Source organism: Balaenoptera ricei, chromosome 20 (assembly GCF_028023285.1).
Source record: "Balaenoptera ricei isolate mBalRic1 chromosome 20, mBalRic1.hap2, whole genome shotgun sequence".
NCBI classification, from domain to species: Eukaryota; Metazoa; Chordata; class Mammalia; order Artiodactyla; family Balaenopteridae; genus Balaenoptera; species Balaenoptera ricei.
In genome coordinates this window covers 45,869,078-45,976,774 of record NC_082658.1, presented here as the reverse complement: position 1 = coordinate 45,976,774, position 107,697 = coordinate 45,869,078, and the positions used below count along the sequence as shown (strand labels likewise).

The 107,697-nt window shown below is 39.2% G+C and overlaps 2 protein-coding genes and 1 long non-coding RNA gene across 11 annotated transcripts; 2 read left to right on the top strand and 1 right to left on the bottom strand.

Annotated features, from left to right (window-relative positions):
- Nucleotides 1–5,150: 5,150 nt before the first annotated feature.
- Nucleotides 5,151–27,009, top strand: RNF135 (ring finger protein 135). The gene is made up of 4 exons (XM_059906428.1): nucleotides 5,151–5,248; nucleotides 7,294–7,633; nucleotides 13,061–13,223; nucleotides 26,765–27,009. The coding sequence occupies exons 1-4, from the start codon at nucleotides 5,151–5,153 to the stop codon at nucleotides 26,866–26,868; spliced, it is 705 nt and encodes a 234-aa protein (XP_059762411.1). The 3' UTR covers nucleotides 26,869–27,009.
- A 1,674-nt stretch (nucleotides 27,010–28,683) lies between these two features.
- LOC132356049 (uncharacterized) lies at nucleotides 28,684–31,035 on the bottom strand. Its single transcript, XR_009499741.1, has 3 exons — nucleotides 30,820–31,035; nucleotides 29,354–29,449; nucleotides 28,684–28,839 (listed from the first exon to the last, which is right to left on the bottom strand). It is a non-coding gene; the product is annotated as an uncharacterized LOC132356049 (long non-coding RNA).
- On the top strand, nucleotides 30,412–90,969 carry RHOT1 (ras homolog family member T1). 9 transcript variants are annotated; one of them, XM_059908755.1, is made up of 21 exons: nucleotides 30,412–30,674; nucleotides 37,656–37,727; nucleotides 41,394–41,452; nucleotides 43,829–43,910; nucleotides 46,270–46,313; nucleotides 46,612–46,665; nucleotides 46,822–46,874; nucleotides 52,777–52,885; nucleotides 53,183–53,284; nucleotides 65,357–65,455; nucleotides 65,971–66,079; nucleotides 66,664–66,784; nucleotides 68,953–69,037; nucleotides 69,410–69,555; nucleotides 70,913–71,013; nucleotides 72,452–72,582; nucleotides 73,269–73,352; nucleotides 74,908–75,027; nucleotides 76,025–76,227; nucleotides 79,030–79,152; nucleotides 89,880–90,969. In XM_059908755.1, exons 1-21 carry the CDS (start codon nucleotides 30,599–30,601, stop codon nucleotides 89,995–89,997), a joined length of 2,091 nt encoding a protein of 696 aa, XP_059764738.1. In that variant the 5' UTR covers nucleotides 30,412–30,598; the 3' UTR covers nucleotides 89,998–90,969. The 9 variants fall into 9 exon arrangements, with proteins under 9 accessions (XP_059764738.1, XP_059764739.1, XP_059764740.1 ...); XM_059908758.1 differs by lacking the exon at nucleotides 37,656–37,727 and adding an exon at nucleotides 77,294–77,389 and having other exon boundaries at nucleotides 30,517–30,674; XM_059908750.1 differs by lacking the exon at nucleotides 79,030–79,152 and adding an exon at nucleotides 77,294–77,389 and having other exon boundaries at nucleotides 30,517–30,674.
- The last annotated feature ends 16,728 nt before the right edge of the window (nucleotides 90,970–107,697 follow it).

Here is a 107,697-nt window from a genome sequence, read left to right as displayed (position 1 = left end):
CCGCGGAGCAACTCAGCCCATGAGCCACAACTACTGAGCCTGCGCGTCTGGAGCCTGTGCTCCGCAACAAAAGAGGCCACAATAGTGAGAGGCCCGCGCACCGCGATGAAGAGTAGCCCCCGCTTGCCACAACTAGAGAAAGCCCTAGCACAGAAACGAAGACCCAACACAGCCATAAATAAATAAAGATAAATAAATAAATTTATGAGGAAATATCAATCCACTGCCTAAAAATCAAACTGATGGTGTAGATATTTTTGAATCTTTTACATCTGTAAGAGAAGAATTTCAGGTAGATATGGAAAACCTAATTTTTATTATGACAGATGGTTCTTTAGCTATGTTAGGTCAAAAATTCAAATATTGAAATTTTAAAATAAGAGACTGATGATTCTCTTATGATTTTGTTCCATTTTATGACACAAAGTAAAAATATTTATGTTCAGTTTTCTGAAACAGACTATGAAAACTGTCATGGATACAGTTGTTAAAATTGTTCAGCATGTACATGAAAATGCTATGAATCACTGCCGGTCTATAGAACTGTTGAAAGAAATGGAAAACAATTCAGTGATCTCATATTCTTTGCCAATGCTTTTGGTTGAGTTCTGGAGTTTTACAATTATTTAGTGTACTCTTAATTTCAACTCAAGATTTTCTTGAAACCAAAGGAATGCTTGCAAAATAGTCAATAATCAAAAACCTAAGGCAGTGTGATTATGTTTTCTCACTGACATCCCACTGCATATGAATGAGCTAATTTTGAAACTCTAAGGAAATGTTAATTTGTGACTTAGCTAAGCAGTTACAAGAATTTATGTTGCTATGAAAACATTTAATAATACAAATCACTAGTAACAATTTTATACACTTTTGTAACATGAATCAATATGCAGAACACTTTAATTATAATCAGTAGTAACATGTAAATTGTCCAAAAATACTATAAGAAAAATTTGCAGGACACTTTATTGATATTGAAGTTGCTCTTAAATTTATGCACTATCCCTTTGAAATAATACTGAGTTTACACTAGAGTTCATGAATTTATTCAAGTTGGAGAGGCACAGTTTTCAAACTAATATGCTTTTGCTTTAAAAGAGTTAAATCAATTTTCCCCAAAAGATGAAACAGTTTTGTCAATACAATGTGATATTAAATGGTTTGTTTTCTTATTGTTGAGTTTTGAGAGTTCTTTGTGGATTCTGGATACTAGTCCTTTGACAGATACAGGATTTGCAAATATTTTCCTCCAATCTGTAGCTTTTCATTCTTTTAACAGTGCCAGTGAAGCCTTTTTTAAGTCAAGGCATTGAGGTCAGGGTTTGTGACTTCCTTCGTTTAATGAAGATTTTTGTTGGTGACAAGGTTTGGCATTAAAAATACGTTTTGGCTTATATTTGGGTGTTTTGAGTTCATATAGAGTGGAAATAAGGGTGATGTATGTCTTGTGAAAATTAATAAAGGGAAACCTCACTAAACTGGAGTCAGGAGGCCAGAAGGGGGAAGCTCTATCATGTACATACCACTCCACATCAATACAGATCCTAATAGGAAGAGAAGTACCTTGCATCTCCAGCAGGAAGTGACACAACTTTACTTCCGCCAGCAGGAGGAAGAAAAAATTTTTCCTTGCCTGGCAATAGCTCAGCCAATAAAAAGCCACTGTACTTCAAACTCCCAATTTCCTCCAAAGGACCTTTTGTTTCTAGAAGCCCCTCCCAGCTTCCCCTTCTTCTCTATAAAAGAGTTTCCTGTCCTTTGCTTAACTGGACTTGCATGTGGTTCACCATAGTTCCACGTCCTGAATTGCAATTCTTTGCTGCTCCCAAATAAACCCATTTTCCTGGTAAAATTAACTGGTTGTTCAATTATTTTAGGTTAGCAGTTTACTGACTTCTGTCTTCCCCTGACAAAATATGCTTTGTCCCTTAAGGAATCCAATGAGAGTCCTGAATTGCAATTCTTTGCTGCTCCCAAATAAACCCATTTTCCTGGTAAAATTAACTGGTTGTTCAATTATTTTAGGTTAGCAGTTTACTGACTTCTGTCTTCCCCTGACAAAATATGCTTTGTCCCTTAAGGAATCCAATGAGAGCAAAGTGAACAAAGGAGCACTGATAGAATATATTAATGGCAGTTGCCCACAAACTCCTTTCCCATCTAACTTAGCATTAGAACTCAGCATCACAGGAACGTGTATTAACACATCTACTTGAATTTAACAATGATGTCAGATTCTCTGATAGAAAATGAGTCTGATTTGACTGGTTTGACTATGAGAACTGGCACCTCCAGTTAAGATTCTGTAGCCCATATTTTGCATGTATTGAATGAGCTAAATTTGCAGCTCCAAACTTTGAAAGGAAATATATTTCAAGCACTTAAGACAAAAGTACCTTTCCAAAAAAAAATTAAATTAACAAAGGTGTATTTAAATGAACAATATTCTAATTTTCCTAGCCCTTTCTGAATATATCAGGTTAAACAAAATGCCTCTAAGTAAGAGTAACTGGTATAATTGATAGTAGTTTGATAAACCTTGGTAAAGTCTTTTTAGCCTACCTCCCAGAAAATAAGAAAGTGGATAATTCTAATGACTTTTGCAACACAGGTGGTTTCAAGTTCTCTGCTTTCAACATAAAATAAAGGAAAATCTAATCAAGTTGTCAGCTGAGAGATTATTAAAAATAATTTCTGGTGATGGATCACTGTTATTTTTTTTGCATATATAGATACAGTCATTCCTCAGTATCCGCATGGGATGAGTTCCAGGACCCCCGTGGATAACAAAATCCTTGGATGCTCAACTTCCTGATATGAAATGGCATTCCATGCAAGGTAGGTTGAATTTATGGATATGGAACCCGCTGATACGGAGGGCTGACTATATCTCAGAAAGTGTTCAATAAAATGTGTGGCATTTTGTCACCTATTTATATATGTGAACAAGGTTTTTCAGCATTAACATTTATTAAAAAAATAGAAATAGAATTTATTGTTGAACCTTGTCTAATTCTAGTGTTAAGTAATGTTCATCACTCATATAACTCAATACCAAACCTCCCACAAATAATCCAATTTAAAAATGGGCAGAAGACCTATATACATGTGTGTATATATATATATATATGAATGTTATTCTGCCAAAAAAAAAAAAAAGAAAAAGAAGAAGAAAATCCTACCTTTTGTGACAACATGGATGGAGCTTGAGGGCATTATGCTAAGGGAAGTAAGTCAGACAGAGAAAGACAAATACTGTATGATCTCACTTACGTGTGGAATCTAAAAAAGTTGAGGTCATAGAAATAGAGGGTAGAATGGTGGTAGCCATGGGCTGGGGGTAGGGGATATGGGGAGATGTTAGTCAAAGGGTAAAAACTTCCAGTTATAAAATGAATAAATTCTGGGGAGCTAATGTAAAACATGGTGACTATAGTTAACAATACTGTATTGTATACTTGCAAGATGCTAAGAAAGTAACTCTTAAATGTTCTCACTGTAAAAAAAAAAGTAATTATGTGACATGATGGAGGTGTTAACTAACCTTATTGTGGTAAGCATTTTGCAAAATACACATACGTCAAATCATCGAATCATACACAATGTGTTTTTTTTGATTAATTAATTTTTTATTTATTTTTATTTTTGGCTGCGTTGGGTCTTCGTTGCTGCGCGCAGGCTTTCTCTGGTTGTGGCGAGCAGGGTCTACTCTTCGTTGCGGTGCGCGGGCTTCTCATTGCAGTGGCTTCTCTTATTGTGGAGCACGGGCTCTAGGCGCGCAGGCTTCACTAGTTATGGCACGCAGGCTCAGTAGCTGTGGCATGCGGGCTCTAGAGCGCAGGCTCAGTAGTTGTGGCGCACAGGCTGAGTTGCTCCGTGGCACGTGGGATCTTCCCGGGCTAGGGCTCAAACCCATGTCCCCTGCATTGGCAGGCGGATTCTTAACCACTGCACCACCAGGGAAGCCCCATACACAATGTTAAATGTCAGCTATATCTCAATAACGCTGCAGTGGGGAAGTAATGTTCATCCACAGATAAATGTGTTTTTAAAAGAAGATGGACCATCCATCTCATTAAGAGCTTTAATTCCAATAAAAATTTACTTTTTGTTTAAAAATTATTTATATAAATTTACAATATTTTTTGTTTTGATTGATAGTAATAATTGCAATGATAATTCAATCCAGGAGAAAAATTTAACAAGAGCCTTTTGGTCACAGGATGTAAAAAAGAGGGACTTCCCTGGAGTTCCAGTGGTTAAGACTCCCTGCGGGTTCGATCCCTGGTCAGGGGAAGCGCGGCCAAAGAAGTAAAAAAGGTTGAAAATTCAATATATATACATATTTTTGTTGCAGAGAATTATAACAAAGTGACGAAAGTGATCACAAAGTTATAAAAGACTTTCGTCATAAAATATACTCCTTAGCATAGAGTTCTGTGAGGAAAGTGGAATGGAAATACAAGTTCAAGATGAAAGAATGATAAAATTTCTGATGTAAAGGAAGAAATTGTTCATGTATTTTTCCAGCTAAGGCTGACCCCTCCTACCCCTCCCTCCTTTCTTGTAACCACAGCATGTTTTTGCATAAAACTTTTAGGAGGTGTCCAAGAAAAAAAAAGTTTGAAGACCACTAGTTAATCCACTCTTTCAAGAAATTTGGGTGTATAATGGAGAAGAGAAGGAGGGGTGGCTAGTAGGAGGCTTATATCAAAGGAAATTTTATTTGTTAAGATGGAAAATTTAAGCATATGTGCCTGGAATCATGCTTCTTTTCCAGAAAAGACAGGCGCAGAGAAGCTATGAGTTTACTTCAAATGAGAAGTCTCTGGAACAAAATCCAGGTGATCTATCAGTCAGGATAGGCTAGGTTATGCTGCAGCAACAAGCACCCACTAAATCTCAGTAACTTAAACATATCTCAGGTTTATTTCTCTCCTTTACTGCATGTCCTAGTGTGGGCCGGCAGGGGCCACCAAATTACGATTTCATCTCTGTAGTTAGGGCAGCTGGCAGAAAAAGATGCAACGACTTACTACCTTTTTAAGCTGATGTGAAGTTGAAGTATTACTTCTATGTGTTTCAAGAGTGTCAGAGAAGTGCCAGTCCTACCAAGTGCCTAGACGGGGAAAGAGCTGGAAACTTAGATGAGCAGCGCTAAGGACTACTTCCTGTCATTTCCAGTATTGGAAATAGACACAAATTTGTATTATCTGGTACCTACTTTGACACCAGGCAATATGGGGTAAAATAAAATATAAGACATTTTTAGTTCATTTCAACAGATCACGGAGATACAGGCCCTGTTCTCTGCCATTCAGTTATTGCTGTGTAAGCCTGTAAGTTCCTTTGCCTCTTGGGGACTTTGCTCTTCCAGCTCTTACATTTTCTACTTGTAATGCACTTGGGACTGGAATGAGAGAGGAGGAAGAGAGCAAGCCCCACCAGGGCCAGGCCTGTTACCTGAAGAAAACACACTTTGGGACTTCCCTGGTGGCACAGTGGTTAAGAATCCGCCTGCCAATGCAGGGGACATGGGTTCAAGCCCTGGTCCGGGAAGATCGCACATGCCATGGAGCAACTAAGCCCGAGTGCCACAACTACTAAGCCTGCACTCTAGAGCCCAAGAGCCACAACTATTGAGCCCACGTGCCACAACTACTGAAGCCTGCGCACCTAGAGCCCCATGTTCCACAACAAGAGAAGCCACTGCAATGAGAAGCCCAGAGCAGCCCCTGCTCGCTGCAACTAGAGAAAGCCCAGGCACAGCAACGAAGACCCAACGCAGCCAATAAATAAACAAATAAATGAAAAAAATTTTTAAAAATTAAATTATAAGAAAAAAAAGAAAACACACTTTAGTATTTTTGTTCTGAAGTCTATTGGGTAATGTGCTTTCAGTCAGCAGAGAGCAGTAAGGAAACAGTGGCTCAATTCTGCATTGTAATAGCGATTTTAAAAGTCTAGGGGTCACTCAACTTTGGCTGCACGTTAGAATCATCTGGGGGAGGTTTTTAAAAATACCCCGCCGGGGCTCCACCTCAGACAATGAAATCAGACTTTCTGGGAGTGGAGGCCGAACAACATCAGTATTTTTAAAGAGCTTCACAGCTCTCCGCACCGAGTATTCTTCAACCCCTCACTACTTGTTGGAGTGGTCGGATGACACCTAGTGGGCGCATTCTCAGAAAAGAGTTCTTAAATCGAATCCGCTCCTTTTCCTCCTCCCAAGAGTTGTTGGGGTAGTTATCTATCTATCTATCTATCTAATCTATTATCTATCTAATCTATCTAATCTATTTATCTATCTATTATCTATCTAATCTTTCTTATCTAATCTATTATCTATCTACCTACCTAATCTATCTATATCTATTATCTATCTATCTAATCTATCCATCTATTATCTATTTACCTATCTATCTAATCTATTATCTATCTACCTATCTATTATTTATCTAATCTATTATCTATCTACCTATCTATCCAATCTATTATCTATCTACCTATCTAATCTATCTACCTATTATCTACCTATCTATCTATCCAATCTATTATCTATCTATTATCTATCAATCTATCTAATCTATCTATCCATCTATCTATCTCTCTATCATCTATTTAATCTATTATCTATCTAATCTATTATCTATCTAATCTATCTAATCTATTATCTATCTATCTAATCTATTATCTATCTACCTATCATCTATCTAATCTATTATCTATCGATCTATCTATATTCATCTATTTATCTATTATCTATTATCTATTATTTATCTATCTAATCTATTATCTATCTACCTATCTATCATCTATCTACCTATTATCTATCTAATCTATCTATTATCTATCTACCTATTATCTATCTATTATCTATCTACCTATTTATCTATCTACCTATCTATCTCTATCTATCTATCTATATCTTTTGGCCACACCGGGGGGCATGTGGGTCGAACCCGCGCCCTGAAGTGTTAGCGGAGGTCCCAACCACTGGACCGCCAGGGAAGTCCCCGGGTTGCACTTTGATGGGAGTGGGGGACATCAAGCTAAAGAAAATCTTTGGGACATCAGCGGGTTTCTAACGGCCTGGGGCGAGCGCATTTCCCAGCGCATAAATCAGCTTGCAAAAGGTCTGGAAAAAAGGAAACAAGGGTGGACCCAAGCTGCAGCGAAGGAGGAGGGGACAGGGAGAGCAAGGGAGGAGCAGGAGGAGACGTAGCCGCAGGGCTGGCAGCCCCCGGCGTAGCCCTGACTTCCGCGCGCCGACCCCGGGGATGGGCGGAGCGGCGGCGGCCTGGGGACCAGGGCGGGCCTGGACGTCTGCCCGGCCATCCCCGTGTGGCTGGCCGAGGACGACCTGGGCTGCAGCATCTGTCACGAGCTGCTGGCCCGGCCCGCCACGCTGCCCTGCGGCCACAGCTTCTCCCGCGACTGCCTGATGGGTCTGTGGGGCGCGGGGCGCCACGGGTCCTGCCCCACCTGCCGCGAGGGCGCCGAGCGGCCGCTGCAGCTGCGGAAGAACACGATGCTGCAGAACCTGGAGGACAAGTACAGTCGGGAGGCGCGCGAGCTGGAGGGCCCGAACCCAGCGCCCGGGCCCCGGGGCCGCACCGCGCAGCTGCCGGTAGGAAGGCGGGACCAGAGACTGCCCTCTGACCTCCATCCGCCCGCGCGCGCCGACTGCATCCCATTATCCCCACGGCGCTTCCTCTCCTCCTGATTGTATTTTCACGTTACTTTTCTCAGTCTGAACGTAGAACCCGTTCTTTGGAAAGTTCAGAAAAATATGAAGAAGCAGAAAAAAAAAAAATCAAAATCAGAAATCCTATCAACCTAGGCGCTATCCACCCTGGCCCCTTTCCACTTATTTCCAGTCTTTCTGCACCCACTCTCTCTGACAATTTTTAATTGTGCTAAAATATGTTTACATTATATAACATAAAATTTGCCATTTAACCATTTTAAAATGTACAATTCAGTGGCATTATATTTACAGTGCTGTGCAACCATCACCACTATCTACTTCCAAAACTTTTCATCACCACAAACAGAAGCTTTGTACCCATGAAGCAATAATTTCTCCCTCCCCTGCCCTCCAGCCCCTGGTAACCTCTATTCTACTTTGTGTCTCTATGACTTTGCCTACTCTAGATATTTCATAGAAGTGGAATCATACAATATTTGTCACTTTGTTTCTGGCTTTGGCTTCTTTCACTTGCTATAATGTTTTCAAGATTCATTCATGTCGTAGCATGTATCCGAACTTCATTCCTTTTTGTGGCTGAATAATAATTCCCTTGTATGATTATACCACTTTTCTTTTTTTGAATCCATTCAAACATCGATGGACATTTGGATTGTTTCCACCTTTGGGTTATTGCGAGTAATGTTGCAGTGAACGTTGATGTACAAGTATCCGAGTTCCTATTTTCAGTTATTTTGGGTAGGAGTAGAATTGTTGGATCATATGGTAATTCTGTGTTTAACTTATTGAGGAACAGCCAAACTGCATTCCACAGCAACAACAATACTTTGCATTCCCATTAACAAAGTAGGATTCCAATTTTCCCCAACTTTTGCTCCTGGGACTTAAGTCTATTTGCTTCTGGGACTTAGGTTATTGTCTGTTTCCACCACAGTCTTTTGCCCCAGACACCTGCAAGTTTAACTCCGCTTGCAGAACTTCTGAGCAATACTCACCACCTTTCTGGTCTGAGCTCTGGGTTAGGTGAAACAAAGACGAGCACCCTGTGTCATTCCTTCAGGCAGCCCCCAGCCAGGTTAGAACAGACAGACACAATGGTTTGTGAATAAGATCTGCTCTGCTTCTTTGGGAACCAGGACCAGAGTTTCACGCTGGGAATTTTCAATACCATCACTGAGCCAGGAAGGGAATGGGGCAAGGACAAGTCAAAATGCCACAAAGCTTTCCTACTGCCAGGTTGTGCTTTTTTTTTTTTTTTTTTTTAATTTTTATTTATTTATTTATTTATTGCTGTGTTGGCTCTTCGTTTCTGTGCGAGGGCTTTCTCCAGTTGCGGCAAGCGGGGGCCACTCTTCATCGCGGTGCGCGGGCCTCTCACTATCGCGGCCTCTCTTGTTGCGGAGCACAGGCTCCAGACGCGCAGGCTCAGTAGTTGTGGCGCACAGGCCTAGTTGCTCCGCGGCATGTGGGATCTTCCCAGACCAGGGCTCGAACCCGTGTCCCCTGCATTGGCAGGCAGATTCTCAACCACTGCGCCACCAGGGAAGCCCAGGTTGTGCTTTTTTGAGTCAGTGTCTGCCAAAGTTCTGACAAAGTTGGTTCTGACAGTTTCTGCTTGTCTTGCAACGTTTCTCTGTGTGTGTGTGTGTGTGTGTGTGTGTGTGTGTGTTGGGGGGGCGGGGTTGGTGGAGGGTAAAAGAGCTTGGAGCTATCCACTCCTCTTTTTTTAAAAAAAATTAATTAATAGACTTTATTTCTTAGAGCAGTTCTAGGCTTATAGAAAATTGAGCAGATAGTACAGAAAATTCCCATATACCCCTCACAGTTACCCTTATTATTAATATCTTGCATTAGTTTGGTACATTTGTTACAATTTGTGAACCAATACTGATACATCATTATTAACTAAAATCCACAGTTTACATCAGGGTTCACTCTCTGTGTTGTACCATTCTATGGATTTTGACAAATGCATGAAGTCATGTATCTGTAGTTAACAGTTTTATGCCTTGAAAATCCCCTGCACTCTACCTCTTTGTACCCCCTCCCTCTCCCCAACCCCTGGCAACCACTGACTTTTTGCTATCTCTTTAGTTCTGCCATTTCTAGAATGTCGTATCTTTGGAATCATACAGTATCTAGCTTTTTCAGGCTAGCTTCTTTCATTAAACAAAATTAAGGTTTGTGGCTTGATAGCTCATTTCTTTTTATTGTCAAATAATATTCCATTGCGTAGATGTCCTACAGTTTATCTATTCACCTTTTGATGGACATATTGGTTATTTCCTTTTTTTTTTTTTTTTTTGCAATTATGAATAAAGCTGTTCTCTTCTTTTTGGTTATAAATACAGCATTGGGAGTTCCCTGGTGGCCTAGTGGTTAGGACTGAGAGCTTTCACTGCTGTGGCCTGGGTTCAATCACTGGTCGGGGAACTGAGATCCTATAAACCAAGTGGTGCAGCCAATAAATAAATAAATAAATACAGCATTATTCCTCAGGTCCTTAAAACTCTTTGTTGGTATAGCTTATAGTGACTGAATATACTTTCCATTGGCTTTTAAGTTAAAACGATTGCCTATGGATGGTAGGATATCGGATAATTTAAAACATTTCTTCTTTCGCATTCTCTGCATTTTCTAAATTCACCACAATGAGTGTGCAGTTCTTTTATGGATGGAAAAAGCAACACGCTTATTTTTTAAAGTTTTAAATTTGTTCAGGTGTCTAGATAAGGGCTCCATTCCAGAATTCCAGCTGCCTGAATATTTAAGAGTGAGACCTGGAAATTTAAGAGCAAACAATGTTACCTGTGGTCAGCCTCCTCCTCTATAAAATAGTCTGCATATGGCTTCCAAAACACATGCTATTTTGAGGGACGTCAGTGCTTCTTAGAGATGAAAAACTGGTTCCAGTTTTTGAGGTTCCAGCATAATTTAAAAAGTGAAAAATGTCCCTCCGAAGTTCTAAAAACTCTGGTTTATTTAGAGTAAGATGATGAACATCTTGTATTTCTGTGGCTCTCCGTAGGACCTCTTTTTGGAGGTAATGCAAATTTCTCCATTGAAGTCTGGGCCCCGCCTGCCTCAGGTGACCATGACCAGGTCTTGAGGGTGTTGCCAGAATGTGCTGGCTGCAAAACTTCCTCTCATTCCCAGCCAGGCAGCTGAGCAGATGAAGCTCCGGAAGTGGAGTGGTTTAGCATTCTCATCTGAATGTTTCTTTAAATGTGAAGGATGTCAATAAACAAACAACAAGTCAACAGTTTTGATACACTTGTACCTACTAATAAATAATATAGCAGATGTTGTTGGATCTTGGTAAAACATATAGTTGGTACTTTATTGCCAACATTTAGTATTCCTCCTAAGATACCTGTTGAACCTGCCTCTAAACTCTTTTTTTTTTTTTTTTAATTTATTTTTTTTGGCTGAGTTGGATCTTTGTTGCTGTGCGCAGGCTTTCTCTAGTTGTGGCGAGTGGGTGCTACTCTTTGTTGCGGTGCATGGACTTCTCACTGCAGTGGCTTCTCTCATTGTGGAGCACAGGCTCTAGGCGCACGGGCTTCAGTAGTTGTGGCTCGCGGCCTCTAGAGCGCAGGCTCAGTAGTTGTGGCACACGGGCTTAGTTGCTCCGCGGCATGTGGGATCTTCCCGGACCAGGGCTCGAACCCGTGTCCCCTGCATTGGCAGGCGGATTCTTAACTGCTGTGCCACCAGGGAAGCTCCCTATTTACTATTCTTGAGCTCGTTAAAGATGACTCTAATCCAATCCTATGACTATTTCTTGCCTGGATTTCTACCAAAGCCTTTTAATTGCTCTGATCTGTTCCCTCCAGAGTGTCACAGTTCTTCCCATCACCATGGAATGTTCTTCTTTTACTCTGTCATGTAGGTAGTGCCTGCTCATCCTTCAGACCTCAGCTAGATTATCACTTCCTCGGAGAAGCCTTCACTGATTTCCTTGAACAAGTCAAATCCCCTTATTAGAGGCTCTTATGTATGATTCCATGAACCTTTCATTTGTAGCAGTTGTTACAGTTGTGACTTGATAATGATTGGCACCATAATTTATTAATGTCTTTCATCCCTCTTCCCTTGCACTGGACTCTAAACTCTATGAGGGCAGTGACCTTGATGGCTTTTGTTCTTTTGTTCACTCTTGTATTCCCAGGCCTAACACAGTGCTTGGCACATGGTAAGTGCTCAACAAACACCCAGTGTATTGGAGTGAGTGAATAAATGGGTCCTCAGGGATGCAGTGTGTTGGGGTAGAAGGTCTGAGAGTCTGTCCATCAGTCCTGACATTGCCACTCACTAGTATTATGACCTTGGACAAGTCATTTCACCTTTCTGAGTCTCAGATTTCTATCTGTAAAACAAACAAACAAAAAATGATCCATGGCCTGCACCTCATTGGTTTAATGTGGAGATTTTTTTAAAAAGATCTTGCTTAAAAAAGTGCTTGAGCAATGTGAAAATGTGGGACAATCAAATTAGCTATGGCAATATAGTTAACCTCCATGAACTCCCTCTTTTGTAAAATGGGGATAATAAACCTATCTTGGAAAGTTGTTAGGCAAATTAGAGGTGAGCAGTGGAAAATATTCAACGGGTGGTACCTACTCCTGTTATGATTGGCAAAAAGAATGGGAAATGGATTTTGCAAAGTTGGGAAGGAAAGTCAGGTGCTGAAGGTGGGAAGGTGGTGAGCAGATGAGAGGCTGTGTTGGGGAATAACAGGACCTGAAGTTAAAGAAAATCAGGGAGTGTGTGTTGGAGGCCCCAGAGAGCAGGGCCTGTATGCAGGCAACATGTTTGTCTTGGCCCTTAGGAAGAGTTATGATAGCAGTCTGGGGAAGATTATTTCAGCCTCTGTAGCTTATCTTAGTGACTATCTGTATTATTTATTTTGTAAAGCCCCTATAAGATGGGCCTAAAATTTTCAAACTTTTTGGGGGTATGAGCTAAGAACTCCATATCTGTTGTACAAAATACTAGAAAATACATAGCAGTTGAAAAAACAAATGAAAATCATCCATAGCCCCATCACCAAGAAATCGCCATTTTCTAATATTTTTGCCATACTATGTATTATTCTAGATTGTTTTCAAGGCATATATATTGAGGGCCTAACTACGTTTTGAAAAACCCGTTAGGAGGTAAGTAGAAAATTATAGATGGTTGGTAGAACTGGAATATATTTGATGCATTCCTTAGGAGATTTTCTTTTTTCCTTCTTCCTTCCTTCCCTTCTTCTTTTTCTTCTCCTTCTCCTTCTCCTTCTTCTCCTTCTCCTCCTCCTTCTCCTTCTTCTTATTTTTTTTTTTTTAAATGATTCATCAATAGGCTTTGTCAGATGGGGTGGACCTTTCCTTGGCTTCTCCAAAACTAGTGACTTCCAACACACCTGAGGGGAAAATGAGAGACATTCTCCGTGACCTAGAAGAGATCCAGGAAAAATTACAAGAAAACTTCACGAGGAAAGAGACCTTTGAAGAACAAATGCAGGGTGAGTTGATTTTATTTGGTAGAGGAGGTTTAATTATGGAAGTTGGGGCAGCGTTCCATGGCTTTGTTTTTTGGGGACAGGATCTGAGAGCCCAGCTGTGTTATCCCTGTGGTGTGAATGAGTGGGCTGAGCTATTTTTGTGACTGGATGTGTTTTTGGACCTGCCTGGAGGTGTGCTGTATCACAGGCCCTTAATAGATAGAAACTCGTTTTCTAAGACCTATAAATCCAGAACCTAGACCTGATTTTGCTAGCTCACCATGCATCTGTGTTATCTACCTGAAGAGATTCAGAAATAGGTGGCTTTTTATTTTTCACTAGTAAATGTCCTTATTAATGAAGCATGCAACTTTGTATATAGTTCTTGATAAATTCTACTCAACTGTAATCTCTGGCCAGTGTGTTTAATAATAAAGGGTAACAATGTAGAAAACAACCTTTCTGTCCTGACTTTTAGGTTTGCTGTTGTTCCCTGGCTCAGGATTGAAAAACAATTCACACCTGCCCCTTAGACAAGTGCTCTAGTCTCGCTTGCCTCTGCCTCCTGACTCGGCCACGGCCAGCTTTGTATGCTTTAGAGACGTTATCTCTTAGAGCTTTTAGATATTTAAATCATCTTGCTCTGCTTAAAAAGTTTCTTATTTGGGCTTCCCTGGTGGCGCAGTGGTTGAGAATCTGCCTGCCAATGCAGGGGACACGGGTTCGAGCCCTGGTCTGGGAAGATCCCACATGCCACGGAGCAACTAGGCCCGGGAGCCACAACTACTGAGCCTGCGCGTCTGGAGCCTGTGCTCCGCAACAGGAGACACTGCAATAGTGAGAGGCCCGCGCACTGCGATGAAGAGTGGCCCCCGCTTGCCGCAACTGGAGAAAGCCCTCGCACAGAAACGAAGACCCAACACAGCCAAAAATAAATAAATAATAAATAAATAAATTAAAAAAAAAAAAAAGAATCTAGGCAATAAAATAAAGTCTAACCTTTAAAAAAAAAAAAAGTTTCTTACTTAAGTGGAGAAGTGTGATTCCTTGGGAAAGGTTTCTTAAGGAAACCAGTTAGAGTACAGTTTATTAATTGTTCCAAAAACAATCTGAGAAATAAAGTGCCCTCTTAGCTCCTGTGTGCTCCTAAATTTAGGATGGGTTCCTAATTTAAAATCTAAAATCGAGCTTTAAACTTGAGGATTAAATTTAAAAATTTTAATTCAAAAATCAAAAAATATGAAAAGACACAACAAAAGTATTGTGTTCCTACCCTCGTCCAATTCCTCTTATTGCCCCAGTTAACCACCTTTACTAGTTTTCTTAAGTGTCCTTTCAGAATTTACTTTTGTAAGTACAAGCAAACACAAATTTATATTCTTATCTCCCCCAATATTTTTTTTTACACAAAAGTTAGCATACTGTATACACTGTTCTGCATTTTGCTTTCCTTTTTTACTTAATATATCTTGATACCTTTACAAATCAGTACCTCAAGCATTTTCTCTTTAAAGCTGCATAATATTCCAATTTATGGATATGCCAACATTTATTTACTCAACGCTTTACTGATGGATGCATGATTATTCCCAATTATTTATAATTGCAAACAATGCTGAAGTCAATTACTGTATATACATCATTTTATATGAGTGCAGAGATAATTGTAGGTTAAATTACCAGTAAGGATTGCTGGGTCACAGAGTAAATTTTGCAATTTTGATAACGTTGACAAACTGCTCTCCAGTTGGGTTGTATCAGTTGGCACTCTTACAGAAGAAATGTTTGTCCCCCAAGCCTGCCAACACAATGTGCTGTCAAACTTTGGTATTTTTTTTGCCAATCCAATGGGTTTAAAACAAGTGATATATTTGTGTACTGTACTTTTTAATTTGCATTTCTCCATGAATTGTCTTTTTATATCTTGTATTGTTGGTCCTTTAAAAATTTGATTTTTAGGAACTCATTATAAATTAGGGAGATTAGCCTTTTGTCTGTGATATGAATTGCAGATTTTGTTCCCCATTTGTCATTTATCTTTTGATTCTGTTTAGTGTGGGTTTTAGAATGTCATATAGACATTTTTATATTTTCAAGTAGTACATTTTATCAGTGTTTTCTTTTGTGGCTTCTAGATTTTAAATTTTATTTAGAAAACTTCACCACCTCAAGTGGTGTGTGTGTGTGTGTGTGTGTGTGTGTGTGTGTGTGTGTATGTACACTTTTATATTAAATCTTTGGTTTCACATATAAATCTTTTATCCATTTGAAATTTATCCTAGCGTGTGTCCTAGTGAATTTTAAATAATAATGTAAATGTTTTATAACATTTATAATGTTTAATGGTGTTGCTCTGGTTGAAATATTTCTTCTTATTTAACTGGAGAAACATGATATCTTGGGAAAAAATTATGACTTTCTATGATTACTTAAGTGTGCATTTTTAATTTTTAATTGTGGTAAAATACATACAACAAATGCACCATCTTAACCTTTTTAAGTTTACAGTTGAATAGTGTTAAGTATATTCATATTGTATGCAACCAAGTTCCAGAACGTTTTCATCTTGCAAAACTGAAACTCTATACCCATTAAACAGTAACTCCCCATACCCTCCTTCCCCAGCCCCTAGCAACCACCATTCCACTCTGTTTGTATGAGTTTGATTACTCCAAATAGCTTATATAAGTGGAATTGTGAAATGTTTATCTTTTTTGTGACTGGCTTATTTCACTTAGCATCCATATTATTAGATCCAAGTTTCATCCATATTGTTGACTGTGTCAGAATTTCCATCCTTTTAAGGGCTGAATAATATTCCATAATATTCCATTGTATTATACACATATATATACCACATTTTGTTTACCCATCCATCCATCCATCCATCCATCGATGGACATTTGGGTTGCTTCCACCCCTTGGCTACTGTGAATAATGCTGCCATGAACATGGGTGTATGAACATCTCTTTGAGACCTTGCTTTCAATTCTTTTGTATATATGCCTACAAGTGGAATTACTGGATCATATGGTAATTCTATTTTTAATTTTTTGAGGAATTAAGTATACATATTAAGTATTTTTAAAATTTAACTTAGAAAATTCAAGTATGCCTTATCAAGTACAACGTTGATTATTTTGGTTATTTTGATTTTGATTATTTGGACCAGTCCAGGACAGTTTTAAAACATAAGATCTGAATATATCCCTACTTCCTGAAACATCATTCCCTGAAGTTCTCACAAGATTGTTTTTAAGACAATAGATTAGTTATTCTTCAAGTCAGCGCTTTAACAGCTGCTAAGCGATTTGACTGCCTCATCACAATGATTTCCTTTGACCCTATGTAAACACACCATGAGCTGCCACGGAAATCACGCAGCCTAAATGGCACAGTGTTTCTCGAGGTATGACCCGGTACTCTCTGTAACGCTAATAAGGATGCAGATAATCTCCAGGTTTGTTGGCCTATGTTTTTTTTTTTTCCTTATATGTTCTTTTTGTGGCTTTGATATCTGTATTATGGTAACTTCATAATATTAATTAAAAATCTTTCCACCCTTAAAAAAACAAAAAGCAGACTCCAAGGCCCATGGCCAGACTATTGAGTTAGCATCTCCGGGAGTAAGCCCCAAGGATTTGCATTTTTGACAACTTTGCAGGGGATTTTCATGCACACTAAAGTTTTTTTTTTTTTTTTTTAATTAATTAATTAATTTATTTATTTTATGGCTGTGTTGGGTCTTCGTTTCTGTGCGAGGGCTTTCTCTAGTTGCGGCAAGTGGGGGCCACTCTTCGTCGCGGTGCGCGGGCCTCTCACTATCGCGGCCTCTCTTGTTGCGGAGCACAGGCTCCAGACACGCAGGCTCAGTAATTGTGGCTCACGGGCCCAGTTGCTCCGCGGCACGTGGGATCCTCCCAGACCAGGGCTCAAACCCGTGTCCCCTGCATTGTCAGGCAGATTCTCAACCACTGCGCCACCAGGGAAGCCCCCACACTAGAGTTTTGATAAGCATTTTGGTGCAGCTTACCCAGCAGGGGTGATTATTTGTAATACAAATTTAATTACTGGGGAGTACAGTTGACCCTTGAACAACATGGGGGTTAGGGGCACCAAACGCCTATACAGCCGAAAATCTGACTGTAACTTTTTTCTTTTTTTGTAAACAGGAGTCCTATTTTATTTTATTTATTTATATTTTTAATTAATTAATTAATTTATCTTTGGCTGCGTTGGGTCTTTGTTGCTGCACGCAGGCTTTCTGTAGTTGTGGTGAGCGGGGGCTACTCTTGATTGCGGTGCACAGGCTTCTCATTGCGGTGGCTTCTCTTGTTTTGGAGCACGGGCTCTAGGCGCACAGGCTTCAGTAGTTGTGGCACAAAGGCTTAGTTGCTCCGTGGCATGTGGAATCTTCCCGGACAAGGGCTTGAACCTGTGTTCCCTGCATTGGCAGGCGGATTCTTAACCACTGTGCCACCAGGGAAGTCCCTTGATGCACCAATTTTAATGCCAGTATGTGTAAAACTTTATCACACTAAAAGATACAAAGCTGCTTTTTGCTATTTGAAGACCTCTTAGCATGAACCATCAGAGGTAGCTAGTCATGTTCTGGTTTTTTTCCCCGGGGGTCATCAATCCAACCTTTGACCTAGGGAGCCTCTCCTGTAGCCTGGAGGTGTCCAAGGATCACTGTATCTCACAGCCCACAGCCCTATCCCTGGAGTCATGAGAGGTTTGCCTCCTGCCAGGCCTTATGTTCCCAGGCTCTGTCTTCTGGGCAGCAGTACTGGGAAGTGGACACTCAGCGTTGTAGCCACTGGGCAGTTGGGGTGGCTTCCCGGGGGATGAGGCGTGACCAGATCTTGGGAAGGACCAGGGACTCCTGGTGTGTAGAGTGGAAAGGGACTAGCCAGCTCTCTGCATGGCACATGGTCAAGGAAACTGTCCTTGGCTCAAACAGACCTAGTGTGGTGGGCATCTGGCTGGACCTTGAGGAGGGAAAGCTTGCCTTCTATTCTGTGGCTGATCAGGTGAAGCTCCTGTATGAGTGCCCAGTCTCTGCTGCCTTTCCTCTGCACCCTGCCTTCTGGCTGTATGGCTTATTCCCTGGAAACTCTCTGACTATGAGGCAAATAAACGTATAAACATTCCCTGGGTGTTAAAGCATGTTGATTTCCTGGTCTCTCTGCCTTCAAGCAGGGTGTCAACTTGACTTAAGTATCTCACTTCCAAAGTTAAGGGATGCAAAGTAAATGTTTAACTCATCAGGCTTGCATTGTTCAAACCCTTCACGGTCCAAAGAAAGGACAGGCTCTTGAGTGGGAGATAATATCTAAGCCCTTGGAATATCCTGCCTGATAAGAGTGTATTTATCTGAGGACCTTGGGCCGCACAGTATCAGCTTGATTTCTGGAAGGGCTGGAAACTAAGGTCAGCCACTTGGGCGGTGCGTCTGCCTACATGACCGACCGCCAGTCAAAGCCTTGGGCACCAAGACTTATGTGCTTCCCTGGTTGGCAGTGTTCCGTGTGTGTGGTCACACGTCGTCCTGGGAGAATTAAGCATTGTCCCCATAACTCCACTGAGAGAGGAGTGAGTGGGCTCTCCTGGCCCCTGCCCTATGTGCCTTTTTCTGTTGCTGGTTTTAACCTGTATCCTTTCACTGTAATCGTCTGTAACCGTAAGTGTAACAGCTTTGCTGAGTTCTGTGAGTCCTAGTGCATCACTGACAATGAGATTGATTTTAGGGGACCCGCTCTACACACACACAAGGGGCATGCTATCAATTGCTGTGTAATACTATGATCACACATTCAGTGGTTTCAAACAACACACATTTATTCTCTCGCAGCTTCTGTGGGCCAGGAGTCAGGGTACAGCTTAGCTGAGGCCTCTGCTTTGGAATCTCGCAAGCTGCAGTCAGGGTGTGAACTGGGGCCAGGTGAGATCTGAGGCTCCACTGGGGAAGGATCTGCTTCCAAGCTCACGTGGCTGTCGGCAGCATTCAGTTCCTTGTGGGTTGTCAGACTGAGGACCACCCTCAGTTCCTTACTCGGTGGGCCTCTGCAACATGGATGCTTACTTCAAAGCCAACAAGGGAGATCAAGTCTCCTAGCAAGGTGGACATTAAATCTTATATAATGTAACCACAGGGACATGTAATCACACGTATGCCATCGCCTTTGCCTTATTCTATTGGTTAGAAGCAAGTCGCAGGTCCCGCCAACATTTAAGGGGATGGGGTTCACAAGGGCATGAAAACCAGGAGGTGGGGGGAGGTCCTTACAGTCTGGCTGGCACATGGTATCATCTCATACTCGATTTCCCCTATTTTTTAGAATCATTTTATTATATTAACAGAATGGACAGAGAAAACTACACAATACACATGTGCAGCGTAAGGAATAATAATTATTATTATTATTAAACACCCTTGTAACTACCCTTCAGGTCAAGAAATAAAGCCTTGGGCTTCCCTGGTTGCCCAGTGGTTAAGAATCCGCCTGCCAGTGCAGGGGATACAGGTTCGAGTCCTGGTCTGGGAAGATCCCACATGCCTCGGAGCAACTAAGCCCATGCGCCACAACTACTGAGCCTGCGCTCTAGAGCCCACGAGCCACAACTGCTGAGCCCATGTGTCACAACTACTGAAGCCCGCGTGCCTAGAGACTGTGCTCTGCAACAAGAGAAGCCACCGCAATGAGAAGCCCGCGCACCGCAACAGAGTAGCCCCCACTCACTGCAACTAGAGAAAGCCCGTGCGCAGCAACGAAGACCCAACGCAGCCAAATAAATAAATTTATTTATAAAAAAAAAAGAAAGAAAACCTTGCTGCCCACCCCAGAAGCTCTTTCATGTGCCCCATTCCAATCACAAAACCCTCGGTCCACCTGAAAGGCATCCTGACTTTTATAGTAATCACTTACTTGCATTTCTTTAGAGTTTTAGCACCCAAACATGCATCCCTAGCATAAACCCTAAAAAACCCTGATATATCTTTTTCTTAACAGCTTTGTTGAGATATAGTTTACATACTATAAAATCCACCTATTTAAAGTGTACAAATCAATGTGTTTTAGTATGTTTACAGAGTTGTGAAACCATCACCATAATCTAATTTTAGAACATTTTCATCTCCCACAGAAAGAACCCTCATACCTATCAACAGTTGATATGTCTCTGAAGTCTCCTGATCTACAGCTTTCCCCTCCCTTTCTTCTCCTTACGATTCATCTGTGGGCCGTCAGGCTCTATTAGCACCTGTTGGAGAGGTGGAAATCCAGCTCTGTTGGATGGGGTTGATCAGAAAGCCTTGCCACACAAACCAGCCAGGCAGCCTTTGACAGTGCATTTCACTTCTTTGCCTCTCTTTCCCCTGTAAAATGGAAATAATTATTATTCGCCCTTCCTTACCTTCCTCAAAGGGTTGCTGAAAGAATTGATGTAATAGATGAGACACTGGAAGACTGCCAGGGTGATTATAACCACAGCAACAATGACGTAACTATATTTTCATATCACACACCTTGATCTCTAACATCTGTAGATTCACACCTAATTTCCATACGGATCCTTGAAAACGGGAGCAAGCAGAAGTCTTCCCCTGTGATCTACTCATTTGCTCTCTGAGCCTCATGACCACCCTGCGTGATGAGTGTTATCATCTTTCTGTTAACATACGAGGGAAGGGTGGGGGTCCTGGACCGGTTGAGGGCTTTGTGCAGGGCCAGTCAGCTGAGCGTGGCAGAGCTGGGAGCTGGCCCAGCGTTCCCACTGTCAAGTCTCTAACCTTAATACCCTCTGATAAGGTCCCAGTTGAGGCCAGGACCTGGGCATCCACTTTGATAGGACACAGCTCTAAAGCCACGAGGTGCTCTTTTTTTCTTGTTGTTGGTGTCAGTTCTCAGTGTAGTGGCCTTGAGTTGCCTAAGCAGGGACAGGGCCTCTCTGTGCCAGATGACCGTTAAAAGGCTCTCTGTTCTCACTTTCTGCATTACGGAGCCTTTATCTTCTCACCCAGAGTCACCTTGATGTTTGCCTTTTGAAAGTGCCAAGAATTTAGAGGCCAGGGTTTTAGCTTCTTGAGGTCCTTTGATTAAATACCATCCTTTCAGGTGGTTTGCATAATGGGGCCTCTGTCCGCGTGGGGTTTATTGGCTGGCCACGTGATTTCCCCAAGCTGCAGCCAAAGCACAAGAATCATAGAGGTGGGGAACAAAGGTTATCATTTTTGGCTTCCTTGCTTTTGTCTCACGTTTTCTGTCAGCATATCCCTTCCAGTACACTGTGGAAAATAGCACCCTTCACTCAAACAAAACAGAAAATCCTCCCAAGGAGAAGAACTGAAGCTGAAATGCCAGTGGATGAAGGCACCTCTCACTGAGGTCTACACCGTGTCGGGGACGAAGTCATCCACCGTGGACCAAGCCGGACATCCCATCAGGGGCTCCTGGGGCAGCAGCTTACCCCATCTGGAGATGTTTCTCTCAAACATCTGAGTGGTTGTACCCATTTTTGGGGTCTAGGGCTTTGGGTTCCTGGAAGAACCACCTGCTAAGCAGGAAGCCACCACCTTCTTAAGGCTCACGATAACCTCTAATATAGTTATATCTATCTGTCCCTTGCTTCTCCCTCAAGTACATTTTTTTTTCCCGGAAAAGTTTAATTTGAAGACTTTATTTCCTAGCTGATTGCAGAAACAAACCACAAGATGAAACAGTGCTGCTCTCTGGGGAGACCTCTCAGGCTGCCTTGCTCAGTTCAAGGGAGAAGTCCCTTCCCCGGGGGGCACTTGGGGATTTTGACAGGAAAAGGGGACTCTTCCCTGGTATATGCTCAGCTCCATCACCCCCTACTCCTGCTGAGCCCTTAGCCCTAAATTCATCCTCATTCATAATTGCTCAAAACCCTAATCACTGGGTCCTTCCAGACAACTGCAGTCTTCTTATTTAATTATACATACTTAGGTTATGCTGAAGATTTTTCAATATTTATTTATTTTTATTTGTTATTTATTTAGACTGTGCTGGGTTTCAGCTGTGGCATGCGGGCTTCTTAGTTGCGGCATGCACGAGGGATCTAGTTCCCCGACCAGGAATCAAACCTGGGAGCTCTGCATTGGGAGTGTGGAGTCCTACCCACTGGACCACCAGGGAAGTCCCTGAAGATTTGTTTTGATTTGGGATTTATCTTCCTAACCAGCCATAGGTTTTTTTAAGGACAGGTTTTCTTAAGCTTCAGCCTTTCATGTGCCATGATTCTTGTTACATATGCATATCCCCTGTACTTTTTTTTTTTTTTTTTTTGACAGGGCCGCCTGGCTTGTGGGATCTTAGTTCCCGGACAAGGGATCGAACCCGGGCCCCCTGCAGTGGAAGTGCGGAGTCCTAACCACTGGACCAGCAGGGAATTCCCGTCTCATGTACCATGTTTTACTTAATATTTTTCCTAAATCAACTCACATCTCCCCTTTTAGGTACATGTATTTCAAAAGGAAACTTTAAAATATTTATATAAATGAAAACCAGAATCATGTGTCTTAAATAGAGGGATAAGCCTAAATGTATGTTTCAAGAAAAACAAAACAATGACTAGCTTGGTACTGTTGTCTGTCTAAGTTTCTGAACCTGAAGTGGGCTTGCGCTCTCCCTCTCTTTCTCTCTCTCTCTGGCTCAAAAAGAGATTATCAGGTACTAAAGATTTACTGAGGATTTCACCTTGACTTAATCAGGATGGAAAGAGAATAGAAAAAGGAAACCTTTCTGTCCACAAGAGTCACTGTTTCTGATGTCCCTGCACCACTTTTACACCTCTTATTCCACCACTTTGGGAAACGTGATTCTAAGAGATTGGTCTGGTGCAATATGGAAGACTGTGTCTTCTTTCCGTGTGCAGGGAAATTGTTTCACCTTTATTCTTCAAAATAAATACACCCTGGGGGAGAAAAACGTATGGCTTTGGTCGGTGACAATCTCCAGGACACAATGTCTTGGAGTTACCATAGGAGCTTTTCTGATACCACCTTCTGTACAATTAGTCACCACGTTCTGACCCTCGATTCTGCTTTCTCAAATCATTTCAACTCTGGCCCCTCCTCTTCCCTCTGCATCTGCTCGCTGGTTCAGACTCCCATCACATCTCTCCCAGGTTATTTTAATTTATTATTTTTGTCTGAGTTGGATCTTCACTGCTGCGTGTGGGCTTGCTCTAATTGTGGCGAGCAGGGGCTACTCTTCGCTGCGGTGTGCGGGCTTCTCATTGCAGTGGCTTCTCTTGTTGCGGAGCACGGGCTCTAGGCGCACGGGCTTCAGTAATTGTGGCTCGTGGCTGTAAAGCGCAGGCTCAGTAGTTGTGGTGCACGGGCTTAGTTGCTCCGCGGCATGTGGGATCTTCCCGGACCAGGGCTCAAACCCGTGTCCCCTGCATTGGCAGGCAGATTCATAACCACTGTGCCACCAGGGAAGCCCTCTCCCAGATTATTTTAATGCGAGCTCCTCTATCTCTAGTCAGAAGACCCCTTCCCATCCATTCTCATTCTGTGAATGTGAACTTTCCAAAATGGAAGTCAGATCATGTCACTCCCCTGCTTAAAACTCCCCGGTGCTCCCCGCCTACAACAGAAAGTTCTGCTTCCTGTTTCTGCTCTTACCTACCTCTAGCCCCCATTTGCTGTCATCCCCCCACATACACCCTCCACCCCAGCCTCCCTGCTTTGTGTCACACTATGTACTTTTGCAATTCCGGTTTGCTTTGCCTGGAGTGTCCCCCAACCCCCCTTGTCCAGCGTTGAAAACTGTTTACCCAGAGTGGATCTGGTTTCCACCAAGAGGACTGGAGTCTTTCACTGTCACCGTGTCTAACGTGGCAACATGTGCACAATGAATTTAGATCAGATCAAAGCTGACTCACTAATTGTAGAAGCAGGTACTGGAAGGCCACTCAGGCTAAAATCATGGTCATTTTCCTAGGAGCTTTCTGGGGATATTTTCAGTTTTGCTGGGTTAAGGCATTTTGTTGCCTGGGGGGTGAACAAAGCCAGACAGGGAGAGCAGATTACTGGAAGGAGTGGGACACAGTCACACAAGTCTGGCTGGTTTTGGCTAGGGGTGGGGTGGGGAGAGAGGAGGTAGAAAGATTTAGATTATGAGATGCTACCTCTCATGAAGGGTTTTTTTTTAATAAATTTATTTATTTTAGTATTTATTTATTTATTTTCGCTGCATTGGATCTTTGTTGCTGCGCACGGGCTTTCTCTCTAGTTGCGGTGAGCGGGGGGCTACTCTTTGTTGCAGTGCGCAGGCTTCTCATTTCGGTGTCTTCTCTTGTTGCGGAGCACAGGCTCTAGGCGCATGGGCTTCAGTAGTTGTGGCACGTGGGCTCAGTAGTTGTGGCCCACGGGCTTAGTTGCTCCGTGGCATGTGGGGTCTTCCCGGACCAGGGCTCGAACCCGTGTCCCCTGCATTGGCAGGCGGATTCTTAAACACTGGGCCACCAGGGAAGCCCGAAGGCTTTTTGAAAGAGGTAGTTTGGGCTGATAAGGACTGATTTGGAGGATTCTGGTGAGAAAGATGAATGCCCAAACTTCCTTGTCCACAACTTGCCTCCCATGATAAGTCTATGTTGTCCATTACTGTGTCTCTGGCACCTAGTACAGAGCGCCGCACAAGGTGGAACCAATAAATATTTGTTAAATAATTTTATAAACATGATATCCTATGTTAATGTCTCAAAGCACTGCTATTCTTCTAAATATTTCTCTTATCTTTATTATCTTTCTATTATCTTTATTTAAAAGATATTAACTTTGACATTTTACAAAAGATGATTGTACTGGGACTTCCCTGGTGGTCCAGTGGTTAAGACTCCGCGCTTCCACTGCAGAGGCCACGGGTTCAACCCCTGGTCAGGGAACTAAGATCCAGCATGCTGTGCGGTGCGGCCAAAAAAAAAAAAAAAAAAAAAAGAAGATGATTGTACTAAAAATTAATTCGTAATCTTTAACACATTTTCTCCTTCCTTTGTACCCTCATCTAATGTTTGTGTACATCCATTAGTTTTTAATTACCCAAATAATACTCATGCATCCTTATCAAAGTTCAAAATTGCAAACGTATAGAGGGTAAAAGTTACATAAATGTATATTTTATACTTGGTTTTTATATAGTTGTAATTGTATGTATGGTTTTAGATTTCTGTCTTTTCACTTATTTTGTAAATACTTTTCCCTCTTTAATAGTCATTAGTTTTAATGACTGCAAAAGTTCCAGTAATCTTATGTCATACTTCATTTAGCTATTCCCCTATTATTGTATATTTTTCCATTTTTTACTATTGTGTAATGATGGTATAAATAGGATATGTATATGTATATATGTATTTCTTCTTTTGAATTATTTTCTTGGAACATATTTAATTGTGGTGATTTCTTTGCAGAGATAAACAAATTATAAGTTTACTATTCTATGGAAATTTTCGTTTTGTGGAAATGGCCTGTGACCTAAAATTTTTTGAGAATCACTAGTTGGTATAGATAATAAGTCATCAAAAATTTTAATGTCTCTGCAGTGATTAAAAATTATGTTAAATGCATTTTTGTCGTTCAGAGTTTACAATTTGGGTGGGCAGGCTAATCAATTTGCCCTTGGAAGGATAATGCAAATCAGCAAATGAATTCCAAATTTTAAAATGCAGCTGTTAAGGATGATGTATGGACATGTACTATATGTTAAGTAATGTGATAAATGCTTTATTGCATTATTTTACTTAATTCTCAAAGAGCTCTATGAGCTAACTCCATTTTGCTGATGGGGTTTACGTTTTTCAGAGAGGTTATGTAACTTGTCCAATGTTGCACAGCTAGCAAAGTATTGGAGACGAAACGTAGACTCCAGAGCCCATGCCCTTAACCATGCCATAAGGGAATTCAGGCCACTTGGGGGCAAGAAGGTCTGAGAGGCTTCTCAATATCAATTATCTCTTAATTGAGGGTATTTGTTTTACAATATGTATCTGAAAGGAGCTTGAGAAAATTAAAAAGAAAACTGGATGCAACCTCATCAACAGGTGAGGCTCTTGTCTGGAAAATGTGCTTTCAGTATGGTTAGTTGTAATCAAATGCCTTTTAAAAGTAATTGTGCTGAGTGATGTCTCTTCTGGCCAAATCAAGCGAACAGAATCCATATCCTCTAGAGACCAATTCACGTGACTATGCAGAGGACATGGATGTCTGGCCAATGAGCCAAGAACATTCAAAGTGCATTCAAAGGCAAGATAAAAGATTTACTCTGTACCAAAGCATTGGACTTTTCTGCTCCACCACATCAGGCTTGGCAGGAAAAGGAGGAAGTCTTCCTGGAAGGAATGGGAGACCAGAGTGAAGATGGATGCCACTTTGGGTTTAATTTGAGAGACCAAAGATAGATGGGTCTGAAGAGTGGGACCAATGCCAACCCATCTAATCTGGCCTCCTGCCCAGGACTGTGTCTAACTCACCAGTCAGAGACCAGCCTCTTGTTCCACCCAATGTCAGTCATTTAACACACACTGTATCTTCTCCCCAGCAGGCCTGCCCACCAGCCCTGGGGTGTTCCACTGTCCTGAGACTCAGAGAGAGGCTGTGTTGCAAGTTCCTTCTTTGATAGGTGTGAAAGATGGATCCTCTTAAATCCTGGCAAAGGTACTTCGTTCAGACCCCCAGTGTCCCCTTCACAATTGAGAAGCCATGAAGTTTGTCTTGTGAAGGTAGAGCTCCTTCCCAGCATTCTAGAGGGAAATTCCATCAGTGCTTTCTAGATACTAATCTGTCCTCTTGGCTTTATCCAATGTACTTAATATTCAGTCATCAGTCTGTAATAGCCCAACAGTAAATTCCACTGCCAACAACTGCATTCTCTGGCTTCTGTGTTGCTGCAGTGTGTGTCACCGTGTGGCTCTATCTTCTGGCTCAGAAAGGCGTACAGGAGTCGCTTCTCTCACAGTTTATTTTATTTATCCAACATTTGTATATTACAGACCATGTACCAGGCACTATTCAAAGCATTTTCCTATTACATTAACTCGTTTAATCTTCATAACAATCCCATGAGGTGTTATTCCCATTTGGCAGATGAGGGTTAGAGAAGTTAAGAAATTTGCCTGATGATGCACAGCTAGTAATTGGTAAAGCTGAGGTTCAGACTTAGGCAGGCAGACTCCAGAGTCCCTGCTTTTATTTTATTTTATTTATTTATTTATTTATTTATTTATTTATTTAGGCTGCACCGGGTCTTAGTTGCGGCATTGTGGACTCTTAGTTGCGGCAGGCATGCGGGATCCAGCTCCCCAACCAGGGATCGAACCCGGGCCTCCTGCATTGGGAGCGCAGAGTCTTACTCACTGGACCACCAAGGAAGGCCCCAGAGTCACTGCTTTTAATCACTGAGCTATGCCGTCTCCAAGAGAACTTCAGAGTGACCCCTGATGGATGTCTGTTAACATAAGAGAAGGGCATAAAGCTCAAGGCAAGACAGGAGGCCAGAGCTTCAGAAGTATAGCTGACTGGGAGATGGGAAGGGGCTGTAAAAAGAAACTTATTTTTTTTTTTTTTAATTTTTTATTTATTTATTTATTTTTGGCTGTGTTGGGTCTTCGTTGCTGCGCGCGGGCTTTCTCTAGTTGCGGCGAGCGGGGGCTACTCTTCGTTGCGGTGCACGGGCTTCTCACTGCAGTGGCTTCTCTCATTGTGGAGCATGGGCTCTAGGCGCGCGGGCTTCAGTAGTTGCGGCACACGGGCTCAGTATTTGTGGCTCACGGGCTCTAGAGCACAGGCTCAGTAGTTGTGGCGCACGGGCTTAGTTGCTCCACGGCATGTGGGATCTTCCCGGACCAGGGATCGAACCCGTGTCCCCTGCATTGGCAGGCGGATTCTCAACCACTGCGCCACCGGGAAAGCCAAAAGAAACTTATTGATACATTGCCTGTGAGGCACACTCTGGCTTGTCCGGCTCCCCACTCCCACTTTAGTTTTGGTTTTCTTTTGTATCAAACTGTTAGTCATCGCTAGCTGTAAGTGCTTGCTGGGTGACTCCTTTCTGCAGCCCTTGGGTCTGGATTTTTAAGTAAGTTTTTTTCTACAAAGGAGTTTGAAGTATTATCTTTGCAATGTTCCCCCTAAATAAACTCTTCTTCCTAGCCCTCTGCCTTCCAGACATTCCCCCTGCAAAGCCTTTACGCAGCATGCATGTGCAACATCACGAAGGCCTTGTCTCTTCTCACGCTCCTGATGTCCACAGAATTAACACCGGCATCCACTGGCGATGCTGATGCAGGGCTCCCAGGGTCAAGATTCTCTACAAAGTCTTGCTCGGAGGGAGCTGTGCCCTAGAGAACTTCGTCCTTTGTGATCTGATATTTGTGCAATTCATTTGTTAAAGAAAAAGCCTTTTTCACAGACATTGTTTTATGGGATCCTCCAAACTACTCTGTGAGGTAGAAGGCTGGGAAGAGATGATAGTCTTTGGTTGAGAGGAAACTGAGGCACAGAGAGGTGATGTGACTTGCCTAGCATCATATGCTCAGGATGGCAGAGCCCGGGCTCAGTCTCAGCTGTCATGCCTTTGGCAAGTTATGGTATCTCTCTGGACGTTACTTGTCTTACCTATAGAATAATGGGATTAGAATAAGTGCTCTGTAAGGGTCCTTCCAACTCAAACATTTTGTAATAGTAAAATTCTGAGGAATACTTTCCCCTGAAAGATCAGGCCATCAAGCTTCCTGAAGTTCATCTTATTTGCCTCCATCCTGGAATATGACTTCATTATCTCCCAGTGAGCAGGAAGTGTGCCTTTCCTGTCTTCCTCTTTATATCACAGAGAGAGTGTTTTTTGGAAGGGCTTCCACCCCTATGCTCCTTACAGATATCATATAGCTTAAATGGTGAAATACTGTTGTAAACATAACAATGAATTTGCCTCAAAACCTGTGGATTTCAACTTTTCAGTGAGCTCTACGACAGTAATGACAGCTGAGATCAGTAGAGCAAGTGCTGTGCATCTGACAAATGCTTGACATGTATTATATATTCTTCACAACCACCTAAGAAGGTAGGTATTATTATCATTATTGCCATGTTACAGAAGAAGGGGCGGGCTTGGAGAAGTAAAGGAACTTACTCAGGATCACATAACTATCAGGTGCTGGGCTCTGGATTCAAACCCATGCAGTTTGTCAGCAGCTGTTAAATGCTGCACCAGACCACAAGGCTTCTCCTAGGAGAAAAGGGGATTGGTATTATACACACTTTATTCCCTTACAAAAAATTCATTTTGTAATATTTAAGATAGAAAAAAGGCACAAAAAAAAAAAGAAAAAAGGCACATTATGCACAGATAGTGTTTCCTCCTTTATTCTCTCTCTCTCTCCAACCATCTGTCCATCTATCTCCCACTGTCTGCCAAGCACTGTTCAAACATATAAGCATATATAGAGAGATATAGCAACAAATTCCTCCGGATGGAGAGAGTCAGGAGGAAATTAAGACAATGTTAGAAAAATTAGTACAAGTTTATTATTCAGTGTCACCTATGTGTCCGACACTGCGCTGGGCAAACCTATGAGACGTATCAGAAGACCCTGCCTAAAGTAAACCACATAGAGAGAGGAAAATCACTTAGTTTGGTTACAAAGAAACGAATCTGTTTACACAGATAGTGTAGAAACTAATCTCATTATTTAGAATCGTATTTTATAAGCATCACAGATAAAAAGCAGCTAGGGTGGTGGGCTTTGGTAGTGGAAAGGACTCGATTCTGGGAGGTAGTCATCCTTTACTCAGTCAAGCGCTTTCTGAGGGCTTTGTCCAATAAGGTGGGGAATACTTCTGAAAACCAGGTGGACACGTCGCTGCTCTCCTGCAGCTTATAGTCAGCCAGGTGAGAATATTCCCGCCCTGAGTCACACTGCCAAGTTCTAGCTATATGACCTTGGACGAGGAACTTCTCCTGCCCCTATTTCGTAAAAGAAATGGGGTCAGATAGCGACCCTGCCACTCAAATTCCCGGCCCAAAGCGTATCCCTGGCCGCTGTTCCCGGAGGAGGGCGGGCGAGGCTCCCGCGCGATGCTCTGCGGCGAGCCTGACGGCGGGGGCGCAGGTCCGGGACAGAGAGCGTTCGCGTTCCGAAAGCGCTTGTCCCTCGCGGCGCCCCGTCGCCCCGCCGCCGCCGCGACTCGCGGAGCCGGAGGAGGCGGAGCAGGCGCCGTCCCGGCTCTCGAGCGGGCTAGCTGCCGAGGAGGTGGTGCGGCGGGCCCGGGAGGCCGAGGTTCGGGCGGGGCGGCGGGAGAGGCTGGCAGGCGGCGCCGGCAGCGTGGGGAAAGCGGCGCCGCGGGCTGGGCGCTCCCGGCGAGAGGAGTCCGCTCCATGCGTGCGGGCCGAGGCCGGCCCCTGCGAGCCGCAGACATGAAGAAAGACGTGCGGATCCTTCTGGTGGGAGAACGTGAGTCCGCGCGCCCGGGCTGGCCGGGGCTGGCCGCGGCCACCGCAGCCCCTGCCGCCCCGCTGCCCTACCTCCGCGCCCCCAGGCCTCCCAGCCCTTCCGCTCTCCCCTTTCGGCTGCCCGCCGGCGGCCCTCGATCTCTCACCTCACCTGGGCCCTCCTGAGCCCTCCTTCCTCTGTCCCCCCGTCATCACCCTCAAGCCGTGTCTCCATTAGCCTCTGACCGCCCGGCCTCATCCCTCCGAAGGTCCTCTCCTCCTTTTTCTCTTGGAATGCTCTGCTCCCGGGCCTCCGCGTTTCCGAGGCCGCCTCCTCTCAGACCCTCTCGTCTTCCGTGGAGATTCCCTTGTCCCTGCCAGGCAGGTGCTGGAACAGGCGGACTGACCAATTGGGATGGCGTGAACTGGCTCCCCGGGAAGCTAGGGGGAGGGGTGCAGAACTGTTCGACTTGTGGGCAAGGTCAGGTGTCTGCTTGTTTTTGCGCTCGCGGTCTTCCCTCGCTCTAGGCATTGACTGTAAGGCACGGAGCATTTTAAGCGGTATTTGCTCTTTGCATTGGAATAACTCCAGGTACGCTCGATGTTTCCTCAAAAATTTACTCTCAACTTCAAGTTATACAAGTGCTCAATGAATGAATACTTATCTGGGGAGGGTCCTTCAGTTGAGAGAATTATTGTTACCCTAAAGCCTAGTTTCCCCCATCTTTTAAAACATTATTTCATAACTACTTGGTAATTAATTTAAAAATAACGAGCACACGTGAGATCCCTCCCCCCCCCCCCCCCCGCGATTCTTAGATTTCACTTTTTGAAGATGTAATAAAGGAGACATGTCTTCTGTTCACTGATTTGGGGACAGAACAGCAGGGACTTCTTGATGTTGTGCAAGTTACATGACTCAGTTGGTAGGACTAAAATAAGAAAAAAGTGGGCTGGGGAGGACTGGACTGTTTGTTTTAAAAGTACATTAGTTAATGCCCTGCCTTTGCTGTTTTGAAGCTTTCTGTTCTAAACCCCGTTTCATTCTGGAGTAGCCCCTCCAGGTCACTGTGATGCCCTCCCAAGGAAGGAAGTGAACACATTTTTACCCTCTTCTGTAGTGTTCTTTGCTGTTCATAGAAACCTCTGTTCACCTGCTATTGTAGAAATTTTCCTTTAGAATCAGAATTTAGAAGTAAGCTTAGCCAGACACAGTTTACTTTTTGGTTTGCAGTTGTGAATTTTAGTTTTAATTTATAACAACACGTGTATCTTAATCTGTGTTTTGCATGGACTTCCTTGACAAAATTCAGGAATATGATTCATGTTGATGCATTTGGAGCAAGGTAGGGAAAGTGAGTAGATGTCCCACTTAAAAAACCTATGCATAAAAAAATTTTTTTTAAAACAAAAATTCTTTGTTTTGGTTTTAGTTTTGAATATAGGGAGCAATTACCTATAATCATTAGTCTGTAAAACATCTGAATTGAAGTGTTATACATATGTAAGATATATTGTCAGCCTTAGGACATTTAAGCTAAAAGGTTAACAGTATTACTTATTTTGAAATACATAAAAGACTTAAAAATTTGTTAGAAAAATTATGAGCCATATTCTGATGAAATGAAAGCAAATAATAGAATTGGTAAGAGGGTATATGTGAGAGTTTTTAGATAGGGAGAAACTTGACACAGAGAAAGCCTTCGTTTTTGAGGAAGAGATTTTTCTTAAAGAGGATGGTACCGAAAACTTTAGGTCAACTACCATATATACATGATTTTTTTTTCACATTTAAAAGTATGAGAGGGCTTCCCTGGTGGCGCAGTGGTTGTGAGTCTGCCTGCCAATGCAGGGGACACGGGTTCGAGCCCTGGTCTGGGAAGATCCCACATGCCGCGGAGCAACTAGGCCCGTGAGCCACAATTATGAGCCTGCGCGTCTGGAGCCTGTGCTCCGCAACAAGAGAGGCCGCGACAGTGAGAGGCCCGCGCACCGCGATGAAGAGTGGCCCCCGCTTGCCGCAATTAAAGGAAGCCCTCGCACAGAAACAAAGACCCAACACAACCATAAATAAGTAAATAAATAAATAAAATTAAAAAAAAAAAAAAGTATGAGAAATGGGCTTCTCTGGTGGCGCAGTGGTTGGGAATCTGCGTGCCAATGCAGGGGACACGGGTTCGAGCCCTGGTCCGGGAAGATCCCACATGCCACGGAGCAACTAAGCCCATGCACCACTACTGAGCCTGTGCTCTGGAGCCCGCGAGCCACAACTACTGAACCCGCGAGCCACAACTGCTGAAGCCCATGTGCCTAGAGCCCGTGCTCCGCAACAAGAGAAGGCACCGCCATGAGAAGCCCATGCACCGCAACAGAGAGTAGCCCTGCTCACCGCAACTGGAGAAAAGCCCGCGCGCGGCAGCGAAGACCCAACGCAGCCAAAAATAAATAAATTAATAAAATAAAATAAATTAAAAAGAAATATGAGAAAGAGTTACACTTATTTGGAATATATAATTTTAATTTTATAGTAAAGGGTTGTATTCTGGGGGGAAATGACTGAAGCATTACTTTTTGAGATTGAATGTAAATATCTGACAGCTACTTAGCCTAGCTGTAGTGCTTTAAATGCTAGGTAAACAATAAGTGTGACCAAGACTGGTCATTTTGATACTGGTCTGATACACAGATTTATCAGGAAAACCACTTTTTAAGGAAAAAGTTGTAATAATTCATTTGTAGTTTTAAGATGGTTAACTAAGGGAAATAGGAAATGAAAAGAAAAAGGAGCATCGTCTCTGGAGTTGTTGTAAAGCCTGTTCTTTCTCAATCACTTCAGTACATTTTATTGCTGTTAGTGTCCGTCCCTGAACCACACAGCAGCAGCTTCAGTCACTGAGGCTCCCAAACCGTTGTGAGCAGTTTCAGCATTCTGTTGGCTTAACCTATACTGTACTCTGGAGGTGAAATGGATCTTTTCTTGATCCATCCAGAATCTGGATTCTGAGCCAGCCAGGCTTTAATGCTAAGTAGTTGCTTAATGTCTGTTGACTGCTTAGATCAGAAAAGTTAGGCTGTCTGTAAATTTTAAGGTGTTTATTTGCAGAGAAAGCCAAAGTATTTTAAGTACCTTCTTCACCTTATCTTAATTATTGAACATATTGAATACTATTCAGACCAAATTAAAAGTCAATTACCATTCTTTAAACAAAACAAAAAATTAAAAATTAAAAAAAATGCAACCACATGAAACTTAGTTCTTCAGGTTATAATTTTCCATGGTCAATTTCATTGGCCAGAATTTGCATTTAACTAGATTTGCATTAGTATGCTTAACAGATGTCCTTGTTATAATATGAGGAATGAGCCTTATTAACCTTTTATCTAAATCCTAGCTGCATTAGAAGTACACAAGATAGTCTTAGTTTTAGTGAAGTCTTGTTTTTAAATTAAATTGAGATATGTTTGTTTTCTGGTCAAATTAATTAAGAAAGTGGAACTGTTATCCTCTTTTTAAATGAGTCCGGTAGCTCTTACCCAATTTGTCTAACTGCTTGGTTTATCATCGAAACTTCTGGCAAACTAGCTCACACTTTGGTTGGCTCTGGCCTAGGCTTTTGTAATATTTCCTTAACTGGTATCCCTGCTTCTAATTTTGTCCATTCTCCATGTAGCAGACAGAGTCATCTTTAAAAAATATCTCAGATCGTGTTACCCATTTAATTCTCTGATGATTTCTACTTTCACTTAAAGACCATTAATTTTTTTTTTTTTTTTTTTTTTTAACTTTTGGCTGCACGGTGAGGCATGCGGGATCTTAGTTCCCCAACCAGGGATCGAACCCATGCCCCCTGCACTGGAGGTGCAGAGTCTTAACCCCTGGACCACCAGGGAAGTCCCAAGGCCATTAAACTTTTTCATGCAGTCCTGCAGAGTCCTTCACAATCTGGCCCTTGCTTTGTTCTTGCACTACTCTCTCCTTTACTTTGCTTTCTCTACAAGAGGGCCCTGACCCAGGCATTATCCCTACTTCCCTGCATATTTGTTCACTTTTTTCTGTTGTTACTTGGGCTAGAAGGTAAGCTTTGTAAGGACAGGGGATTTGTCTTGTTTATTGCCATTTCCCCAGGCCTAGAGTAGGACTGGCACAAAGTAGGCACTCAAATAGTTGTTGAAAGAATGAAAGAGTTCAAGCTAGTTTAGTTTATTTAGACTTTCCTTGTTTTCCAAACCACTCCTCTTAGTCATAAAAATGTGATCATTCTCCTTTCTTAAAATCTGGTCTGATGTGGTTATTGTTAGGATTTGAAGGGGCAGCATTCATCCAGTCTCTTGTTCCATGTTCTTAGCTTTATTTTGTTGCGGAGATTCCTGTGTTCTGGCAATGAAGTAGACCAGTGACTTATAATGGCAATGCCATGTCTAGTTCATGTCTTGACTGCCAGGAATTATAGTCCTTGCCAAAAGAGGTCAGCTTCTCCTTGAACCACCAGAGGCCATCTTGGAGGTTTAAAGGGGTTAGAGAAAGATTCTTTAGGTATACGAGTTAAAGAGACTTCAGGAATAAGCTAGCATTTATTTTGGAGAAAAACTTTCTATGATCTTTTTAAAGCCATATTGCTCTCCATTCTGGTCTTTGTTAGAATGATATTTGAAGATTAAACTGCTCCAGTTTCAATTATACCGTGTCTGGTGATAGATAACGCAACGCAGTATGGTACCTACTGTCACCTGGGTGATAGTACCTGGGTGATTGGCCATAGAAAGTCCATTCTACATAGCCTATTCTCTTCATATAGAGAGTCTCTTCTACATCATCCTTACCTGTGTACTGAGACCTGTTCTCTGCTGTCTTTTCTGCTCTGCCGGCACCAGTTGGGCACTAGTGTTGACGTAGTTTGAAGGAGAGGGATAGACCATAGCATTTGTCCTTCTGCAGCCCACACTGTCTGCATATGGTTGATGAAATTTTCCTTTGGAACAATGCTCAGCTATTTCCCCAAATGCTAAAATTTTCCAGTTAAAAATACAACTTCATAGCTACTCTCCTCCTCCCTGTGTATTCTAATTACAATAAATTAGGAAGAGCCAACAAGGCTTCTTAATAAAGAAGCAGATAAAAATGAGGAGTAGGTCCCTTTGCTACTTGAAGCATGGGGTGTTTGTTATCAAGAAAAATAGCCAATATGGCTGGTAGGGTGGTAATTGGAACCAGGGAATATTACTTCTGCTTCATGAATATTAAGAATTTGCTGTCATTTAGAACTAGATGTTCAAAAGATGTGATGAAAAGACAAATTTTTAGCTGGGATAAACCTAGATAATTTGTTTTATAATGATGAATTATGCTTCCCATGGATGACCTACTTAGAAGCATGGGGTTTCAGACAGAACTGTAGCATGTTGTGTTGAACTGAATCAGAAGGCCTTCTGTCCTTGGGGATAATTGTGGCCATGCTTTTAATTTTTATAGATCACTTTAATATTTCTCAGGCAAAATAGAGGAAATAGAGACCATCAGATGTCTGGCTAACAAAGAATAATTTTTTTGTCCTCCATATTAATATTTCTATTAAAATGTTTATATTATATATAATTATTAAATTTAATTATATTTATCATAAAATTGTACTATATAAAATATTTATAGTATATATTATATTAAATATAAAATTTAATTGGTACAATAATTAGAGAAGAGCTTGGGATATTGTTCCTTTATGGAAATAATTTTTATTTTCTGGAGTAGTTAAAAATATGCAGCGCTTATACTCATTTGCCACTGTTATAAGGGATTTTTTTTTTTGGCTGTGCCACGCGGGTTGCAGGATCTTAGCTCCCTGACCAGGGATCAAACCTGGGCCCTCGGCAGTGAAAGTGTGGAGTCCTAACCACTGGACCGCCAGGGGATTCCCATAAGGAACCTTTTTGATTATAGGCTTATTTAAATAGTTTTAAAATTTTAATATTCTAAAATTTTTTCCTTCAAGGCATTCATTTATTTTCTCAATTAAAATGTGCTTGAAAGCGGCCTATATTAACTTTAATTTTAAACCTGCTGCTTCATTATTTCTTTGATAGTCTCACTCAAGGTTAGGTGGGTAGGCCTTAAGAGAAGCAAAAAAGCCCTAGTTTAGATTCACCAAAGCATTTTTTTTTTTTTTTGGTTAAATTTTTTTTTTTTTAAATTTATTTTATTTATTTTTGGATCTGTTGGGTCTTCCTTGCTGCGCATGGGCTTTCTCTAGTTGCGGTGAGCAGGGGGCTATTCTTTGTTGCAGCGCGCGGGCTTCTTATTGTGGTGGCTTCTCTTGTTGCGGAGCACGGGCTCTAGGTGCGTGCGCTTCAGTAGTTGCAGCACGCAGGCTCAGTAGTTGTGGCTCGCGGGCTCTAGAGCGCAGGCTCAGTAGTTGTGGCGCACGGGCTTAGTTGCTCCGCGGCATGTGGGATCTTCCCAGACCAGGGCTCGAACCCGTGTCCCCTGCGTTGGCAGGCGGATTCTTAACCACTGCGCCACCAGGGAAGTCCCTCACCAAAGCATTTTGAAACTAAATCACATCTGTATAATCCTTTATTAGTTAAAGCAGCTATCGTTTCACTGCTCTTCCAAAAGGAAACCCAAAATGGTACTAATGAAAACATGCTCATTCATTTTCTCCCAAATTCACTGTAATCTCTCTCTCTTGCTCTAATTTTGAACTTGTTTTTAAAAAGGAGATCACTCTTGGATTTCTATGTGGAAGAGATTCATGTTCTTTGATTTTTTAAAAGGCCTTTTATTATACAATTACTTCAGAAACTAGATGGGATTGTTTTATTGTAGTGAGTGCTAAATTGCCTCAGATTCTTTAACAAATGAGGCAGGATACGAATGAGTAGAAATGTCACACTTTGAAAGGTAGTATCATACAAATAAATTAATTATCCCCACTCTTTGGTATTGCTGTCTTGTAAGTCTGTATGATCAAGCATAAGTAAAGCTCTTTCATTGTTGCCGTCTTTACAGTGCCTCGTCTCCTCCAAGCCGTTTCCTTTCCTGTCTCTGAGGCCTGCCCTGTTGGAATGGACATGGTGACAGGTCTGTGCTTTGGCAGGAGTTGCTGCAGGTAGCCAGAACTGCCCTGAGGAGCTGAGCTGCGAAGAAATCTGAATTTCCTCAGAATGTTGGTTTTCTCTTCTGAAAATATCACTGGGAATACAGAGGGTCCATGAGAAAAGCAGAAAAGGGACTATGACCAAGAAAAGGGTTGTTGTAATGAGTTTTAAGAAGAGAGATGAGGAAGAATGGATGCATTTTAAAGGTTACCGTGAGGGGGAACTTTAAAGGTAACACAGAACACCTGTTGAAGACCGGCATTTTGCTAAGGGATCCTGAGTGATGGTGATTAAGGAGAAACAAGTCCTTTGCTGTCTTGGAAACTAATAGGCTTTTTGATATTGTTGATTGACTTAATTTTGAAGATTTTGTTTAACATTTTGAGTTAAGGATTCAAAGGTAGGTTTCTTCTGAAACTGGTGAGGGCCTTTGAGTGGTAGGATACAAATAAAATTTTTAAAAGGTAATTCTAAAAAGGGGATTATCAGGGTATCAGAAGAAGAATCAGGGTATTAAGGTAGGCAGATTTCTCAAGGACCAACAGTGGGATTTGTTTTAGTTACCAAGGAGCATCTGAGTTATTGAGTATCCGACTGAGTATCTGATTATTGAGTATCTGATTCATTTTTTCCCATTCCTAACTTAGTAGATCAAGGATAACATTGTAGACATGTACAGCTGACCTTTGAACAACACAGGTTGGAACTTTGCAGGTCCACTTATCTGCTGATCTTTTTCAATAGTAAGTACTACAGTACTACACAATCCGCAGTTGGTTGAATCCAGGGATGAGGATACAGATGAATCGCTGATACAGAAGGCTGACTATAAGTAACACTATTTTCAACTGTGCGTGTGTTAGCACTCCTTACCCCCGCATTGTGCAAGGGTCAGCTGTATAAGATATCCAGGAGGGTTCTTCAGAAATGGAAAAGTTTCTGGGAACATCTGTGCTGGTGATAGTTGTAGGATTTTGGAGATAACCAGGGAAAAAGCAGACATCTCTCCTAGGGCCAGAAAGGCCCAGAAGTTCAAAGGTCACAGGTATTGTACACGCATTGGATCTTCTAAAAGGTTTGTTGTTTTAAGTATCTGGAATAAGAGGACGGTGGCTTGGCCCATTTTAAGATAACTACATTTGACCTTTGAACAAAGCAGGGGTTAGGGGTACTGACCCTCTGTGCAGTTGAAAATCTCTGTATAACTTATAGCTGGCCCACTGTTTACTGTGTTCTTCTGTATCTGTGACTCCACGTCAAAGATCTGCAGATTGTGTAGTATTTTAAATTGAAAAAAAAAATCTGTGTCAAAGTGGACCCACACAGTTCACATCTGTGTTGTTCAACATTTGGGGAATTTGATTGAAGGATAGACATGACTCCTTTGAATTATTTTTGCAATTTTTCTGTAAGTCTGAAATTTTCTGAATATAAATTAAAAAAAAATTGAGCCAGAGTTGCTGGATTAGTCAACAATGAATCTGAGTGTTTTAATTAACTTACGCAGTATTTGTGTATGGGGTGCTTCCTGACTTTTGTGGTCACCATTCCTTTTCTGTATTACTAACTTGTGTTAACAATAATTTTTAATGTCTGGCATAAGAAAGAGAAAGAACAATGCTTAGCCATCAGGAGATGGGTTATTCTCTTAGTGAGACCATGAGAAAATCACTGTGGCTGGGTCCCTTAGCTCTTCATCTGAAATTTTTGTGGGGAGCTGGATAAGCTGCCTTCAATAACTAGGTTGTAGCAGTTCTGTGATGATGGGCTCCTGATTCCCTGACTCAGGGAGATGTTATGTTATTGTCAGCCACTTGAAGAAGGCCCAAGCCGTCTTACACATGTAAATTGAAAAGATTGAAGAAGTCAGAGCTAGAAGACACCGGTTAACCATCTGATCTGCCCTCCATCTGCAGCACCCGCTTGTTTGCAGCACACCCTCTAAATTGTTTTGACCAGTGCTCTCTTTTCTAGCCAGTCATCATTTTTCCAGAGACTTGACTTGTATTTTTTTTAAATAAATTTATTTATTTATTTTTGGCTATGTTGGGTCTTCGCTGCTGCGCTCAGGCTTTCTCTAGTTGCGGCAAGTGGGGGCTACTCTTCATTGTGGTGCGCGGGCTTCTCATTGAGGTGGCTTCTCTTGTTGCAGAGCATGGGCTCTAGGCGCGTGGACTTCAGTAGTTGTGGCACGCGGGCTCAGTAGTTGTGGCTCGCGAACTCTAGAGCACAGGCTCAGTAGTTGTGGCGCATGGGCTTAGTTGCTTCGCGGCATGTGGGATCTTCCCAGACCAGGGCTCGAACCCGTGTCCCCTGCATTGGCAGGCGGATTCGTAACCACTGCGCCACCAGGGAAGTCCTTTGACTTGTATTTTTAGTCACCCTTTCTTTTAGTCATTTAGAAAAGGAATGTGACTTTCCTTAACTTTAACATTTTCCAGTTCTTTTATATTTAGACTTGACTTTTGAAAACTATAATTTTCTATTACAGCAGAGATTAACAGGCAGGTGGACTGTTTTCCTCTAGAATCACGAGAGGATTTAGTTGATAAGCATTTGAATATCTAGCAATAGTAATTATATTATCGGAAAATGATGGGAATGAAAGTCAATTTTTAGAAAAAAAATTAAGAATTTAAGTTTGTGCATTAAAAAAAATTGCTAGGTTAGAAAATGTAACAGGAAAGTATCTTTGCTCTTACTAACCCTTTAAATATGATACCCTAAAAAAGAAATGAGGTAAAGATATAAAGAAATAGACACTCTGCTCTTCTATTGGTGAGGATATAAATTAGTTTATTCTTTTTTGGAGCTAATTTAACAATGTCTATTAAAACAAAAAAGATCATGCATGCTAACTTGAGTTCCACTTCTAGGAATTTATCCTGTAAAAATACTCATTGCAGCACTGTTTATAAAAGTGAAAACTTGAGTACTGTTCATTGTTAGGAAATTACGTTAATAAATTATGACATCATACAATGGATTCTTATACAGCTATCAAAAAATAATGTAGGAAGCTTTTTAAATGTTAATATAAAGTACACTTACTGCTATTTTTAAAAATTGTGTTAAACTATACAAGACAATATTAAACATTTTAACCTTTTGTAAATGTACAGTTCAGGGGCATTAAGTGTGTTTGCAGTGTTGTATAACCATCACCACTTTCTACATCTAAAACTTTTTCTTCATCCCCAACGAAAATGCTATATTTATTAAATAATAACCTTCCCTTTCCCCCTCCCAGGAGATTTAAAAATATTGACATGGAATACTGCCCAAATACATAATTAAGTGATAAAGGAAGGTTGCAAAATAGTATAAATACTCTGATTCTACTCTGGTAAATTATTACTATGTTAAATATAAGTGTAGGAAAATCTGGGAGACTACATATGTTAAACAATGGGGGATACTATGGGAGATTTTTACTTTTATATATTTTGGTAATTTTTTGTTTTAAATAATATGTGTAACTTTACTAAGCAGAGGAAAAAAATATAATTTAAGTATTGTACTAAAACATGCTAATTTGGACGCCTCTGATTTTAGGTAACAAATAACAGACTTTCCTGTGTGGTTGCTAAATTTGAGGTTATGTAGAATCTAAATACTTTATTAAAGTAATTCTTTCTTCTTTTCACAGCTAGAGTTGGGAAGACATCACTGATTATGTCTCTGGTCAGTGAAGAATTCCCGGAAGAGGTAAACATTTTGATTTCTTAGCTATATTTAAAATGTTTTAAATTTTATCAAAATTGAGTTAAATAGAATACATTTTTACATGTGGTTTCTTTCTGATAGTTATGACTTCTAGAAAGGCTTGTGGTAGTTTTTACAAGACATCTCTGAAATATAGTGTAGGAGAAAGAGTCAAACTAGTTCTGAGTTCACTAAGGCCTTTGTGTTTCTTACTTTTGATCTTGGCTAGGACATTTGTCATCTCTGTGCCTTAGTTGTCTCATCTGTAAAATGGGAGCTGAAAGGGATGTTAGAGATATCTAAGCTGTATCATCCTCTCTTAATGTTTTTCGTAAGCCCAAAGTATAGAACAGATGGAGTATTCCTTTAGTTGAAGTAAGGGTAAAAGGTCTGGCTCCCCGCCTGCCTTCCATCTGACACTCCCCAGTCTTTGAGGCATTGGAACCACTAGGATTCTGACACACATGTTTGAAAACCTCAAATATTATCCACCTGCATCATTTTACAAATAAAAAATATAATTCATTCCACCTTTGCCTACCTCAAAGGATTGTTATGCATCTCAAATGAGATAAGCTTAGTAATAATACAGTGCCACCAAAAGTTAGGTGGTTTTGTTATTGCTGGCAATGTATTTATTTATTACATTTTGGAAGTTCCAGTATGGGGGACTGTTGGCTAAGACCTTATGTAAAGTTAAGATATTGTTATGAGGAATGGGATCAATGCAAAAGGGATGAAAATTATTTCTTTTTATTTTCTTTTTCACATAGTAGGTATTATTAGTGCCACGGTTTGCATTTATCATTTCTTTACTCTTGTTTAATTAGGGATATCTGTGCAATTTTGCTGTTTAGAGAGGAATTTGATGTATTACGTGGTAGTTATTTCAAAAATTACAACTGCCATGTGACCACTCATTGTTCCTTTTTTTTTTAAATTTATTTATTTTTATTTTTGGCTGCCTTGGGTCTTTGTTGCTGCGTGCACGCTTTCTCTAGTTGTGGCGAGTTGGGGCTACTCTTCATTGCGGTTCACGGGCTTCTCATTGGGTGGCTTCTCTTGTTGCAGAGCACAGGCTCTAGGTGCGCGGGCTTCAGTAGTTGTGGCACTCGGGCTCAGTAGTTGTGGCTCGCGGGCTCTAGAGCGCAGGCTCAGTAGTTGCGGCGCACGGGCTTAGTTGCTCCGTGGCATGTGGGGTCTTCCCGGACCAGGGCTCGAACCCGTGTCCCCTGCACTGGCAGGTGGATTCTTAACCACTGCGCCACCAGGGAAGTCCCACTCATTGTTTCTTTTGCTTTTTTTTCTCTTAAATAAGATAGTTAAATAAATCATAGCTTAATTTGTAAAATGGAGTGTATTTTCATATGTGGTGTGTGGAATCAGTAATGTTAATTAGGATCACTCAGGTTATAATACCTAAAAGTTTTCTGTGATAGCTTAACTTAGTTTAGAATTGTCATTTTATTTTATTTATTTTATTTTTATTTTTTTATTTAATTCCTTTATAAGTTTATTTATTTATTTATTTATATTTTTGGCTGTGTTGGGTCTTCGTTGCTGTGCCCAGGCTTTTCTCTAGTTGCGGCCAGTGAGGGCTACTCTTCATTGTGATGCGCGGGCTTCTCATTGTGGTGGCTTCTCTTGTTGCGGAGCACGGGCTCTAGGCATGTGGGCTTCAGCAGTCGTGGCACGCGGGCTCAGTAGCTGTGGCTCACGGGTTCTAGAGCTCAGGCTCAGTGGTTGCGGGGCACAGGCTAAGTTGCTTCATGGCATGTGGGATCTTCCCAGACCAGGGCTTGAACCCGTGTCCCCTGCATTGGCAGGCGGATTCTTAACCACTGCGCCACCAAGGAAGTCCAGAATTGTCATTTTAGCATAGTCCTTTTTGGGTGTGGATAAGGGGTTTTTCTAAGTAATAGGGTCATTAAGCATAAGGCTTATGTAGCCAGTTATCTGCTAGAAGAAATGAATTTTGATAATTTATTAATTTATTTGAGGATTGTTTTAGATTAACATAGGTCTTCATTTGCAGAGTATCTTAAGCCTTCAACAAAATAGAATGAAAACTACATTTTAAAAATCTAATTTTGAAACACCAAATTAATTTAGGAGCTGAGGTATCCTTAATATGTCCTGTGCCCACACAGGTATAAATGTGCATTTTTTTTTTAAAAAAGTGTTTTATCATATAGTTTTCATATATATTTGCATCTGTGGTAAAGCATAAAAATAAGCATTTAAAAGTACAATCAATACTTGTAAAGTTAAGTATTGGCAAAAGGGGCTACTATATGGATAAATTTACATAATCTGTTAACAAGTTTGATTGATAATATTCAAAGGTTTTTCCTTTTTTATATTTGTTTGCAAATGAAGGTTCCTCCCCGGGCAGAAGAAATCACCATTCCAGCTGATGTCACCCCTGAGAGAGTTCCAACGCACATTGTAGATTACTCAGGTAGTAAATGTCTTTTTGTAGGTGAAGCTGTAGAGTTAATTTAATAGTCCTTAAAAAGGTACTTAACTGAGCTTTAAAAAATGTTTTAGGAAGGGTGTTCCTTTTCTCTAGCAGTAAATGATCATTTACTCTTTTTGTCTTACCCCACACCCCAAGAAAAGCCTCCACCTTGCAGTTCTCTGTCCCTAATTTACTAAGTTGGGTTCTGTAATAATGAAAAAGAAGGAGGGATGGCAAATGACCAGACAAATAATACCCTCCTTGAATTTGCACGTTTGCAGAGAGAAGTTCTGTGTTAATTTTGTTATCAGACATTCAGGCATGCTCTGATGATGTAGAAAGAGTTCTAATTTGAAAATTTTTTGAGTTCTTTAACTTGTCAGACTTTGTCCTAAAAACAAAAAAGCTAAAACAGTTATCTTGCTTACAGTATATGATAATGGAAGCACATCTGTATTGCTTTTAATAATGTAAAGTTTTTCTACACACTACTACTTTACTTTTTAGTCATTAAATTATTTTACTTTGTTCTGGAACTTCTTTTGGAAAGAAAGGGAAGTTGTAACAGGTGTACCACTCTGATGAGAGATGTTGATACTGGGGGAAGCTATATATGAAGGCAGGAGGTATATGGGAAATCTCTGTACCTTCCACTCAGTTTTGCTGTGAACCTATAACTGCCCTAAAAAATGAAATCTATTTTTAAAAATGGGTATAACTACATTAGTAATACTTTGTTTTGCTGAGCTGGTATTCCATATATTCCAAAAGTGAAATACTTCACAGTCTGATACATATGACTGTTGAACACTTAAAATGTGTCTGGTCTAAATTGAAATGTGCTCTAAGTATAAAATGTAAGTGGATTAAAAAAATAAATAAGTGGATTTAGAAGACAGTATGAAAAAAGGAGTGTATGATATCTCATTAATAATTTTTCTATTGATTACATATTGAAATTTTAATATTTTTGTTATTTTGGGTTAAATTAAAAAGTCATTTTACCTGTTCCTTTTTACTTTGTTTAAGGTGTCTACTAGAAAATTAAAAATTTCATGAATGGCTTGTATCATATTTCTCTTGGACAGCACTGTACTAGAAGCTGAGGGGAGTTGGATGTTTTCTGCTACAGTCAGTCTCATAACTAGCTTTATTTACAGAATTATTCTTTTTCAGTATGTGTGCCACATACTTAGATTCACTTCAGTATTAGAATTGAGGCCTTAACCCATTGATTACTCAACATTTGAGAAGATATTTAAAATATTGCCAATTTTTTAGCATAAATTGAAATACCATGTACTCATTTGTGGTATTAGTTTGTATGTCAGAAATAACATGCATTTTGGGGGGAAACAGTTAACGTAAAGTGATCTAAATTAATATGTCAATAATTGCTTTGGTCTTCATTTGTTTACTTCTCCATTCTAGCTATATATTGCACTTATCCTCTGCACCTGTAGGATTATAGGCATATCCACCCATTGAGACCAGTTCTAGCCAGAGATATGGGCCAGTGAGGGAATTTTTTCTTTTTTCTTTTTTTTAATATTTATTTATTTATTTATTTATTTATTTATTTATTTATTTATTTATTATTTATTTATTATTTATTTATTTATTTATTTATTTATTTATTTATTTATTTATTTATTTTGGCTGCGCCGGGTCTTAGTTGTGGCACTTGGGATCTTAGTTGTGGCACTTGTGGGCAGTTGAGGCATGAGGGCTTCTTAGTTGCAGCACGTGAACTCTTAGTTGGGGCATGCATGCAGGATCTAGTTCCCCAACCAGGGATCGAACCTGGGCCCCCTGCATTGGGAGTGCTGAGTGTTACTCAATGGACCACCAGGGAAGTCCCCAGGGAATTCTTGACTCATTATCACGCTCCAGTTTTGCTTCTGAGGCCTGGTTAAGATTACTTCTATCTGCTCTCTAGATCTTAAGCTTATACTGCCCAGATTCTCACCTGGCTTTTTGACCCTGTGTGTGTAGACTCTTTGTCTGGGCTTCTGACTCTAGCTTGGGTTTCTGATCTCTTTTCCCATTCCCTTCTCAACTCTGGATCAGATGCCGGCCCAGATTTATCACACAATGCCTTCTGCTCTTCCGTGCCTGAGTTATCTTCATGTAGACTTGTCTCTCAGTGCCAGCCAGCTTCCTTATCATAGTTCAGCTCTGCTTTCTCTGGCTTGCCCTTGTCTTTGCCACTTGTCTGGCACTACACCATGTAAATGGCATGAGGGGTGAGGGATGTTTTGAGGGATGTTAGATGGGTGTCATGGATTTTAGCTTGGCCATTTGTTTTTATGAAAGTGTTTAAAATATGAAAAGAAATTTTTGACTTTGTCATTTGTAGAAGCAGAACAGAGTGATGAACAACTTCATCAAGAAATATCACAGGTAAGTTAAAAAAAAATAGTTCTAGGTTCTCTTGTGGCAAAACAGTGATGATTCTGTATCTACCATTTCATTCTCTCACTTACCAAGAGGGCTTTTTCAGTTCTTTATTGTTACTGCTGACTTTGAGAATGTATTTTTGCTGTAAATCCTTTGGAACCTTTTTCTCTTAGAGGCATGCTAAGTTTTTTAGTTTTCAAATTTTGTTCTTTCTTTGGCCCAAATATATTAGCTAGTTGGTAATTAAATGCTACTTTTGTGTTATTTTAAAATGACATCAATTTGTTAATTTTTCTTGTAGGCTAATGTTATCTGCATAGTTTATGCTGTTAACAACAAGCATTCTATTGATAAGGTATGAATGTATGACATTTTTTCACTATATTTTGTTAAATTTCAGTGGGGGCACTTTTAAAATTGATCCTCAATTTAGAATTTTAGGGGTCAAGGGTAGAGTATTTTTCAAAGAAGATCCTCATCATGGCTTAGTTCTTGTTAATTTTCATTTTAGGTAACAAGTCGATGGATTCCTCTCATAAATGAAAGAACAGACAAAGACAGCAGGTAGTTTTTTTCTCTCAAACTTTGTATATTGAAAAATTTCAAACTTAGAGAAAAGTTGCAAGAAATAGTATAATGAACATCTGTAAACTATTTACTTAGATCCACTAGTTAACAGTTTGCCATATGTGCTTTATCTATAGGTCTGTCTGTTTACACACTCACACCTTTTTTGGGAGGAATTATTCGAGGCAGCGCATATATTTGAGAGCAAAGCAGAAAATAGACCTCTGGTACTATAATGTGCCCTCTCTCTTGAGATGCCCTTTTGAGGATTGGCAATACCCTAAGTCATTGAGTGCTCACCATGTGGTATATGTAAGAGCACAGGACTTGGAGGAAAATGAGTGACCTTGGAAATCTGGCTTGGCCTCTTATGAGCTTTAAAACTTCATTGAGCCTTAGTTTCCTCATCTGTAAGTGGGTAATACTTCTCTTGGCTACATGTGGTTATTTTGAGAATCCAGTGAAATATAATGCATGTATAAGTGCTTTATAAGTTCTCTAAAAATCTTTATAGAGATGTTCATTTAGGAATTCATGCAGGGAGATTTCTTTGAAATTCTTTGTAAGATATATGTATGATAGGGAAAAAGCAAATTCTGTTTTTTTCTGAGCAGATTGGTGGTACTAGGTATAAATGTTTTGAGCTTTAAATGGAAACAAAACATTCTCTTGTGGTATTGTTTAATTGAACATGTTATTTGTGAAGCATTTGAGTCTTTTTCAAAAAAATTTTTATTGAGATATAATTGACATATAACATTATGTTGGTTTCAGGTGTATAACATCATGATTCAGTATTTGTATACGTTGTGAAATGGTCACCACAATAAGTCTAGTTACTATCTGTCATCATACACAGTTAACTTTTAGTATTTACTCTTTTGGCTACTTTCAAGTATGCTCCACAATATTATTGACTATAGTCACCATGCTGTGCTTTACATCCCTGTGGCTTATTCATCTTATAACTGAAAGTTTGTACCTCTTGACCCCCTTCACCTGTTTCACCGACTCCCCACCTCCCACCCACTTCTCTGGCAAGCACCATTCTGTTCTCTGTATCTATGATTTTGGTTTTTTTTTTTTTAGAGTCCACATATAAGTGAAATCATACAGTATTTGTTTTTCTCTGTCTGACTTAACTGTCCTTAGCCTAATTCCCTCAGGGTCCATCCATGTTGTTGAAAATGGCAAGATTCCATTCTTTTTTATTACTGAATAATATTCCATTGTATATATATTCACCACACCTTCTTTATCTATTTATCCATTTATGGACACCTAGGTTGTTTCCATATCTTGGCTATTGTAAATAGTGCTGTAAATGAACATGGGGGCACATATATCTTTTCAAATTAGTGTTTTTGTTTTCTTTGGATAAACACCCAGAAGTGGAATCGATGGATTGTGTGGTAGTTCTATTTTTAATTTTTTGAGGAACCTCCATAGTGTTTTCCATAGTGATTGCACCAATTTACATTCCTACCAACAGTGCACATAGGTATATGAGGGTTCCGTTTTCTCCACGTCCTCACCAACACTTCTTATTTCTTATCTTTTTGATAATAGCCATTCTAACAGGTATGAGGTGATATGTCATTGTAGTTTTGATTTGCATTTCCTTGATGATTAGTGATGTTGAGCATCTTTTCAGGTGCCTGTTGGCCATCTGTATGACTTTTTTTTGGAAAAATCTGTATTCAGATCCTCTGCCCATTTTTAAATCGGATTTTTGGGTTGTTTTTTTTTTGGCTGTTGAGTTTTATGAGTTCTTTGTATAATTTGGATATTAACTTCTTATCTGATATATGATTTGCAAATAATTTTCTCCCATTCAGTAGGTTGTCTTTTAATTTTGTAGATGATTTCCTTTGCTGTGTAGAAATAGAAATTTTTAGTTTGATATGGTCCCACTTGTTTATTTTTGCTCTTGTTGCCAGATCCAAAAATTCATCACCAAGACCAATGTCAAGTAACTTATGCCTATATTTTCTTCTCGGAGTTTTATGGTTTCAGGTCTTACATTCAAGTCTTTGATCAAAATGGTCTTACATCCATTTTGAGTTAGTTTTTGTGTATGGTGTAAGATAGTGGTCTAGTTTCATTCTTTTGCATGGGGCTGTCCACTTTTCCCAATACCATTTGTGGAAGAGACCATCCTTTCCCTATTATATATTCCTGCCTCCTTTGTCATAAATTAATTGACCATATTGTTTGGGTTCCATTGATCTATGTATTTGTTTTAATGCGAATACCATACTGTTTTGATTACTATAGCTTTGTTATGTAGTTTTAAATCAGGGCACATGGTGCCTACAGATTTTTTGTTCTTTTTCCAAATTGCTTTGGCTATTCGGGGTCTTTTGTAGTTCCATCCAATAGGATTATTTGCTGCATTTCTGTGAAAAATGTCATTGGAATTTTGATAAGGATTGCATTGAATCTGTATATTGCTTTGGGTAATATGGACATTTTAACAATATTAATTCTTCCAATCCATGAGCACAGAATATTTTTCTGTTTCTTTGTGTCTTCTTCAGTTTCTTTCATCAATAACATACAGTTTTCAGTGTACAAGTCTTTCACCTCCTTGGTTAAATTTATTCCTAGGTATTTCATTCTTTTTGATGCAATTGTAAATGGGATTGTTTTCCTAATTTTTCTTTCTCATAGTTTGTTGTTAGTGTATAGAAATGCAACCAAATTTTGTGTATTGATTTTGTACCCCACCACTTTACTGAATTTGTTAGTTCTAACAGTTTTTTGGTGAAGTCTTTAGGGTTTTCTATATATAAAATCATGTCCTCTGCAAATAGTGACAGTTTTAGGTGCCTTTTATTTCTTTTGCTTGCCTAATTTTTCTGGCAAGTACTTCCAATATTTTATTGAAAAAAAGTGGGGAGAGTGGGCATTCTTGTCTTGTTCTTTTTTTTTTTTTCTTAATTTATTTTTATTTATTTATTTTTGGCTGTGTTGGGTCTTCGTTTCTGTGCGAGGGCTTTCTCTAGTTGCGGCAAGCGGGGGCCACTCTTCATCGCGGTGCGCGGGCCTCTCACTATCGCGGCCTCTCTTGTTGCGGAGCACAGGCTGGAGACGCGCAGGCTCAGTAGTTGTGGCTCACGGGCCTAGTTGCTCCGCGGCATGTGGGATCTTCCCAGACCAGGGCTCGAACCCGTGTCCCCTGCATTAGCAGGCAGACTCTCAACCACTGCGCCACCAGGGAAGCCCCTTGTCTTGTTCTTTGAGTCTTTTTAAATGTTAGGAAAACCAGACTAATATCTATATATTACACACATATGGCCCTTTACTTCATTTTTTAGATTTCTTTTTTAGTTGGGCATTTTCATGCCTTGAAACTCTAAAGATCTGTTTCTAAACAGATGAACATGGTGACTCACCCTCTCACATATTTACTTTGTGACTGAGATGGCATTGTATGTGCTACATCTTGCATCTCTGATGGCTTCTCTTTATCATTGTTTTATCATTAACATTGTTTTAAAGTCACTTTGTAGTGACTTACTGACAAAGCTGAAAGGAGCTCTCTAGAGCTATACTGTCCAAGGCAGTAGCTTCTAGTCAGTTGTGGCAATTTAAGTAAAATGAAATAAAACGAAAAATTCAGTTTCTTGGACACAGCCACATTTCAAGTGCTTGATAGCCACTTGTGGCTAGAGGTTACAGGAATGGACAGTACAGATAAAGATCATTTCTGTCATCACAGAAGGTTGTATTGGACAGGACTGCCTTGGAGGAAACAATGCCTGTATGCTCCTGACACTTGTTTTTCTTGCTGATTACTTGAACTGTTTCCAGGAGGGACTCTTCAGAGGAGTCAGTTTTGCCAGGATCTATCAAGCACTAGCTTGAACAACTGAATTTTTAAAATGGGCTCTACTACGACAACTTCCTAAACTGCTTTTTAGAAACTAGCTGGCTAGTCTTGTGGCCCTTTTAGTATGCCATCTGAAAGTGGCTTTCAATATTTGGAGATCTACTTGCGCTTTCTCAGGTGTGGCTATACTTTTACCCCTCCCTGAATCATGTGAGCATATTTATTTCTCTTGTGGTTGATTTGTTCCAAGGTGGTGTATTTCTTTAGTGTATGGACTTCACATTTTCCCAATACCTTCTTTCCTGGGCCTCATACCTTAAGTTTATATTTGTATAAACTTATATTTACACATGTGTTTTATATTTACACATGTGTTCTTACTTAGGACTTCCTTGTACCATTATCACAGTGCTCCTTAGTCAGAGGTGCCCATCATTGTCGCCTGAAGTACTTTAAAACAATATAGATGCCTTTGCTCCACCCTTTGAGTTTTAGAATCAGTAGGTTTGGAGTAGGGCTTGGACATGTGTATTTTTTTTTTAAGATCCATAAATTATTCTGAGCACACCTTTGGTTGTAAAGCAGCACATTTTTGGAAACCCTTCTGGCTCTATTAACAATCTATATTTGGGTTATGAAGTGGGCCAGTCCTTTTACACATAATAACCGCACTAGGTGGTTAAATAAATGCTTCCAAGTATTTCTTTTGCAATCTGGAGTTCCAGCAAGATGATTTGCTTTCTCTTTAAGCTCTCTTGTGGGATGTACAAATAATTGTTCTCCACTGGGCTAGTACTCCTTGGTAATCCCCATTCAGATTTCTGATAGGCCTGTCAGATTTAATTTGTTTAAAACAAAATCCTTAATTCCCTGCCTACTCCCCACTGCCCCCCCCCACCCAGATTTCTCAGTCTTTTCTGTCTCAGAAGCTCTATGCATTTTGTCCAGCCAAAAAATCTGTTTAATTTTCTTGATTTCTGTTTTCCTTCAATCTCCATATTTAATCTACCCATTGCTCCTGTTTGTTCTACTTCTAAAATATATCTCAAATCTGAATATTTCCTCTTCACCTTCATTGCCCTAATCCAAGGTATCACATAAAAAAACTTTTTTATTATTGAAAAAAAATCAAACATATACAAAAGTAGAGAGAATAGTATAACGAATCCCTCTGTATCAGTCATCCAGCTTCAGTAATTAACAACTCATGGCCAGTGTTGTTTCATTTATTACCCCTTCCCTTGGGATCATTTTGAACAAATCAGACATCACATTGTACTGTAAACATTTCAGTATGTATCTCTCAAAGATAACAAATGACTGCATTTCAAAATATCATTTGGATCATATCATTCACCTAGTTATAACCCTTCTGTGGCTTCCCTTTTTACACTTAAAATAAAACACACACTCTTTACTGCAGCTGTAATTCCTTTTGTGTCTGGCCTTTGCTCCTCTCTCCAACTCCATTTCATACCTCTTCCCCTTGTACCAGTACTCTTCAGCCACTCTGGCATTTTTCTGTTCTTTGGACTCATGGGAATGTTTTTTCACTTCGGGGCTTTTGCACATGCTGTCCGTTCTTCCCAGCCAGCTCTTTCTTGGCTTTTCACGTAACAGATTCCATTTCATCCTTCACTCCTTGGCTCAAATGCCACCTTGTCAGAGAGATTTTTCCCTGATTACCATGTAGAGTTAGCCCCCTCCCGTTACTTTATCCCATATCCCCCTGTTTATTTCCTTCATTGCACTTACAGAATTGGAAGGTGTCTTGTTTATTTGCTTATTGTCCATTTTCTGATTTGCACTATGAGAGTGAGCGGGGACCTTTTCTGTCTTGTGTCTGTAATGCTTAGAAAAGTCCCTGGCTTATAATAGGAACTCAGTAAATATTTGTTGATTATGAACATGCTCTCCAGGGTGCTTGGGCTGACTAAGATAGAGGGTTCATTTTGAGCAGATTAAGTAAATCTTATTAGTTAGACTAGGTTACAATGTACATTAAAATATAAATCTAATGTCTTTTGCCTTCCTTATTATTACAATGTGCCCTATTTATTTCAGGCTGCCTTTGATATTGGTTGGGAACAAATCTGATCTGGTGGAATACAGTAGTATGGAGACCATCCTTCCTATTATGAACCAGTACACAGAAATAGAAACCTGTGTGGAGGTATGCCGTATCATTTGATTTTGAAATTTACGGTTGGTGAATTCTCACTAAATTGAGGTTCAGAATAGGAGGGAGGGAAGATGTGGGGTGGAATAAATTTGTTTGTGAAGTCATGTAAACCAAATAAAACAGAGAACTTGGAGATGGCCTCTGAGCTCTTTGTAGACAGTCATATTGTGATATCCACTAAGAAAAATGCACTTTTTTCAGTTTCTTCAAGGAATGTTGATAGTTTAAAAAATATTTTTAGCTCTCATAATTGCTTTCAGAGTGAAAAATTTTAAACTTTCTTTTCAGTGTTCAGCAAAAAATCTGAAGAACATATCGGAGCTCTTCTATTATGCACAGAAAGCTGTTCTTCATCCTACAGGGCCCCTGTACTGCCCAGAGGAGAAAGAGGTAAACCCTCCATCCCACCAGGCTATGTTAGTAGGGGCTGGAATGTGTAGGTAGTAACTCCGTTATGATAACGATTTTTAGTAACTCTGAAGTATTCATCTAAACTGCTAAAATTAAAATTTATTGCTTACTATACTGTTATATTTTCTAGGTACTTTTCTTCAAAGACATTCACATTAAATAGTCAGAATAATATTCCAGATCAAATATTATTTCAGGAAATACCATTAAAACAAACAAAAGAATTGGCAATTGTAACAACAAAAAGTCCAAAGACTTAACTAATCGTCTACTTGTTTTGCTACTATTAAATCCACAAATCTGTGGGATGAATTGGGAGATTGGGATTGACATATACACTAATATGTATAAAATAGATAACTAATAAGAAGGTGCTGTATAAAAAATAAATAAATAAAATAATATTCAAATCAAAGAAAAAAATCCACAAACTTAAAAACACATACAAGCAAAAAACTTGTGTAATTATTTGACATGGGTACAATATGTAATACAATTTGAATACTCCCTTTTGTTCCATAGCTTAGAAACACAGTAGTTCCTTAATGAAATATCTAAAATTTAACAATATTTTACCATAGACTTTTAAAATTAATTTTTAAATTGAGATGTAACTCACGTACCATAAATTTCACCCTTTTGAAATGTTCTCTTCAGTGATTTTTAATGTATTCACAAAATTGTGTGTCCATCCTCACTGTCTGACTCCAGAGCATTTCATCTCCCCAAAAGAAACCTTGTACCCACTAGTAGTCACTCCCATTACCCCCTCCTTCCTTACCCCAGTTTTTGGCAACCACTAATCTTCTTTCTATCTCTATGGATTTGCTTATTCTGGACATTTCATATAAATGGAATCATACAATATGTGGTCTTTTGTGTCTGGCTTCTTTTATTTACTTATTTATTTATTTATTTTTGAATTTTATTTAATTTATTTTTTATATAGCAGGTTCTTATTAGTCATCCATTTTATACACATCAGTGTATACATGTCAATCCCAATCTCCCAGTTCATCCCACCCCCACCCCCACCCCCACCCCCACTGCCCCCCTTGGTGTCCATACGTTTGTTCTCTACATCTCTGTCTCTATTTCTGCCCAGCAAACCGGTTCATCTGTACCATTTTTCTAGGTTCCACATGTATGCGTTAATATGCGATATTTGTTTTTCTCTTTCTGACTGACTTCACTCTGTATGACAGTCTCTGGATCCATCCACGTCTCTGCAAATGACCCAATTTCATTCCTTTTTATGGCTGAGTAATATTCCATTGTATATATGTACCACATCTTCTGTATCCATTCGTCTGTCAATGGGCATTTAGGTTGCTTCCATGACCTGGCTATTGTAAATAGCGCTGCAGTGAACATTGGGGTGCATGTGTCTTTTTGAATTACGGTTTTCTCTGGGTATTTGCCCAGTAGTGGGATTGCTGGGTCCTATGGTAATTCTATTTTTAGTTTTTTAAGGAACCTCCATACTGTTCTCCATAGTGGCTGTATCAATTTACATTCCCACCAACAGTGCAGGAGGGTTCCCTTTTCTCCACACCCTCTCCAGCATTTGTTGTTTGTGTATTTTCTGATGATGCCCATTCTAACTGGTGTGAGGTGATACCTCATGGTAGTTTTGATTTGCATTTCTCTAATAATTAGTAATGTTGAGCAGCTTTTCATGTGCTTCTTGGCCATCTGTATGTCTTCTTTGGAGAAATGTCTATTTAGGCCTTCTGCCCATTTTTGGATTCGGTTGTTTTTTTAATATTGAGCTGCATGAGCTGTTTATATATTTTGGAGATTAATCCTTTGTCCGTTGATTTGTTTGCAAATATTTTCTCCCATTCTGAGGGTTGTCTTTTTGTCTTGTTTGTAGTTTCCTTTGCTGTGCAAAAGCTTTTAAGTTTCATTAGGTCCCATTTGTTTATTTTTTATTTTATTTCCATTACTCTAGGAGGTGGATCAAAAAAGATCTTGCTGTGATTTATGTCAAAGAGTGTTCACCCTATGTTTTCCTCCAAGAGTTTTATAGTGTCTGGCCTTACATTTAGGTCTTTAATCCATTTTGAGTTTATTTTTGTATATGGTGTTAGGGAGTGTTCTAATTTCATTCTTTTACATGTAGCTGTCCAGTTTTCCCAGCACCACTTATTGAAGAGACTGTCTTTTCTCCATTGTATATCCTTGACTCCTTCGTCATAGATTAATTAACCATAGGTGCGTGGGTTTATCTCTGGGCGTTCTATCCTGTTCCATTGATCTATATTTCTGTTTTTGTGCCAGTACCATATTGTATTGATTACTGTAGCTTTGTAGTATAGTCTGAAGTCCGGGAGTCTGTTTCCTCCAGCTCCGTTTTTTTCCCTCAAGGCTGCTTTGGCTATTCGGGGTCTTTTGTGTCTCCATACAAATTTTAATATTTTTTGTTCTAGTTCTGTAGAAAATGCCACTGGTAATTTGATAGGGATTGCATTGAATCTGTAGATTGCTTTGGGTGGTATAGTAATTTCACAGTATTGATTCTTCCAATCCAAGAACATGGTATATCTCTCCATCTGTTTGTGTCATCTTTGATTTCTTTCATCAGTGTCTTATAGTTTTCTGCATACAGGTCTTTTACCTCCTTAGGTAGGTTTATTCCTAGGTATTTTATTCTTTTTGTTGCATTGGTGAATGGGATTGTTTCCTTAATTTCTTTTTCTGATCTTTCATTGTTAGTGTATAGGAATGCAAGAGATTTCTGTGCATTCATTTTGTATCCTGCAACTTTACCAGATTCATTGATTAGCTCTAGTAGTTTTCTGGTGACATCTTTAGGATTCTCTATGTATAGTATTATGTTATCTGCAAACAGTGACAGTTTTACTTCTTCTTTTCCAATTTGTATTCCTTGTATTTCTTTTTCTTCTCTGATTGCCGTGGCTAGGACTTCCAAAACTATGTTGAATAATAGTGGCGAAAGTGGACATCCTCGTTTTGTTCCTGATCTTAGAGGAAATGCTTTCAGTTTTTCACCATTGACAATGATGTTTGCTGTGGGTTTGTCATATATGGCCTTTATTATGTTGAGGTAGGTTCCCTCTATGCCCACTTTCTGGAGAGTTTTTATCATAAATGGGTGTTGGATTTTGTCAAAAGCTTTTTCTGCATCTATTGAGATGATCATATGGTTTTTCTTCTTCAATTTGTTAATATGGTGTATCACATTGATTGATTTGCGTAAATTGAAGAATCCTTGCATCCCTGGGATAAATCCCACTTGATCATGGTGTATGATCCTTTTAATGTGTTGTTGGATTCTGTTTGCTAGTATTTTGTTGAGGATTTTTGCATCTATATTCATCAGTGATATTGGTCTGTAATTTTCTTTTTTTGTAGTATCTTTGTCTGGTTTTGGTATCACGGTGATGGTGGCCTTATAGAATGAGTTTTGGAGTGTTCCTTCCTCTGTAGTTTTTTGGAAGAGTTTGAGAAGGATGGGTGTTAGCTCTTCTCTAAATGTTTGATAGAATTCACCTGTGAAGCCACCTGGTCCTGGTTCTTTGTTTGTTGGAAGATTTTAAATCACAGTTTCAATTTCATTACTTGTGATTGGTCTGTTCATATTTTCTATTTCTTCCTGGTTCAGTCTTGGAAGGTTATACCTTTCTAAGAATTGGTCCATTTCTTCCAGGTTGTCCATTTTATTGGCATAGAGTTGCTTGTAGTAGTCTCTTATGCTGCTTTGTATTTCTGTGGTGTCTGTTGTAACTTCTTTTTCATTTCTAATTTTATTGATTTGAGTCCTCTCCCTCTTTTTCTTGATGAGTCTGGCTAAAGGTTTACCATTTTGTTTATCTTCTCAAAGAACCATCTTTTAATTTTATTGATCTTTGCTATTGTTTTCTTTGTTTGTATTTCATTTATTTCTGCTCTGATCTCTATGATTTATTTCCTTCTATTAACTTGGGGTTTTGTTTGTTCTTCTTTCTCTAGTTCCTTTAGGTGTAAGTTTAGATTGTTTATTTGAGATTTTTCTTGTTTCTTGAGGTAGGCTTGTATTGCTATAAACTTCTCTCTTAGAACTGCTTTTGCTGCATCCCATAGGTTTTGGATCGTCATGTTTTCATTGTCATTTGTCTCTAGGTAATTTTTTTTTTTTTTTTTTTTTTTTTAATAAATTTATTTATTTTATTTATTTATTTTTGGCTGTGTTGGGTCTTCGTTGCTGTGTGCGGGCTTTCTCTAGTTGCGGCGAGCGGGGGCTACTCTTCATTGCGGTGCGCAGGCTTCTCATTGTGGTGGCTTCTCTTGTTGTGGAGCACGGGCTCTAGGCGCATGGGCTTCAGTAGTTGTGGCACTTGGGCTCAGTAGTTGTGGCTCACGGGCTCTAGAGCGCAGGCTCAGTAGCTGTGGCGCACGAGCTTAGTTGCTCTGCGGCATGTGGGATCTTCCCGGACCAGGGCTCGAACCCGTGTCCCCTGCATTGGCAGGCGGATTCTTAACCACTGCGCCACCAGGGAAGCCCTCTAGGTAATTTTTGATTTCCTCTTTGATTTCTTCAGTGATCTCTTGGTTGTTTAGTAACGTATTGTTTAGCCTCCATGTGTTTGTGTTTTTTACGTTTTATTCCCTGCAATTGATATCTTTTTTTTTTAATTTATTTATTTTATTATTTTTATTTTTGGCTGTGTTGGGTCTTCGTTTCTGTGTGAGGGCTTTCTCTAGTTGTGGCAAGTGGGGGCCACTCTTCATCGCGGTGCGCGGGCCTCTCACTATCGTGGCCTCTCTTGTTGCGGAGCACAGGCTCCAGACACGCAGGCTCAGTAGTTGTGGCTCACGGGCCTAGTTGCTCCGCGGCATGTGGGATCTTCCCAGACCAGGGCTCGAACCCGTGTCCCCTGCATTAGCAGGCAGACTCTCAACCACTGCGCCACCAGGGAAGCCCTATTCCCTGCAATTGATTTCTAATCTCATAGCGTTGTGGTCAGAAAAGACGCTTGATATGATTTCAATTTTCTTAAATTTACCACGGCTTGATTTGTGACCCAAGATGTGATCTATCCTGGAGAATGTTCCGTGTGCACTTGAAAAGAAAGTGTAATCTGCAGTTTTTGGATGGAATGTCCTATAAATATCAAATAATCTATCTGGTCTATTGTGTCACTTAAAGCTTGTGTTTCCTTATTAATTTTCTGTCTGGATGATCTGTCCATTGGTGTAAGTGAGGTTTAAAGTCCCCACTGTTATTGTGTTAGTGTCGATTTCCTCTTCTACAGCTGTTAGCAGTTGCCTTATGTATTGAGGTGCTCCTATGTTGGATGCATATATATTTATAATTGTTATATCTTCTTCTTGGATTGATCCCTTGATCATTATGTAGTGTCCTTCCTTGTCTCTTGTAGCATTCTTTATTTTAAAGTCTATTTTATCTGATATGAGTATTGCTATTCCAGCTTTCTTTTGATTTCCATTTGCATGGAATATCTTTTTCCATCCCCTCACTTTCGGTCTGTATGTGTCCCTAGGTCTGAAGTGGGTCTCTTGTAGACAGCATATATATGGGTCTTGTTTTTGTATCCATTCAGCAAGCCTGTGATTTTGGTTGGAGCATTTAATCCATTCACGTTTAAGGTAATTATCAATATGTATGTTCCTATTACCATTTTCGTAATTGTTATGGGTTTGTTTTTGTAGGTCCTTTTCTTCTCTTGTGTTTCCGGCCAGAGAAGTTCCTTTAGCATTTGTTGCAGAGCTGGTTTGGTGGTGCTGAATTCTCTTAGCTTTTGCTTGTCTGTAAAGCTTTTGATTTCTCCATCGAATCTGAACGAGATCCTTGCTGGGTAGAGTAATCTTGGTTGTAGGTTCTTCCCTTTCATCACTTTAAATATATCGTGTCACTCCCTTCTGGCTTGTAGAATTTCTGCTGAGAAATCAGCTGTTAACCTTATGGGAGTTCCCTTGTATGTTATTTGTCATTTTTCCCTTGTTGCTTTCAATAATTTTTCTTTGTCTTTAATTTTTGTCAATTTGATTACTATGTGTCTTGGCGTGTTTCTCCTTGGGTTTATCCTGTATGGGACCCGCTGTGCTTCCTGGACTTGGGTGGCTATTTCCTTTCCCATGTTAGGGAAGTTTTTGACTATAATGTCTTCAAATATTTTCTCGGGTCCTTTCTCTCTCTCTTCTCCTTCTGGGACCCCTATAATGCGAATGTTGCTGTGTTTCATGTTGTCCCAGAAGTCTCTTAGGCTGTCTTCATTTCTTTTCATTCTTTTTTCTTTGTTCTGTTCCACGGCAGTGAATTCCACCATTCTGTCTTCCAGGTCACTTATCCGTTCTTCTGCCTCAGTTATTCTGCTATTGATTCCTTCTAGTGTATTTTTCATTTCAGTTATTGTATTGTTCATCTCTGTTTGTTCATTCTTTAATTCTTCTAGGTGTTTGTTCTTTAATTCTTCCCAGTCTTTGATAAACATTTCTTGCATCTTCTCGATCTTTGCCTCCAATTCTTTTTCCGAGGTCCTGGATCATCTTCACTATCATTATTCTGAATTCTTTTTCCGGAAGGTTGCCTATCTCCACTTCATTTAGTTGTTTTTCTGGGATTTTATCTTGTTCCTTCATCTGGTACAAAGTCCTCTGCCTTTTCATTTTGTCTATCTTTCTGTGAATGTGGTTTTTGTTCCACAGGCTGCAGAATTGTAGTCCTTCTTGCTTCTGCTGTCTGCCCTCTGGTGGATGAGGCTATCTAAGAGTCTTGTGCCTATTTATTTTTTAAAATTAATTAATTAATTTTTGGCTGTGTTGGGTTTTTGTTGCTGTGCATGGCTTTCTCTAGTTGTGGCGAATGGGGGCTACTCTTTGTTGTGGTGCATGGGCTTCTCATGGTGGTGCCTTCTCTTGTTGCGGAGCACGGGCTCTAGGCATGCGGGCTTCAGTAGTTGTGGCACGGAGGCTCAGTAGTTGTGGTGCATGGGCTTAGTTGCTCTGTGGCATGTGGGATCTTCCCAGACCAGGGCTTGAACCCGTGTCCCCTGCATTGGCAGGCAGATTCTTAACTACTGTGCCACCAGGGAAGTCCCTGTGTCTGACTTCTTTCACTTAGTGTAACGTTTTCAAGGTACATCCATCCATGTTGTAGAGTTATTAGTACTTCATTCCTTTTTATGGTCAAATGATACTTCATTTTATGGATATACCACATTCTGTTTATCCATTCACCTGTTGTTGGATATTCGGGTTGCTTCCACTTTTTGGCTGTCGTAAATAGAGCTGCTAAGAACATTCGCACATAAGTTTGAACCCCTGTTTTGAGTGTCTATTTAGCAGTGGAATTGCTAGGTCATTTGGTAATTTTATGTTTTACTTACTGAGGAACCACTAAACTATATGAAAGTCCCAATTTCTCCACATCTTTGCCAACACTTGTTATTCCCCAGCCCCCACCTCTGTTTGTTTGTTTATAGCTATCCTGGTAGATGTGAGTGGTATCTCATTGTTGTTTGAACTGCATTTCTTTGATGGCTAATGATGTTGGACATCTTTTCATGTGCTTATTGGCCATTTGTATATCTTCTTTGGAGAAAGGTCTATTTGAGTATTTTGCCCATTTCTTAATGGAGTTATTTGTTTCTTTTGTTGTTGTTTTTGAGTTTTTAAGAAATAAAAGTTTGCTGGGGGAAAAAAAGTTTCCTGAAAACATTTTTTTCAGGAAAAGTTTATCGTATAAGTGAGTGGTTGGAGAACTGACCCACAGGCCAAATTTGGCCTGCCACCTGTTTTTATACAGCCTGTGAGCTAAGATACATTTTACATTTTTTAATGATTGGGGAGAAAATCAAAAGGAATAATATTTTGAGATATGGGAAAATTATATGACATTCAGATTTCACCATTGATAAATAAGTTTTATTGCAACACAACCACCTTCATTCCTTTATGTTTGTCTATACTTTCCTGTTACAAAGGCAGAGTTGCATAGTTGCAACAGAGCTTATATGTGGTAACTGTCATCACACTGCTGCTCAGTGCACTGCTAACTGGACTGACACGGTTCAAATGCGGCAGCGTTTCATGTACCATGTGTACCACTGTACTGCAGCATTTTATTTTTTTATTATCAGTATATACCTATCATGCCAAAACAAGAAAAGAAAAGAAGTGGGTTTTCAGATGGCAAAACAGATATATATTCTGAGCTCTAATTTCAGCATTGGTGTTTTTGGACCTAAATGCACATGCAAAAGAAATTTCCTTATTTCCTAATCCATTTGACCATGCAGTTGAGGAGCTTCCACCCATCCTTCAGTTGGAACTGATCAATCTGCAGTGTAATGATGTGTTAACAGGCAATAGCAAAAAAAAAATCAAATATGATTCTGTAAATGCCTTCCAAGTGATGAATGTGCTCAATTAAAGTTATATGTTTACAGATATGTGTCACTATTGGCAGTGTGTATCTGTGCAAAAAGACATTTTCATAGATGAAATATGTAAAATCTCATTACAGATCAGCATTAACAGCTGAACACTTGCAATTGATTTTCATGATAGGGAATGCTGACTTTTTTTTTTTTAGTTTAAGTATAGTTGATTTACAATATTGTGTTAAGTTTCGGGTGTATAGCATAGTGATTTGTTTTTTGTTTTTGTGGGTTTTTTTGCAGATTATATTCCATTATAGGTTATTACAAGATAGGGAACATTAACTTTGAACCCTAATTAAGCCAAATGTTATCCCTCTAAGAGGAATTCCATCCTTCTCATTAGTAGCCCTGTATAGTAAATGTATACTCAGTTACTACTGTATTTTTAATTTCATTAATAAAAACTTTGTGGAAATTTGATTATCTCTTGCTATGTAAGTACCTATATGATATCCTTGATTTTGCCTGTTGACCCCCAAAGCCTAAAGTATTTGCTATGTAGCTCTTTACCAAAAAAGTGCTGACCCCTGGTATAAATATTAATCTGAGTTATCCCTTAATCTGACCCTGATTTACTCTTCCTTAATCCTGGTTTACTGTTCCTTAATTGGAGTGTTTATTTCTAACTTGCTCTTAATTCAGTATTTCCCAAATTCACCTCATAATAGTCACTAAGTGTACTTGTTAAAAATACAGATTCCATTCTGATTCAGCCAGGTGCTATATATTATGATCAAGAAAATTTGGGAAACAGTCTCATACTGTAGAGATTTACCTCTGAGCTTAGCCTAGCAGTACATTAAATCCCCACTGTTAGTTTGTTCTCGATTCTCTAATTGCTACTTTTTTCTTAGGCCTATTATTAGTTCTGCTAATCTGCTAATCCTCCCTTCCCTGTAAAACACCTACTACCATCTGTTAGTCATTTCTTAGGTGGACCTGCCTAAGGCAAAATCTGTAACTTTTAGAGACTATGCCTTGATTTATACAAGTACAAGCCTTGAGTCTAAGCTTATAACAGAATCTTTTATTTAGACAACATTAATAAGCTTTTAACACAGATTTGAGGTAGGATCATCAGAAAGATTATATTCTAAATCAAAGCCTGAATTCGAAATATGTTTCCAGTGATGACGGACTCTGTATGACCCGTGGAGTCCTCTGCTTACCTAATAATGAAAAAGATCTGTGTGAGGGTTTAGATTACTTTATATGCAAAATGAGTTTATTTTATTACTGCCAAAATATTTTAGTTTTATTAAAGTATAATTTTTAATACTTTTAAAAAGTAGTCATTTTTTGGTGTTATATTTTAAGAGGTTAATATTTAAATATTGTATTGAGCTAGTACCTTAGAGCACTTTTGCTCCTGATGCATTTCAAGCTTTAATGAAAAATGCATCACTGTTTTTCTTCAATTACTTTTTTTAATGTAGCATTTTATGATACAAGGAAAAACCACTTGCAAATAAAAAGTTAGTTTTAGAGTCTGTTTTCTGCACCATTCTAGCTTTGCTACTTTTTGAAACGTTTAGATTATTATGTAACAGATTTTTAAAAGAAGAGTAAATAAAATATAATGTGATCTTTATTAATCTTGAATATCTAATATTAGGATCACGTTTATAGAAGCAGTATCTTATTTTTGCTTAAAAAATTATCCATGAATGTGATAGGTTATAGTCCATTTAACGTTCTTTTATGAAGAAAGCCCTGACCAGTGCTCCCTAAATGTTTGACTTCTTTTTCTCAGTTCTTTCTAATCTCTTTATGTCTTAGATTTTACCTTTTTATCATTATATCAAGTTGCTCTCCTAGAGCCCCTATTTAAACCAAAAGAAGATAACTGTTCCTTCATTTTTTTTTTTTTTTTTTTGCATCTTGACTCTGGTGGCTATCTTTTTTTTTTTTTTTTTTTTTTTTAATTAATTATTTATTTATTTATTTATGGCTGTGTTGGGTCTTTGTTTCTGTGTGAGGGCTTTCTCCAGTTGCGGCAAGCGGGGGCCACTCTTCATCGCGATGCACGGGCCTCTCACCATCGTGGCCTCTCTTGTTGTGGAGCACAGGCTCCAGACGCGCAGGTTCAGTAGTTGTGGCTCACGGGCCTAGTTGCTCCGCGGCACGTGGGATCTTCCCAGACCAGGGCTCGAACCCGTGTCCCCTGCATCGGCAGGCAGATTCTCAACCACTGCGCCACCAGGGAAGCCCTCTTTTTTTTTTTTTAACACCTTTATTAGAGTATATTTGCTTTACAATGGTGTGTTAGTTTCTGCTTTGTAACAAAGTGAATCCGCTATACTTCCTTCCTATTTTTTTTTTTTAATAGTTTTTTCCTTTGTGATGAGAACTCTTTTATTTATTTATTTATTTATTTATTTATTTATTTATTTATGGCTGTGTTGGGTCTTCGTTTCTGTGCGAGGGCTTTCTCTAGTTGTGGCAAGTGGGGGCCACTCTTCATTGCGGTGCGCGGGCCTCTCACTATCGCAGGCTCTCCTGTTGCGGAGCACAGGCTGCAGACACGCAGGCTCAGTAATTGTGGCTCACGGGCCCAGCCGCTCCGCGGCATGTGGGAGCTTCCCAGACCAGGGCTCGAACCCGTGTCCCCTGGGTTGGCAGGCAGATTCTCAACCACTGCGCCACCAGGGAAGCCCCCTTCCTATTTTTAAAAGAACTTATTTTATGCACTTGAGTTTGACATGTTAGTGTGATCAAAACTCATCATTACTGTTTGCTCTGGAGAGCCATATCACTGAAGTTAGTAAGCTAACAAGTACACATTTCCTCCCCTTTCCATCTCATTTCTCTTATTCAGATGTCCATAAGATATCTCCCTCCACGTTCACACCGTGTTCAGAAATCTTCCTGAAAGTTTTATTTTCTCAAAATTGTTGACAGTGATTTTCCTATAGCAGTTATACAACTTAGAAGCATGTGGGGCTTATTTTTAAATAGTCAAATATTTGTTCTATCCATTATAAATTCTAAAATAAAAGTTGTCAAAGTACATTTCCAGCAGCTTTTCTTATAAAAGTTGTAGAGTCAAAAATGTAATTTTTTAAATGTAATTCTTATCTCATAATAGGAAGTTAGTGAAAGACTTGTACACTTATCAACCAGTGCTATTTTGTCACCTGCTTGCGAATCAGTACATTTTATATCCCAGCTTTGATATATACACACACACAAGTGACAGACCAAAACATTTAGTCCCATTTTGCTGCTAGAAGGTCAAAAATCAGAGAAGTTGGGGGGGAAAAGCCTTTACTATAGTTTTATGTCAGCTCAAATTCTTTATGGAATGAGAGAGGGCATTTCTTCTTTATATGATTGGAAGAATGAATCTTCCCTAAAGATGAATTTCTCTTTTGCCCATCTTCAGAGGGTGTGTGGTCACGAAGGGAGAGTTTAACCATTCCAGATATTGGTCCAAGTAAATATTGCCTCATTTACTTAAAGTGGCTTGGGTATAAAAGGAAATGGCTTTGCTTTAGTTCATTTTTCATGTTGGTTGTATTTGATGTTATGTATTTGACAGTGAAAACATTCAGAATTCTTCTCAGCATATTTATGAAAATCATATTTTAAAATCCCAGCTATTTACATTAAAACGATTGTTTCTTTTCTCAATGATTTATAGATGAAACCAGCCTGTATAAAAGCCCTTACTCGTATATTTAAAATATCTGATCAAGATAATGATGGTACTCTCAATGATGCTGAACTCAACTTCTTTCAGGTAGCCTTCTTTTATTTCAGATATTTGTGTATCTTGGTCTTTTTTTGCTGAGAAGAGAAAAAATTTATTGGCTTGAACAATGGTATTTTGATAAACATGCATCTCTTTCATGTAAAAACTCTCTTTCACATCAGGCTATTTAATTTTTATCTAGGGGATAAAACTCTCTTATGCTTAGGAATTGAGGGGACTCTGAGAGTGTCATTTCATGGTGTACAGTGGGTGTATTAAAGATGACTTGAAGTCTGAACTCTGAATTATTTTTCTTTCTCGGTTTTGTATAACATAGCTACACAAAAAGCTCTGTGTTTTAGGAACATGATGGGGAGAGTAGGGAAAACATGTCCTAAGTATGACATGTTTTACTTAATACAAAGTAGAGGCTCTGCTAATTCAGAATTTGTTTTCTTTGGGTGCAACTCTTTGATTTACTGTTGCTTTGTGGATTAATATTTGTATTATTTGTGGTTTTAATGCTGATTTGTTTTTAACTTTATTTTTATGTTTTTTGCTAGAGAATTTGTTTCAACACTCCATTAGCTCCTCAAGCTCTGGAAGATGTCAAAAATGTAGTCAGAAAACATATAAGTGATGGTGTGGCTGATAGTGGATTGACACTGAAAGGTGGGTGAATGGTGCTTTTTCCCCCTTTTGAATTTAATATTTTCAAAATTTGGCAGAAGGCAGAAGTCTTTATAGTATTATCTATATTTAGGGAAATGTTTGTATTTACTAATATACCTAAAATCTAACCTGGATGTTTAAGAGTTGGAAGAGGCAGGTGTTGGTGGGGATAATTATCTTTACTGTGAGTATAAATTAGAGGTAGGGAAATTGATTGGATCTCAGGAGTGCAGAGGTCCATCTGCGGGTAAGAGATTTCAGAAACAAATTTATCTTAAAATTAAAATGATTTCATTTGTTCTTATCATATAACCATGTGAATGTCAGTATATTCCTTGGGATATGTTTTTGGCCCTTTCATGTAGCGCCATCTCTTGCTGACTTGGGTGTATCTGTGAAATGATTCTGAAATCAACTCTTTGAGACACTTGTGAACTTTGTTTTGGTTTGACCTTCCATATGCAAGACTAGTACACATATGTTCAATAGTCTAGCTCTTGCCATTATGTGTTACATGCTTTTCTCCCATGTGACTCGGTACCCATTTTCACATCAGCTATATTTACTAATTTATTTTATTTCAGGTTTTCTTTTTTTACACACACTTTTTATTCAGAGAGGGAGACATGAAACTACTTGGACTGTGCTTCGACGATTTGGTTATGATGACGATCTGGATTTGACACCTGAATATTTATTTCCCTTGTATGTACCTTTGGCTTCTAATTGATTTCACTTGCCAGTATTTTAAAGTTTTATTTAGCACGTTGGTAGGTAGGCTCTGAGCTACTCAGGAACAATTTATAGATTTATAGAGCCGTTTATAGCAGGGTTTCTCAAACTCGGCACTACTGACATTTTGGACTAGATAATTCTTTATTGTAGAGCCTGTTCTACGAGTTATAGGATGTTTATTAGCACATCCTTAGATGCCGGTAGCACCTCTTCCCCCAGTTGTGACAGCCAAAAATGTCCCCTCAGGAGTGAAATCATCCCCAGTTGAGAGCCACTGATTTATAGCATGGCTCAAACTCTTCCTCTTCTTCTAATGAAGAATACAAGTATCTTTTTTTATTCATTTTATTGAGGAAGGAGATAAAAGATGCTAGACGAACTTGTTTTTAGAGTCAAGGGATCAGAAATATATTGGTTAGCACTTTTCTTTTCTTTAGTCCTTCTCTTCCCTAAGTTTTATAGCCTGTTTTCAGCTCAGGATAAAATAAGTATTCTTCCTAAACGACCAGTCTCTTTGTGGTTATTTTTCTTTAGATAGTGATATGTTTAAGTTCTGTATGTTTAATGATGAACCCAGCATCACCCTGAAATAGGAGACTGCCTTGCTATAGGATGCCTCTCCCATACCCAAGGGAAGTAGGCTTTTCAGGGAAGTGACTTCCCAAGATCTGGCCTTTGAGCCTTTCGCCTTTTTTCTTCGCTTTTTCAGTAGCACATTATCTTCATGTTCTCCTTTTTAATTTTAGCATAGCACTGCTAGCTCTCCGTGTAAGGGTTCAGAAAAACTTTGTTGTTGTTTTTCCTTCCCCATCATTAAGGAAGCAAAATTTCTAGTTGGATTCCTGGTCCATTAATCAGTTCTAAGTTAAAACTTCCCTTGTCAAAGTTATTAAATCTTGGCTCAAGTAATTTCCCAGGTTTTTCAATAAATATATATTGAATGAATGCATTTGTCCCAGGACTTTTTTATCAAGTTTTCTTTTCTGTGCCATTTATGTGGGTAGATAAATTCTACGGGAGGTTGCTTATTGCTTTCTAAAGTATGACAATAAGGAAACTCCATCTTTTATGGCTTTGTGACTTACACTAAGATCTCTTTTAATTTCTTTCTGCACTCTACCTTTAATTTTCTGTTAAATAGCCCCTTCAAAGTCACCCCTTGAGTCTTCTTATTAAAATCTCTGCCCCTGTCCTTCACACTGCTGCTTGATTAGTAGATAAACAACATGGATTTTGCCATGTCACTTTCCCTTCAAGACAGGATAAAGCCTAAGCTTCTTAACCTGGTGTAGGAGGTCATTCATGATCTGCTCACTCTGGCTCACACCCTGCCTTCATTCTAGAAGTAAATACTAAACTATTTCTGGTCTACCAATCAGATATTGTTTCCCACTCCAGGCTTTTGCCCGTGGTATTTTTACTCTCTTCCTCCCTCTCCCCCCAAACTAATTCATGTCTGTTATCCTTCAAGTCTCAATACAGGTGACAGTGTCTCTCAGCAGTGCTGACACCTTCCCATCCCCAGGCCAAGGTGTTCCCTTTTACAAGGGTTCCCCTAGCATCTGTAGTTTACCCATACTCAACAGTTGCCTCATTCTGTTGAGATAGTGAGGTTATCTACTTGTGGTCTGTCTCCAGCTTGAATGTGGTTCCTTAGAGGTAGGGAGCCTGTCTTGTTTTTATGTCCCCAGTACCTCCGTGCATTTGATAAATGTTTATTGACTCGAATTTAGGGTGTGTCAAAGGTCAAATCAGGCAGAAATAACATCTCTTCACATCATTTTCAACTCATTACAATGTTGACATTGTTTAAAGCTCATAATTTTGACTTATAATTGATTTGTAGGAAGAATGACCCATTACAGTTTAATCAGTATGGTCTGTAAACTTTTTAATACAACCTGCCCTTCAGATAGTTAAGAAAACTGTCACCTTGGAATGAGCACTATTATGACTCTTCTGAGAATTGCCATACCACTGCAGTGACTTTCCCTGGGGAAGTCTAAATGGCTACAGAAAACATGTTCTGTAAATGCTGTCATCCTACAAAAAGACTTGTTGCAATTTCATGTTCATTTCTCCAATTAAATTTTAATATTTGGTTAATGATTTATTTTACTTTTTTTTTTCATCAACAGGCTAAAAATACCTCCTGATTGCACTACTGAATTAAATCATCACGCATATTTGTTTCTCCAAAGTACTTTTGACAAGCATGATTTGGTAAGCATTTAGCTGCAGTTTTCCATGATATATGATAAAATATTTTCCTGTGAATGATGTAACTCTGTTCCCTGAGCTATTGGGTATTCCTGTCACATAGCCAAAAATTACCCAAACTTTCTTAAACTAGCAAAGATACTTTCTCATATTATTTACTTTGTTATTTTCTCAAGATAAAAAAGTCTAGTTTCTGATAGACCCTAGCATAGGTTTCCTTATATATGTGTAAGGAGTTTTCTTGATAAAATGTAAAATTTCTTTTCATTTGTTAGTTTTTAGAAACATAGCTTTACTTGATTAGGGGGCTCTTGCATTTGGGAATTATCCTCTTAGATATCTAAATGTTATGTATACTTCCTTGTGTATCTTCAGGATAGAGACTGTGCTTTGTCACCTGATGAGCTTAAAGACTTGTTTAAAGTTTTCCCTTACATACCTTGGGGGCCAGATGTGAATAACACAGTTTGTACGAATGAAAAAGGCTGGATAACCTACCAGGGATTCCTTTCCCAGTGGACGTGAGTATAAAGCTCACTTCTTTCCTCTAGAGTTACAGCTAGTTTGAAATTATGGTGCATTACATTCATCATTTTGTATATTTGTCAGATCTTGTGAAATGCTTCAATGATAGCTGCCTGTGAGCAGGATTTATAGTGCTGCTGCTGTCTCTAAGATGAACTATAGATGTTCTATAAATTTATCAGGAAGGGATGTGTTTGCTTCTGGATGAGGTACAGGGAAACAGTAATAAGTCATATAAAAATGGAAGTAGGGGCTTCCCTGGTGGCGCAGTGGTTGAGAGTCTGCCTGCCAATGCAGGGGACACGGGCTCGAGCCCTGGTCTGGGAGGGTCCCACATGCCGCGGAGCAACTGGGCCCGTGAGCCACAACTACTGAGCCTGCGCGTCTGGAGCCTGTGCTCCGCAATGGGAGAGGCCGCGGCCGTGAGAGGCCCGCGCACCGCGATGAGGAGTGGCCCCCGCTCGCCAGAACCGGAGAAAGCCCTCGCACAGAAACGGAGACCCAACACAGCCAAAAATAAATAAATAAATAAATTTATTTTTTAAAAAAAGGGAAGTAAATTTTAATGCTTAAAAAATTTTTTATTGGAGTATAGTTGATTTACAGTGTGTTTTAATACTTTTGATTAAGGGAATTGGAAACATCATTGTCATTGTACAAATCTTGTATTTTCAGAATATGGGGAGAGCATATTTTACTTGACACTGAATTCTTACTTTGAGGGTTTTTTTGTTGTTGTTTGTTTTCAGTGAACTCTTAGACTTAGTGAGGGTGTCTACAGTCTTGTTGACCTGTTGTCTAGGGTGCTAAGAAAATTCTCGGGTTGTGCATAATGACATAAGTACTTTAGCCTTGGCGAGAATAACTTTCCCAACACCAGGGTCTGTTCTTTTTTCAAATCATACGAAAGACTAACTATTTTCAAGTGCCTTTCAGCCTTTCAGTTATTTTTTGCACCTTTTGCAAACCTTTTCAGATTTAATTATCATTAAGTCCTTAACTAGCTAGTATTTGCAGTACAATATGTAACTTGGGAAGCAAATAATATAAAATATCCCTGCTCTAGATCTTACCAGCTGCTCACTGCTCATCTGTGTGGCCTTGCTCTCTCTGGGCAGGTGGAATAGATACAGGAGTCCCCTCTACCCCCCATCTTGCATTCTTGTCCCTTTCATCTCTGCCCTAAGAATGTCACTGTAGGAAAAGGCATGGTTGGGCACATGGGAAATTAAAGCAGTCTGACAAAAATTATCTGGGTCTGGTGGTAAAATTATTTGAGCTGTTGTAAATTTTTTTTTTTTAATAAATATTCATTTAGGAACTTTTCACACTTTAAACTCTTCCCTTTCCTAGGCTCACGACCTATTTAGATGTGCAGCGGTGCCTGGAGTATTTGGGTTATCTAGGCTATTCAATATTGACTGAGCAAGAGTCTCAAGCTTCAGCCATCACAGGTAAGTATCTGAATGCTATTTAATTAGAAAAAAAATTTTTTTAAGATTCCAGTTTCATATGTAAAAAGAGTGAAAATAAATGCATCTTCATTAGTCTTCCATGTCTATACTCTATTTGTTTACCCTTGATTTGGTAATCACTTTTGAGGTAAGTTGCTTTTTGATTGTTTATCAAAAAGGAAAGAGTAGAGGTTTTACCTGTAGTCTCCCCCTGAGGGTACTTCATTGATGAAAATCAGGGAGGGCTATGGGCATGAAAAGTATTTACCAGTCTATCTTGTGTTTTAATTTTCTTTAAACATTAAAAACAATGCCTACTAACACATGATCCTGATATTCAACTGATTGTACATCTCTCAGTTTTAGAACCTTTTTCCACATTAAAAAATCTTTCACAGATCTTGTAATGTTAACCAGGCATTCTTGCCAGGCAATGTGCTCCACTTAAAGAAAACCCATAGATCTAATATGAAATAACAAATTAGGGAACTGATCATTTCAAGAAGTTCTTATATCCTAATTTGTGGGGAAAAATGCCATATCTTACAGGAAGCCCCATTACAAGAAGACAGCCTTTGTGAAATTGACAGAGCAAGTACCCTTCAAAGTACTTAACCAGTTAGACAGTATTTAATGCAGCACCAAAGACTAAGGAACTAATTAGCCAGCATGAGGTTCTTTCACTCAAGAAAATATTGTGGCCATATTTCTATTATCAATAAGTATACTTTTATATATCTTTAATATTAGATAATATATCATCATATGGATATTCTATAACTTAACTACCCCATAATTATTACCTGTTTTTTATCACTTTCAGGTTTTTTTGCTATAAATAGTGCCTCTTGGTGAGCTTTCTTGTAGTTGAATCTTTGTGTATAGTTTAAGGAGGTCTCTTTACCTCAAGAAGAGATACCTCATTGCTCTGCTGATACAACATTGTTTTCAGGGCTGCCTCTTTTACAGATTTACCTTGGAAAGGCCAGTTAACCCTAGCGTGCATATACTCTTTCCATTTATAGACCCAAGAGAGTGCAGTTTTGAGATAGCATCTTTTAGTTTATAATTTGTTATGACAATAATTTATAACAGAAAAAAAGATGGGATATAGTATTGGCTATATTCATTGTAATTTTCATTCATTTTTTGAGATACCATTTTGTTATGTAAACGTACTACTTATTTTATGATGAAATAAATACCATTTGGTTACTAGAAGTTTACTTTACAGCCGACTTTCAGAAATGCATCTTTTTCACTAAGTGGGGCCCTTCTGTATTATATTTTGTACTTTATTTCACATACAGCTTGACTACTGTACAGTATGTTTATTGATTGTAGAAATGATAAATAACAATACCCTATTTTGTAGAATGTGAAATGAAGGCTCAGTGAGTCTAAGCGGTACATAATTAGCTTTTTTTTTTCTTTTTAGTAACAAGAGATAAAAAGATAGACCTTCAGAAAAAACAGACTCAAAGAAATGTGTTCAGATGTAATGTAATTGGGATGAAAAACTGTGGGAAAAGTGGAGTTCTTCAGGCTCTTCTTGGAAGAAACTTAATGGTGAGAGTTCTCAAGAAATAGAACTTTACTCAACAGATTTTTATAGTCACGAGTTTACATAATTTTTTCATAACCATTTACCTTTTTAGATGATTAGTAGAACTGAGTGACCTATGTATAATAGTAAGGTACAACTAAAGTGTAACAATAATCTCATTGAACTAGCTTTATCTTTGCTTCATTGATGTTAGCTATCATTTGTCTTTTTTTTTTTAACCAGCTTTTCGATGGAGATTAAATAAATACACATATGAAAGCATCAAACACAGTGCTTGGCATGAAGTAAATGTACAGTGAATATTTTAAACCGAATACTGATACCTAATTCTGACTACTGCCTTGAGTAAGGAGATTGACATATTTCTAGATGAAATAGCAGGCCAAATTATAGTGTAATGAGAATTGCCAGCAGGTGGCTCTGGAATAAACTTTCAGTGCTATAGTTTACTTCCTTTTCAGCTACTGCTTTCCCTTTATGCAGAACAAATGCATCTTTTATTTTAGACCTTAAGAACTAAGAAACAAAATCAATATCCCCTTTGTATTGATAAATAATACATGGTGTAGAGAAGAATATCCTTTTTTTGGTAACACACCCACACATACATGCAGAGCGCATGTGTTGATGAAAACTAGTTCCTGTAATTTCTTACTATAAATACTGAGATGTTTTTGGTTGTTTTCAGAGGCAGAAGAAAATTCGTGATGACCATAAATCATACTATGCGATTAACACTGTTTATGTATATGGACAAGAGAAATACTTGTTGGTAAGAAGTTTTCTGGCATATAAAGATTATTAATTATTGGGTACATTTTAAATGACTCTTTGAAAACATAATTGGATTTAATTTAATGGTTTTTTTGTGATTTATTTTTTTACCTGGTTTATTCATTAGAATTAATTTTAATCCCCTTGATCCATGTGGTGATTACATGGGTGTAGATATAAGTAAAAATTCATCTATCTGTGTGCTTAATTGTATGTTATACCACTGTAAGAAAGTAAAAAAAAAAAAAAAAAATTAAATCCTCTTTGCTCTTTCTTCCTCTTTTATTTTTAAAAATTATGTCCTCTATTGACTAGAAATTAGTTTGAAGACCTTTGTGCAGGTGTGGGGTAGTTTAATCTGTAATCTGAATCAGGTTGTATCTATTTAGCAGGGAGGAGTGTAGTTAACAAGTGTGGTAGCCTAAAAAATGATTGAAAGAATGGTATGACTGAAAAGATAATATGAAATAGTAGAAAGAGGTTTTATGTTCTTTTTGGATCCAGTCTGATTTTGGTTTGAATGCTGGTCCACCACTGATCAGCTGTGTGACCTCAGGCAAATTGCTTATTCTCTCTGAGCCTGAGTTTCTTATTAAGTTAACTAATATGAGAAGCTCCCGACAAATAATAAGTACTAAAGAAAGTTCATTCCCTTTTTATTTTCTTTTTGGAAATAGTTTATTCTGCTATACAGGTAATCACATTGAATTTTATGCATATTTTGCTCTTTATGTTAAAAGTTCTTTGTCAGTTTCTTGTTAAACATGTTTATCTCTCATTCTTCCCCTAAGTATAATTCTGTATATTGGGTACTCAGTAAATCTTGCTGATCGTTAACTTTCCAGTTTTATTGTTAAAACCATTCATTGCAAATTGATGTCTTTCATGTCTCTGAATATCCATGCTCTAATAGTGTTTTATTTGGAATATATTGAGTCACCTCTGACTTTACACTTCCCCTTTCTTCTCCTCAACAAAGAAGCACTATCTTATATAGCTCAATACTGAATTTTATGCTTGTTGGATCATTATCCTATCACAGATGGGATGTTTAGATATTTTATAATAAACATTGAAAAAGAGTAGGTAGTGAAGTAGAACCAAATAACCTTAATGTACCGTCCTTTGCTTTTTGTTTTTGATTGGTGGGGAGGAAAGGTGGTGTGGTAGAAAGAAAAAAGACTTGGGAATCATATCTGAGTTCAATTTTTGGTCTGATGACTAGTTAGTTGTGCTATCTTTGGCAGTTGACCTAATCTCTTTAGCCTGTTTTCTTATCTATAGTATGTAGAGAACGCATGTAAAGGGCCTGCCTAGCACACTTTAGTCACTCACTAAATGTTAGTTTCTGTAGGACCTTAATCACCGTTTGTCATCTTCAAAAATCAGAAGCTACTTGTTTATCTATATGTCTTACTTCCAAAAATAGTCTGAAAATTTATGCTTAACTAGTATTTTTAAATTAGGAAGTCAAGTTAAGCAAATAATAAAACATCATGACTTTAATTTTACATCAGTGGTATGATACTTATGTTTCTTTTTCTTTTTACAAGTTGCATGATATCTCAGAATCGGAATTTCTGACTGAGGCTGAGATCCTTTGTGATGTTGTGTGCCTGGTATATGATGTCAGTAACCCTAAATCCTTTGAATACTGTGCCAGGATTTTTAAGGTTTGTTGCTCTTTTGGTCTAAAACCAAGTTTAACTTTATAAGTAGTTTAATGGAATTGTAATGTGGTGTTTTCTAACCAGGGAAATAAGAAAATTATTTGTGGAGCTTTTCAAAAATACATACATTTGTGTCCTATCCCTAAAGGTTCTGGTTTCATTCTGAGGTGGTAGAGTCGCAGACATCTGTATTTTTAAAAGTACTTTTTTCCACATGTGACTCTGATGTGCATTCCTGGTTAAGAACCTCTGCATTAATGGAAGGTCTTAGGAATGCACATGGATTATGTGTTGCCCGTTATACCAAGAATAATAATAGAGCAAGGGGATAAACCAGAGGCTTGATAAGTTATCAGTTACTTTGAGATTATCAACAAGATTCAATAAGAGTAAAAAACTGTATGTACGAAGAAATTTACTCTAGCATTGTTTTTAATAACAAAAACCTGGAAATAATCCAAATGTCTAACAATAGGAGGATAGTTTACCAAATTGAGATAAAATGATCCTATGAAATTGATGTAGCCATTAAAAGTAATGGTTTTGAATTCTGAAAACATGGAAAATTCAGTATTATATTTTTAAATGGTTATGTCCAGCATGACTACAACTATGTAAACATATATATATATGCATGTGCTTAAGGACTAGAGGTAATATCAAAAAATGAAAATAGTATGCTTTAGGAGAGAGAATTTAGGTAGATTTCTTTTTATTTCAAAGTATTGTTTCTTTTTGAAAAAAATTTTTTTTTTTCAAATTGTAGTGAATTTGAAGAATTGTTATAGGTTTATATTGTTACCAGCATTAGAAAAGTGGCCCCGGTCTTATTATGCTACTGACCTAGACAACTGCCAGTCTTTGCCTCTTAGTTTACTTTCTCCCTGAAACTGTTGATGCTTTCTTTGCCTATGTAGAGAAAAATTTTAGTGCCCATTTAGTTAAATTTAGTAATTTTTGAACTTGTCATCAGATTTTGATTTCACTTTTTATTCTGTAGCAACACTTTATGGACAGCAGAATACCTTGCTTAATCGTAGCTGCAAAGTCAGACCTGCATGAAGTCAAACAAGAATATAGCATTTCACCTACTGATTTCTGCAGGAAACACAAAATGCCTCCACCACAAGCCTTCACTTGCAATACTGCTGATGCACCCAGTAAAGATATCTTTGTTAAATTGACAACAATGGCCATGTACCCGTAAGTACTTGCTCTGCCATGATTTTCGTGTTGCATGGTTCGTGGTAACATTGCATGCCTTTATTAGCCATGAGGGTGGAATCTCTGTCACATAGAAGTTGTTCAGCAACAGAAAGAGACTTTGTAATGAGAAGGGACAAGTTTGAGTAAAAGCAGGTTTGGTTTGGGTACCAGAAGAAAATTATATCAATGGTGCTTCTGATAATATTTGACTATATTTGAGCAGGCTGTAACTATCTTAATAGGATAGTACAATAAAACTCAGCCCAATAAAATGGAATTTATTTAATAAATATATGGAATAAATAAACTCAATAAAATGGAATTGACATCATGCTAATAAGGCATTTCCATATGAACAAAAAGTTAACTTTTATATTTTTTCTGCTGATTAATTGACCTTGAGTATGTGAAGGATTCTAAAATCTTTTATGAATTTATGTTTAAATTATGGGTATGTTTGAGTTCAGGATATAATGTCTTTTTTTAGTGCTATAAAAAGTAATTGTAATTGGAATTCCTTCTATATAAATGTTTTACGTTGTGTTATGAGCCACAAATTTTATGTACATTTATTGTATATCTGTACATGCATATGCACAAGCACATAACTGTGGTCATCTTCGTAGTTTACTAACTGCCTTAAAATTGCATGCTTCTTAATGGCATTCTCCTCAAGTACGGTGTTTGTATAAATTCTGTTTTGTGACAAGATAGTTTTTCAGGCAGTGCGTTTCTCAGGACTTTACAGTTTATTCTATTTATTATTATGTTATTCTCTAAATTATTTTTCTTCTTATGAAAAGTACAGTATAACATAGAGTAATACTCAAAAATTGCTACAAGCCAAGGTTTTTCAAAAGGTTGTTAATTTGCACGGATTTTTCAAATCAGAGTTAATTTTATTGCTGTTCCATTAACTAGTACTTTAAAAAAAATGCAGCAAACCTTTGAAATTCTATTTGTATTGGAAGAGAAGTCATTCCTTCCTATTACTGTTAGATAAGCAAAACCTTATTTTTTATGTTTACCTTTGCTTTAAAACTTTCGTGTATGTTATCTACAGAGAGGATCATTACAGAGACAGACTCTCCCGAGACATGGGCAACACTGATAGAATAGAGAATTTGAGAAAAATCTGGGTCTTTCTAAAAACTGCTTTGTAAGTTACTTTTTCTTTATGGCTTCTATGGCATTTTGTTGACATTTTCTTATAGATGACCAAATCTTTTTCTCCATAATTCACATTCAGTAATTATCCAGAAACGCACTGCTTGGTTAGGCTTACTGCCTAACTGTATACTATGGTGTCTTTTTTTTTTTTTTACTATGTAAATGCACTGTCTTAATCTTGTAAATAACTGCAACTATGTTTTTAGATCTGCATCTTTAAAATTTTACTGCAATATGTGTGTGTGTGTGTGTGTGTGTGTGTGTATATGATAAATGTACATACATGGACACTTGTTTATACGGCTAATTGGAAACTACTTCTCATGAAGCATCTCCCTGTTGCTAAGCACACTTTGCATCCCTCCTTTTTGGGGGGTGGAGCCTGTATATGTTGAAGAGTCAGATTCAACTTATAAAATAACAGATGGATTCCAGTATGACAGCTGGCAGTGACTTAGTAGCAGTGATACATTCATCATAAGTCAGATTTTAAAATGGAATGTCTTGAGCCTGTAAGAGTCTTTTAAAAAATTAATTCTTGTTTTTCTTCATGTTGGGAATTAGGCATTATTGGGATGCTGCTAATCTCCACAACCATGCCACCGTGTGCTGTGGTCTCATCAGATCTCACAAGCTAAGCCAAGTCAGATGGGGCCAGTCCATTGACTGAGAAGCCTCTAAAAAAATGTTCAGATGTTACAGGAAGTGATGTAATTGATTCTTCAGGTGGCGCTCTTCTGAGTGGGTTCTGCGCCAGTACCTCTCCAGGGGTGGTGTGATGGCCTTGTATGTCTGAGTGGCTCTGACCACTGAGCAGTCATTGGAGACCCCCTACTTTGGTTGTTAGAGTGGAGGTGAAATGGGCTGCCCCACGTGCCTGTACCAACTAGTGCAACTCACTCAACCAGAAAGGAGTCAGAAAGCCTCCCTAAATTTCATATCTAATATCAATTGGATCCATTGTTGATTTTTACACCCTCACCCAGAGTTTCATATTATCATACTTAGCTGGTGTGTTTTGGTAGCAGATGAAATTAACCCTGTATTTTGGGTTCAAGTAGAAATTTATGAAGCACTTTGATTTCCTTTGGGAGCCATGGTGCTTGATGAATTAAAGACGATGTTGTTCATATCTCCTCAGGGTTGAACATACTCGTCTTTTGACTCTTTTGTGTATTTGTCACTCTTCTCCTTCCTGGTTTTCAGGCATGTGTATATACTGAGGGAGGAGGAGGGGATGGTTATTTAAATGCTAGCGAACTCTGACCTTTTGGTGGGTGCTGTGGCTTACTCAGTTTTTCTTTTATTAATTTAGATGAGGGTGCCATCTATTGCTGTGCATATTTATTCCACTAAAACCCTTGTACTAATAATTCTGTCCCCCCTCCAAAAAAGCAAAAGTGTTAGCTAATTTTCCTTAGATTTTCTATAGGGAGGGAGGAGGGAGCTATTGCTGTTTATTATATTTTTGGTAAATGTGGAATTCTGCACAACTTTAGCATGCCCCACACTGTCCTTTTCCTTAGTGTTGCTTATGCCTAAATCTTTTTTTTTTACGTTGGCACACTCTGACTTGTGCCATATTTGTAAGTAAGAACTCAACTCCTGTCCTTCTGTGTGTTTTCGCAGCCATGCCCGGTTACGCTGTATGTGCACCTGCAACAGGTGTACATTTTGCATCTGTCAGAACTTCCTCAACTCAGACTTGCTGCAATCTGTAAAGAACAAAATCTTCACTGCAGTTCTTAACAGGTTCTTAACTTTCTTTACTGGGTACCAGGCATTCTGTTAAAATACAAAAGAAAAAAGTGGTTAACTATTTATTATACAAATACTACAAAGACAACAAGCTGACTGATGCCCAACTAACTTCCACTAAAATTCTCACTGTGGTGACAATGTTTAGTTCTGGAATCATCCTTAATGTTTAAAAATTAATAGATATATTTAGGGGACTATAAAGTAAGATTATATCTTTTTTTATTAAGGAAGTTAAAGTATTTTTTATATTAGAGGATAATATATGTAGGGAGATTAAAAATCTTTTGGCTGAGAGTTGTAGAAATAGATTAGGGCTTTAGTAAGGAAAAGACACATTGATTCCAAATGTTATACTGTACTCAGCTTGCATTCAAATAGTACACCTTATTAAAACCATACTTATATGAGCGGTATCTTGGGTTTGAAAAACTTCTCTATTGAAATTATTTATAGTTATAATTTACTTTTACTTTTAAGTACCTGGAATGTTTTTTTGAAATGAAGATAATAACCAACTTTAAGGATTCAAAGGAATATGGAAAAGAAAAAGATCTATAGTACTAGTTTTTGAGGTCTTTACAATTGAACCCGAAACATAAAGTATGCCTAGAAAGTAATATGCTTTTAAAAAAGAAAGAGAAACAACAACAAAAAAATAGGTTGTATACCTTCCCTCAGAGCAATAAACTTGGAAGGTTATGTTCTTATTCTGGTCATGCTACCTTTCTTTGTTCAAATCAATTTTACATTTTGTGAACATTTAAGAGCCTATGTAATATTAATTTGTATCTAATGTCAAATTTTTATGTGTCTATGAATGAATTACATTTTTGAAATCATTCAAATGTCGTTGGGAGCAGGGCTTGATTAAGACAGATGATCAAGCTAAACAGATTTTGGTTAGAAATGGATCTTATTTGGGTTACTGTTGGACTCTTACTGAGGGCTAGGCTCCGACTGTACCAAATGAGTAGGATAGTTTGTGTCCACCAGCAGTGTAGACATGGCTATTAAACAGTGAGGCTATATCTTATGTGAGTCAGAAACTGACTCTGAAGACATTCTAGAAGAGTTTCAGTGATGTTTTGAGCACTAGTAGCTCTGGAATAAGAATGCAGCCATCATAGGTGATTGCTTTGAAGGGATCACCACGCTCATTTGGTGGTGAAGTTCTGCCTCTGTCTTTTGAATGGCATCTTAGAAAGAGTAACACAGACAGATTTGCTCATGACAACTGTCTGAGAAAGTGCAAGGCTAGTTCAAACCAAACAGCATTCAGGAGCTCCGGTGTTGGAAATGGTAGAGTTGGAAGAGATTCTAGAATTCATCTGGCCTAACCTCCCATTAGATTGCCTTCCTGCGAGCCTTCCTGAGAGAGTACTGTTTATCTGCTGATGGCTTTCCTCATTGGAGAGGGTTTTTGCTTTTGCCTTTTTTTTTTTTTTTTTTGACTAAAATTATTTCCCTATAACTTTCTCTCCTTTAGTTTTAGTTCTGCCCTTTAGAACAACATACGACTATTCTACTCCCTCTTCAACATAGCCTTCAGACATTTGAAGACGGCCATCATGTCTCCCCTAATTTTCTCTTCTCCAGGTAGAACATCCCCATTTCTTTCAGCCTTTTCTTAAATTAGATGGTTTAGTGACTTCATCATTCCTGGTTTTCCTCATCTGAAAGCCCCTTAGTTGTTCAGAGTACCTCTTAAAAAGTGCCACTGAGAATGGAGAACGGTGCTTCCGGTGTGATCTGACTAGTCCATAACGGTGGGCGGTCATATTCCACAGTTAGGACAGCACCTGTCTGCTGCATGAATTAACTTTTTAGCAGCCCCCGCCCACTGTTGATGCATATTAATCTTGGGGTTGCAATCAGATTTTTTCATACAAAGTGCTATTAAGGCAGTGTCCCCTCCTCTCTGTGTATTTGACAGTTTTAGTTGGCTCTTTGTATCTAAATGCTGATACATATATATCTCTATTGAGTGTCATATTCTGCTTTTTGATCCATTGTTCTAGCTCAGTCATTTCAAACATTATTTCTGTCATTTGTCCCATTATATATATTTCTCGGCATTGTGTTATTTGCAAATTTGGTAGCTGTGTCTTCTTTATCTTTCAAGTTATTGGTTAAAAAATAATGTTGAATACCCAGAGATCAGAGAGCGAGATTGCTCAAGCAAGCAAGCCCTTTAGTGCTCCACTAGAGAACTCTTTTCCCAGTGACACAGATTCAAAATTCTTGGGGAAAGATTATTCTGTCAATTAAAAATATTTTACTTTCCAGCCCATGTTGTGTCTTACTGTCTTATAAGAGATTTCCTGGAGGGCTCTTTTGAAATCAGTATAATTTCTACCACATTCCTCTGATCCACCAATGTATTATCTAAATGTTTTATCTAATGTTTTATCTAAATAGAAAGTGGCATCTATTTGGTGTCTTATTCTTGGTGAACTCACCTTGGCTCCTAGTAATTGCTGATCGCAAAGCATCAGTTTTATTCTAGAAGCTCTTGATCGTCAATAATTGCAGATTGATTCGTTGTCTGCATCTTTAGTGACAATTTTAATTTTAGGTTGGTTTAGTCAGCTTCCCAATGAAATAGGTTGGGTGTGCATTAATGGAGGAGATTGCTCATCATAAATTACTCTGTACAGTGATCCTCGAAGAGAAATCAGTACATTTTGTCATATCTAATTATAAACTAGAAATAATTTAATGGTAATGTCAGCATACATCACTGATGTCTGGTAATCAAGAAGGGAAAGAATGAAAAAGATGAGGAGGGAAACCAGCATACTTTTCAAAGAACTCCTTCCTCTTCCCTGGTAGTATTTCAATAAATTATTTTATAGAAGTCCAGTGGAAATTTAGGAGCTCTATATTGAAGTTTCTTCTAATTCACAAAAGGATTATAGATGAGGTAGGTGAGGATGGAGGCCAAAAACTTAAGTACCTACAGGGTCTGGATGGATAATGTTAATGAATGAAGGTGGCCGAGGAGAAGAAATAAGAGAGGTGGGAGCTACGACAGGTCCTGCCTGCAGGAGGCGGCCACCACTCAGCTCTGGCTGTTGCTTATTGTCCAAGCGTGGTGTTGCCAGGACTTGTGATTCTCTGAGACACTACAAGTCAGGATTTTTAGGTAAAATTTCCTGATATTTAAATAAAGGCAATTAAATTTTAAAAATCTGAAGTACTAATCAGAACAAAGAAAGCATGTTTACAGGCATATTATATGCCTGTGTGACCTGAAGTTTGCAACTTCAGTCTTAAGACATAGCCTAAAGTTGTGAAAAATGCAGGCCAGAAAAAGGTACACCTGAGGAATGAAAATGTCTCTTACAAACACCTCCACATACAGTTTTACTCCTCTCTAATAACTTGAAAAAAGTAATGGGGTTGGTGGGGTGAGAATGGAACCACTTTCCCTACTATGTCTTGGGTTTTGGCAACCTTTTGGTGGTTGGTCACCACTGGTTTGCTGTGCTAGGTATATCTTAATGTTACATAAACAGAAAAAGGTTTCACTAATTGAGTAAAAGTCACGTAAGAATTTTTCACTGTAATTCAATAGGGACGATTCTCACTCAACAGTAAGTCTTAAGTCTTTCGTTTTAGAAATCTGCTGTGCCTAGCGTTTGATTTAGAAGTATAAATGAGCAGTTTAAAATTTTTTATTTAACCAAAAAGTTTTGTTAAATGTCTGCAAAGAAATTAATAGACAAATATTGGTACATACATGTTGGTCTCAAATTAGTACATTGTTTTAGTGTGCTTGTAAAAATTTTGATCACCAAAATAGAAACTACTTCCAGAGATAATACATGTTTGGGGCCACGTTCTCCCTTTATGTCATCCTCCTACCACTTTGATTTATTCATCCAAATACTTAAGTACCTGCTTTAGATAGGATCCTGCTGTGAGCTGGGGCAAAATATCAAGATGAAGAAGATACAGACCTATATTTAAATACCTTTCTAAATATTATGTTAAATTTTTTTTTTTTAACTTTTGGTTATATTTTCAGTGACCTTAGTGCCTTATGCTAGCAAAGGAAGTGCTATAACCTGATCATGAGAAGATCTATGCCAAATTAATTAATTTATACTTAACGCAGTTTCAACAGTTCCAACATTTCTGAAATTGTCCATTTTTCCCCATCTGTCTTTGACCAGAAAAGATTGTCTTTATTTTTTTAGCTTATTTACTGACACTATGTATTTTAAGTAGAAAGTAGTAATAAAAATTTTTTTCTTTCCAGTTTAATTGAATGTGTATTCAACATGTGAGAGAAGTGTTTAACTACCTATCTGACATGTGACTTTGTTCTTTGGTAATTATGGTCTCAGCCTTTAGATCTGGATAGGTTTATGTTTTTCTTTGGAATAATTTATGAATAGCTGGAATTATTTGAATTTAAATACATTTGGAAGATGATTAACCTGTGGCCAGATGATTTTAGTCTCTGGCAATGCTTTCATTTCAAATAGTGAAAATCATGTTATTGGAGAAAAATACCTTTTGATTATATTTTAATTATAAATACCTCTTAAATCTGAAGGTGTTAAAGTGATTATGTAGGAGTGGGCTTGATTGTTGGTTTGAACTACCCAGGATTTTAGTTTATTAAATATTTATTATTCTGACTTTAGAACACTCCTGCTTTGCATGAGGATGTCACTATACTGTAGTGTGTGTGCACTTTAATTTGTCCCTTCCTTTAGATGTTCATTTTCATTTGTTTGCCTGTGCCACTTAGTCATTTTTTAACTCCTCTTGATCCGTTTCCCAGCTGTGTTTCAGTGTATAATCCTCCCATTTTTCCTAACCTGTAATTTAATCAAATCGTTTATTTTACAATTTATTATTTTGGTGTGGTTTTCTTTGATGCATATCTTGGTTTTAGTATTTCTTTCACCACATTTTAGTACTTGCATTAGCCGTATAGGTTATTTGTTCATGTTAATTCTTAAGTTTGGTAACAGCATCTTACTTCAGTAACAAAATCTGTAGTTCACACTGAGTATTTACCGAGACGCAAAGGTATGATGGACAGTCGTCATACCCATTGTATTTTTTATCCTGTTTATTAATGTATTTTTAAAAATCAGATATATGTGACATTTATATTAATCTGTTCTTTAATGACTCACTTCATTTGCCCATATTTCTTTAATAATCACCTAAGTTCCTCCTTCACGTTGTTTGAAATCATGTTACTTAATATAGGAGCCCTGTTTTTGAAGAAAGGACTTTACTGTTGTCACGCTAAAATGAACTGTCTTTTCACAGGATTGCTTTATGAAGAGGATAGTTTCCTAGAAATCTTAATGCTATAGAGATTCTGTTGGGAATGTAAGAGTTCTTAGGATATTATGTTACGATAAAATATTATATTTTAAGGAAGTGCATCCTGTGTTTTAATTTCATATGAAACTTCTGTGTTCATATGCAAGGTCCTTACAAGGCTTTTCTTTGAATTTGGATACATACACATAGTCATACGTTTAAAATTATATGAGAGCTTGTGTTATAGATTCTCTTCAAGTAAGCTGCTGCTGCTTATAAATTAAAAAATTTTTGCCGTTTGGTTAGTATATTAAAGGACACAACAGGATGGAGTTTGTCTATTCTGACCTTTAAGTATCGGTAGTTAACATGTAGACATTATGTGTTTCCCATGTATCTACAATCATCCATGAATTTTTATTCTTCTAATGCTTGGCGAAGCATTTCTTGACATTGATGCACACCTATGTCCTTTCCCTAAGTATGTTACTGTTTAGGCATGCTCAGTTAACAGCTTTCGTATATTTGTGTTATAGTTCTTCTTTGCTGGACACTATGTTTTTGTTTTTTTTTTTTTTTAAAGATTTATTGATTGATTGATTGATTACTATGTTGGGTCTTCGTTTCTGTGCTAGGGCTTCTTGTATTTGCGGCAAGCGGGGGCTACTCTTCATCGCGGTGCGCGGGCCTCCCACCATTGCGGCCTCTTTTGTTGCGGAGCACAGGCTCCAGACGCGCAGGCTCAGCAGTTGTGGTTCACGAGCCTAGTCGCTCCGTGGCATGTGGGATCTTCCCAGGCCAGGGCGCGAACCCGTGTCCCCTGCATTAGCAGGCAGATTCTCAACCACTGCGCCACCAGGGAAGCCCCAACACTATGTTTTTATTTCTTAACCTAGTTCGAGAAATAGCTTATTAAAATGTTTCATGCCTACTAGTTCAATTTGGAGAATTGTCATTGTTAAAATTATTATTAGCAGTAATGGCATTATTATTAGAGGTAAATATTAAAAAATACTTCACCAGGTGGTAGAAACATAAAGCAGGGAGAGGATAACATTCCCTTTATTATTGGTTAAATACACTGAACCAATAAAGATTTTAGTTCATGTTCTTATATTTACCATAAATTGTAGAGTTAAAGCATCTTGTATGCCTTCTTTAAGGCATTCCGTGCAAAGGTACATAGGAATTTTGGTCCGTTGTTATATGCCTCTGTGACCTTCACACAAACAGTTTTTAATTTGCCTCTTTATTGCCTAAATTTTGAAACATTATCTTCTCTCTGCCTTGTTGAGTAGCAGCCTTAGTAATACCCAGGTCCAAACCTGTTGGTTTGCTCCCACACTTGTGTCAAAAAGCGCTTGTCATCTAATCGACATCTGGGCCCTCAGCACTTCTAAGACAGAAAGCCAGCATCCATTCCACAGGAATTTCCTACCTAAGGACTCGAAAGCTGTGACAAGCTTCACACGATTACTTAAGGTTATATTTTAGCATCTAGTTGTTATTTCTTATGTTCTAAAAAGAGATACTGCTGAACCTAAATTATTTTATTCCGCGTAGAGTAGGGAAATGTGTGATTCTGATATATCAGTAGATTGGAAAAAAAGAACCTTTTTATATACACACACACACACACACATTTTTGACCCTGTAATGTTCATTTTGGGGTAGTCTATCTTAAGGAAGTTATTTTAAATGTAGCGAAAAATCTTAATGTAGAAAGGTATTCATCACTTTAGTTACAGTCACCTGTAAATGGTGAGAGCCACCAATAGGAATATAAAGCAGCTATTTAAAATGATGTCTCTGTAATTTATGTAAAAGTCCCTATATAATATTTTTAAAAGATATAAAATTATATAAATTATACACATTGTGTTTGTAGCTATGTTAGAAATACATGGAAAAAGTTTAAAAGGAAATACCCCAAATTTTAATTAGTGGCCTCAGGTGATTCTAGGTGATTTTGTTCCTTCCTACTTTTATTTTTGTCATACAGTGTGCTTGTACTACTTTTTTAAAATAAATTTATTTATTTATTCATTTATTTTTGGCTGCGTTGGGTCTTCATTGCTGCACGCAGGCCATCTCTGGTTGCGGCAAGCAGGGGCTACTCTTTCTTGCAGTGGACAGGCTTCTCATTGCAGTGGCTTCTCTTTGTTGCAGAGCACAGGCTCTAGGCACGCGGGCTTCAATAGTTGTGGCACTCGGGCTCAGTAGTTGTGGCTCCTGGGCTTAGTTGCTCCGTGGCATGTGGGATCTTCCCAGACCAGGGCTCGAACCTGTGTCCCCTGCATTGGCAAGCAGGATTTTAACCTCTGCGCCACCAGGGAACTCCCTGTATTACTTTTTTAATAGTCAAAAAAAACTTAAGAAAAAGTAAGCAGTAAGATATTATAATTTATTCTGAGATGTTTTATGTGAGTCATTTGGAAAGAATTAAACTTTTGAATTGTGGAAGCATTCCTTTTGCTTGAGTTTGTAGGCATGAACTAGGAAGCAGCCTTATGAAGCTTTTACTCTGCTTCTGCTTGAGATCTGAAATGACAAACATGGCTCAGTTCTTAATACTTACAATTAAGATTGCACTGTTCTCCATTCAGGTGTTGTCAGTTAGGCAGGCAATGCAAATGTGCCATCTGTTATAAATGCATTCTCTTTTGTAAATAGAGGCTGGTGATGTAGCTTTTAAATGCATATGGTAAAGGCATAAAATAATTCTCTAAGTAGCTTTCTGTCTAAAAGTAGTTTTCCATGTCTAAAAGTATGTTAAACAACTATTATAACATCGATGGAGTCATTGAAATATATTTTATGAGTCAGTGGTTGCCTTGAGTTTTAAACTAGCTGTATATTGAACATGTATCTGTATTGTTTTTCATCTATAAATATGAACCACTGTTTTGCCTATTGAAGACTATACTATAACTTAGGGAAAGTAATAATTACTGTCTTGAAATGCAAAAGAAAACTAAGCAATAAAGTCAGTTAGAATATATTATTTCATGAATGGTAATACTTTCTCAAAATTCAACAAAGGGAACTAAGCTGTGTTAACAGATTCCATACGTGAAGAATATTGATGAGAAATCATTTTGACTGATTTTAATGTCATTATAGCTAATATTAATCCTAACCCCCTTTTCCCCTAAATTAAAAAATAAGTGTAAAAATATTCTCCATTAGTGAAGATGCATGAAAATCACAGAGAGACCAAATCTGAAGCAAAACTCTAATGCACTTTTAGCCTGTGTTCTCACTTTAAGTTCTGTACATCTCTGCTGACTTGGAGTTGTAAACTTTGAAACTCTCATCATAGGGCCATGACAGCCTCTGAGTTTGGGATGTTTTACTCAATTTTTTTTTTTTTTTTTTTTTTTACAGATGTATGTTTGTAGTTTTTAGTAGTCAGAAACTAGAAGCATTTCTAAACTTCATGACTAAGTTGTTAGCCTCATTTTGAGTAAGTATAGTCACCGCATATTGTCAGGTACTGCTTATAGTATTGGTTTCAAGGGCTTCTCTTAGTGTTTCAGATATACCAAGACCAGCCTCTGGGGGATACATAGAGAACGTATATAACAGCCTTAGGTTTCCTGCCTGGTATGTGAGTGTTTTAAAGGAGTATATATAGATAGATTTTTTTAAGTTTGGCAGTTTTCTATAGAATAACTTTATTTTAAATATAGAAAGCATGAGATGCATCATGTAGGTTGGCAACTCAGTTTATGTGTGGAATGTTTAATTGAGAGATATTACTTTCAGTCCCCTTCTTTTGTGAGCTGTGCTGTGAACTGCAAACTGTGTGCATGTGTATAAAAGGTTAAGAGCCCGGGTAGCTGAGTGGGGTGCCATGCTGTTAGCAGACGACGAAGGCAGTATTATTCACCAGGTGCACGCCGTCAGCTCTGTAGAAGATTCCGTCTTCTTGGGGTCATCTCATGGTCCACTTTTTCTTGAAGCCAAGTAACATTTCCCACAAACAGTGGGTTGGCTTTGTTGGAGTTTTTCCAAGTGGAAAAACTGAAAACCTAAGTATTTTCTTCCCTAACTGTTTTTTAAAAAAATGAAACATTACCTGTTGGAAGAACTAACTTGCAAGGTGGCATGAACCTGTGTTATCACTTTGCTTTGTAAAATAATAATTATTTAAGGAGTGACTTTTTTTTTTTTTAATAGAAACTGGGTAAGATAAGAAGTTGGAGTGCTTTGTGTTGTTTTACCATAGTGATAAGCATGGAGCACTTTGCTTGTATTGTAAACTTGTTTCTTAGGGATGTACAGATTGCATTTTGTGAAAACTAACCTGATTGTTCTCTCTTTGACTATTACTGAGACAAAGTAGTTTTGTATAATTTATAGATTTTTGGCTCTTAACTCTTTTGCATATGTCAGTGTCTTGGTCTTTTAATGATGTCTGACTCTTGCTTCAAATCTGTTTGTTTAATTTAGTTGTGAAATAACCTAAACTAGACAGTCTCTCTAAGCTCTTAATTCTGTAAGTTTTCTGCATCACCTCAATTGTGTTCACTTAACTAAAACTTCAGTGACGCTGAATAAAATGTTCCAACCTTTGCTTTAAAGCTGTATCCTCTTCATGGTAAGCTGTCATACTTGAGACCCTTGGGGGTGCTTAGCAGTGTTATTAACTGAGCATGCTCACAAACTCAGTTTGTGATACAGGCTGTCCCTGTTCTTATCATGCATAATATGGCTTCTTTTATGTCATTTACCTTTCAGTCCATCATGTTACATCATGTCCTTTAGTTGGTACCAATGTCACTGCCTGTCTGATACCAGGGTTTGGTTCGTTTGTTTGTTTTCTTCTTCTTCTTTGTTTAATCAGCAGTAACCAAATTAATGCAAACTTGTAAATCCTCCCCCTCCCCATTTGGGATTTTTTTTGGTAAATTTTTATGGGACTCAGTGTTTCCAAAGTTGATTTTAAGCATTGCTCTTAGAAAAGTATTGTCACTTGTCACTTAACTGCTTACAAGATAGCTTTTGGTTCCTGGGGACAGGAGATTGCACATTAAGTTCCATGAAATTGACTCTCAAAATTGTGAGGTCTCAGTCTTACCTCTCGTTTTGAAGGACCATGCTGGTATTAAAAAGTGGCAGGTTGATTTGTCTTAAGTTCTCCGTTTCCCATGTGAAGAAAATTTATAACATTTTGGATGTTGTTTACTCCCAAATAGTAACTAATTATAGATATTTCTTTATTAATGTCTACAGCATGTCTTAAGATAATGATTATCTAAGCAATGTACATGCGGCTTTATTGATAAATGTTATTGGTGACCATTACTGTATGCAATTAGCCTGACAAGTGTGCTAATACTTCCCTAAAAGTAGATTGTTCATATAACTGGTTTTTTCATACTAATCATGTTTTAAACATTAATTATATTTTTTGACTACAGGCACGTGACACAAGCTGACCTCAAGAGCTCCACGTTTTGGCTTCGAGCAAGTTTTGGTGCTACTGTTTTTGCAGTTTTGGGCTTTGCTATGTACAAAGCATTATTGAAACAGCGATGATTTAAAAAAAAAAAAATACTGGCCCTACCAAAAACAAATACTTTTATGTACATTCTGAATGCTTTAAATTCCGCTAGAAATATTGAGATATTTATACATGCAGAGTTACTTTGTTAATATTTGTAATTCATGCATAAGAGTATTTTAATGATAGTTATAACTGCAGTATTGGCTAGCATATGGAAGGAAACAGCTTAACAGCCAAACTAAAATGGCTAACTTTCAGAGGCCAAAAGGGAATATTTTGTAAATAATGTACATATTCAGGCAAGATATGGTCTCCCAGACTGAGTTCAAGAAATGATGTTTCTAGACGTTTCTACATGGTATTATTAGTGCTCAGTTGGCTCACTCTCCTAGGTTTAAGTCAGCTCAGAGACTTTATTTACTCATTGATCACTTATTTATTTCACATTTACTCAGAATGATCTTTGGGTACTTTAAGTACACGAGGCACAATTTGCCTTTTTCTCTCCGTTTTTAAAAACGTGACTTTCTTTCAGTCCCATCCTTCATGGTAGGCCAGCCTTGAAGCCGTCGTGCAGTCTAGAAAATTGTATAGCTGAGTGTGATGCTCTCCTTTAAGGAAGGAGTAAGCTCAAGGCGATTAGCAAAGGCGTCACCTGTGTGATTAGTTTCCTTTGTCAGTATGTTGAATTTTATAGCCCTTTCAATCAAATGAGAAAAAAGATTTGTATATTATTAATGTTTTTAGTTTAAATAAACAGTCACCGTTACTACTATTGAGTTTCCTCCCAAAGTGTAAATCATTCTATAATGGCTGTGTCTATTATAGTATATTACAGTAGCTGCATGTGTCATGAAGTGTTCTATATCTGGCTAGGATAACCTAGAAGCAGCACTTTTTTAAATGGTAAAATAAATCTAATGAATAAAACTCTCATTATGAACCTATTTTTTCCATCATTGACCTTTTCAAGTATTTAAATAAATAAGCACTGTGTACTGTGATCTTGAGTTTTTTGTCTAACAGAAGTAAATATTTCTGTACAGATATGAATGAAATCCTCTGGTTTCTGTCTTTCCTGTCTTGAAAATTATTTTTATACAAAAAGATAATACTTATTAGGAAAGAAGACAAGTATGATTTGTATGTATCAGAGGAAATCTATTTTAAAGTTGTGGGGAAATCTATTCTTAGAAAAAGGCAATTGTTTTCCCCTACACATACCTAACTCATGAGGTTTTTGCTATGATTTACATGTTTATTTTCTCCTTTAACATGGATTTTTTTTCCCCTTTGTTCTTCTGAGGGGTGTTTTCTCCCTAAGATCACACTCCTTTAGCAGCTAGGAACAACATAATTTATTAGCTATAAGCTTGTAAAATAATGTGTGTCATGTTCACTTCATAATTCCCTGTCTCCCTCCCCACTCCCATTTCCATTCTGAAACTGAGGAAAAGGAAAATTGAGCAAAAAAATCTGGTGGCTCCTCATTTTCATTATTTTCTGAGAGTTTCTCATTTACCAAATAAATTTCAGTTACACAGCTTCCAATGACAGTTAATTCTTTCCTTCCAAGTTCTTCCCTGTTCAGACTGAAATATTATTTTAAATGAGTAGGCCCTGTAGATTGTTGTGTTTGAGGAAACACAGAGGAAAGAAGGTACTTTGCCGAAAGGTGAAAAGTAGTATGTTTACATATTTAGATTTTTCTCTCTGAATCTTTTCATTTGAGGCCTAAGTGTCTGATTCACAGGAAGGCACCTGCCCTATTTCTTTACCTGCTCTTGACCCTTCTCCCTCCCTGGGGGAAGCCTTCCTCCACTCTCAGTCTAGGCAGGGTGGGTTTGCAGAGGAAATGCTCACTGTTTTCTCCTCTTTAACCTACAGGCTCATGCGGATCATTTTCCTTATTTCATATCCACGTTAGGGACTAGTTAATGTGGGGAAATATGTGAATCAATACAGTAATAGGCCTCTTCTGGCTTTTACAATTTACTCGAAGGTGCAAGCTGTAAGAATACTAAGGAAAAATGAGGAAAATAGGACTTTGAGGGTTGAAAGGAAACCTTTCACTTTGCACCAACTGCATTATATTTTAAATGGACAGTTCTGAAACTGCTACAGTATTTTAATGAATTTTCGAGACGGTCCTGTGAAGAAACATCACTTTGAAGGTTTGTAGTCCCTTGGCATAATGTAGTAACTTAGCCTTAATTAGCACATCAATGGTCTGTTTCTTCTTGCCGTTCATCTGTCTTTCTCTTTCACATTTGACCTAATATGGGCCATGTCCCACATTGGCAGAGCTTATGAGTGTTATAGTAGGAGTGGGCTGATGTTAGGAGTTTGGGAAGCACATCACCATTCTGAAATGGCCTGTGAAAGAAGAGGTAGGAGGGCTGTGGATATCTGTTTGTGCAGATCTGTACATCACCTGTCAGAGGAAGGCACCAAAGAGGAGGTATACTGCTGAGCCAGTCCTGAATGAAAGGAGAACTTTTCTGACCTGAGGGAAGGCAACTGAAAAATGACTAGCAGAGGGGAAACAGAGGTAAGTGCTCAAACTCTGTATAGGGCATAAACCTTTCCTAAACAGACCCTCACAATGCAACTGGTGTTAACTTTGATGCCCCTTTTGTCTCAATTGTACTAGTAAACATCAGTGTAAAAGTGTCTTTAAAATACATGTGCAAATCTTAAAAATGGATATGTGACCTAATTTTCATTAGCACATTTATTTATTTGGCGTCATCCTCGAATTTTTAATAGTCCATGTGTTTTTAGGAAGCTGATTCGGGACTAGATGCTTTTTGAGAAATACCCCATGTCAAGATTCTAAATTTATTTAATGTTTGTAGTATGAGAATGCTCCATGCAGGTAGCCTGAACCAAAAACCTTGATCCCCAGATTCACAGTCCCAGTAACCCATTTGTTAAAACCTCTAATCTTACAAGTACCTCTTGTCTTTTAAACTCTATTTATCAAAAGGCTCCATCAGTAAGAGTGAATGTCTGTTAACCTGTTTGGCTCTCAGCTCTGTGGAAGTCTCTGACCTGTGAGTATCACAGTTAATGCATCTCAGATCTCTCTAGTGCATCCCCAATTCAAAAACTATGTCCCCTTGCCTCCCGTGGCATGCTCACACTTGTCATACCATTTGTCTCAGTTATTTTTGGTTCAGAAAGCACGGACACCTTACTAAAAGGTGAGATTTTGACATCATTAGGAAACTTCTTAACTTTGTAGTGCCATTCTGGTTCCTAGCTGTATTTTCCAGTGATAATGTTTTACTCTGTAGATTTTCTCTTCTCCTTTAGCATAGAGAGCTGCAGAAAGACAGTGAAATTGAGAGATTGTCATTCCTTCTGGGTTTGAAAGCTGCACGTCGGATACACACACACAAGGAGGCATTGCCAGTATTATCCTCATATGTTGAAAAATTCCAGTTCTGTACGAACACTTTTCCTCTTTCAGTATTTTCCTATTCATACTTCACCTATGTCTTTTATGATCTAAATAACCCTTGGAAGTGTTTGTTATTAAAATGATATGGGTATATAGGCTGTGGTGTAACTTAGGGGGTCACAAACTTTTTCTGTAAAAGGTCAGATAGTAAATATTCGAGATTTTTGCAGCTGCTCAACTATGTCATAGCAAGAAAGTAGCCACAGACTTTACGTAAACAAATGAGCATGACTGCGTCCCAATAAAACTTTATTTATAGGCACCGAAATTTGAATTTTGTATAATTTTCACTTGTCAAAAAATATTCTTATTTTGATTATTGTAACCACTTAAAAATGTAGAAACTATTCTTGGCTCATGGGCTGTAGAAAAACAGGCTGTGGGCCAGATTTGACCAACTCCTTGGTGTAATTGATGAAAGTATTAGTAGTAAATGCATAGCAGGTTAAAAAAATTTACCTGATTGTTTCGGAATTTGAAAAGGTACATTACTAGGAAGAACTTAAAACGACTGTAGTCATGTTTTATTTATAGGGAAACCAAGATTGGACCTGCAGAAAGTGTTTGATTTCTTTCACTCTTACTGATGGTACTGTTGTTCACCAGAACATGGTGCTCTGGCTGAGCTGGCACCCACCTCGGAGGGCAGCATGGCACTCAGAAGGTAAAGGGATTCCACTTCCTCTGAGCACTCATCTGGAGCTGTTCTTTTGATACTTGATCCATGTTTGCTTTCCCTTTGTCCAGTTGCCTAATTGACAAAGGTGGAAGGTGAAGGAATCCCACAAGAATGTTTCCTTTGAACTCTAGTTATCTGGGGACTGTCCCGTTGTGTGCATGACAGTGTGATAATGCTTCTTATTTCTTTAGATTTGAAAGTCAAAATATCAGAGCTTAAATAGACCACAAAGACCATCTTTCCAACTCTATACGTTTATAGCATAAACTGAGCACAAAGCCATACAATTAGTCTGTGCCTGGGCTAGGAGTGGAACCCAGATGTCCTGATTCCCAGTTCAGCACTCCTTCCACTGTAGGAGCCAGCCTTAACAACTTGCCTTGATTTTATACCTTTAGTAAATATGCTGTATGTTCAGTTTAAAAACGCAGGCAAGAAAAAGAGGAGAGAGAGAGAAAGAAAAAAATAAACCAGTAAAGAGTTTGACATTTCTATTATTAAGAAGGGTTAAAGTTGGCAAAGCAAATTTTCTGGATACTTTTCAGTTCCTCGGAGGCATTTTGCCTTCCCTTCTCGTAGCTGTCACCAGGTAATTGATGATGTCTATTTAGAGGAGTGCAGGCTTGGCGGTTAGGTTTATTTCAGGTATAGATAATTGAGGGAAGGTAAGGATGTAACTACTCTTTTAAAAGCATTCTTTGTGGTTTTTGTTTAATTGTTCTAAAATTGTTAATTTTGAAAAAATTACTGTTTTGCTTTTTATTTATAAATGGAAGAGTATCTTGGAACAGGGGCTTTAATGGAGGGGAAACCTCCTAGGCTAAAGTTTTGTCATTAACTGTTTTTATCTCTACTTTTCCAGTCTGCCTCTGAGATTTCTATAATTCCAGCCTCTTTTATCCCAGCTTGTTTTGTATATGGTCTAGAAGAGCATCAGGAACTGAGTGTGTCTGCATATACTCTCTTACTCTTTTTACTGATTCCCTCTAGGATCTTTTACTTTCCCCACCCAGATTTTTTATTTATTTATTTATTTATTTATTTATTTATTTATTTATTTATTTATTTATTTATTTATGGCTGTGTTGGGTCTTCGTTGCTGCACGCGGGCTTTCTCTAGTTCGCGGCGAGCGGGGGCTACTCTTCGTTGCGGTGCGCAGGCTTCTCATTGCAGTGGCTTCTCTCATTGTGGAGCACGGGCTCTAGGCGCGTGGGCTTCACTAGTTGCGGCACGCGGGTGTAGTAGCTGTGGCTCACGGGCTCTAGAGCACAGGCTCAGCAGTTGTGGCACACGAGCTTAGTTGCTCCGCGGCATGTGGGATCTTCCTGGACCAGGGATCGAACCCGTGTCCCCTGCATTGGCAGGCGGATTCTCAACCACTGCACCACCAGGGAAGCCCTCCCCGCCAGGTTCTTAAAGTGCAGTCACAACACCTGGGAACTTGTAAGGAATACAGTTATCATGTCCCACCCCAGACCTACTGAATCAGAAACTTGACGGTTGGGGCCCAGCAAAATCTGTGTTAACCACCCCTGCCCCCATCCCATGATTCTGCTAAAGTTTGAGAACCAATGCACTAGATATTGAGGAGGTAGAAGTAGTTCAATCCAATGGCTTTGCCCTCAGAGAGGTTATAGTCTGTTTGGATAACTAAGTTAACAGTGGTTAAATTTTTTTAAAGACAATTTAATTATGTGTAAGTATAATTTTGATTAAAAAAGGGAATAAACTTAACCTCTTCCCTTTCCTCTTATGATAAAATTCAAATCCTAAGGTAGTTTACAGAGCCCTGAAGACCTGGCCCCAGACCTTCTTGGCAGCCAAATGTACACTGTCCCACGCGACTACCCTCTAGTCAAAGAGATCGTCTTTCGGTTCTAAGAACGCACCTTGCTCACTCTCTGTGGAGTGCTTTGCCAGATGCTTCCTGCATCTAAAACCCTGTCCTCCAGCTTCTCATCTTTTGGATCCCGGAGGGTCAAGGCCAGGATGCCAGTGTCCAGGAGCTGAGTCTTGGTGTTTAAGATACATGTGTCCACTTCATCCTCCTGTTCGCAGCATTGACACCCCTGCCCTCACCTGTGCTTTGTCAAGATACTGCCTCTTTTACCCTCTCTAAAGATTCCATTAAAGGGGTTTAAGCAGGGGAGTGATGTACCAGGCAGGTCTTGACAAATTGCCCGTTCCCCTGTCCCTGGGGAACTGAACCTGGGGTAGCTGACCAGTCTCCGTCCTGCCGTACTGGCAGTGAACTGAGTCCCAAATCTTTGCACTGCAGCCCTCCCAGCCCCCCACCATTGTGTGCCTGCCTAACCTTAAAGTACCCAGGGGGATACATATCAATCTGCTTGTGTCTAACTTAATTTTCTTGATTTATGCAACCCTTTCTTAAGAAGCAACTTTACTCAGTCACTGTAGCCCTTGTGGAAACGCTGACTAGCAGCCCTGGAAACGAAAGGATCTTTAGGTGGTATTGGCAATTCACTAGGCTGCTGGGGGAGGAGTAGAAAAGCATGGACTTAAGAGCTAAAATTTTGAATCCCAACTTTGCCACATTCATTGTGCAAACCACTTGATTTTCTGGTTCTGTTTCCTCTCTCTAAAATGAAGATTAGGATCACTATGCACATTCACTGAGCTCCGTCCCTGGTGGTATTTCATCTTCCTCCTTCCCCAGGAGAATAGATCTTCATCCCCACAGCAAGCACCACTGGGGGGCAAGGCTCTGCCCCTCCTGTGCTTGGGTGGCAGCCAGATTGTTTTTTCTACACGTATCTGACAGATGTCTTGATTAAGCTCTCTGGAGTATTGGGGCCAGTAAAATGTCCCTCACCCCTGTTGTCTTGGCAGGCGGCACAAATAGCTGACTTTCCTATCTTGCTGGCTACTTTCTCTTTCTCAGTCTCTTGCTGTCTGTTCAACCTGTCTTCAACCTTTAAAGTGTTAGCATATCCCAAGGTTCTGTCCTGAGTTTCCTTATCCTCTCTGTCTATACTGTCTCTAGGTGATCTCATCGAGTCCCCTGATTTTATTTTTCTAAATTTTTATTGTGGAATAATTTGAAACATTTTAAAAGTTGTAAAAATAATAATAGGGTTTGTCTATTCTGGGCATTTCATATAAATGGAGTCATACAATATGTGGTCTTTTGTGACTGGCTTCTTTTTAGCATAATGTTTTCAGGTTCATCCATATTGTAGCATGTGTCAGTACTTCATTCCTTTTTTTTTTTTTTTTTTTTTTTTGGAGAGGAGGCTGAATAATAATTCATTGTATGGCTGTACAGGCAGACCACGATGATACCGTATTGTGAGTTTGGTACCAGACCACCACAACAAAGTAAATACTGCAATAAAGTGAATCACTTGAACTTTTTCATTTCCCAGTGCATAAAAAAGCTATGTTTACGCTATACTATAGTCCATTAAGTGTGTAATAGCCTTATGTCTAAAAAAACAATGTGTGTACCTTAATTTAAAAATACTTTATTACTGAAAAATGCTAACCATCATCTGAGCCTTCAGTGAGTCGTAATCTTTTTGCTGGTGGAGGGTCTTGCCTCAATGTTGGTGGCTGCTGGCTGCTGGCTGATCAGGGTGTTAGCTGCTGAAGGCGGGTTGGGGGGAGGCTGTGACAGTTTCTAAAAACAAAACAACAGTGATGTTCGCCACATCAATTGACTCTTCCTTTCCCAAATGATTTCTCTGTAGCAGGCAATGCTGTTTAATAGCATTTTACCTACCATAGGACTTCTTTCAAAATTGGCATCAGTCTTCTCAAACCCTGCCACTGCTTTATCAAGTAAATTTGTGTAATATTCTAAATCCTTTGTTGTCATTTCAACAGTCTTCACAACATCTTCACCAGGAGTAGATTCCATCTCAGGAAACCACTTTCTTTGCTCATCCATGAGAAGCAGCTTCTCACCCATGAGAGTTTTTACATGGGATTGCAGCAATTCATCACATCTTCAGGCTCCACTTCTAATTCTAGTTCTCTAGGTGTTCCTACCATATCTGCAGTTACCTCCTCCCCTGAAGTCTTGAACCTCTCCAAGTCATCCATAAGGGCTGGAATAAACTTCTAAATTTCTGTTAATGTTGATATTTTGACCCTTTCCTGTTAATCATGAATGTTCTTAGTGGCATCTAGAATCCTTTCCAGAAAGTTTTCAATTTATTTGCCCAGATCCATCAGGGGAATCACTATCTATGGCAGCTATAGCCTTACAAAATAGATTTCTTAAATAATAAGACTTGAAAGTTGAAATTACTCCTTGATCCGTGGTCTGTAGAATGGCTGTTGCATTAGCAGGCATGAAAACAACATTAATCTCATTGTGAGTCACCAGCTGCATTAGCCCCTAACGAGAGTTAGCTTGTCCTTTGATGGTTTGAAGCCAGGCATTGACGACTCTCTAGCTATGAAAGTCCTAGATGGCATCTTCTTCCAAAATACTGTTCCGTCTACACTGAAAATCTGTTGTTTAGTGTAGCCGCCTCCATTAATTATCTTAGCTAGGTCTTCTGAGTAACTTGCTGCAGCTTCTACATCAGCACTTGCTTCTTCACCTTGCACTTTGATGTTATGGAGACGGCTTCTTTCCTTAAACCTCATGAACCAACCTCTGCTGGCTTCAGACATTTCTTCTGCAGCTTCCTCACCTCTCTCAGCTTTCACGGAATTGAAGAGAGTTAGGGCCTTGCTCTGGATTAGGCTTTGGCTTAAGGGAATGTGGTGGCTGGTTTGATCTTCTATCCAGACCACTCAAACTTTCTCCATGTCAGCAATAGGCTGCTTTGCTTTCTTATCATTCATATGTTCCCTGGAGTAGCATTTTTAATTTCCTACAAGAATTTTTCCTTTGCACTCACAACTTGGCGGTTTGGCAAAAGCCTGTTTCAGCTTTTGACAAGCCTTCCCCACTGAGTTTAATCATGTCTAGCTTCTGATTTAAAGTGAGAGACGTGTGACTCTTCCTTTCACTTGAACACTTAGAGGCCAGCGTAGGGTTATTAATTGGCCTAATTTCAATATTGTTGTGTCTCGGGAGTAGCGAGGCCTAAAGAGAGGGAGAGATGGGAGCAGCTGGTTGGTGGAGCAGCCGGAACACACACATTTATCGACTGTGTTTGCTTTCTTATATTGGTACAGTTCCTGGTGCCCCAAAACAATTAAAATAGTAACATCGAAGATCACTGATCACAGATCACTATAACAAATATGATAATAATGAAGAAGTTTGAAATACTGTAAGAATTACCAAAATGTGACACAGAGATACGTAGTGAGCAAATGCTGTTGGGAAAAATGGCACGGATAGACTTGCTCAACATAGGGTTGCCACAAACCTTCAGTTTGTTTAAAAAAAAAAATGCAGTATCCGTGAAATGTCTGTACCATATTTTGTTTATTCATCAGTTTATGGACATTTGGATTGTTTCTACTTTTTTAAAAAAATTAATTAATTTATTTATTTATTTTTGGCTGCTTTGGGTCTTCATTGCTGCACGTGGGCTTTCTCTAGTTGCGGCGAGCCGGGGCTACTCTTTCTTGCGGTGCGCGGGCTTCTCATTGCGGTGGCTTCTCGTTGCGGAGCACGGGCTCTAGGTGTGCGGGCTTCAATAGTTGTGGCACATGGGCTCAGTAGTTGTGGCTTGCGGGCTTAGTTGCTCCGTGGCATGTAGGATCTTCACGAACCAGTGTCCCCTGCATTAGCAGGTGGATTCTTAACCACTGCGCCACCAGGGAAGCCCCTGTTTCTACTTTTTAACTATTATGAATAATGCTTATATGAACGTTTGTGTACAAGGTGTTTCTTTTTTGTTTCTTTTTTGGGGGTGGGTGGGTGCTGCACCTCACGGCTTGAGGGATCTTAGTTCCCCGCCCAGGGATGAAACCCAGACCACGGCAGTGAAAGTGCCGAGTCCTAACCACTGGACCACCAGGGAACTCCCAGTGTACAAGTTTTTATGTGGACATATGTTTTCATTTCCTTTGGGTATATACCTGGGAGTGGAATTGTGGGGTCATTTGGTAACTTAGTTTTAATATTTTGTGGAACTGCCAAACTGTTTCCCAAAGTGGCTGCACCGTTTTACATTCTCAGCAGCAGCATCTAAGGGTTCTTGTTCTTCACATCCTTGCTGACACTTGTTATTATCTGTCCTTTTTACTGTAACCATTCTAGTGAGTGTGAAGTGGTACCTTCATTGTGATTTTGACTATTGCTGATCTTGCCCAGAACAGTTACTACTGTAATATTTGCCAACTTTTCTACTTCTATCACTTCTTCTACATTTATTAATTGGAATTGTACTGTAAGAGAGAACAAAGCCTTTCCCCCATATATTTATTCAGTGATTTGCGTGTATCATTATGGGCTTGTGAATATTTACTTTGTTCTTTGCGTCATAGTCCATTACTATCATTTATTTCGTTGCTCAGTGTTGCTCATTGTTCTTATCTCAGGTTTGGCCAGTGGCAGCACCTTCAACTTGGTTCATGTGCCGTTTCAACATGTGCCCATTATTTCTGAGCCCTCCTTCCTTTCTGGCCTCGTAAGAAGTTCCAGGCAACTTTTGTATTTCCCAGGCATCATCCTGTACTTTCCCTGTCCTAGTGCTGACACCATCCATTTCTCCAAGGAACACTGGTCCTTTTATTATTTTATTAGAAACCAAGATCTTGGAACTAGGTATAGCTCATTGCTACTAGCAGCCCCTTGACTTTAAATCCAGTCCTCCAGGGAATCCCCTGGCGGTCTAGTGGTTAGGACTCTGTGCTTTCACTGCTGATGGCTCGGGTTCAGTCCCTTGTCGGGGAACTAAGATCCCACAAGCCACACGGTGCTGCCAAATAAATACATACATACATACATACATACATTCATTCATTCATCCAGTGACTCCCAAATCAGTATTACCAGCCTTGACCTCATTCCAGAAATCCACACTTCTATTGTTTCTTGCCTGTAATAACCTCTTGGATATCTGAGGCCCCTTAAACAGACCCCTTGGTATCCAGCACTAACCACCCCCTTCCCAGTTTTCCCACTTTAGCAGAGTACATTCTCAAAGCAAAAATCTGGGAGTTATCTTCTGCTCTCCCCACCCCTGCAATCCGTCAACAAGTCCCATTGACTGTGCTTCCAAAATACGTAACTGTCCTCTTATCTCCATCTCCGCCACCACCACCTAAGTTCAGGCCGCCGTGACTTCCCACCTGGACTAAATGCAAGTTCACTAACTAACTGTTGGCTTCCCACTCCCATTCTTTTCCTTCTAAAATCCATTCTCTTATGTTGCCATGACTATGCTTAAGTTCTTTTGGTGTCTAATCACACTTAAATAAAACCTAGACTCCTTGCCCTGTCTTATAAAGTCTGCCTGAGCTGCTCCTTGCCTGCTTCCTGACCTTACCCTGTTCCTAGACCTATTGTGTACCTGCTTCAGAGCCTGTGCACTGACTATTTTCTGCTTGGAATGCTTTTCTCTCTGATTTTTGCCAAGCTGCCTCATTCTTGTCATTCATATCTCAGTTTAAATGTCATCTCCCCAGAGAGGAACCTTTCTAGACCATCTAATCTAAAAAAAAAAAAAGCTCACAGAAACATCACCCCGAATTCTTAGCATCTCACCATCTGTGTTTCATCCTTTTTTTTCCTCATGTGTATTCCTTCATTTGTTGAGTGTCTCCCCTGTGCTTGCATATAAACTTTGTGAGAGTAGAGATTTTTCTGTCTTTCTTTAAAATTGAGATATAATTGACATATAACATTATATTAGTATCAGGTGCACGACGTGATTCAATATCTGTATATATTGTGAAATGATCATTACAATAAGTCTAGTTAACATCCATCATATACATAGTTACAAAATTTTTTTCTTGTGATGAGGACTTTTAAGATCTATTCTCTTAGTAACTTTCAAATATGCAATACAGTATTATTAACTATAGTCACCATGCTGTACATTACATCCCCATGACTTATTTATTTTATAACTGGAAGTTTGTACCTTTTGACCCCCTTCCCTCATTTCACCCACCCCCAACCCCCCACCCCTCAACTCTGGCAACCACCAATCTGTTCTGTGTCTATGAGCTTGGGAGGGGGGTGTTTTTTAGTGAAATTGTATGATATTTGTCTTTCTCTGGCTTATTTTGCTTAGCATAATTCCCTCAAGGTCTATCCATGTTTGTCACAAATGGCAAGGTTTCATTCTTTTTTATTGCTGAATAATATTCCATTGTTTATATATGTGTGTGTGTGTGTGTGTATACACACACCACATCTTCTTTATCCATTGATGGACACTTGGGTTGTTTCCATATCTTGGCTATTGCAAGTAACGATGTAATGAACATGGGGGTACATATTCTTTTCAAGTTAGTGTTTTTGTTTTCTTCAGATAGATACCCAGAAGTTGAATTGATGGATTGTAGGTAGTTCTATTTTTAATTTTTTGAGGAACCTTCATACTGTTTTCCATAGTGGCTGCACCAGTTTATATTTCCACCAAGAGTGCACAAGGATTCCCTTTTCTCCATATCCTTGTCAACATTTATGTTTTGTGTTTTTGATATTCTAACAGGTGTGAAGTGATATCTCACTGTGGTTTGATTTTCATTTCCCTAATTAGTGATTTTGAGCATCTTTCCAGGTACCTGTTGACCACCTGTATATCTTCTTTGGAAAAATGTCTATACAGATCTTCTGCCCATTTTTAATCACTTTTAAATTGTTGTTTTGCTGTTGAGTTTTATGAGTTCTTTATGTATTTTGGTTATTAATTCCTTATCAAATATGTGACTTGCAAATATTTTCTCCCATTCAGTAGGTTGCCTTTTCATTTTGTTGATGATTTCCTTTGCCGTGCAGAAGCTTTTTAGTTTGATGTAGTTCCACTTGTTCGTTTTGCTTTTGGAACCAGATCCAAAAAATCATCACCAAGACTGCTGTCAAGGTGTCTTAATCACCACTGTATGCTCAGAGCCTAGAACAATCAATACTTGGCACGTAGTTGGTGCTCAAATAATTTTTTTTTTTTGGCCGTGCCGTGCAGCATGCAGGATCTTAGTTCCCCGACCACACCAGGGATCGAACTCGTGCCCCCTGCAGTGGAAACGCAGAGCCTTAACCACTGGACTGCCAGGGAGGTCCCTCAGTAAATATTTTTTGAATGCATGAATGAATGAGCAGGCAAATAAACCAACTTAAGGTTACTTGCCTTAAAACTCTATAGAAGTCAGTGCAGCTTATTGGACTGAGTGAGGAAGTAAAACTAAAGGGAAACCCAGATATTTTCTGTTGAGATAGCTCTGGCAGCTGAGACGCTGTGGGGAGGGGCCTCAGCAAAATCAACTACAGAATGGCAGGGACTCAGATAATTCAGGTATAGTGGTCATGGGCCTCAGAGTTGGGGTCTAAGCTTTTCTTCAAGTCATCTGGTCAACTATCCTCCTTAGCCTGAGCTCAGCAATCTCTCTCCTGCTGCACTTAGTGTTGTTTTTTTGTTTTGTTTTGTTTGTTTGTTTGTTTGTTTGGCTGCATTGGGTTTTAGTTGAGGCACGCAGGATCTTCGTTTGAGGTATGAAGGATCTTTCATTGCAGCACATGGGCTCTTCATTGTGGTGTGCGGGCTTCTCTCTAGTTGTGGCCTGCAGGTTTTCTCTTCTCTAGCTGTGGCGTGCAGGCTCCAGGGCGCGTGGACTCTGTAGTTGTGGAGCGCAGGTTCCAGGGCGTGTGGGCTCTGTAGTTGTGGCATGCAAGCGTTAGTTAAGGCGCGCAAGCTCAGTAGTTGTGGCGCGCAGGCTCAGTTGCCCTGTGGCATGTGGGATCTTAGTTCCCTGAACAGGGATTGAACCTGTGTCCTCTGCATTGGAAGGTGGATTCTTTACCACTGGACCATCAGGGAAGTCCCTGCACTTAGTTTTATCACGAGGGATTCCATACTGCTTGGTCATTCATTCATTCAGAAGCATGAATGAATAAAGTGCTGGGCTGGGTGTTGTGAGAACTAAAGATAAGATAGCTATAGTGAGATAGATTTTTATCTTCCGAGAGGTAATATGTAAATAAGTGTCTACTACAAGTAGAAAAATAATAAGAACTGTAAGAGATAAAATCAAGTGCAATGGGGATTCAAGCAAAGTGGGAATTTTCTGAAGTTGAGGAGCTCCCAAAAAGCTTTATGGAGGAGGTCGTGTTCCATTTGGACCTTGAACAATTCATATATAAAAAGTATTTAGTTAGTTTCACTCGGGCTGAAGGAGTTCAAGTTCCTGTGTGCCTCCTGCTTCTGGGGCTGGAGATCAGCAATCACCTCTTTGAAGGAATTTCCTTCAGTGTGGTATGTAAAAAACATTTTTGACACACATTTCTATTAAAAAATGTCAAGGTAGCTGCTGAGTTTGAAAAATATACTGTATAATAATGCACTTGAGGGACTTCCCTGGGGGGTCCAGTGGGTAAGACTCCACATTCCCAATGCAGGCAGCCCGGGTTCGATCCCTGGTCGGGGAACTAGATCCTGCATGCATGCCGCAACTGAGAGTCTGCGTGCTGCAACTAAGAAGTCTGCATGCTGCAGCTAAGAGCCTGCATGCCACAGCTAAAGCTCCCACATGCCGCAACGAAAATCCCACATGCCGAAGCTAAGACCCAGAGCAGCCAAAATAAAAACTGTATAAATAAATAAATATTTTTTAAAAATAATGCACTTGAAACAAAATAGGTGTTCATCTCAAGCAACAGGAAAGCTTTGGTCACCTGTTAAGTGTCAGTGGCAGCTGAAACATGTACCAGGTTATAAGCCAGGTGCAGATGTAGCATCTTACGTTGCAATCAGGATTCTGCCACATTTTAGGATTCATGTTTTGGAAGTGAGAGTTACTGTTTATCAGAAATGGCCTTCAAAGCCCAAATGAAGAAGCTCTGCCTGCCCCGCAGTCAGTGAGAAAGAATTGAGAGGCATGTCACCTGCCAGGGAGAGCCCTCCTCATGTGGCCAGGACTATGGCGCTCCCAAAGCCAATGATTCTGGGAGTCGGGCAAGGAAGCCTGCTTTAGAGTGTCTCCTGGCTGGCTTCTTTGTGCCAGTGGAGCCACCTGTCTTTAGAGCTCCCTGCTGCACTCTCTCTGCTCAGCTTATGTTTATGCTAAACCAAAATTTTCAACTGATTTTCACTTTGTGAAACAAATTCTGGAACAGAAAACGTGTGGTTCTGGAGGGTGTGAGAAACAGGGACAGCTGTATGTGTTGCTTCACTGGGTGCTCGTTTAGAGAAGGAAGACACTGTCCTCTGGTTGTTCACCCAGCCCAATATGGTTTCTGGTCTTTATGCTGCATTCTGGTAAGGATTAACTTCTACCTGCTACCTCCAAGCAACAGTTCAAGTGCTGCTTATGTTATATTTTAACTAAAGATCTCAAGAACAAAATGGAGGGAATTCCCTGGCGGCCCAGTGGTTAGGACTCCGCACTTTCACTGCTGAGGGCCCGGGTTCAATCCCTGGGTGGGGAAACTAAGATCCCTCAAGCCGTGCAGCGTGGCCAAAGACAAACAAACAAACAAACAACAACAACAAAAATGGAAAATCTAGATTCCGATACTCTAAGCAAACCTAGGCCTGGGGGAACTGACAGATAAGCATTTAGGTGAGCAGACAGTCCATTGTCATCCCACCTCACCTTAGGTCAGTTCACATGTGCAGGGGTGCGTGGTGGGGTGGTATCCATTTCTTTCCTCTTTGTATGATATTAAAAGGTGCTTACATTAAGGGGGTACCCAATCTGCATGTATCTTTACCCACTCATCGATATGGGTTCTTAAATTCCCCACTAGCAGGTTGGATTCCCATTCATCTTGTCGGTAGGATGGCTCTATTAGGGTGCCTCTTCTCAAAAAATAGAAACAACAAAAAAGGCAACAAATCCTCCTGAGAAGGGGGTATGGGGTTATAGCAGACAAGGGTAAAATGCCTGTCACAAAAGATAACCTGTCTTGCTCATCAATAAGTCATCTGTCCTTTGACTTCCCAAGGTCCTGGAGAAACAGGAGCTCAGCTGGCTGTGAGCTGCTTGGGACCCCTACATGTGCTTCAAGCAGTGGGTAGTTTGGGATGGAGGGCAAGGTAGTGGTCCCTCCTTGGTTAAGAAATAACTCCTGAGCCCTTGTAGAGGGCAGTACAGCATAGGAAATTCTGGATTGCAAGATGAGAATGTCTGTGCACCAGCAGGCTTCTGCCTTTAGGGTCCAGTCTGAGGCCCTGGGGATGGAGGGATCCTCAAAGCGCTTTGACTTCTTGCCAGGACAGAAACGGAAAAGTGGCTAGAAGCGTCAGGAATTGGTAGGTCTTGTTTTCCTCCCCCACTCCCTGCCTCCCACATAAAGCCCCAGAAGGAAAGAGCAGCTTAGCCCCCCTACCAGCAATACTGAACAGTCACCCCCACCCACCTCCAGATCACCCACCTGTAGCCTGTATGGGAACCCTGACCCTTGGGGAAAAAATGCTGACCTACGAACTCCCCCCATTCTCCTCGAATGCACCCGGAGCAGAGTTTTGACTGAACTCATCAATCCTTTCTTTGGAACCTGTTCTTCCAGCTTCATCTTCCTTCCCTTGTTTCCTTTATTTCTAGAATTCTGAGAGCTGTACTGTTCATTGTTTCTACCCATCATTGTTAAGGGAGAGATATGGAAACATTCCCATGGTAACAGTTTCATCTCAAAATATCTGAATGCTATTAGCTGCTTTCCCACTCCAGGGAAAAGACTAGATTCTTTTTTTTCCTTCTTCATCTTCAGAGAACAGTTGACAGTTCCTCTCTACACTGCAGGGAGGCCTGCCCAGGTCAGAGGTAGAGACTGGAAAGCCCAGAAAGTCAGACTTGTTTCTTAGCTAACTTCACTTTCTGAACAAAGTAGAACCATTTCAAAAACTTAAAATTATATGGCTCTCACACTGACCCAGAGAATTCCTGGTGGAAGCACTGATGAAAATACCAACTTCCCTGGGGGAAATCACCACCTGAGAACACATGAGAGGGGCCAGCACAGACATGGTTCAAAGCCCCACGCACCGCACTGTTTTACCGCAGAGCTGTGTGGTTTGAGCAAATTCAGATGTTATGTGCTGATGGTCGATGGAGACACAGCAAGAGGCAGTGGGATGAGAGAGGGTTACGCTTTATATTCACGGCAGGCTTTGTGGTTGACAAGGGATTTTCAGATTGAAATAGGATGATGCAAGAGACAGGACACATTTGTTTTAAACATGTATATTTGTTATCTCACTGTTCTGATGGGTCAGAAATTTAGGAGCAGTTTAGTTGGGTGGTTCTGGTTCAGAGCCTGTAATTAGGTCGCCGTCGTCTGAAGGCTTGACTAGGGCTTGAGGATGCCTTTCCAAGATGGCTCGCTCATACGGCTGTTGGCAGGAGGCCTCAGTTCCTCACCACATGGGCCTCTTCCTGTAAGGCTACTTGAGTGACATGGCAGCTCGCTTCACCACAGCGCAAGTGAGTGAAGAGCTAGAGAACAAGGAGAAGCTGCATTTTCTTTCATGACCTAGTCTCGGAGG

Bases quoted from the DNA above. Each gene is read 5' to 3' on its own strand.
- RNF135 (XM_059906428.1), top strand. From the start codon at position 5,151: ATGAGCAGCGCTAAGGACTACTTCCTGTCATTTCCAGTATTGGAAATA. The intron at 5,249-7,293 runs GTAAAATAAAAT...GGATGGGCGGAG, and splicing joins TTGACACCAGGCAATATGGG to CGGCGGCGGCCTGGGGACCA. The intron at 13,224-26,764 runs GTGAGTTGATTT...TCTTCTCCCCAG, and splicing joins CTTTGAAGAACAAATGCAGG to CAGGCCTGCCCACCAGCCCT.
- RHOT1 (XM_059908758.1), top strand. From the start codon at position 30,599: ATGCGTGCGGGCCGAGGCCGGCCCCTGCGAGCCGCAGACATGAAGAAA. The intron at 46,875-52,776 runs GTAGTTTTTTTC...TATTTATTTCAG, and splicing joins AGAACAGACAAAGACAGCAG to GCTGCCTTTGATATTGGTTG. The intron at 69,556-70,912 runs GTGAGTATAAAG...TCCCTTTCCTAG, and splicing joins GGATTCCTTTCCCAGTGGAC to GCTCACGACCTATTTAGATG.